The 144,179-nt window shown below is 43.6% G+C and overlaps 1 protein-coding gene across 1 annotated transcript; it reads right to left on the bottom strand.

Moving 5' to 3' along the window:
- Window positions 1–310: 310 nt before the first annotated feature.
- Window positions 311–118,743, bottom strand: MLH1 (mutL homolog 1). The gene is made up of 19 exons (XM_081932889.1): window positions 118,400–118,743; window positions 115,231–115,321; window positions 115,047–115,145; window positions 101,920–101,993; window positions 95,416–95,488; window positions 91,136–91,227; window positions 90,172–90,214; window positions 88,512–88,600; window positions 68,870–68,982; window positions 59,604–59,697; window positions 52,947–53,100; window positions 52,036–52,382; window positions 18,967–19,112; window positions 17,407–17,515; window positions 16,861–16,924; window positions 10,652–10,813; window positions 5,856–5,948; window positions 4,893–5,006; window positions 311–484 (listed from the first exon to the last, which is right to left on the bottom strand). The coding sequence occupies exons 1-19, from the start codon at window positions 118,513–118,515 to the stop codon at window positions 317–319; spliced, it is 2,241 nt and encodes a 746-aa protein (XP_081789015.1). The 5' UTR covers window positions 118,516–118,743; the 3' UTR covers window positions 311–316.
- Between the last annotated feature and the right edge of the window lie 25,436 nt (window positions 118,744–144,179).

Raw genomic sequence — 144,179 nt, forward strand, 5'->3', positions numbered from 1 at the left:
AGAAAAGAGAATTCTAGTCTTCCATATTTTTCCAATTCATCAGTTGTATCGTTCATTAATAGTAGGATGAGAATTTAAATATCCTTCACATTTTTTGTTATAAACAGAAATCTGGGAGTTTAATTAAGTTTTCTTTATTTGTTCACTGTATTAATATGTGGGTATTGTAAAAAGTTGAACAACATTGGATTAGTTTTCTGACCATACAGTAGTCATTTTTATGCAGATATTTATGCAGTAATATTCAATAACTGATTAAAGATTATAATGATGAGAAAGAAAATATATTAAACAATTCTAGATTAAATATTTGTATTTAGCATCTCTCAAAAACTTTGTACAAGTCAGGTAGATTAGCAAGTTGTAAAACATTGCCATCTTCTCTAAAATTTGCAGGCGGTAAAAGGTATGACCGAAAAGCTTTGTAGAGTATATGTTCCACTGTCCATTTCCATGATCTCACACATTTTCCAGATTCTTCAACCTGTAAAAGCAGTAATACCTCAGAGTTCGTAGGAAATTTAAAACATATGTATTATTGAATAACATTCTTTATAATATGCCTTTTTAGATTCCAAGTTGATAATTCAATTTGTAAGTCATTATACTAATACAGCAATAATCAGAGATATGCCTAAATCTAACAGTTAATTTGTTTAATCTCTTTTCAGTTTTCAATTCTTTTATCATTTTTGGAATGATTATACATTAGTTACAAATAATCCATGCAAAAATGAACATTTTGTAAGTTTTCCCTGTCAAGTATTGCCTATACTGTGATACAAATGAATGACAAATACAAGGATAGCTTTGTTTTTTACTTTACGTAACAGTTTGAGTAAAGACTGACTAAAATGCAAATAGAACAAAATTCCCATAAAGTCTAATACCTGGTTGCTTTTAGTACTGCAGCCCATAGACTTTTTGGCGCCAGGGTTCGGTTCCACGGAGTGAGGTTTTTCCGTGGACCAAAGAAGGATGTGGTTTCATATGCTGCCTGCATCCTGTGTGTGCAAGATGTGGCTTTGTTTGTTTCTCTTTGTTTTCTGGTGCACCATGGACCAGTTGCGGTCCACAGCCTGAGCACTCCAGCTTCAGTATACAGATAGTTCTCAACTTGTAACATTTAGTGACTGTTCAAAGTTACAAAGCACTGAAAAAAGTGATTACCATTTTTCACACATAACCGTGACAACATCCCTGTCATCATGTGATCCAAATTTTGATGTTTAGCAACTGACTTGTATTTATGATGGTTACTGTATTCTGGGCTCATGCAATTACCATTTACAACCTTCTGACAAGCAAAGCAATAGGGAAGCCACATTCACTTAGCAACTGTGTTACTAACTTAACTGTAGTAATCAACAAATGTGGTAAGAAAGGTGGTAAAATAGTGCAAATCTCACTTAGCAACAGAAATTTGAGCTTAATTGTAAGTCAAGGACTACCTTTACTTGAATTCATCTGCAATGTGGATGTGCTAGACATCCTACAATAAACATTTACCATACATAAACATTAAGATGAAATGTGTTCATTCTTTTTCATAGCAAATATGTATAATAAATCTTGTTATCCAAGGCTGAAAAAAGGAAAGGTCAAATTATAAACACCTAGTAAATGATATCTGACAAATTTAATTGCTTGCATTTTAAAAGTAGCCAGTATCTATATACTCCTAAAACATTTGTTGCCAAATAGTGTATCAAAGGGCAAAGGTTTTTTTCATAGCAAGCTTCACAAGGCCAGCAATAATTTGAAGAGGAAGGGAGGGAAGAAAAAAGAGAAGGAAGAAGGCAGGAGGCAGGAGGAAAGAATAGGGGAGGAGAGATGGAAAAAAGGAAGATTTCTGATGCTCTTTACCAGCTTTCCAAAATAAAGCTCAATGGGAAAACTGACAGGAAATTAGTTGTTGTTTTCACACCTACTGCTTTTTTTGCCCACCTATGGTTATTATATTTTTCTTGTTTAAATAACACAGAGGAAACATCTCTGAATCAATTATCCAACTGGGTATATGGGTTGTCTAATAAGCTTCTAAACATAAACTTCAGCCATATCAGATCCTATACAAGTAAACTTCAGTTCCCAAATAGCAACCATTCATACAAAGAGCAATGAAAAAGTAGGTTTAGGATGGCATTGCTATGATTACATGATCCTAATTTGGGCACAACTGGCATAAACAACTCATAATGTCTTATGGTCATAGAGTCATTTGTGAGCTTCATAGCTGATTTCTGACAAGAAACCATGGTCATGTGATGTCACATAATGAGTGCAGCAGAATTGACATATTCCCAGTGCAGTTACGAGATGTTTCATTTAATGACATCACTTAGCAATAGACTTATCAATTCCAATTTTAGTTGTTAAATGAGGACTATCTCTAATCAAACCTCCAGCAAAAAAGCTCATTAGCAAAAATATATCCAATACTTATTGTCAAGTATTAATTTCATTTGTTAAAATTTCTACCCAGTATTTTTTTCTGGTATGAGTATATAACGAATAGGAAGCAGCAGGTGAAGTTTTGATTATACATGTAACTACAGCAGCAAGAATTGTATTTGCCCAAAATTGGAAATTAAATAAGCTACCAACAAACAGACGAAGAGATAATAAAAAAGATATTAGATTGTGCAGAGATGAATAGGTTGACAATGAAAATAAAGGATAAAAAGGAATCGGAGTACTTCAAGACATGGGGAAGATTTTATGATTGGCTAGAGAAAGGAAGTTAGAAAAGAAAGTAGGGAGAAGATAAAGTACCCAGACAACGCACTATTAAATGGAAAGGGTGGGAGGGAAGAAGGGGAAAACAGAAATTAAAATATTAAATATAAAAGTATATATTCAAGAGTGAGATATAAAGGGGGGGAACATAATTAAGGTAGACTAGTGAAGGTAAGGGAATAAGAAATGACACTAAATTATATTTGGGTTGGCGGGAATACCATCCCTAGGAAACGTAAACTGAGTTTTGAAATATACACCAACAACAATAGAAAAAGAAAGAGAGGAGGAGAGAATGAAAGGAAGACGGGGGAAAGAAGAAAGAGGTAAGGAGAGGAGGATGGAAGGGAGAGAAAGAGAAGGAGAGAGGGTAGGAAGGAGAAGAGTAGGAGAAAGGTAAAGGAAGAAGGAAGGGGAAGGAGAGGAGGAAGGAAGAAAGTAGTGAAGGGGAGGGAGGGAGAAAAGAAGGGAAAAAGGTGTTACAAAAGGAGGAAGGGTTGATAAAGCAATCAAAACTGTATATTATAACCTATTAAATGAAATAAAATATGTATAAGAATGATAAATGTAAAGAAGAATAACAATCGTGAATGTATACTTAAAATGGTATGTAAGAGAATAAAATAAAAAATTCTTGGAAAAAAAGAATATAACACAACCAAAAAATATTTTAGCAAATGTTAAATTACATTGGTTGAATTTAATACAATTAAAGAAATGGATAAAAGTGGAAGAAAGATTCAAGAAGAAAGATACACAGTTAACAAAATTTGAAATCATTATAAAAGAATGTGAGATAAATGAAGAATATATCCTTGTGGAGAGGGAGCGGCTAACAAATCAAATAAATAAATAAAATAAATAAATAAATAAATAAATATAGCGAAAGGAAGAATAGGGAAAACATCCTCCTCCAGGATATTAAAAAACAAAGCATGTCTATCTCCATAATTCAAGATGTTGGTCATCACCTTTAAAGCCCTTTATAGCATGGAACCAGGTTATCTAAGGAAATATCTTGCTCAATGGGATTGGCCTACCCCACTTGCTCTAACAGAAAAGGCCTTCTATGGACTCCACCAGCCAAGTAATTTTGGCTAACAGGATCCAAAAAGCCTTGTCTGCCATGTCCGACTCCCTGTAACATCTTGCAACTGGAGGCCTATCTCCACCCTCCTGGCCTTCCAGAAGAGTTTTAAAACCTGGCTCTGTGGTTGTTGGTTTGGGGTGCCAAATGGGGAACGCTATGCTGGAAGTGGTTAATTGAGTCAGAGGCAAAAGCCTGCCTCTGCAACATCTGAACTTTTGGTTTTTAATTTTTGCTTAAAGGTTTTCAATTTTAATGCTTTAATATTTATGCTTTATGTTGCTATAAGTTGCCCAGAATCACTTTGGATAGTGAGATGGACAGCATATATATTTAATAAATAAATAAATACACTTTTGATATACAAAGTTTTCAAGAGCCTATACTGTGATGGCGAACCTGTGGCACACAGTGCCCTCTCTGGGCACAGCAAGCTGTCGCCCAGATCAACCTCCCACCAGCCACCTGATTTTTGGGTCTCTGCTGCACATGCAGGAGACAAGCATGCATGCACGGAGGGGTCACACGTGAATGTGTGAGGGTGTGGGGGAGAGTGTGCAGCATCCCCCCGCAGCCACTTTTTGATCCCAGGAGGCTTCAGGGAGGCCCGCTAGGTCCAAAACAGGCCATGTGTGTTTGTGTGTGTGTGTGTCACACACCCAGCTAGTTTTTGTCCCAGGAGGCTTCAGGGAGGCCTGCTAGGCCCAAATCGGGATTCGGGGGGGGCAGGGGTCATGTGCACATGCGCAAGGGTTGGGGCACATTGCATTATGTGGGTGTGCACACTCGCGGTTTTGGCATGCAAGGAGAAAAAGCTTAGCCATCACTGGTCTGTACTTTCTTGAAAGGGGGAGAGTTTGGTCTTTACATATACAAATAATAACACTCTAAATACAAGATTTATAAGTACAGTTTTTATGATCTTGCTTTTCCAAATTTGGTGCCTTCTAAATATACACTTCCCAAATTCTAAGACAAGACTGGGGAATCTGGAAATTGTAACTCTAGTACATGATGACTACAGATGAAATCCAATCTGTTCACTCTTTACTACTATAGACAATACCTGTTGAAAAGTGAGACCAGAATCTTCCATTATATACTGCTTTCTAATAGAGTAGAACATGGCACATTCTTTACTAAGACTATCAAAACACTGCTTTTCTTCCTCCCAGTTTACCTGGTAAAAAAATAAATAAAATTTATAGTTTTAGATTTAGTGAAGTGGTCAGTGACAGAGACAAGTTATGCATGAATAAATAATATTTTAGTTTTAACCTTTCAGTGATGGTGGTGATATGACAGCTAGAAACTGAAACACTCCATTCTGATTGTTTAATCTAATTTTTATTAGTTGTTTAGGTTATATTTGTATATATCTATGTAACGTTATGCTTCATAATAAGTATCTTTGATACACAGACAAAGTTGAGAATATATTTAAAAAAATTGGGGGGGGCGGGAATTAAAAGTCACCTATTTGCAGGTTCTACTTCCTATGAATGGAGATATCCCAAGAATGAAGAAAGCAAGCTAGTATGGCGTAGTGGTTAAAGAGTTGGACAAGGACTCAGGAGATCCAGATTCAAGTCGACCCTCAAGCTACCACCCAGGATTATTGTGGGGGAAAAACTGAAGAATGGACTATATACATTGCCTTACAAACAATCCTATCATAACCTTTATAGAGATAAATGGCAGAAGATTGTAGTGATTATAGTCATGTTTCTAAAATGGAAAGTATATTAATGAAACTATGTTTGATACAGATTTAACAACCCATTGCAATTTAAGAAGTTGGATGCATGATTGGAAAAAAGGTATTAAAGTCTTCCATAACTTAAGTCTTTCACAGAACTGGCAATATTAAAATAAATCATAATCAGTTAGGCCTCAGTTCAGAGATGTCTTTTTAGAACACCTTTTTGCTATCTTTTCTCATGCTGAATATTAAGAAATAAAAATGACCTATCTAATCACGACTGCATATGGCTTGAAAAATAGTAATTTGTGCTGAATATCAATATACCTCTGTGGCCAAACGAAGGATAAACATAGGTAGCCCTTCCAGTGGAGGAATATAATTGTCTATCAAAAGTGGCAGTCCAGTAAGATTTCCCGCCTGCAAACAGAAAGCCATATTTTTACTATCACATTCCATAAAGTCATTTGTTTCAAATGACTGCAAAGAACATTAATAACATGTATTAAATATAAAAGAACAAGTGTTGCATATATAAAATCCCACTGTAAGCTATTTCTATTAGATCAATTAAAATACCAGATTATGAACATATTTCTATTACATTACTGTTTTAGATTTATTTTTATGGTGTTACTAGAGATATTATCTTACTGCTGCTTTTGGATTCACTTTTGAAGGCCTACCATAGATATCCATAATTTCAAAAGGTTAACTCATAACTTGCATACCATCAATTTCTTCATTTACCACCAAATTTCAGCACCACTACCACCAATACTGAATATTGGCAGCAGACTACTTAATGATATTTTTTAAATTTCATACATATAGTCTTTGCATAATTTTCCTGCTATCATCATTTATCATTACATTTGAGCACCTTTGCTACTGAATACTAGCAGGAGTATTGGGTGATGGATTTTATTTATTTATTTATATGTATGTATGTGTGTGTGTGTGATGTGTGTGTGTGTGTGTGTGTTGTATTTGTGCTGATAAATAAATAAAGGGAGACTATAGATCCATTTCAAGCTATTTAGCTCTCATCAGCTAGCCATACCCTTACTGGGATTTGAACCTGGGCTGTATTACATATTAGGCAGGAGTCTTAGCTACTAAGCCACAGGCTCTCCTCCTTTATCAGCTGAGTCAGGGAAATAGGTATGTATTTGTGTTACAACCCCTGGTATGCCCAAATATGGGAGGAAGCTCACTACTCCCTCTTTCTGTCCTTCGGCTCATCACAGAAAACCATCCAGGCAGAAAACCATATTTTTATTTTTAATGTTGCCTTTTTATAGTTGTACAATACAAATTCTTTTTTTCTCATTTTGTGATCTTAGCTGCCGTTCGCTATAATTTCTACGGGTAGACTTATTTAACATCTCAGCACCCAGAATCCTTCTGTAGCCCGGCGTATTCACTATCTACTACTTGTCATGTATGCGAGGTCTGACCTTATTTTACTGCGAGAATCCCCCCTCTCGCAGTTATGTCCTCCTGCCCTTTCTAGGACCCACCTCGAGGACGGGTTTATTAACCCAGAGAGGTGGAGGAAGCGCACATTGAGGGGTTTTTTAATAAAATCTTTTTTAAAAATTGTAAGGGGTTCTGGGGGTGGGGGGGGGGAACCGGTTAGGAGGGATGGTAGAGCCAGGCACTTAGGTGTGGTCGAAAGAGGAGGGAGCGGAGTGGGGGAGGAGAGGGAAGATAGCATTCCTGTTCAGGGCTCCTTAATACCAACAGTCGTAGGGAGGGGCAGGTGTGAGGACAACTTAAGAGCACGTAGTCGGTTGGGAGACCGGGGCTTTTGGTCATTCCCGGTCGTTTGTACCAACCCCTGCATACTAGGTGGTCAGGACCTACAGACCCAAGGCCTGAGACTGCTGTTATGCAATGCGAGGTCCGTTGTCAATAAGGCCCCCCTCATCCACGATCTAATTTTGGAGGGGGAGCCGGACCTCGCCGGAATAACCGAGACCTGGTTGGGCCACGAGGGAGGTCTACCCCTTGTGGAAATGTGCCCACCAGGTTATCGAGCATTTCACCAGCCTCGGGCCCAGGGAAGGGGCGGTGGGGTAGCTGTGATTATCCGGGAAGACTTAGAGCCGAGAGAGTTCACTGTGCCGCAGACATCCGGGTGTGAGTCCCTCGTCGTGAGATGGGGCCCAGGGAGGCAGTTGGGCCTGCTGATAGTATACCTGGCTCCTCGCTATACTTCAGCGGCCCTGCCCGAACTCCTTGAGCTGATCTCATCGGTGGCGGTTGAGACCCCCAAACTTTTAGTGATGGGGGATTTTAATCTGCCGTCGATGGGAGAAGCGTCTGAGGGGGTTCGGGAGTTCATGGCTTCCATGACAGCCATGGACCTGACCCAGTTAATTCAGGGCCCTACTCACGAGGGAGGCCACACCCTGGACCTTGTTTTTGTCTCTGGCCAGTGGACGAGTGATCTAGGAATAGGGGATCTAGACACTATTCCCCTGTCATGGTCGGATCACTCACTTCTCCGGCTGGACTTCCCTGGTGCTACCCCCCGCCGCGAGGAGGCGGAACTGGAAGGTATTAGATGGTTCCGCCCCAAGCGCCTGATGGAACCGGATAGGTTCCAGACGGAACTTGGGCCACCCACTGTGGACCTGACCCGCCCCCAAGTGGAGGACCTGGTAGACGCATGGAATAGTGCGACTACCGGGGCCCTAGACCGGGTGGCGCCTTTGCGGCCTCTCTTGCGGCGACGAACCACCCTGGCACCTTGGTTTACCGAGGAGCTAGGGGTGATGAAACGCCACAAGAGACGCCTAGAGAGTCGTTGGAGATCCTCCCGTTCCGAATTTGACCGAGCACAGGTACGAGCATATTTGAAGACGTACCTTGTGGCATTAAGAGCGGCCAAACGTCAACATTGTGCCGCTCTTATTGCGTCTGCAGATAACCGCCCTGCTGCCCTGTTTCGGGTGACCCGTTCCCTCTTGTTTGAGAGACCACGGGAAGCCCCACTACAGGGCAGAGCAGAGGAGTTTGGGAATTATCTACAGGACAAAGTCGCTCAAATCCGGATGGGATGGACCCCTTTCAGTGATTCAGTAGAGACGCCCGTTGCGAGTCTTGAGGGACCGCTTTGGGAGGAGTTTGACTCGGTTGCCATCGAGGATTTGGACAGGTTGCGTGGACGTCTGCGACCTACCACATGTTTATTGGACCCGTGTCCCTCCTGGCTTGTACTGGCATCCTGGGAGGTTACGCGCGACTGGCTCCTGGGCCTGGTGAACGCCTCGTTGGGTGAGGGTTCTCTACCGGCCGCCTTGAAAGAGGCGGTGGTGAGGCCCCTGCTCAAGAAGCCTTCCCTGGACCCAACGGACCTAGTCAATTATCGTCCAGTCTCCAACCTTCCTTTTTTAGCGAAGGTTGTAGAGAGTGTGGTAGCACAGCAGTTCCCACGTCACCTGGAGGAAAATGATTATCTAGACCCGCGCCAGTCCGGCTTCCGACCCGGGCACAGCACAGAGACGGCCTTGGTCGCATTGGTTGATGATCTCTGGAGGGCCAGAGATAGGGGTTGCTCCTCTATCCTGGTCCTATTAGATCTCTCGGCGGCGTTCGATACCATCGACCATGGTATCCTGTTGCACCGGCTAGAGGGGCTGGGAGTCAGGGGCACCGTTTTACGGTGGTTTGGCTCCTACCTCTCTGATCGGACGCAACGTGTGTTGACAGGGGAGCAGAGTTCGACCCGGAGGCCACTCACATGTGGAGTGCCACAGGGATCGGTACTCTCGCCTCTCCTGTTCAACACATATATGAAACCGCTGGGCGAGATCATCCGTGGTTTTGGGGTGGGATATCATCTGTATGCTGATGATACTCAGCTATACATTTCCACCCCGAACCACCCCAATGAGGCCGTCGAAATGATGTCCCGGTGTCTGGAGGCCGTACGGGTCTGGATGGATGGCAACCGACTAAAACTCAACCCTTCCAAGATGGAGTGGCTGTGGCTTCCAGCCTCCCGGTTCAACCAGGTGTTTCCATCTCTGGCCATCGGGGGCGTCCAACTAGCCCCCATGGAACAGGTGCGCAATTTGGGCGTCCTCCTGGATGCCCGGCTGTCCATGGATAACCATGTCACAGCCGTGGCAAGGGGGGCGTTCCATCAGGTTCGCCTGATGCGCCAATTGCGCCCCTTATTGGACCGGGATGCCCTACGCACAGTCACCCATGCGCTAGTGACGTCTCGCCTGGATTACTGCAATGCTCTCTACATGGGGCTTCCCTTGAGATGCACTCGGAGACTACAGTTGGTCCAGAACGCGGCCGCGCGGGTGATTATGGGGAGGACTAGGTACTCCCCTGTAACACCTCTCCTGCGCGAGCTGCACTGGCTTCCTGTGGTCTACCGAGTGCGTTTCAAGGTTTTGATTATGATCTTTAAAGCGCTTCATGGCACAGGGCCTAGTTATATGCAGGATCGCATCCTGCCCCACACATCCCTACGACCAATTCGCTCACACAGAGAGGGACTTCTCCGGGTGCCGTCCGCCAAACAGTGCCGGGGGGCGACACCCAGGAGCAGAGCCTTCTCTGTGGTGGGCCCAGCCCTGTGGAATGACCTCCCCCGTGACATCAGGATTACTTCCGATCTCCGCTCCTTCCGTGTACAGCTGAAGACCCACCTCTTTCAATTATCTGGCCTGGCTCAATCGTAATTATTCTTATTCCTCCTAACTGTTTTAAATTGTATTTTAAACGTTAAATCTTATTTTTATATCGGGTTTTTACAACTGGGGTATTTTAATGCGGGTCTTTTAACTGTCTATATGATGTAAATTGTTTACCTCCTCCGAGTCCGTGTTTGTGTATCTGTATGTATGTTTTGTATGTACGCCTATGTGTTTTATATATTTTCTGTGTTCTATATGCCCCATTGTACGCCGCCCCGAGTCCTACTTGGAAAGGGAGCGGCTAATAAATTCAAACTTATTATTATTATTATTATAAAATTGCCAATTCCAATTGTCATCATTAGGCAGGACTACAAGTACTGGAATTACTAAAGTAAATAAATTGGGTATATTCCTAATAATCATAAACTCCTTGTTTAGAAGCCAAATGCTATGTACATCAATTTCAAGGGAGAAATAGTCTTTTAGCATTTCACTCTTCTTTGATAGGAAGTCAACAATATATTCAGCAAGGCCTTCCTTTGGACCATCTTCTTCTGTCCAACCACTTTCAGCATTCTCCAAGGCCAACATAGCCAGATCAAAGAGAGGAGCTGCTTCCTAGATATAAAGAAAAAATATAAAACATTATTATTTATGGAAACAATATTCTCTCTAGAAGCATCCAAAAGACTGACAATCTGAGAACATTTCTTTATATGAATTATAAAGATGGGGTATGAAAATTATTAACTGCATGTCACCCTCCCAGAGATTAAATACTGTGTAAGGCTGCAGAAATACACTTCCACAATTTAATTGGAGTACAATTTATCAATCCTGAACAGCTGCAGAGACTATGCAGCTAAAATAAATTGTAATCAATACACATAACAAGTATATAAAAAATAAATTATAAAAATAAATTTGAGAATTAAACCACACTTTGGCTCTTAAAAGATATGTGTATCCGGGTCATGTGGATTTCTGGGAGTAATATCTACAAGGATGGAACAGCATGCAAAAACATCACTGTTCAGCTCTACTTTTAATTTATCAAGCAATTACCAAGGACCCACCAATACATTGCGAACCTGATAGAACTTTCTACCTATGAATGGAATCTGGTAGACAGAGATTCTGTATGGATGAATGAAATTACATAGAGGACTAATTTATGCAAAACAGAATAGATTAAAAATGATTGTTCACTTCTGGTTGAAGTCAGACCTCTGGTTGACGTTGTGGCAATATTAGACACAGGAATGGGTCTCCGCGTTCCATATGCTGACTTCCCTGTTGGTGGGTTCCGAGAGGAGCCAAAGCCACCTTGTAGGGGATGGTGAAGCAAAGAGGTTGAGGAGATCGAGGAGAGTCGCAGCTCTCCTGTTTGATCCGGGTTTTTTTCTCACTCAGCCATGGCAAGGAGAAGAGACAGCCTAAAGATGGCTGCCACAAAGCTGGGACAATCGAAGAACAACAACTAAGACTGGTGCTAAGGTGGTGAACAGTGACTGGAACTGGGGGAGCGGATTTATTTTTGTCTTAAACTTAAAGAATAATTTGGAACTATTTGCTCAGAATTATTTGTTAAAGCAGTATCTAAGAATTTTGAGAAACACCAGACTGAAAGGAAAAGACACAAGAGAGAAAAATATTAAATTCCGAAATGTATAGAAAATTGGACTCTTAAATTGGGAAGGCGCAGTACTGGGAAGGCCTTTTAGGGCAGAGGTGGGGAAAATACTCAGATTGAACAGCCAAGAAGAGATGTAGAAAGAGACACAGATCTTAGAGAGGAATATGGGAGACAAATCAAAAAGAAATAAAGCATAGCAATTAAAGTATTGAAGTGGGCAAGAGATGATAGATAGATGATTTTTCATTCTTGATGTTGTTTGCTTTTCTCTTCCTCTCTTTTTCTTTCTTTTTTTGTAGGTAGGTGACATGATTAGAAGTTAGGTAGGATAGAAAAAAATGTTTTTAACAAAGGATGGCATGATTAAAAGTTAGAATTAGAGATAGAAATATGTAAGAGAAAATGGGCATATTAGTATATACACTTTTATATAATAAAATAAGAGCAATAAGAAGAGAAAACATGGAATAATTGAATAATGAGATTGCAACTTTATATAAATACGTATTAATAGAAATATATGTTGGTTGAAAGTAATAACTATGACTAATGCTACTTGTTTTATTTGTATTAAAATGTATGACACCCAGGTCCCACACTGTTCACGCATTGATATGTTTGTAAAAAAACCTAAAAAATAAAAACGTTTGTTATATAAATGTATGAGAAATGTATATGCATTTAAATGATAACTACATTGGATAAATATATATATATATATAATTGTAGTTACTGTTAAAGTGATGTACAGTATTATACTTTTCCTTTGTTTTTCTTTGTGTAGTCCTCCACCAAAATTGAGCCCAAAATTTCCATTGCTAAGCAAGGCAGTTGTTAAATAAGTTTTACTCCATTTTCTGATTTTTTTTGCCACAGTTAAGTGAATTACTGCAGTTGTTAACTGAATCATGTGGTTGTTAAGCAAATATGAATTGAATTTTGAGCATAAGGATGCTGGAATGGTCATAAGCGTGAAAATTGTCATAAGTCGCTGTTTTCAGTGTTGTTGTAATTTTGAATCATCACTAAATGAATGTGTCAACTTTGAATCAAACCTGGCAGAAGTCATTTTTCTATTCCTCAATTGCCAGTGTGGGAAGGGGGAGGAGATCCTGCCAGCACCAAAGCTTCCCAAACCAAAGAGTTAAAAGAATACATTGACAAAAACCTAGCCAGAGGTTTCATCCAGCCAGTAAAATCCTGCATGGCAGCCCAAGGAAAAGAAAGATAGGGCAGTGAAATTATGCATGGATTTTAGAGGAATAAACAGCATGTGCGTGGACAACTCCCCCTTATGAAGGACATGCTGGCTCACCTGGTGAAGGGAAAGATCTTAACAAAGTTAGACCTGAGGGAGGCATAAGGTGAGGATCAAAGAGGGAGATGAATGAAAGACTGCTTTTAACTGCTCCTGGGTAGTTTCCAGTTCAAAGTGATGCTTTCAGTCTCCAAGGGGCTCCCGCCGTGTTTTGCAACTGATTAAAGAAGTGCTTCATGATCATCTGCATAATGGGGTGCTAGTCTATTTAGATGATATTCTGATCTTTACGAGACAATGGAGAAGCACATAAAGCTGGTTAGCAAGGTATTTAAAAACTTCCGGGGAAATGTGAAATGAGCACTAGCTAAAGTCACAGTGATGCAAAAAGAACAAGTAGATAAAAGATTGTTTTATCAGAGACTTTTTCACATAGGAGAGAAAGTTTACCTTTCTACCAAGTATCTGAAACTGAAGTTGCCTTGCAAAAAACTGGGTCCTTTATAGGACCTTTCCCTATTGTAAGAATCATCAACCCAGTAACAGTAGAACTGAAACTCCAGCACTTCCTAGAGAAAGTACATCCGGTCTTTCATAGCAGCTTATTGAAGCTGGTAATAAGGTTGGTGTTGAGGCTGGTAGCTCAGGCAGCCCCCAGTCCTATTGTAGTGGAAGGGGAAACCCACTATGAAATATAAAGGATCCTAGACTCAAGATTTTTTAAGGGAAAACTGCAATACTTAGTGCATGGGAAGGGTTACCCCCTGTCAGAAGCCACATTAGGGATGTTAGAGCAGAGAAATTAGTCAGGACATTCCATGAAAAATATCCTGAGAAGCCAAAGGAACTGCCTGGTGATGGGAGGGGGGGGGGGTAACAGAAAATTAACCTATCTATATTTGATATTATCCAGGTATTCCTCAGTCACTAGAGAAGATCCAACTGTTAATTTCGAAATGAATATGGCAAAAGCCATTTTTCTATTCCTCAATTGCAATACAGAGTGGGGAGGGGGAAAGGAGAATGAAATGTGTTACTAGACAAAACACAGAACTTTCTCGTGAGAACCAAGGTCATCTCTGCAAGTGGTATAGACGGGGAGGAGTGTATGGAGAGCCCGCCAATTAACCTAATTTGCCAACATGACTTGTAACTTTGGGGGAGGGAGTTATTTTCTATTTTAATTATACTGAAATGCGGGAAAACATTTAGAACTGGTTTTTCATTTGATTGTGACGATATACCTAATAAAGAAATTCTTAGAGGAATACCTTAGCCTCAGAGTTCTGATTTGCTTGGGTTCATTAGTCGGGATCATGACAAAATGGTTGTAAATAGAGGACTATCTGCATTTTGCTTCATTCCTAATGCACTTTTTTTCTATGGTAATTTATGTATTTTTATCTGTTCTGGTTATTTTTCTTTTTGTCACTATTTAAAAACAATAAAAGAATAAATATTTAAAAATAATGAACTGTAATAGTTAAATAATAAAGCATTAGAAAAAGCAAGTGAATTGTGGTGATTTTTATTATTTATTCATATTTTACATTTCTGAACTGTTCAAATCCCTCAAATAGGGACTCTGGGTGGTATACAATAATAAAACATCTTAAGCACCCAAGAAGTTAATATATCTAGGACAGTGATGGCTAACATTTTTTGGCTTGGGTGCCAAAAGCGTGTGTCTGTGTGTGATAGCGCACGTCCGCATGCCCATACCCATAATTCAATCCCCCTGCACACCCCAGCACATTCCCGCATAACCCTCTCCCTGACCCTCCCTCCTGTGCATGCATGCATGACCTCTTCTGAAACCTGGGGATGGCGAAAACAGCCTCCCCTGGCCCCCTGGAGGCCTTCTAGCCGGAAATGGCTGTTTCTGAACTTCCTGTAGGGCTGTTTTTTTGCCCTCCCCAGGCTTCAGAGACTTCCCTGAAGCCTGGGCAGGGTGAAAATGGACTCCCCCAGTCCTTTTGAGAACTTTTGAATGCCAAAAATCAGATGGTCGGTGTGTGCATGCATGCTGCAGGTGACCTACCGCAACGGCTCGCATGACCTTAGAGATGGCTCCGTGTGCCACCTGAGGCACATGTGCCATAGGTTCTAGGATAACTTGAATGGTATCATGGAAGCTATTGATAGATAAGTAGAAAGCTTATTTCAGAGCGCAAAGAAAAAAAAAGGCAGCACAAACTAGGTTGCATACAGGTGAAACTCGAAAAATTATAATATCGTGCAAAAGTTCATTTATTTCAGTAATGCAACTTAAAAGGTGAAACTAATATATGAGATAAAACTCATTACATGCAAAGCAAAATAGTTCAAGCCGTGATTTGTCATAATTGTGATGATTATGGCGTCCAGCTCATGAAAACCTCAAATCCACCATCTCAGAAAATTAGAATATTACTTGCAATCAATAAAACAAGGATTGTATATAGAACAATATCGGACCTCTGAAAAGTATAAGCATGCATATGTACTCAGTACTTGGTTTGGGTCCCTTTTGCAGCAATTACTGCCTCAATACGGCGTGGCATGGAAGCTATTAGCCTTTGACATTGCTGAGGTGTTATGGAAGACCAGGATGCTTCAATAGCGACCTTCACCTGTACCCGTGTAAGCACACACACACTCTCACACACACATACGCAAGCAAGACATGTATAGAACAGATGGGGGTTGTGGGGGGAGGGAGAAGCAGTCATTATGATAGTTAATTACTATTGCTAAGAACAGTAAAAGGACTGGAAAATCGAAGAACAAGGAAGTTAAAGTACAAGTTAAAGAAATTTTAGAAGGATGAACTTTGCCAATTTTCATTGGCTAAGAGAAAGTCTGAAGATCAGCTCTTATTTTCTAGAAGGAAGTCTGAGGAACTCAGGCAAATAGATAAAAGTTGTATATCTTACTAGAACACACTGTACTGTCTATCTCAAAAATGCTTAATAGTTTAAATACGAAGTTAGTTTTTTATTTTTAAGTAAGGTATCCCTAAAATCAGCATTTATACCAAATGCCTTAATGTATGCTCCTGTTAGAATAGTGAAAAACCTTCTTAAACATAACATTATTGGAAGTGGAAATCTGTGAAATTTCCAGTATTCTTTGCTATTATTCAGGCTGTTTTAACAACCATATAACAGTATTTGAAAAGTTGCCATTTTCCCTCCCCAAACAGAAAGAAAAATCTTGCTAACCATTAAAAGATTTTGTAGATAGCTACAAGAATATGAGTAAGAGAAATCCAGTAAATTCTGTACTCTTGATCTTTCAAAAATATTTTGGCAAAATTTTCATAAATTTCTGAACAAATAAGGTAGGAAAAAAAATTATATTTCATTCATAACACTAAAATTTGAAATCATCAAAAAAACTAAACTACAGATAAGTGGGGACAGGCATTGTATTCATACAATGTATGGATTTAAAAACAGACCATGTAAATATTCACAGAGCATGAGAAAACCACATTTGTCTTCCGTACATTGCCGGAATGTAAGCCTCATGCCTAAAAATTCGTTATATCGACCAGATGGTAACTCAATGTCAGCACTTGGGAAAAGGTGAATATTTCTGCATTCTTTTGTGCCTCTTGCCATTGGCCCATTAGGAATAAATATCAAAACTAGATCGATCTCGGGCTAAATTTTTTGTTGTTTTGCTTTACAATGTCCTATATGCGAGCCTAAAATGTATAAAAAGAACTACTATCTTTAAAAGAATTAGTAAAGTATCAAATTTAAATCCACCCCAAAATATACTCACTGATAATCTTAAAACTCCAAAATTTCCAAAGTCATAAATAAGGATCTGATAGAACATTTCTTGACTTGAATCAAAAGAAAACAAAAATCATTAAATGCACATTCTCTTATATATTTAGCATCTGCAGAATATTAAGGTCTACCATAAAATTATTAGATTACAAATTATATTCTAATTTATGAAGTAGAAGTGATGATCAAATGGTATATATAAAATCAACTTATTTTAGCAGAATATTGAAGCTAATATTTATCACATATAAATCCGTACGACAAAATGCTGATAAAGTCCTTAAAGTGCTAATTATATATTATTTCAAAATATCATTATCTTCAACAAATTGCTCCAAAGAGTTGTATATTCTATCACCAATCACATACTACAGTTGTACTTAAATTGGACCATATTTTCTCCCATCTTCTGGACTATAAACAAAATGCAAAAGCTAAGATGCAATCCAGAACATCTATTTAATATTTATTTCCTATTTCAGGTAATTAAATCGATTTTATTTTGACAAAAATAACAATACATTCAGACTACCACCTGAGTTTTGTGCTATTCAGAAGATAAAGTTTTGTCTGATGCTGAACCAGTGCCCATTGAGGACTAACACATCCAACAAAGGAATGATCACGAAGCAGCTCTTGAAGACCTGAAATAACAAGTTTATTTACGTTTAGGATATCCTACAAAATTAACAATAATATTGCTCTTTAAAAATCACTATGGATTTTGCAATTTATTTCTAATCTACTTTAGTTACTTTTAAACTATATGAAATTAAGAAGCCAGTTTTAATTGTCCCATTTGTAAAACTGACTGCAAATTTTATTTTTTTCTGTTTAAAAGTAAATATATTATTTAAATAAGAAATTAAGTTGCCAAAAATCTGAAGGTTAGCAAATATTTAAATCCATTTCTAAATTCAACTCAAATAAAAACAATATTTATTTATAAACTTTTAAAATCCAATCCAGATTTTTCAAAATACTTGATAATATTAATATATTGACTATTTGTACTAGGAGAAAAATATGAAGGACAAAATAATAAATCAATAGTAATTAATTAATTTAATTAATTTTAATTTATTAAATTTCTAGACCACCCCCTCTCCCCGGAGGGACTCGGGGCGGTGTACAGGAAAAAAAACATACAAACAATCATACACATAGGTAAAAATCCAATTAAACAACCCCTGTACAATTTATAAAAATTTTAAAAAAATTGTATATCAAGATATGTTGATTACTATCAATTGAATGCCAGCCAAGCTTGAGTTATTTTTATCATATGGATATTCTGTTCTGAAACATACAAATTTAGAGATAAGATCTACTCATATGAAGAATGTACAGCCATTTTTATTTCCTTCAAAATATTTACAGAATTCTAATTGATTCTCCTATACAATAAATTGTATCTAAAAGTACATCATGAGATTGTTTTCACATTAACATCAATCTAGTCTCTGAATTAAATTCTTACTTTGCTGCTCAGAAATACACAACTTCTTAACCCTGTTGCTTGATCAAGAATATGAATCAAACTTTGCTTTCTATTTTGCAGATATTTCAATTTGAACACCTATTCAAACTGTGTGAATGGAAAATGGTAGTTTTAATAAAATAGTTTATAAAATAATTTATAATTTATAAACAAATAATTAACAGATAATTCTATTAATTCAGTAAGGATTCTGGAAAATAACATTATGAAGACATACCTGTCATTCTGTATTAGCAGCAGGTTGGGGAAATGAATGTCTGGAAAATGGCACCATATTTCCTCCTTCCCATTGCTACCATAATATTCTGACCTGACTCTAATCCTCAAATAGTAGCCCTATTCTCATTTCCTAGGCCCTGAGTTCCCCAACCTCGGAGCCACCAACTGTCCTCAGTAGACATCCTTGGAAGGGGAAGCTGGCCATTCTGAGGCATTTTATTTTACACCAGCTCTCATCACCAGCAACACCTCTCAATCCAGCATAGCACATTCACACACTCTACAAGCAAATGAGTCCTCCCTTGCTGCTGAATTATTGAAAAAGGTTACAGGCAGTGTAAGAAACTAATCACAGAAAGAAGTAAACAAACTTACTTGCATTTGCCCTTTTATTAATTTCTTCTTGAAGAGTTAATACACTGGTTAGATTAATAATTCTTCTTCTTGGAGTGCAAGCAGCAGCCATTTCCTTTTGTGGAGTTTTTTCCATTTCAAGACCATGATCTGTTCGCTGCCTCTTTCTACAAGAGAAATTAAACTGAGTAACATCTCATTCAAAGAACCCATTTAAGAAACAAATAGTGTTTGCTGATTTAAAAATATTACCCTAATAATATTTATAAATAATAAAAATATTTATTTAAGCTCCAAGACCAAGTCAAGAATTTAAAAATATAATACAAGCAATTAAATGTATAAAAGGAAGGGGCAAGTGTATGCACAATCTACTTTTCAAATTATTATTAAAAAAAACATTGGTAGGATGATAGAACAACATATATTACGAAATGAAGTAAAATAGTACCTCCTCTAAATACAGGAGCTATAATAATTTGAAATAATAATAATAATAATAATAATAATAATAATAATAATAATAATAATAATAATAATAATAATAATAATAATAATAATAATAATAATAATACTTTAATTTATAGATCGCAACCTTTCCTAAACAGGACTCGGGGCGGTGTACAGTCATATTAAAAACAATGTGAATACAAAAATATAGATATACATAGATACATAGATAGACGGAAGAGGTAGGATATGCACTGTACAATAATAAATTAAAATTCGAATAAAATTAAAAATTACCCTTAAAAGATTACCCAAAATAAGATGTTTGCCAGGAGGTTGAAAGTGGGACTATAAATCAGCTAGGCCAGCTAATTGGAACAGGTGGGTCTTAAGTTTCTGTCGGAAGGAGCGGAGGTCGGTAATAGTTCTAATATCGGGGGGGAGGTCATTCCAGAGGGTTGGGCCCATCACAGAGAAGGCTCTACTCCTGGGCGCCGTCCGTTGACACTGCTTAGTGGACGGTACCCGGAGGAGTCCCTCCCTGTGGGAGCGGATTGGTCGCAGGGATGTATGAGGTGAGATGCGATCCCGCAGGTAACTAGGTCCCGTGCCATGGAGCGCTTTGAAGATAGTAACCAACACCTTGAAACGCACCCGAAAAACCACAGGCAGCCAGTGCAGCTCGCGCAGGAGTGGTGTTACATGGGAGTATCTGGTCCTCCCCATGATAGCCCATGCGGCCGCATTCTGAACTAGCTGTAGTCTTCGGGTGCATCCCTACAAGGGGAGCCCCATGTAGACAGCATTGCAGTAGTCCAGGCGAGACGTCACCAGCGCATGAGTGACTGTGCGTAAGGCGTCCCGGTCCAATAGGGGGCGCAATTGCCGCACCAGGCGAACCTGGTGGAACGCCCCCCTCGCCACGGCTGCCACATGGTCATCCATCGACAGCGGGGCATCAAGGAGGACACCCAAATTGCGCGCCCGCTCCATGGGGGGCAGTTGTTCGCCCCCTATGGCCAGCGATGGAGTCCACTGGTTGAACCGGGGCGCCGGTAGCCACAGCCACTCTGTCTTGGAAGGGTTGAGTCTGAGTCTGTTGTCCCCCATCCAGACCCGAAATAGATTTAATAGAAAGCCAATTTGATGTAGTAGTTAAGGCACTAGGCTAGAAACAGAAGTTCTAGTCCCTCCTTAGGCACAAGTCAGCAGGTTGACCTTGGGCCATTCACTCTTTCTCAGTGCTAGAAAAAAGATAATGGTAAACCACTTCAAAACTTTGCCAAGAAGATTCCGTGGTTGGCATCATAGCAGGACGGATGTGGTATAGTGGTGCTCTGGAAGGCACTGCGAAACCCAGCCAATACCTGCCTGCCAGAAAACCCTACATGGTCAAAGCAACTCTGGAGGGTTGGTGAAGAAAGGAGGGATGCTTTGTAGATTGTGAGGAAACAGCAATTTCCTCGCTTGATCCAAAGAAACCCTCTTCATTGGCAGCAGAGTCAATGGCTATTTTAGCAAAACTGAAGCTGTGACAACGAGGAGATGATTATGAGCTGCAGCAGTTCGTGGACAGAGTTTTGAAACTAGATGAGGTGACTTTCAACTTCTAGACTAGAGATCCAAACCCAAACAAAAGAATTTTTAAAAAAGGCTCTCCAAAATGCTAAGAAAGTGGCGAATTAACAGACGGAGAAAGATTATAGACCCAAAAGTGAAACAAACTTTTAATGGAAGATTATGAAGCTTTAAAATATAGAAAACCCGGACTGGAACTTGCAGTAGTATAAAAAGTGACTTAATCTGTGGATAACATTGTTTGATTATTGGAAGAAATTGTATAAAGAAAAGGAATCTTGGGAGGTGGGGCTGATGTCACGGTGATATGATACATTTCCACGAGGCTCTGTAGGATTGCACAAAATTCTACCTGCCAGGAGGTTCTGAGGGAATCAAATTACCCTGGAGGGGTGAGGAAGACAGAGAGGACACCCCACTGATCAAAGAGACAGCATACTTCTTGTTTGTTGTGGAGGAAGCTCTCAATCTGGTGGGAAGAAAAAGATGGCCACTGCGTGCCTGACCATAGCTGTGACAGCCAATCAATACAGCAAGCATAGAATTTGAGAAACAGTGTGATCGATCTGGGTGAGATTTTTCCAACTTCTGTTGTGGAATTTACTTCCTTAAAATAAATCCGGGAAAAAGTGGGACTCAAAGAAGAGGAGGTGGAATTGTTTGTTATCCACCCCCAAGAATAGCAGCGAGTAAACTTGTGAGCTATTTATAGAACTGGAAATAGAGGGAATATTTTTTTAAAAAAGAGAAGAAATGTTAAAGCTAGGAAGTCGGACTGGTGATTTAAAATACAAGATAGATTAAGTTGGAAACTTTTTGGAATATGAAACTTGGAACCCTGGGACTTTTAAAAAGCGTTGGAGCAGATTATACAATTTAAGCTAACAAAAGAGAAAGGAGAGAAATAGCGCAACAGTGACATCTACTGAAGAAAATTGCAGAGAAGCTAAAGTTATGAAAGTAGGACCTTGACTGTGTATTGAAGATAAGCTTGTTTGTTAACACCTGCTCTAGCAAATTGTTTATGGGACAGCAGAGATAGAGAGTGAAACACTGTAACTTTTTAAACAGTGTAGCTCTTGGAAGGTAGATGAAAGCTAAACAGATAAAGTAAATAGAAGCTGGGAATCAGCAAAGAACTTTCTTTTTTCCTTCCTGTTTGAACTTTTTTTCTTTTAGATGATTTATAAACCTGAGTAGTTGGGACTTGATGGGCCTAAGTGAATTTATTGAATTTATAATTCAATTTCTTCTCTTGATAAATTTATAATTGACTTAGGTCCACCAAGCCTAAGTTATTAAATCTATCAAGAGAAGAAAGGATTGGGGTTTCAAGAACTTGAAGTTTAACAAGGAACTTTATTTCTTTTCTTTTTTTTCTATTTTCCTCTTTTTTGGACTACATAACAGCAAGTTTGTAACTATTTGGAGATTTTGGTGGTGGCCTGATTTCTGAAAATACTCTTTAGATGGAAATTGATGGGGATTGAGGGAATATTAGTAGATTATTTTTGTTATTGTTGATTACTTTTATAAATTTTTTTGAGGATCTCAAGACTACTGGAAATTACTAGTACTTCAAATTTAAGCTAAGTAGGGAGAAAAAATACACTGGCGTCCTCAGCAACAGCAGCAGCAGCTGCTGCATCTAGTCCAGCAAGTTAAACATCTTTAGATAGCACTTTGCAGTAGGAAAAAAATAAACACAATGAATATTATGCAAGCAGAATTGAAATTAATGCTCCAAACATTTGAAGTAGCCACAACAAAATATTTTGAAGACATGAAAGCAAGAATGGAAAAGATGGATAATAAAATGGAGAATATTCAATGAACAATAACCAAAAATGAACAAAGGATGCAGAAAATAAGAGAAATCAGAACAGAGAAGAAAGTGGAAGCGATGGGTTATAGACTTACACAGCAGACAAAAATCTTGATAGAACAGTAATCAAGTTGGAGATGGATAAAGCTGAATACTTCTTGAGATTCCAGAATATTGAGGAAGAAAATGACCGTTGGCTTACCGGAATGGTCTTTCTCTAGGCGCTGCGGGAGTGTCCAAGCACGGGTTAACTTCAGCTTGCTGCCCAAGGACTGAGTTCAAATTTCTTGTAGCTCCGCCCCTTGCTCTCCTCAGAGGCTCAGTTTTAAAAAACGAAGGAATAGTCCAAAGGACCTGTCAATGGCGATAGTCCAGATGTCCAATGGAAGGTACCCTGCGGCCCTTACACAGGGTGGGGTTGGACACTCCCGCAGTGCCTAGAGAAAGACCATTCAGGTAAGCCAACGGTCATTCTCCTAGGCGCTGCTTGGAGTGTCCAAGCACGGGACATGCCAAAGCTATGTTGTCCCAGGGAGGGAAGAATTGTCCACAGCCGCGGGGCTCGCGACAACTCTCTGTAGAACTCTCCTCCCAAAGGCTGCCTCAGCCGAGGCGAAAACGTCCAGTCTGTAATTCTTGATGAAGGGCGACGGGCTCGACCACGTGGCGGCCCGACAGATGTCTTCGATGGATGCTTGGGTGGCCCATGCAGCCGAGGTTGCGGCACTCCTCGTTGAATGGGCAGTGACACGAGGAGGAGCTGGTCTGCCTTGATGTTCGTAGGCCAGCTGGATACACGCCCTTATCCAGCGCCTTATGGTGGAAGAGGTAACCTTCCTGCCCATAGTAGCAGGTTGAAAGGACACAAAGAGTGCCTCCGTCTTGCGAAAGGGAGCTGTCCTTTTCATGTAGATTCGCAGAGTGCGACGGATGTCCAGCTTATGCCACCCGCGTTCCCTGGGATGACTGGGACGCGGACAAAAGTCTGGGAGGACAACCTCCTGTGAACGGTGGAAAACGGTGTTGACTTTAGGCACAAATGCTGGGTCCAGCCGAAGGACCACTGTGTCGGAATGAATGACACAGAGGTCGTCTCTGACTGAGAGGGCGGCCAGTTCAGAGATCCTACGTGCCGAGGTGATGGCAATAAGGAAAGCGGTCTTTAGAGTCAGGTGGCGCAGTCCAACTGTCTGGAGAGGTTCAAAGGGAGGTTCGGACAGAGAGCGCAACACCACAGACAAATCCCAGGTTGGATACCTGTGGATGGTGGGAGGTGACAGATTGGTGGCGCCTTTGAGGAAACTACGCACCTGCGGGTGTTTGCTGAGAGGCAGGTGCGAGCCTGTGGATAAGATGGTGGCCAAGGCGGCCGTCTGGCGTTTGAGGGTATTGGGCGCCAGGCCCTTGTCAAGGCCCTCCTGCAAAAAGTCCAGGACCTGAGGGACGGTGGCAGATGTAGCGACGACCTGATGTTGGAGGCACCAGCGAGAGAAGGACGACTAGGTGGCTTTGTAGATCGTGACCGTCGAAGGGAGCCTGGATGCCTGGATGGTACGGATCACCTTTTCTGAATATGCGCTGAGTCTCAGGATGTCCCCTTCAAGTGCCATACGGCAAGTTGCAGCCACTGGGGCTCTGGATGTTGTACTGCCTCCTGGCTGAGGGATATCTGATCCTGAGGAATGCGCCAATGGTGTGACACAGAGAGGCTGATCAGGTCGGCAAACCAGGATCTCCTCGGCCAGTGAGGAGCTACCAGCAGCACTTCTGCTCCCTCTGACAGAATTTTCCTGATGACATGAGGAATCAGAGGGAGAGGCGGGAAGGCGTACAACAGGCCCGGAGGCCAGCGAGATCGAAGAGCATCTGTGCCTTCCGCCCCGGGGCACTGGAACCTCGTGAAGTACCTGGGGAGCTGGGCATTGGTTGGTGACGCAAAGAGGTCGACTACTGGGAGGCCGAACCTCTGTGACAGCTGACGAAACAACACCGGGTGAAGGCACCACTCTGCGTTCTGGATGGTGGTGCTGCTGAGCCAGTCTACCGTCACGTTGTCCTCTCCTGAGATGTGGTCTGCTCGCAGGGATGTCAGGTGTCTCTCCGCCCACCTTCCCAGGGCCTCCGCCTCCGTCATCAGGGCAAAGGATCTTGTGCCGCCCTGATGATTGATGTACGCCTTTGTGGCGATGTTGTCAGTCAGGATCAGAACGTCTCTGTTCTTGACCAGCCGGAGGAAGTGGCGCAGAGCTAGCCTGGCGGCCCGGAGCTCTAGCCAATTTATGTTGTGGGCGAGCTCCGCTGGCGACCACCTGCCCTGAATTACCTGCTGTTGAAGGTGGGCGCCCCACCCGAAGAGACTGGCATCTGTTGTGATGACCAGGCGCTCCGGCTCCTTGAAGTAGCACCCCTTCAGGAGAGTGACGACTGCCACCATCAGAGGGAGCAAAGCACCTTGGGGGGTAGGCGCACCACCCGCCTGGAGTTGCTGGCCTTGCGTCTCTGGAGCGGTAGCAGGAACCATTGGAGGTCCCGTGTGTGGAGACATGCCCACGGGACCACCGAGATGCAGGACACGTCTCCCCAGAAGTTGGGATAGGGAGACGACCGACGCCGACCCTGTGGAGCGGATCTTCCTCACGAGAGACCTGATGTTGTCCACTCTCTACTGTGTGAGGAAGACCTTGCAGGACTCGGAGTTGATGACTGTGCTGAGGTGCTGGATGCTGCAGGTCGGGGTCAGATGGCTTTTGGCGGGGTTGACGGAGAAGCCGTGTTGTTGTAGTACACGGATGGTGGTGTCCAGATCTCTCTGGGCCTGCCCCCTGGACGACGAGTGGATGAGGATGTCGTCCAGGTAGCATTCCAGTCTCACCGGGATAGAGCGGAGATGTGCTGCGATGGCGGCCAGTAGTTTGGTGAAGGTGCGTGGGGCCGACGAGAGTCCGAAGGGGAGGACCCTGTACTGGAAGTGCTGGTTGGCAAACTGGAATCTCAGGAACCTGTGATGGTGGATTGGGACGTGCAGGTACGCCTCCTTCAGAACTATGGAGGTCATGAGATCATTCTGCCTGACGTAGCCCAGGATGGTCTGAAGGGACTGCATCTTGAAGCGTTTGTACTCCAGATGCGTATTGAGTCTCTTGAGATCCAGTATTGCCCTCACTCCCCCCGATGACTTGGGGACTAGGAACAGGATGGAATAAAAGCCTGTGCCTTCCTGACCTTTAGGCACCTTCTCTATGGCCGCTATCTCTAACAGGTGGTCTATCTCCGCCCTCCGCCCTTATAAGGGGGGATTTGGGAATGGGGCAGCGGACAAAGGTCCGCGGAGGGAAGGATAGGAAGTCTAGGGTCAACCTGTAACGGACCGTGTTCAGGATCCAGGTGTCCGTCGTGGTCGCCTCCCACTGGGTGGCATAGAGTTGGAGACGGCCGCCAATGGGAGGATCCCTGTAACGGTCATTTCTATTTCCGAAAGGACCGATTGGAGTACCCCCCATGGAATGGTCTACGGCAGTGGTTCCCAAAGTGCGCGCTACTGCGCCCTGGGGGGCGGTGAGATGGCTTAGGGGGGCGGTAAGAGGCCAGGGGGGTGGCAGGGGGGCGGTAAGAGGCCAGGGGGGCGGCAAAGGAGTGCTGGAGGTGGCCTCCTCTAGCGAGCTATTCAGAACAAGTTTGCTCACTCACCCCCGCCCATCCAGAAGCTGCTCGATCGCTCGCTTCCCCCGCCCATCTACACTATGCTAGCCCTGCCCACTCACTGATTGGCTGGCTCATCAATCGCCCCGCCCGCCTCTAAGAGCCCTATCTAAACCCAGTTATCTTTTTTTCTGCTTGGCTTTCTATAGATAGGGCTCTTAGACGTGGGCGGGAGGATTGCTGAGCCAGCCAATCAGTGAGCGCAGAGCTAGCATAGTGCGGACAGGTGGGGGGAGCAATTGATCAAAGGGAGGCCATTTCGCCTCCCTTCGCTCCTACTTTGTCTTGATGAGGTCGCTACAGCTGTGGGCGCAGATGGATGGAGGTAGCCAGAGGAAGCCCGGGGGGGGGGCGAGCGAGCGAGCGAGCTGCCTTATCCTCCATTGCTCGCCCGCTCGCCCACCCGGGCCACTCTGGCTACCTCCGTCCGTCCACCCCCGGAAGTTGCAGCGACCTCATCAGGACAAAGTGGGAGGCGAAGGGGCCTCGGTGCCCTGCCTGATCCTCCTTCGCTTACTCGCTATTTTGCCTGCATGGGGTGCCTCGGCGGAAGCCCTTTGCTGGCGGCCAGACCTCCCCTCCCGGGGGCGACAGCACATCCATGATCACCTTCCCAGTAATGCTGCGGCCGCTCAGCCTGCGAAGAGAGGGAGGGAGTAAGAGTGAAGGGTGAGGGAGAGAAGCAGGGGCTCTCTGCAGGGGCTCTGCATTCCCCCCCCCCCACCGGAGCCTTCCCAGAGGAGGTGGGCTGGGGAATGTGGGGCAGGGAGGCGCTGTCTGGGGTGGGACTAGATGACCTCTGGGGGTACCAACCGGCCCTTCTGACTCTGGAGACCAGAAGCAAACACACACACACACACACACACACACACACACAGCAAAAGTGTCTGGTTTTGAATATAATCCTCCCTAGTGCTTGGGGAAAAAATAAGAGAAACATTTGGATATACATTTTGAATTAACTTGGAAAGAAAATTGCTAAAATCACTTTTAGTTGTGTTCTGCATTAAGAATTCATGCAGTAGCATTTCTTGTTGAATTAGCAGAGTAATATTTACAACAGCCAGCTAAGATAGTTTTATCTGTCTTATAATGTGCGTGGGTAGAGGACTTAGGCATAAGTGCAATGTTTGCCTGTGATTATATAATAAATTCACAGCTTATACATTTGAATTAGATGTTATTCAATTCATGTTTAACCTATACTTGATATACTTGTATTCAATACATAAGGTGTTAATTATGTCAATGGAAGAGATAGGAAACTGCATTAGTGATATATATGTCAATGCATTGATTTGTACTAAAAATGTTTAGTTTAAAGAAGTTATAAGGAATCACAAATATGAGTGTGGAAAATGTAATGTAGCTGTGGATGACCCTTTGCATGAGTTGTATTGGGAAAAATAAAACAACAACAACAACAACAACAACAACAACAACAACAAATGATTCCCCAAAGAGGTAAAAGGCTACATTTTGCTAGAGTTATTCTTTGCTTCCAAACTGTTGTCTATATTTCCCTTTCCATCCCCATGGTTCTTTAGTGAAAATTATAAGCCAAGCACATATAGATCTGTTAAAATGTTCCCATTCTCACTTTCCATATTGGGAATCCCTAGGTACCATGCAATAATCTCATCAAATAATTCAAGCAAATGTTGATGACATTGAGCTGAAGCCAAAGTTCAAGAAATTGTACCAAGAGTTTTAGTTACAGAAAGAAATTTCTGATCGCTATCCTGCACTATGGACAGTGGTTAAGAAGCTCCTTGTTGCATTTCCAACATCATATTTGGTGGAACATGGCTTCAGTGTGGTCTCCAAGCAAAGAAAATGACTCCAGATTACTGAATGTGGTGATTTAAGACTCCTGCTAAGTGACTTAAAACCAGACATTGGGAAACTGGTATCACTACATCAAGCCCATCCATCACATTAAGAATTTACTGAACAGAGGAGGGAGGAGCCACGCGTCGCTGCGTTACCACGGATCTTCTGGTTACTCCAGATGATCCGTTGAATCCCGATCGTTGGACGGTCCACTGGACCCAAGCTGTCCCGTAGAGACAGTGGGAGGTAAGGGGAAATTCCGGGGGATCCAGAGACACTCGCAAAGTCTCTGGAAACCCTGGGGAAACCCCTTTTTGCCAGCGATCAAGAGCCAGTCCCCAGGCTGCCAAAGCGGCTGACGGCTCCGCAAAGCAAGAGCAGGAGAGAGAGAAGCATGCCGTGTTTTGGTGAGACTATTTGAAAAGAAAGGTTTTTTTCGTTTAAATTATGCAGAGGACACCCTTAAATTGGAGACTAAAGGAAAATAGAAAACAACCGGAGACTTAGCGGCGGGTTTGAATAGAGTTAATTGAAACCATTTGGGCTCCCCCCCCCTTTTATCTACCAGAAGCCAGACGGGACTTTCATTACAGCTGTTACAATTGCTGTTGAAGCTCTCTCTTTATTTTTAACTTCCCTTTCTTTTTTTTAAAGTGACTTCATTAGAGCCTTTTTTCTTTTACTTTATTCCTTTTAGTGCCTAAAACACCTTTTTTCTTTGTTTGCCGAGTTTAACTTTCCCTTTTACTAAAGGCAGCACTTTAAGGGGCTAGGGACCGGATACATTTTAACACTGCCATCTAGTGGACTTTGAAACATTGTTACTAATTCCTACTGCTGGGACTATTTTGAGAAAACACCATCCACCCAAGGTCAAGACCTGATAAGAAGCAAGAAACACAGCTGTTTATTGCAGGCTGTTTCTTGTGGAGCCTTAAGGTCTGGAAACTTATCTTGGAAGACTTATAAGAGAAAACTGGAGTGACTTTGGAAATTACATCGAGTGTTTATACTATTCTGCTGGGGATGTGATGATTTTTCCTTTTCCTGGTTGGTGCGTGTGCTGTTTGTCTCTTTTTTTCCTGAAGTCCTGAATAATTTTTTCTTTTCTTTTTTTTTCCTGGTCCTTAAATTTTTTCTTTTTTCCTTTCCTTTTTTTTTTTTTTTTGAAATAATAGACACACAATTTTTTCTTTCTCTCCTCCCACTCCCTTCATCTACCCTTATCTTTCTTATACGGATTGCCTTTTTTCCCCTTTCTCTCTCTTTCTCTCTTTGCCCCTCTCCTTCTTCTACCTCTCTTTATATCCTTTATTATATTTCCCATATTCTGTGCTCTCTACTTAAATCTTGATTTCTCCCCTTACTACTTTTATCTAACTACCATACACTTTCCCCCTTTTTCCTCCTCCCTCCCTCTTTTCTTCTTCTTATCTTCTCTTTCTCCTAGTGTTAATTGCAATTGGACAACTACAAAACGAAGAAGAAGAAGAAGAGAGAATAAAATAGCAAGATGAGTAGAAAGCCAACATCAGTGGGCTCTACAACAACAACCCCTGCCTCCTCACCGGCAGGAGGACAAAGATCAATACTGTTGTGTACTGAGCCAGTCCACCAGTAGGTGGCGCGCGTAGACCTTCCTTTCATTGGCCCATACATCCGGCGGGAGAATCCTGATTACCCTATTGGTTCCCCGACTGACGGCGTTTGCATAAATTGCTGTCAGCCGGGGATTGTGTATCTTGGCTTAGTCAGTTACTGTTGTTTTTAAATAAAGATTAACTTCCAGCAGCCATCTTTTACTCCTTGCCTTGGAACACAAAACTGTCGACGAAGGTGAGCGAACCTGAACCTTACACCACAAGAACTATGGCTAATACAGCTTTCTTCGCTTCATTCCGCATTGAGGCCGAATCCTGGGAGGCGTTCATGGAACGGTTTGAATGTTTTCTTCAAGCCCATGACCTGCTGAATCTCTCGCTTGAACGTAAGAGGGGTATTTTCTTGAATTACTGTGGCCCAGAAATGTTTGCCACGGCAAGGGCACTATCTGCCCCCACCCCTGTTCATACCATGCCATGGGAGCTCCTCATGGCAAAACTTAAAACGCACTATGAGCCAACACCCTCACGTTTTGCCAGGCGCCAAGATTTCCGCCACTGCGTTCAACGAGATGGACAATCTATAAGTCAGTACGTAGCCACGCTTAGAGCTGCCGCTATTGCTTGTGAATTCGCCGACCTAGACGAAGCGCCAAGTCCCTTTTGGGAGAGGGGGTGGTATAAAAAGTTTGAAATAAAGTAAAGCTCCTCGAGCAATTCATCTATAGTTTAAAGGATGTTAATCTCCACCGGCGCATTCTCTCCCGCTCGGACCTCACGTTGAAGAATGCTGTCGATGAGGCTCGCGCTTACGAAATGGCAGGTCAATCCACTCCTGACCAGAGGCGTTTTCCTCCAGCTATTTCTTCAGCCACCAACCAGCTTGTCGCCTCTAACTCTTTTCAAACTGACTTAGATTTGGCGATTGACCGCCTGCAATCTTTGAGCCATAAAGATACATGGAATTGCCTCAGCTGCGGCGGCTGCCATTTGCGCTCAGCCTGCCGTTTCCGCACTGCTGTGTGCCGAAAGTGCGGTAAACGGGGCCATTTAGCAAATGTTTGCCGCTCTACCGTTCCTGTTTCCCGTCCTGCTACGGTGCCTTCTATCTACCGGCCAGCCCCGCCGCCTCTCCCTGCCAGGCGCCAAAATTTTCTCTCCCTAGGTGACATCGACGACTCTTGTCCGGAATGAGTCATCGACGCTTCCTCCTCCTCCCAGGGAGAACGTGGTAAGATCCATCTCTCACTTCAGATCGAAGGCAGCCCGTGCTCCATGGAGCTGGACACCGGATCTGCCCGTTCTATCATGTCCTGGAGCACCTTCTCTTCTCTTCTGCCTAACTTCCGAACACGTGACCTAACTCCTGCCTGCTGCCGTCTTCGAGACTACCAGGGCAACCCAATTCTGCTGCTGGGTTGCGCGTCGCCTACTGTTACCCACGGTTCTTTCAGTGGGCATCTGCCACTACTAATTGTAAAAAAAAAACCTAGCTTCTCTAGTAGGGATGGACTGGTTCCGTGCTCTCGGTCTATTTGTTTCGGGGATCCACTCCACCTGGTGTTCTTCTTCCCTTGGGGATGACCTTTCTTCCCTTCTTTCTGAATTTTCTGATGTTTTCTCTTCTTCTCTGGGCTGCTATACGGGCTCTCCTATTTCCCTTAACCTTGATCCTATTGTTGCTCCTATTCGTCTCAAAGCCCGACGTCTGCCTTTTGCCTTAAGGGCAAAGGTAGACGCTGAAATTGATAAGCTTCTTGCCCAGGGGGTGCTTCAACCTGTGGACTTTTCTTCGTGGGAGACTCCTATAGTAGTCCCCTTGAAGTCCGACGGATCCGTAAGGATCTGCGCGGACTTTAAGTCAACTGTCAATAAGGCCCTTCAAGCCCATCCCTATCCTGTTCCAGTTGTGCAACACGTCCTGCACACACTCGGCCAGGGCAAGATTTTTGCTAAATTGGACCTTGCGCAAGCGTATCAGCAGCTCCCTGTTGACGATGCCACGGCGCTTCCGCAAACAATCGTGACCCACCGTGGCGCTTTTAAATGCAAAAGGCTCCAGTTTGGCATTAGTGTTGCTCCTGGCATATTTCAAAGTCTCATGGAGCAGTTGCTCCATGGGATCCCTGGCGTCACTCCCTACTTCGACGATGTCCTGATCGCTGCTCAGGATCGATCAGGACTCGCCAAAGTTCTTTGCTCCGTCCTACAGCGTTTCCGTAAAGCTGGACTCCGCCTTAAACCCTCCAAATGCCAGGTTGGCGTTCCCTCTGTTGAATTCTTAGGTTTCCTCATTGACCGGCATGGCGTCCATCCCTCCCCCTCCAAAATAGACGCCATTCTCTCCGCCCCCACTCCCTCTAACAAGGTTGAGTTGCAGGCCTTTCTTGGCCTCCTCAACTTCTATTCCTCTTTCATTCCTCATAAAGCTTCCCTCACAGAGCCTCTCCATAGGCTTTTAGATAGCTCTGCCGTCTGGACATGGACTAGCCGTGAAGCGCAGGCGCTCGCGGCTGTCAAGGAATCCCTCACGCGCCCACCTGTCCTGGCACAATACGATCAGTCCCTTCCTCTGCTCCTTGCTTGCGACGCCTCCCCTTTTGGCGTCGGGGCTGTCCTGAGCCACGCTTACCCTGATGGCTCGGAAGCCCCTATTGCTTTTTACTCCCGCACTTTGTCCAAGCCTGAGCGAAATTACAGCCAGCTGGACAAAGAGGCGCTGGCCGCCGTTGCGGGGGTAAAACGTTTTCACCACTATCTCTACGGCCATCCTTTCTCCCTCTTTATGGATCACAAGCCTCTTTTGGGCATCCTCGCAGGGGATCGCCCTATTCCTCCCATCCTCTCCCCTCACATGTCGCGCTGGGCGGAATTCCTCTCTGCTTACAATTACTCCCTCATTCATAAGCCCGGCCGCCACATGGGCCACGCGGACGCTCTTAGCCGCTGCCCGCTTCCCCTGCTTCTTTCCGACCCAGCTCCCATCGAGTCCATTCACCTCCTGGACGAACTCCATCTGCCCATTACCGCCTCCGATATAGCCCTGTCCTCTCTCTCTGATTCCACCATTTCTGCTGTCCTTAACTATGTTCGCAGGGGATGGCCTCCCTCCTCTGTCGAACCCCGTTTTCTCCCCTTTTACCGGCGCCGCACAGAGCTCTCCGCGCTTCAGGGTTGCCTCCTATGGGGCCATCGCGTGGTCATTCCTGACTGTTTGCGCCAGTCTGTGCTTGCACGCCTCCATGAAGGGCACCCAGGCATAGTCCGGATGAAATCTCTGGGCAGGGGGTATGTCTGGTGGCCCTCCATGGATGCAGACATTACGGCTTGGGTGCAGCGCTGCACCCCATGCCAACAGGTCCGTCCCGCCCCTCCCTCCGCCCCTGCTCGCGAGTGGGAAGATCCTAGGGCTCCGTGGAGCCGCTTCCATATAGATTTCATGGGCCCCCTCGCAGGCACTTCCTTCTTCCTTGTTATAGATGCCTGGTCTAAGGAACTTTTTCCTATGCCCTCTACCACCTCCGCGGCCACTATCCGCATCCTTAATTCACTGTTCAACACCCATGGGTTGCCGGACGTCATTGTCTCGGACTATGGCCCCCAGTTCACTTCCCAGGAATTCCAACAATTCCTTGCAGTTTTGGGTATTCGCCATACCCCAGTCGCTCCCTTTCACCCTGCGGGGAATGGCCTGGCTGAATGCGCTGTGCATTCCGCTAAGGAATCACTTGCCCGCATGGTGAATCTTCCTTTATCCTCCCGGATTACTACCTATCTGCGTTCCCAGCATTCCACCCCGTGCCCCCTCACAGGTAAAAGTCCTGCTAAACTCCTCTTGGGCAGAAAAATCCGGACCACCCTGGACCGCCTACACCCTCTGTATTCCTCTTCCCACCTCTCCCCCTCCTAGGGCTTTTCGGGTGGGTGAGAGGGTTTTTGCACGGAACTTCGCGGGGGATCCGAAGTGGGTACCCGGAAGTATTGCAGACATAACGGGGCCCTGCTCTTACAGGGTCCTACTTGGCGACGGATGAATGTGGCGGCGCCACATAGATCAGCTGCGGCGGCGAATTGACGATGGGTCTCCGGATAGACCATCAACTCCGAGTAGACTAGGCCCTAGCGACGCCGCCTGCCGGCCTAACGACAACAACGCAGCTAGCTCCGAACCCGTGTCCCCCACCACGTTTAGATCTGCAGACTTATCTCGTAACTTTGGTGCACCTCCTGGGGCAGGGCCTTTGGAACAGCTCCGCCTGCCTTCCGGACCGAGCCATCCTTCTACGTCAACCACAGCCACTCCTCCCCTGCGAAGATCTCTGCGCATGCGCCAGCGTCCTGGGTATTTACGGGACTACGTCTGCGCGAACCAGGGGAAAGGGGTGTTGTGTACTGAGCCGGTCCACCAGTAGGTGGCGCGCGTAGACCTTCCTTTCATTGGCCCATACATCCGGCGGGAGAATCCTGATTACCCTCTTGGTTCCCCGACTGACGGCGTTTGTATAAATTGCTGTCAGCCGGGGATTGTGTATCTTGGCTTAGTCAGTTACTGTTGTTTTTAAATAAAGATTAACTTCCAGCAGCCGTCTTTTACTCCTTGCCTTGGAACACAAAAAATACAATCTATGATTCAACAGGAAAAAGAGAAGACCATATCTCTAGATTCAATCATGCAATCAATACAGAAACTACAAACAAGCACCGATGAAAAATTGGATACACTTATAAAGAAAACGGGCAATATGGAAATGAAGATGGAGAACATAGAAAAAAAACAGATGAAGCAGAGAGAAATATAAAAGATATACAACAGTGGGTCAAAAAACAAGAAGATGTTATGCAAAAAATTGCTGAAAGAGAGAAGCAGAGAGAGAAGAGGGACGAAGAATTTGATTCCAGATTGAGTGAAGTGGAAACAGAAAGCAATGCAATAATTGGATTGGAGATGGAGCGTTCCGAATATTTTCTGAGGTTTCAAAATATAGTAGAAGAAAAGGGTGAAAATCTGCCACAAATAATATCTGAAATTCTCATAGAAATATTAGGGATACCTGAGGAGAAGATAGTGGACGGGATAGATGAGACATTTCGAGTTAATACAAGATATGCAATGAGGAACTCCCTCCCAAGGGAGGTCCATGTAAGATTTACGAAAAAAGCATTTAAACTACAAATCCTGCAAAATGCAAGAGATAAAAAACTGGAATACAAAGGCAAGGAGATTGCAATTCTAAAGCAAATACCAAGAAGGGTGAGAGAGAAGAGAAGAAAATACCAATTTTTGACCACAGTTCTACTTAAAATAGGAGTTAACTATAGATGGTTGATTCCGGAAGGCCTCATGTTTTTATGGAAAGGACAGAGATACAGAATTGATACAATTGAGAAGGCAGAAGCTTTCTACACAGAACATTTGAGAGGAAAGGCAGAGAAGCCTGGAAACGAAGAGCTACTGGTGCAACTGCTGGATTTACCTATAATCGAAATTGAGAGGGCAGAGGGTGCTGTAGGTGGAATTGACATTGAAGAAGGGGCTGTTGGGGGTGTAGAGATCAGAGCACAACGGGAACCAAGATCAACTAGAGCTATAAACCCTATATATAAAACATAAGGATGGAAGGAATAAAATTACTCTCAATTAATATAAATGGACTCAATTCGTCATATAAAAGAAGGAAAATATTTCATAAATTAGGAAAATTAAAATTAGACATAATTTGCTTACAAGAAGTACATATCCAGCAAAGAAACAGCCATCTATTAGTACAACCAAAACTAGGGAAAAAATTTTACTTCGTTAGCGGATTGTAAACAAAGAGGTGTGACTTTTTACATTAAAGATAAAATCCCTGCGAAACAAATCTATACAGACGAAGATGGAAGAATTTTAATGGTGGAAATAACGGACAATGTTAGGAAAATACTGCTAATTGGAATTTACGCACCTAATGAAAAACAAGATGAATTTTATAAAAAAATCCACAAGAAAATTTCTGACCTAGACTATGCTGATATTTGTATGATGGGAGACTTCAATGGTATTGTAGATCAGAACTTGGACTATAAAACCCACAAAACAACAAAACTAAATAGAAAAACACTCCCAAAGTCCTTCTCCAGGATGATGGATGAAATAAACCTAAAAGATGTTTGGAGAGAAAGGAACCCCACTAAAAAAACAATACACCTTCCATTCAAATAGACACTCATCACTCTCTAGAATTGACATGATTTGGGCCTCAACGGATATATCCAACAGTGCACTAGACGTGGAGATTGAGTCGAACACCTGGGCGGATCACAATTCAACGACAATAGGTTGGAGACAACAAAGAATAAGACCTAGATGGACACTAAATAACATGATATTGAAAGAGAAAGAATTTTAAAGAAAATGGAAAAAGAATTGACTTTCTTCTTTAAAGAAAACAAAAAAGAAGACACGTCCTTACAGAATCTCTGGGATACAATGAAGGCCTTTTCTAGAGGTTTGATAATAGACTATGTAAGAAAGAAATTTAAAGAAAAGACAAGTGTCTAAGGATCTAGAAAAATATTAAGTTGTATGAACAAGAGAATATAAAAGAGGAAGAAGTGAAACAATATCTACAAAATGCCAAACTCCCCCAAATACCAAGTGATACTAGAACTATATTAGAAGATAAAATAACAATGATGGAGTTAACTGAAGCCTTTAAAAGACAAAATAATGGGAAGGCCCCGGGACCGGATGGCCTTCCTGTGGAATTCTATAGAACACTAGAGAAATCCTTGGCCATTCCCCTACTAGAAGTTATAAATGAAGTAATGACTGAAAGCAAAATACCTAACTCATGGTTGGAGGCATATATTACATTGCTACCCAAAGAGGAGGCAGACCATACGCAAATTAAGAATTATAGACCTATCTCCTTGTTGAATTCAGACTACAAGTTATTTGCTTCGATATTGGCGGAGAGACTGAAAAAATATTTAAATGGGTTTATTCATCCGGACCAAAATGGCTTTTTACCAAAGAGGCAAATTAGAGATAATATAAGAACAATTTTGGATACCTTGGAATATTATGAGGCCCACTCTGGGAAGCAAATGGCTTTGATGTTCCTGGATGCGCAGAAAGCTTTTGATAATGTGAATTGGATATTTATGATACAACAAATGGAACAAATGAACTTTGGTAAGAACTTTATTCAAGCCATACAAACGATATACCACAAGCAAATAGCTAAGATAATGATAAATGGAGAACTGACGGATCCCATCGAAATAAAAAGAGGCACAAGACAAGGCTGTCCACTATCACCACTACTTTTTGTTTTAACATTAGAAGTACTAAACAGAAAGATTAGAGAAGAGGAAGAAATAAAGGGAATGACTATCAAAAAGGAAGAATATAAGCTGCAAGCATTTGAAGATGATCTAGTTTTTATTCTTGAGGAGCCACTTCAATCTGCACCTAAATTGATAGGAGAAATTGAGGCGTATGGAGAAGTTGCAGGCTTGAAAATAGATAAAGACAAAACAAAGATTTTGACAAAAAATATACCCTCAAAACAAAAAGAAGAATTGGCGGAAATTTTGGAAATGCAAATTACAAATAAAGTTAAATATTTGGGGATTTACCTAACAGCCAGATGCAGCACTCATATATATATATATATTGTTTTTACATTTAAAACAATGCAATGCCGCGGAGTTGGAGTGATCATACATTCACATTATGTACAGCTAGTTTCAGCCATTAACAATTAATCTACTTAATACATTGTCTGTCCTTCTGTTCAATCACAATATATACATTGGTTCTAGTCTTGTCATCTTGTCTTATACCAATCATAAAATCTATTCCATACCTCAAAATATTCTGATTCCCCTTTATTTTTAAGTTCAAGAGTGAGCCTATCTGCTTCTGCACAGGCCAACACTTTTCTGATTATATCTAGCTCTGATGGTGTATTTTCTTTTTTCCAATACTGTGCATAGGTTATGCGCGCTGCAGTTAGTATATGTATAATTAGATAAAAGTGTATCTTTCTTAAACCCCTCCGGTATTATGCCTAGGAGAAAAGTTTCTGGTTTAAACGTAATTTGTTCTCCCACCATTTGTTCTAACCACGACTGAATCATTTTCCAATATTTTTTTGCCTCATTGCACGTCCACCACATGATAGAAAGCGCCTGGTGTTTTTTTACACTTCCAACATTTTGGGGCCAGATTTTTGAACATTTTGGAAAGCCGTGCTGGAGGGAGATGCCATCTGTAGAACATCTTATAAAGATTTTCTTTATACGCCATAGCCAATGTTAGTTTCTGATTAAGTATCCAAAGTTTTTCCCACTTAGCCAATTCCACATTGTAACCGAAATTTTTCGCCCAGGCGACCATGGTTTCTTTGACATGTTCCTCCTCTAGCTTATATTCCAACAAGAATCTATACAGCACTTTGATCAGTCTGTTTTCTGTCTGTATCAAAAGTTTATCTAATATTGTGTAGTCTTTGGCAATACCTTCGTTCTTCCTATCCTGTGCATACCTTGATTGTATCTGTCAATAAGACCACCATTCTACTTGTACTCCTAGTGATGTCAATTCTGATCTGGTTTTGATCTCCCCCTGGCTGTTCAATAACTCTTTATATGTAATTATATTTTCCATGTTGATCAAATTTGGGTGTATGTATGCTTCCATCGTAGATAGCCAAATAGGTATTTTGGTATAGTGGTCATGTTTAATTTTGTTCCATATTAGTAACAGAGATTGTCTGATGTAATGTCTACTGAAATATTTGTGTGCAGATCCTTTTTCATACCAGAGGAAGGCATGCCAGCCTGCTTGGAGGTCATGGCCTTCCAATTTAAGTAATCTTTTATTTCTTAGCATTATCCATTCCCTTAGCCCTGTTAATATGGCCGCAGTATAATAGAGCTCTCAATCGGGTACGCCAAATCCTCCCTTTTCCTTAGTGTCTTGCATGGCCTTAAATTTTATTCTTGGTTTTCTTCCCTGCCAGATAAATTTCGAAACCAATTGATTCAAGTCCTTGAAGACATCTTTTTCTAGTTTAATGGGAATATTCTGAAATAGGAAAATAAATTTTGGTAATATATTCATTTTTATAACTGTGATCCTGCCCATCAGGGACAGTTGTAGGTTTTTCCATCTTTCTAGATCTTTCTTAGTTTTATTAATCAAATTAGTATAATTATCTTCTTTGATGGTCGCATACCTCGCAGATAAATGTATACCAAGATATTTAACTTTTTTGACAATTTGGATACCCAATTTCTTCGTTAACTCTTCTTTTGCTTTTGATGTCATATTTTTAGTCAGCATTTTGGTCTTTGTCATATTTATCATTAGACCCGCTATTTTCCCATACTCTGTCAGTTCCTCAATGAGTTTCGTACCAGACTTCATAGGATCTTCTAGCACAAACACTAGATCGTCCGCAAAGGCCTGTAACTTAAATTGCTCCTTTTTGATTTCTAGTCCTTTTATCTGTACCTCTTTACGTATATTCCTAGCTAGTACTTCTAGGGTTAGTATAAACAACAGGGGGGATAGGGGGCAACCTTGTCTTGTACCTTTCTGGATTGCAATACTTTGTGTTAATTCACCATTGATTATTACTTTGGCTTTTTGGTTTGTATAAATTGCTCTGATCGTGTTTATAAATTTATCCCCACAATCCATGCATTCTATTTGTTGGTGCAAAAATCCCCAGTTGACATTATCAAATGCCTTTTGGGTGTCGAGAAAGATTAGTGCAACCTGTTTTTCATTGTGCACTTCATAATATTCAAGAATGTCCAACATAATTCTCATATTGTTTTTAATTTGTCTTCTGGGGAGGAATCCGTTTTGATCTGTATGGATGAATGATGTAAGAAATTTTTTCAACCTTTCTGCTATTATTGAGGCAAAGATTTTGTAATCTGCATTTAGCAGTGAGATTGGTCTGTAGGTTTGTATAAACACCTGGTCTGTGTCCGCCTTAGGTAATAGTACAATGTTAGCCTCCGTCCATGATACGGTGTCTTCGCCTCTTTCAACACAGCGTTATAGACTTCCAACAACATTGGGACAAGTATATCCTGGAATTCTTTATATATTTCTGCTGGCAACCCATCCAGCCCTGCAGTTTTATTATTCTTTTGTCTTTGTATGGCCTCGGTTATCTCTGATGTTTTAATGTCTTCATTGAGCATGTTCTTAATCTCCTCTGGTACCTTTGGCAAATCTGACTTTTCCAAATACTGTAATATTCCTTCCTTTGTATGGTCTCGGGTTTCTCTATATAATAGTTCATAAAACTCTTAGGTAATCTTTTTCTTTTCCTCTAGTTAGTAGCAGATCTCACCTTTTTCATCTTGTAGTTTATTGATCCAATTCTCTTGCTCTTGCTTCCTCAACCTATAGGATAGCCATCGCCCCGGTTTATTTGCATTCTCAAAGAAGTTTTGTTTTGCTTTTTTTATAGATTGTGCCAATTTTGCTTTTTCAAATATAGCCAATTCATGTTTAATCAGTTCCATATTTCCTTTTATACTTCTGTTCTGCGGTTTCTTTTGCAGTTCACTCTCTAAATTTCTATACCTTTCTTTCAGCTCTCTTATTTTTAGATTCTCTGTTTTTTTCTTCCTGGCTGTGGCTGATATTGTGACCCCTCTTATAAATGCCTTAGTTGTATCCCATAAGTTTTGTATGGATGTATCTCCTGGTCCGTTTTCTTTAAAGAAGAATCTTAATTCTTGGTTGACTCTTTTAATATATTCCTGGTCTTTTAGAATTGATCTATTGAGTAACCAACGATAACTGCCCTTTTGTTTTTTCCAAATAATCCTCATGGGATTGTGATCAGCCCATAGATTGGGTTCTATATCTATCTCCTTCACTTCTGAAATTAACTCCATCGGCAGCCAGACCATGTCTATCCTTGACCAGGATTCATGTCTATTCGAGTAGAAGGTATATTGCTTTCCCTCTGGACATCTTTCTCGCCATACATCAAATAGATTAAGTTCTTCAGCCATTTGGAAGAATGACCTTGGCAGAGTTCTCCTAGCTCCTTTTCTCTTCTTTCCACTTTTATAGTCCCGTTTCGGTTCAACTATAGCATTGAAGTCACCCAGTAAACAAACATTTTCGTTTCCCATCTCTCGAATAATGCTATGTAGTCTATGATAGAAATTTTCCTGGCCTTCATTAGGTGCATATATTACAACCAGTGACACCTTTTTTTGGTTTAGCATTATTTCTACGATTAGTATTCTCCCTTCCTCATCATGATAAATTAGTTTAGTCTGGATTGTGTCTTTGACATATAATGCTATTCCTCTTTTCTTTTGGTCAGCCAGTGCTGTGTAAAGTTTACCCACTCTAGGACATTCTAAGATCTGGATCTGTCTTTTAGTCATATGGACCTCTTGCATTGAAATTATATTGTAGTTAAAATGTTTTAATTTATTAAATATTGTTTTCCTCTTCTGGGGTGAGTTTAGACCATTAATATTCAATGATAGAATCTTGATTCTCCCAACATACTTCTAAGTGTATTTGGGTCGTGTGCTTCTTGTTGCCCTTATTTCTCTCACTTCCTTTGGTTCTTCCCCTTTTTCGTCTAGAACGACTTCTTTCTCCTTTCGTGTCTCCACTGGTTCCTTTTCTCTTCTTATCTGTGCCCTGGGTCCTTGCCTCCTTGCTCCCGCCTGTTCTCCTTCGTCTTTCTCATCCTCCTGCCCCAACAAGGGTATTGTAAAAATCTTCTGCTTGTTCTATCGTGTCTATTCTAAATCTTCTATCTCTCCAAGTTACCAGTACGCCCTCTGGCATCAGCCATCTAAAGTTAATTTCAAATTTGTTCAGGACAGATTTTAAAAATTGATAGGGCCTTCTTAATTCTCTAATTCTTCTCGGTACCTGTTTTAGAACTGTTAGTTGTCATTGGTTGTAAATTATCGGGTCATCTCTTGTTCTATTCAGCACCTCATCACGTATTGATTTTTTAACAAACTTTACATGAACTTCTCTTGGTAAATTATTCTTTTTTGCGTAGTTTGCCTGTATTCTATACGTCTCGTCGATCTCACTTGCCATCTCATCCTTTTCTATTCCCAAAGCCTTTGCCATTAGGTCTGCCATCGTGTCTGGTAAATCCTCGCCTTTTTCTTTCTTTACGTTCTGGAACCGTAGGAATTGGGCTGCTTTCTCCGATTCTAACGCGAGGACCGTTAACTCAAGTTCCTTGTTTGCCTGGATCAGCCTAGCACTCAGCTGCTCCATTTTTTTATCCTTCTTTTCCAACCTTCCTTCTATTACATTTATTCTATGTTCGTGTTTATTGATCTGTTCCTGGAACTTCTCAAATTTATCATCCATCTTCTGCATTCTCTCCTTTAATTCTGCTGTATCACTCCTTATTTCTTTAATATCCTTTTTAAGTTCTTCGTGATTTTTGGCCATTGCCTCCTGCATGGTCTGTAGTATCATCTGCAATTCCTTAGTTGAATTGGATCTTTCTCTCTGAGGCATATCCTCCGAAGATCTTTGGTTCGAGGGACTGGCAGCCGCTAGGGATGGCTGGGATGCTGGCTTCCTCCCCGTGCCAATTTTTGTTAAATTTGTACTTCTTGTCATTTTTTGGAGGAATTGGATCCCTACTTTAATTTTTCTCCAGAACTCCCACTTTCTTCTCTCCCTCGTAATTTTCTCCAATCCTTCCTTCCTTCCTTCCTTCCTTCCTTCCTTCCTTCCTTCCTTCCTTCCTTCTTTCCTTCTTTCTTTCTTTCTTTCTTTCTTTCTTTCTTTCTTCTTTCTTCCTCCCTTCCTTCCTCCCTCCTTCCTACCTTCCTTCCTTTCCTTCTTCCTTCCTTTCTTCCTGCCTACCTTCCTCTCCCTCTCCTCTCTTTCCCTCTCCTCTTCCCTCTTCCTCTACTCAATTATCAATTTTAAATAGTGATAGGGGGTAGTAAACTCTATATGTCGATAAGTTCGTATGTTATATGGGAACAGCTGTCATAGGATAGTGAGAGAGTGAGAGACACTTATCGGTTTATCACTGTATATATGTGTGTGCGTATGTCACACTTATAATACTCCTAACTTTCTATTAACCTATTAATCTATTTTATTAACTTAATAAAATCTAAGAGTAGGATGCTTATAGTTATTACTTGTATTATGATCAAACAATCTCCTAAATTAATCAGTACCAGTGCCCATAATATTGAAAGGAGTTAGGATTAATAATCTTACAGCAATAACAATAACAAAAACAGTATATTCCTTTGATGGTAGTAATATAACATTAATTCCTATTTTTAAAGTTCAACCTTAGATGCGTCCCTCCTGTGTTGGATAATTATATGAGAGTGTTCTGGGTTCCCCTGCTCCGATAGATCTTCTTTCTCTCTCTCCAGTTGATTCTATTAGTAGTGTCCAAGGATTAGCCTCAAAAAACTCTAATAGTTTATCCAGAGAATATAGTCAGCAAAGTTCCTGTTTTCTCTTAAGGTATTAAGAGGGAAAAGATTCCAAATTTCGCCAGTAGATGTCGCTCTTCCACTCGTCCAGAAGCTAATCAACTGCAGTCAATCCACATATATATGTTGCCAAGTTATATTTCTTCCTTCTTCCTCCTTCTCCCTTCAAGCCTTCAAGCCTTGGATAATTAACTCAAAAACCCCTGAAGATATCTGTATAGTCAGAGTTATTATTTACAGCCGGCCTTTGTTATGTTAACAAATTAGATTTAGGTTCAGCTTATCAGACAGTTCAGAGAGTAAAAAGAGATAGCCTCCATTTTTCACTCAGCATATTACTCTCACCGCTATAATGAAGGGGGGTAAGCAGCCCCCCCCCCCATTTCTTCTTGGAGCCCTTAATCTCTTGAGCTATTTTGGGATAGAATTACCTTCTCCAAGATCAGGAAACTGTTAGGTCACACGCAACTCCGACAGCTTCTCTGTGATAAATCCTCGCTTGCTTTGAACTGTTGTCAGCATTTTGGGACGGCCATTACTTGTCGCCCTCTTTCCACGGCCAGGGTTATGAAGGAGATTTCAAGCACAGACCATGGATTGCCATCCTATGGTCGTGCCAAACCAACCTTCTCTCTTCAGTCTTCCCTCCAGGAAGGCTTGGCTTATCAAAATCTTTTCATCAAACCCCTCCGGACGTTAGATCTGGCTGCTGCTAACGCAGCTCTCCGTCCAAGCAGCCATTCATGCTGGCAGCAAGCCCTGCGCTCCAGATGCAGCACTCTTAAAGAAGATAATTATTTTAGATTGAAGCAACAAATTGCAATAGATCTGGCGAAATGGGAGAATCTTCACTTATCAATGATTGGGAGAATCTCAACAATCAAAATGAATATCCTACCTAGAATTTTATATTTGTTCCAGACCATTCCAATTAAGTTGGGGAAAGACTACTTTAAAGATTTAAATAAAATGGTGTTGAAATTCATATGGCAGGGGAAAAAAGCAAGAATAAAACGTAAATTGTTACAAGATGCTAAATCAAGAGTAGGGTGGGGCCTACCCGATTGGGAGTTATATTATCAGGCAGCTAGCCTGATGTGGATCAAGGAATGGATAATGCTAAGAAATGCTAGGCTTTTGAATCTAGAGGGTCACAACCTGTTGTTGGGATGGCATGCATATTTATGGTATAAGGGAACTAAAACACATGGTTATTTCAGAAGGCATTTACAGAGGGTGAACTCAAATCCATACAAGAATTGAAACAGGAAGGTATTGAACTCAATTGGTATTCATATGTGCAAATACATTCTAGATACAATGAAGATCAAAAAAATGAGGGCTTATATGATAAAATGACCGAATTAGATAAAATCTTAACAGGTAACGACAAAAAAGTAATTCAAAAATTTTATGCCTATTTATTAGAGGTGAAATTATATGAAGAACAAGTTAAAAGAACTATGTTAGCTTGGGGAAAAACTTTGGACATGGGATTGATTTAGAAAAATGGCAAAAACTGTGGACTCAAAACTATAAAATGACAATGTCAACTGCATATAAAGAGAATTTGTATAAGATGTTTTATAGGTGGCACTTATCCCCATCGAGAATAGCAAGAATGTCTAAGAATAAATCCGAAAAATGCTGGAAATGTCAACATACGCCGGGCACATTCTACCACATGTGGTGGACTTCTTCTGAAGCTAAAAGATACTGGACTAAAATACACATGTGGTTGGAGAAAATGATACATAAACATATAGACTTAAAACCAGAACTCTTTTTATTGGGAATAATACCAGAAATATACAACAAGGACTTGAAATATTTGATTATAAATATGCTAGAATTGTATTTGCCAAAAACTGGAAAAATGAGAAATTACCAACAGAGGAAGAAATTATTCGGAAAATAATGGACTATGCTGAAATGAGTAAACTTACATTTGAAATTAGAGAACTAGAGGATGAGCAATTTTATAAAGTATGGGATTTGTTTTATCAATGGCTGGATAAAAAAACCTGGAAATGAAACTTTTCTTTTTTTTCTCTCTATCTTATCTTATATGTAATAATAGAAAGCTATATTCAATGTTGTGAAAGTTTTTTTTCTTTTTTTATATGTTAATTTTTTACTATGAAATAGATTACTTACTTATACGATATATGAAGAATAATAATGTACTTAATGTATAAGAGTGGGATGATTTAAATTGTTAGGTATAATTGTAGGTGGTGACTATTTTATAATATAAAATGGATTAATGATGATGTAATGAACAATGGATATATATATATATATATAAATTGAAACACTTAATGATTACATGGATTGATAATTAATAATGGAAAATTATATTTGGAGTTGTGGATGATTGAAAATTTTATGGTTAACTGAAAGTAGAAATGTGTAATATGAACTAATGGGAATCTTTTGACTTAATCCTTATTCTTATTTCTTAGAGATTGGTGATATGATAATTTTATAAAGACTTACTGTTACCTAGTAGATAATTATGGATGTAAGGAGGAAATAAGGGCTGTCAAAAATGAAAGAATACTAATGGAAATCTGAACACATAATGCTCAATGAAATATTTAGTTATGTTTAATGGATAACCAGTGACTTTATTCTTAATTGTAAAAACCGCTGCACAAAAACCTGTAACCAAACGACATGCTTGATGAAATTGTTTTTCTTTTTTTCCCTCCTTGCTCTTGTTCTGTATGTGTTGTTTTGTCCTTTTTAAAGAAAAATAAATAAATAAATTATTTAAAAAAAGGTCTCACTGCTTGTTTATAGAGAGTGATAAGAAGAAAAGCACACAGATGTTCCTTTGAAGTATATTTTTAACCAGAGAAAGGTGAAAATGAAATATTATTGTGAATCTATGCTTAATCATGTTAAAACCTTCTAAGCTAGAGCAGCAGTGTTGGTTAGCTGGAGATAATGGCACAATATTAACAGCAGAAAGAAGTTTTAAGTCTGCAAAAGATATTCTCAGAAATACAGAAATTATCAGATACACATGAGAGGATAGAGAAGAAGTTGGAAGACAGTGCATCTAACAGCAAAATATGATGAAGAATTTGAAGATGTTTATCAAATGGAAAAAGTGGCGGTTAAAATCCTAAAAATCAAAGAGGAAAATTAATATAGAAATTAAAATTGCTGATATTTATGGTCCTTGGTTTGTCTCTGAAAAGGGAAAGAGTGGAATACTGAAAGAGGAATTAAATGGAGGGAAAATCTACCCCAGATGGCGAGATACAAAAGAAGAAGAAACAAAAGAATTTATGGATTTAAAGAGAGAAATGTTATTAGCAATATCATTGATAACACTACCGACAATCAAAGATAAGGTGATTAAGGAAACAGAAGAAGGGCATCAAAATTACATGAAGATTTTATAAGAAAAGAGTTGCTAAGAGGAGTCCATACAAAGTTGATTAAGGAGACAATTAGAGGACTGACACCACAAATGGCAGAAGATATGAGACTGTTTTGCTACTGGAAAGATACAGGTTGATAGATGGAAGAGTATAATTTAAAACTAGTTAAACTTAGTGACAATAGATATAGTTAAATAAATAATTGATAATAATAATAATGTATACAATGTGTAGTGTTATGGTAAGTAATAATTGGATATGAATATTGAATGGGAGCCATGAAAGGAAGATTAGAAATCCTTTTGGATCATATATAAAGGTTAATAAAAAAAGAATTAAGTTAGATTCAGTTAAGTCTTGATTATTAGGGGGGAAATGATATCATACAGGATATAGTCAAATAAAGGAGGGATAATGATAACAACGTATGTATGTATGTATGTATGTATGTATGTATGTATGTGTACAATATAAGGAAATGGGATGTAAATTGTAAACAGTTGTTTGGAAAGAAGGATTAGAAAACTTTGTTATTAAATATTATGAATGTTTAGCTAGAATAGGACATAAGGATTCAGTGTTATTGGAGGATTTTAGACATAGTAAGGAAATGGGATTTTAGACATAGTAAGGAAATGGGATGTAAATTGTAAACAGTTGTTTGGAAAGAAGGATTAGAAAACTTTGTTATTAAATATTATGGATGTTTAGCTAGAATAGGACATAAGGATTCAGTGTTATTGGAGGATTTTAGACATAGTAAATGAAATGCCAGTATGTGGTTATGTATTAAATCTTGGTATATTTTATGATGAAGGACATTTAAACAATTATAGTAAAATGAAAATGGAGGTATGATGATGGTAACATGTATAAATATCTGAGTTCAAATACTTGAGTTAATATGAATTATGTTTGTTGACTGTGGAAGAGATGCACGTAAGACTTTTTGTAATCAACTGATACAGTATGTAAAGAAGGATGTGTTGTGTTTCTTTTGAATTTTTTTTTAAAAATAAGCATATTCTGGAACTTAAGGCTGCTGTTGATTCTGTCCCTTAGGGCCACAAGGACTTCCAAGTGGTGATTAATACCAATATGAAGCCTTCTGGAGAGCACCGAGGTCGTTTCAATGCCCCCATGACTACAGAAGTGGCTGTTCTCATTGTTGGCCAGGATTTTGAGAAAAGAGATATCGTTTTCCACAGCAAAGACACAGATCGTTACGAATCAGTGAGACACACTGTTCCTATGACACTCTCCAGTACCCTCTAATGTTCTGCCATGGAGAAGATGGCTATTACATCAATATACTTCAGTGTGTCCCAAACACCAAGAAGAACTTGTCTGCTGTTGCCTTTTAAAGCTACAGGATAATGGAGAGTGATGGCGAACAATGCTACCCACTGCTGTTTCAGTTCCGTAGTGAAGCACAGGTATCCAACGACTAATAATAATTCCAAGGAATATTGTTGTGAACACTATGATTATTTCCTAAAATGATTTGTACCTAGATAACACACTGTTCAATTGAAATTGGATTTTTTGTATGTTATAAAAGAAAATAAAAACCTTAATTTAAAAAATGTTGTATAGCATTGTAGAGATGTCAATCACAGTGCTTCATTGTGCTTGATTTTGAAAAAGCATTTGATAACAAACTATTACAAGTCCTGAAACAAGTGGGACTAGATGACAAAGACATCCGAATCATAAAGAATCTATATTGGCATCAGGTAGCAAATGTGAGATTAGGCCAAAAATATTCAGATGATGCAGAAGTACAAAGAGGGGTCAGACAGAGCTGTGTTCTGTCTCCACTGTTATTTAATATCTACTGAGTCAATTTTCAACAAAGGACTGAAAAACATCGATACTAGCCCAAAGTAAATGGTGTTCGGATCAACAATTTAAGATATGCTGATGATACAATTCTGCTCGCCATCAACCATCTCAGAAATATCTGAAAATATGGCTTGAAGCTTAACACCTCAAAAACCAAGATCATGGTCATCAGCAAACAACCCATTAATTTACCACCAATAAATTAGGAAGGAATACCACTAGAAAAAGTTCAAAGAATCACATACCTATGTAAGGAATTACAAGATCCTAAGGGAGAAGCATGAAAGATTTACCAAAACGTCAATAATAATTGAAATTCTGTTCACCAAGCATTTATGGATGTTAAAGAAAAACTTATCAATAAAACTATATTTTAAAAAATCTTGCCAAGAAAACTCAGGCAGTCAATACTAACTTGACATAAATAAATAAAAATAAAATACAAAAATATTTAAATAAAATAAGTTCACTAAAAATAATCTATTTCTCAAGTGTAAATTGTCTATTTCAGCAACTATTGCATAATATTAACACTTTACATTAGTAGTGGATAGATGGGCAAAGAAATGAAGAGCATAGCTGTCATGTCCCTGTTGGAGCCTGAATCTGCGGAGGAGTCTGGGGAGATCGAGGGGGTGGCTTCACTGACTTTGGAGGAATGTGGGGAGGAGATAGGCCAGGCCAGCTCAGGAGTGGGACGGCTTGCTAGCAGGGAGGAATGGGGCCAGGATAACCAAGAGAGGGCAGGCAGTGGAAATGAGGTGCAAATGGAGAGAGCGGAGCTGACATCTCAGCAATACAACAATTCTTCTATAGGGCTCAATAGCAGTTCATTGAATTTGCCCTGCCAGAGGGTCTTGATGACCCTAAATCATCTTGAAGAGATGGTAAAGAAGAGAGGTAAACTTCGTAGATTGTAAAGAGATCGCCAGCTTCTTATCTGATCTGGGGAAAGCTCTCAATCTGGGGTGGGGTGGGGGAGAGAAAAGGCAGTCACTGTGTGCTGCCAAGGCTAAACAGTGTGGAGGCTGGGTGAGAATTTACAACTTTTTAACTTCTACTAAGACTGCCCCTGTTTAAGAGACTGAGATAGTGGGGATGAAAAAGAAAGGGGATGATTTGTCGATCTTTCACCCCCTGAAATAGTGGCGGATGCAGAAAGAGATTTAAATAAAATTTTTGAAGGGTTTGGCTTATTGGATGTTTTAAATGCCAAAGAAGACTAATGGATTGGCCACAGAAGAAGTTAATTAAGTGAATTATTGATTTAAAACTTTGTTTTTGAATTTAAACTTGGTTCTGGAATTTTAAAAGGGGGGAAAAAACATGGCGTATACAAAACAAGTTAAGTGAGAGGACTAATAGAGAAATAGCTCAACAGTGACATCTTCTGGTTAAAGAAATATCCAGGAGAAAAGTCAAGGAAAATATAGAATTGAAAGTGGACATAATAAGTTTGACCTTGGTAGCTTTTTGAAACATTGTTGCAGGATTACTAGGAGACTTAGATATGTTGTCTGCACCTGGGAACTGTGTAGAAGAATTACAGAACTACAGAGAAGAGTGTGGAAACAGTGGAAACTGTAAATACTACAGCCCTCTGACTGATATGGATGATAGCAGATGAACAATTGAGCAACTGGAACTGGGAAATAGAGAGGTTCCTTTCAAATAGAAGAAAATTTTTATATTTTAGCAGCTAATTCTTCTACCAGATTTACAATTGGTTGGATATAAATTTTGGGGTCTTGATGGGCCCTGTGGATGACAAAACTGCTGAACCCTTGTGGATTATAATTTACAAACTTTGTCGATTATAAGAGACAGGTGACTAATAAGAAAAATTTCAAACTATAAACACTGTAGCTCTTGGATTGGACACAGATGCATAACTGAGTATTTAGAACTGGGGAATAATGAGACTGCTAAAAGATGAAAGAAGAATTCTATATCCTAACTTCCAACATCTTCTCCCTGGAGATTCATAAAAAATGACTGGAATAGTAGAGGAATTGGATTTACTCTTACAAAATGCAACTGACAGGATGGAGAAAGTATTTAAAGAGGCTATGGAAAAAATAGAAAACTCTATACAAGTGAATACAAAACTTGATATAGGTGAAGACCAAATTCTTCTGGAAAATGAAGAGCCAATAGAATAAAAGGAGGAATTAACAAAAAAAAGAAGGAAGAAGATAAAGAGGAGATATTAATAAAAACAATAGTAGTGGATGAAGTAAACCTGGGGAAAAATATATTTAAAAGGTTGGATGGTATTTTGGAAAGGGCTGGGATAGGAAGCTTTGAAACCAGGCAACTGAAGAGGGTGGATATTGGAGGAGTACTTAGATCAAATATTCAGGAAATAGACATAAGTAGAAACAGAGATGTAAAGGAGGAATATGGGAGGTAGGAAAAAAAACATAGCAAATAAAACACTGAAGCAGGCAATAGACAATGGTTAGATGGTTTTTCCCTATTCTTTAGCATTGTTTGGGTTTGCCTTTATCCCCCCTCTTTTTTATTTAAAGCATCGCAACTATAAGGCTGAAGCAGGCAAGAAATGATGAAGTGAAGTGATGACCCTTTTCCTTGTGTTATTTTGAGTGGCTTCTCTCTCCCATTCTCCCTTCACCAGCTTATTCTATTGTGTTCTTTTTTCTTATACTTTCTGTTGTTTTTTGAAATGGGACAATCTGTTTCATTGTCAGATAAGAAAGATGGAAGTTAGAAAGAAAGATATCAAAAGCGGAAATCTTAACGAGGAGAATTGTTAAAACAGAGGATGTTAAGTATCATTGGGATTATGTTAGGGTTAGGGATTCAAACAGTGGAACTGCCAACCTTCTGATTGACAAGCTCAACATCTTGGCCACTGAGCCACTGCCTCCCTCACAATTGCATCTATGAAACCAAACTATGGATCTAATATCGTCCTACAGCAGACGTGGGCATTTTACAGTACAGAACACATCTGGCCTTTTGACAGTATTTGAGTGGCCCATAGCAGTGGGGAGGAATGGGGGCAGCAATGGCAGCCCTCTACAACAGTTCCAGTTTCTCATGCAACCCTTTGGGAAAATTGTCCACCTATGGTCTACAATGTAAAACTTTCTCTACGGGAGTATATGAAAATTTACTTAATCAGAAAATCACTGGAAAAGGCGTAAGTAATAAATTATATTAGAAATGGGATACTTATCAAAATAGATAATGCTAAGCAGCCCGGGCAAATATTAAAGAATTTTTAAAAGAATCTACATGAAGATTCATCTTTTTTCTATCAAAGGCTTAAAAGCATATAGATTTTGATTTTAATGTAACTAGAAAAAAGAAACAAGTTTTCAAAAGAAATATAGTGTTATACAAAAAAACCTCTTACCTTTCAGGTACTTCTTCAATTGGCATTGATTGGCTCTTCATTGATCCTGTCAGAGTCTCTTCAGCTCTTGAAACACTTGCATTCAAATCACCACATTCTTCCATTTCAACATCTTGTACTCCAATAGTCTTGCAACTTTGCATGTTGCTATTGTCCTCCGGTTCTGCCACAACAAGCCCTGCATTCTTAGTTTTATTAACTGGTTGAAGAAAAGCATCCAATTTTTGGTCCCGTGAGTCAGTGCGGATCATCTGATAAGCATAAATCTGCTCACTTCCTTGAATAGCTGAAGATTTTGCTGATTTAACAACTTCAGTGGAAGGGATGGCAATGGCTGGTAATAATGTCTTCATTGCAGAAAAATAGTGATGAAAGAATATTTTAATGTTTCTACAAATTAAAGTCCTTTCCAAGCACTGCCTTACATGAAAGCTACCTTAATTTTATATCACACAATTAAAATTATTAATTTATATTAAGATAATGTATTTGGATTTTTCAGTGATTCCAGATTTTCAATGATTTATCTTAAGATGCAATACCGATTCTTTATAAAATGAAAAAAAAACCTATAAATAAAGGAGAATGTTATTTAGATCAGAGTTGAAATGAGGGGTCCTTGGTGCTCTCTGAGCTTTCTTGCTTTCTTGCAGATATTTCATTACTCAAACTAGGTAAGATCCTAGCTTGGGTAATGAAATGTCTGCAAGAAAACAAACTCACTCAGAGAACACCAAGGACCCTTCAAAGAACTCTCTAAACTGAATTGTGCACTTGGTTATGCAAATATTCTGCAAGAGAAGTGCTTCTCATACACAATATACTATAATCTAGTTTGGAATTATTTTCATAATATTATTATTAATAAAACATATATCATTACTCCTTTGGGAATAAAAGAATCCACTTACTTGAGTGAAATACATCCTTGATGAATTGGAACCTAACAATTTGCTCTCTATATGTTGTTGTACACGCTCCAGGATGCTGTCTTCATGGAGGAAATGTACTTCATGCTTTGTAGGATGCACATTCACATCCACATTTGGAGGTGCAATCTCAAGACTATAAAACATTTTCAGAACAGTAGGTGTAAGTTGATCAAACATGTTCAATTACAAATTTGCGTTGTAACCAGAACTGTGGTAGTATGTATTTTTTCAAAACCAGAAGTATATAAATCATAATAATCCTTTAATCACACGACTGAGAGATATTTATTGTATACCCCACTGTGCATTTTGAAACAAAACAGATACAACCAGAGGTGGTATTCAGCAGGTTCTGACCAGTTCTGGAGAACTGGTAGTGGAAATTTTGAATAGTTTGGAGAAGTGGTAAATACCACCTCTGACTGGCCCCACCCTCATCTATTCTCTGCCTCCCGAGTCCCAGCTGATCAGGAGAAAATGGAGATTTTGCAGTAACCTTCCCCTGGAGTGGGGAGGGAATGGAGATTTTACAGTAACCTTCCCCTGCCACGCCCACCAACCCTTGCCCGCCAAGCCATGCCATGCCCACCAAGCCACACCCATGGAATGGGTAGTAAAAAAAAAATTAATCCCACCACTGGATAAAACATTAATACAAGAACATTTATTTACTGCAATTTATTTTGTGGCCATTTTTCTTAAAGAAATCAGAAAAAAACACATAAGATTGTTAGGCACAATAAGCAAGCTGTCAGGGTTCAAAATAGCATCCAAAATTAAATCAGAGTCCAAGGCAAAGTATTACTCAAAGTTCCAATTTATTAAGACTATTACTATAGGGAAGGGACCTAAAAATTTCAGCCCTAATTTCTTGCTAGGCATTCTTAACTTTGTATTTGGTAGACAAGAAAACTTTATCCTCCACATAGGAGGAGGGGGGTTGGAGCGATTGGTGCTTATCAGCTTGTTTCTTGTACACTTCTGCTGCTTCTGCCAGAGCTTTTTTCGCATTCTCCCACCTTAAGATCGTCCATCCATTCAGTCAGAGACATGGAGGAGGGGGGCTCTCTGGGCAGTTCAGGCATGGGAACAAATTCCATGCTGCTGGTAACTTGAAAAGGAGTTTTAAGGGCTTTGAGGTTTTTATGGTTAGTCCAGACCTCGAATGGCATGTCTCCCCCTCTATCTCCTGGTGAGTAGGGCTCACTGGACCGCACAGGCTTCTTTCTCCCTAATGGCCCACCTTCTTTCTGTGGCAGTGAGTTTTTTGGAGACATAAGCACATGGCAAGAGTTATCCCTCTTTGTTGTTTTGCAACAGCACTGCCACTACAGCCACATCATTGGCATCTGCCTGGATTATGAACTGCTGTTCTGGATTGGGGTGTTGCAGAATGGATTCTTTGGCAAAGAGTCGTTTAAATTTTTCAAATGCTTTTTGACAGTCTATTGTCCACCCAATAGGTTGATTTGGCTTTGGCTTTGTCGGGGATGGCCCTGTTTTTAACAGTTCAGGCAAGGATAGGGCAGCTTCTGTAAAAGCCGGGATGAATTGCCTATAGAAATAAGCAAATCCCAGGAAGCTTTGTCGGTGTTTGCGGGTACGTGGGAGTTGCCAGTCTAGCACCGCTTTCACTTTTCCTGAGTCCATCTCTATTCCGCTCATTGGAAATATGATAACTGAGGTAATCCAGTGAGGTTTTGTGGAATTCACACTTTGATAGCTAAGCATACATCTTGGCGGCTAGTTTTTTCAGGACCTGCCGCACCAGTTTTACGTGCTGTAAGCATAATTCATATTAACTCAAGTATTTTAACTCAGATATTTATACATGTTACCATCATCATACCTCCATTTTCATTTGACTATAATTGTTTGAATGTCCTTCACCATAAAATATACCAAGATTTAATACATAACCACATACTGGCATTTCATTTACTATTTCTAAAATCCAATAACACAAAATCCTTATGTCCTATTCTAGCTACACATCCATAATATTTAGTAACAAAATTTTCGAATCCTTCTTTCCAAATCAGTTTACAATTTACATCCAGATACGTTGTTATCATTATCCCTCCTTTATTTGACTATATCCTGTATCATATCATTTCCCCCCCAATAATCAAGACTTAACTGAATCTAACTTAATTCTTTTTTATTTAACCTTTATATATAATCCAAAAAGATTTCTAATCTTCCTTTCATGGGTATCATTCAATATTTATATCCAATTATTACTTATCATAACACTACACATTGTATATATTATTATCATTATCAATTATTTCTTTCACTATATCTATTGCCACTAAATTTCACTACGTTTAACTAGTTTTAAATTATACTCTTCCATCTATCAACCTGTATCTTTCCAGTAGCAAAATAGTCTCATATCTTCTGCCATTTGTGGTGTCAGTCCTCTAATTGTCTCCTTAATCAACTTTGTATGGACTCCTCTTAGCAACTCTTTTCTTATAAAATCTTCATGTAATTTTGATGCCCTTCTTCTGTTTCCTTAATCACCTTATCTTTGATTGTCGGTAGTGTTATCAATGATATTGCTAATAACATTTCTCTCTTTAAATCCATAAATTCTTTTGTTTCTTCTTCTTCTGTGTCCTGCTATCTGGGGTAGAGTTCCCCTCCATTTAATTCTTCTTTCAGTATTCCACTCTTTCCATTTCCAAAAACAAACCAATCACCATAAATATCAACAGATTTAATTTCTTTATGGTCATTTTCCTCTTTGGTTTTTAGGATTCTAACCGCCACTTTTTCCACTTGATAAACATCTCCAACTTCTTCATCATATTTTACTGTTAGATGCTCTAAGTCTTCCAACTTCTTCTCCGTCCTCTCAAATGTGTTTGATAAATTCTGAATTTCTAAGAATATCTTTTGTAGGCTTAAAAGTTTCTTTCTGCTGTTGAAGTTGTGCCATTATCTCCAGCTAACAAACACTGCTGCTGTAGCTTGGAAGGTTTTTACAAGATTAAGCATAGATTCACAATAAAGTTTTATTTCCACTTTTCTCTGGTTAAAGATATACTTCAAAGGGACATCTGCATGCTTTTCTTCTTATCACTCTCTATAAACAAGCAGTGAGACCTTGGAGTGCCAAGCCAGGATAATCAATAAGAAAAGTAAAAGTGTTTCGCTTCCAATATACAAACCTCCAGCCTCCGAGTAGCAGTGTTATGGTTGCAATTTTCTTTGTTTCCTTTTGCATCTTTTTTGTATCTGAAGTTAAAAAAGGTCCTATTCTTGAAACACCCACAGTAATGAAAGAGGAGAATTTTAGTCCATAGGTTACAAAGAATAGTTAAAGAAAAAAAATAAAGAAGAAAATCTAATCCATTCGTTTAAAAGACTTGCATAAATTCCATCCATGAAGCTAGCGTTTAAAAAGATAACCCACTGTCCAAAACCGGTCCAAATTTAATTCCGCCGCATATTTTTTCTGTTCTCCAATTTAAATTAATTTTAAGTTTTTTTATAGGCAGTCACTTTTAAAACAGTAAAAATTCCTCACCAGCTGGAAATACTTTCTCTTTCCTTATCCTTCCATTTTGGAGCCGCCCCGACTTCATCAGCCAAATGGCTGGATTTTTTGCCATCGGCTTGAAGAACTTCTCTTGCATCGATCAGGGACTTTGCGATGTCCCTGAGATCAGCAAGACGTATTCTTCCTGTTCACCGTCTCTGTGGGACGGTTTAGGTCCGATTGGACCACCCAGCGGCAAAAGTATCGGCTGCGGTCTCGGAGCATCGAGACCTCATGTCCATATCGTCACGACATTGGCTCCTCCCCCCTGGGCCAATTTTCAAATGCCGTCCTCCCACTTTATAGTATGTGCCCATTTGTCCAACCATACAAGCCCCAAGATGATTATTTCATTTATTTTTGGTGCTATGATGAATCTGAAAAGTTCATAGTGGCAGCCTATCTGCAACTTCGCCAAGTCAGTAATTAGCTTGGCGGTGGCCCCTCCAATTAGTGTCCCATCCACTTGCTCAAACTGAATGGGATTGGCTAAGGGTCTTGTTCCTATGCCTCGCTGCTCCATGATGGACATGCTGATTAAGCACCAGGTGCAGCATGTGTCCACGACTGCCTCAACTTCCCCTTCTACCCCAGTTTTGGGCACTATGAGTTTGGCTTTAATGGCAAAGGGGCGGATGGGTGCACTTACTACCCGCTGCTTTTTTCCTCCTCTGAACTGGGAGGGGTTTCTCCATCTGGCAGAGTCTCTGCCTCCTCAGGCTGGGCATTTGATCCTTCTGTTTGGTGGGTGAGACAACTCTTTTCAGGGGGCTTTGGGAGCCCTTTTTTTGTCTCACTGGTGGCTTGGATGCACACTAGTGGGACTGGGGCTGGGGCCAAGCATTCCGATTCTCCGTGTCCATGTTGACCACACTGGTAACATTTTATTGCTCCCGCAGACTTGGGGGCAGGCATTTCGGCTTGCTCTGTTTGTCTTTGGTGACCCAAAGGTCTTCTAGTCGGCTTTTCGGCAGTGGGCTTTCGATGGGAATGAAGTTTGTGATCCAGAATGACTGAGGTATTATACCAATTCTGGATCTGTTCTGGCACCCCACCTATGCTGCATGCCTTTCTCAGTTCGGGATCTAGGGCATTTTTAAATGTGTGCACAAGGAATCATTCTGGCCAGTCCCTTAGTTTTTCGGCCACCCTTCTAAAATCCTAAACTAATTCCTTCACAGGATGGCCAGCCTGTCGCAATCCTTGGATCTGCTCTTCTGCTTCCACTTGTTGGGCCACATTGCTAAATTGGATTCTGATCAGCTGAACGAACCCGTCTGCATCTTCCAATTCAGGAGCCATCTCTCGTGGCACTTTGCTACCCATTTGGCCGCTTCCCCTTTATTCATCCCGTCAGTGAAATCATCTCTCGGTCAGAAGGGTATTGATTCCCAAATCGATCAATGTGCACCCAGAGTTGATTTAAGAAGTATGCTAGCTTCCCAGGGGTCCCATCAAATGTTGCCTGAAATCGAGGGGGCACAGGAGCTGGTGGGGCTGGTGCCTGGATTTGCCAGCATGGTTGGGTGGGTGCTTGGGGTTGGAGCCCCCCTTGTGGCGGTGCTCCCTACAGCTGAGGTTGGGCAGGAACCTGTTGGGGCATTGCGGCTGGGGATGCCCCTACGGTGGTGGCTGGGGATGCTTCTGGGGTGGTGGTTGCCCCTGCGAGTGACCTGTTGAGGGGTCACTCCCTGGGGTTGCCTCAGTTATCTGAAACAGTTCCATCTGCTGAGGAAGGGCAGGCATTCCTTGGTATTGTGCCCATCCATGGCCCGGGAAGAAATCCCACTTCGGTGGGACTTGACTTGCAGGCTTCAACCCAAACATTGGTGGCTGGTTAGGGGGCGAAATCCCCCACCCCCTGTGCTGCTGGCTGGGTTGATTTTCCCATCCCGGTTGATGGGCCGTCTGTGCCCCAGAGTGAAGGGGCACTGCTGTTGGTATTATTCCAACGGTGAGGTTTTGGGCTGACCTGCTTTTCACTGTATGGAAGGACCATAAATCCCCACTCCATTGGGTTGCAGAGTCTCGACCTGAGAAGGCAAACGCTGGCTGGGCCATGGTCTACCTGTGTGGTTCAGAGCTAAAGTAAGGGTTGATTCCACTCATGTTAAGCTGTCCAAATTGGTCTGGGAGGCCGGTCAGAGACTGACTGCTGGCTGAGATCGCCAATCATTAGAGCGCCTGGTTGGTGTCTGCTCTGGTCCCCTTCACTCGTGGCTGATCCTGCACCCACTTCTGGCTCCAACAACAACTCCTTAGGGGAAATAAATCCCATGGCTTCATCTTGCAGAGTTTGGTCCGATTGCGAGGGATGCATAGGGGCCGGCTTTGCGCCTAGCTCCCAACTGGTGTTCCCTCTTCGTGGCCTCCATGGCTTCCACTATGGCTTTTGAAGGCAGGTAGATTATCTCAACAGATAGGCGATCCATCATCTGCTGCTTTCTCCATGAGAGAATTATTGAATATTGAATAAATATGAATTATTTATTCATAAGAAGTAGTAGCAAGCATAGTTTCTGAGAATAAGAATAATAACCAACAGAAATATTCACAACACAGTATTGTTATTTATAACTTTACAAATTAACAATAAATTTTAAATTGTGTTTTGAAATGGACAGGCAGACAATACAGTAGATAAAACTGAAGCCTGACTAAAGCATTTGCAGCGAATGAAATTTGCAAAATTGTATTTAAAGCAATAGATACCCATGAACCATCACAACCACTAATGAGGTTCCAAAAGAAAAAAGTGCTGGTCCACTTTGGGCAAAGAGATTCAGATCATAGCTGGGATCTGAAACTCCAGGTTTAAATCAGGATCCAGAAAAAACTCTTAATTACATTTGTTTGCAAAGGAAGAACTATTTTTACCAACACTTTTGAACATTTAAACAAAAACTTTTCCATTGTACAGAACCACCCCCTTCTTATGCAGATTTAATTTCCATTCAGTAATCCTTATCCAGTCAAATTCACATATCAAGCACTGGTCCTCAACATCTACATTTTTAGATTAGGAAGGAAAGTCTCCTCTTCTTGCCAAATTGAATTTCAATGGCAAAAGTATTTCTCAGTATTACCTTATATATAAAAATGGATACGTGCTTTTGGGTAAATAAGCAGCATATATAGTCTCTATTGCTCTGCGCAAGGCAGTTGACTCTACCAATCGATCTGGAAAGAGAATAGAAAACATTGTTTCAATTACTTTTCCAAATTATCATTTTTATAACCATTTCTGAAAAAGCTTAGCATTTATATTCAAAAAAACTATACCAAATATATAATACAAAAACAAAATTTTATGATTGTAAAAATGTTCTTAACAATCGTATATAAATCATATCATCACATTCAACAAATATTCTTAAAGACATACAAACTCAATGATTTGGAACCAAGATCTGTCTGTTTTAATGACAATTAAGAGCCTTCATTATAAAAAGAATGATCTATTTTGCCCAAAATTATATTTGAATTAAGATCTAGTTATTTGGTAAACAGCTTATATTTCTTTCTACATCACTGAACATAATGATTCTGTCATGACTGTGATTTTTTTTCTTATTTATGATTTCTTTATTTATGATTTCTTTTCTTATTTATGATTTCTGGTACATAGTCAATCAATAGTTTACAGTTTTTCACCTTTAGACTCTCCTTATGCTAGAGGAATATTAATTAAATATTATGGAAAACCAATGAAGGTTGAAAATTATACTTCTAATATAGTTGATCTTAACTACATTAAATCAAATCAACTTATATCTTGATTCAGGACCTTATTTGTTTCCTCAGATGCAAGTTGCATAATGAAGACTACACTGGGTTTTCAAAAACACATCAAAGATTATGTACACAAAAATGTATACATTTTTTCCTTTTCCCTTTTTATTTTAAATATATTTTTATTGTTTTTACATTTAAAACAGTGCAGCACAGTGAAGTCGTAATGACCATACAATCACATTATATACAAATAATCTCATCCAATAACTATTAGCCTACTTAATACATTATCTATCCTTCTATCCCAGTGATGGCGAACCTTTTTTGGCTCGCGTGCCACAAGTGGGGGGAACGCAGGGGGGTCGAGTGCGGGCATGCCGCACCCATAATGCAATGTGCGACCCCCCCCACAGTGCGCATGTGCGCAAAATGCGCGACCCCCCCATTTTTACATGTTTTTTTTGCCCTCTCCATGCTCCAGGGGCTTTATAGGAGCCTGGGGAGGGCGAAAAGAGCCTCCCCCGACCCCCCGGAGGCCCTCCGGAGGCTTCAGGGACTGTCCAGAGGCTTCCCTGAAGCCTTCGGAATGCTTAAAACCACCCTCCGAGCAAACCGGAAGTGACTTCCGGGTTGCTCGGAGGGTCGTTTTAAGCGCTCCGAAGGCTTCAGGGACAGTCCCTGAATCCTCCGGGGGGGGGGGGAGACTCTTTTCGCCCTCCCCAGGCTCCTATAAAGCCTCTGGAGCCTGGGGAAGGCGAAAAATAGCTTTAAAAAAGGTGAACAGGGCAGCTGGCAGCTGACATGGCAGCACCTCGCGTGCCCTGACAAATGGCTCCACGTGCCACTTGTGGCACACGTGCCATAGGTTTGCCATCACGGTTCTATCCAATCACATTATTTACAATTTGTTCCAGTCTTGTCACCTTGTCTTATACCAATAAAATCTATTCCAAACATCATAGTATTCCAATTCCCCTTTATTTTTTAATTAGAGGGTGAGCCTATCTTCTTCCGCACAGCCGAAAATTTTCCTAATTATATCTAACTCTGATGGAATATTGTCTTTTTTCCAATACTGTGCATAAATTATACGCGCCACAGTTAATACATGTATAATTAGATAGAGCACATCTTTCTTATACCCCTCTGGTATTATGCCTAGGAGAAAAGGCATAATGGTTTGGTTTGTATAAAATTTGATCTCCCACCATTTGTTCCAACCATGACTGTATCATTTTCCAATATCTTTTTGCCTCATTGCATGCCCACCACATATGATAAAAGGTTCCTGGCGGTTAATTTTTTTGCCCAGGTGACCTAAGTTTCTTTGACATGTTCTTCCTCAAGTTTATATTCCAGCAAAAATCTGTACAGCACTTTGATCAACCTATCTTCTATCTCTATCAGAAGTTTATCTAATATTGTGTAATCTTGGGCAATGCCTTCCTTTTTCCCATCCTGTGCAAACCTTGATTGTATCTGTAGATAAGGCTACCGTTCTAGGTGTACCCCTTGTGATGCCAATTCTAGTCTAGCTTTTATTTCCCACTGTCTGTTCAATAACTCTTTGTACGTGACTATTTTTCCATGTTGATTAAATTTGGGTGTATGTATTTTCCAACGTGAAATACCAAATGGGTATTTCAATATAATGGTCATGTTTAATTTTATTCCATACTAATAACAGGGACTGTCTGATGTAGTGTCTACAAAAAAACTTACGTGCGGATCCTTTTTCATACCATAGGAAGGCATGCTATCCTGCTTGGAGGTCATGTCCTTCCAATTTGAGTAATCTTTTGTTTCTCAACATTCTTTTATCCATCTTAGAATGGCCGCAGTATAGTAAAGGTCCCAGTCTGGTATGCCAAATCCTACGTTTTCCTTGGTATCTTGCAGAGCTTTGAAGTTTATTCTTGTTTTTTCCCCTGCCATATAAAATTAGAGGCCAAAATCTTAAAAACCCTTTTTCTAATTTAATGGGAATGTTCTGAAACAGAAAAAGAAATGTTGGTAGTACATTCGGTAGTACATTTCTCCTTTCTTGTCTCTGATTGCACCTTTTCTCTTCCTATCTGTGCCTTGAGTCTTTGCATACTTCCTCATCCTCCTGACCAATGAGTTGATTGTAAATTCTTCCGCTTGTTCCACCGTGTCTGTTCTGAATCTTTTATCTCTCCAAGTTACCAGTATGCCCTCTGGCATCAACCATCAAGTTAATTTCATATTTATTCAGCACTGATGTTAAAAATTGATAGGGCCTTCTTAATTCTTTAATTATTTTCGGTACCTCTTTTAGAACTGTTAGGTGTTGATTGTATACTATCAGGTCGTCTCTTGTTTTATTCAGCACCTCACTGCATATTGATTTTTAATGAACTTTACATGAACTTCCCTCGGGAGATTATTCTTTTTGGTGTAGTTTGTCTGGATTCTATATATCTCGTTGATCTCGCTTGCCATCTCATCATTTTCTATTCCCAAAGCATTTGTCATGAGATCTGCCATCAGATCCAGTAGATCCTCACCTTTTTCTTCTTTTACTTTCTGAAACAGTAGAAATTGGGATGCTTTCTCAGATTCTAATGTGAGGACCGTTAGCTCAAGTTTTTTCGCCTGGATCAACCTAGAGCTCAACTCCTCCATTCTTTTCTCTTCCTTCTCCATCTTTTCTTCTATTGCATTTATTCTTTGTTCGTTTTTATTGATCTGTTCCTGAAACCTTTCAAATTTATCATCCATCTTTTCCACTTTTTCCTTTAATTCTCCAGTGTCATTTCTTACTTCTCCAATATCCTTTTTCAACTCCTCATGATTTCTGGTCATGGTTTCTTGCATAGCCTGTAATATCTGAAGATCCTGAATTGAAATAGATCTTTCTCTCTGGAGCATGTTCTCAGAGGATCTCTGGTTTGAGGGGCTGGAGGCCGCTAAGGACGTTTGAGGGGCTGGCTCCCTCTCCATGCCAATTGTTGTTAAATTTGTAACACTTGTCATTTTTTAAAAAAAATTGGATCACTAATTTATTTATTTTCCAAAACTCCCACCTTTGTCTCTCACTTGTAGCTTCCTCCAGTCCCACTTTCTTTCTTCCTTCCCCCCCTCTCCCTCTTCCCCTACTCAATAATCAATTCTTAATCAATTGCGAGGTGCAATCTTAGGGGTTTTTTAGTTAAATGTTCTATTCGTTTTTTAGGGGGTTCCAGGGTGGGGGGAGGGGCTAGTCAGACTGAGGGAGGGACCAATGCCAAGCCGGCGGGTGGAGTTAATAAGGAAGTGAGGGGGGGGAGTAGTGATATTCCAGAAGAGGGTCTTTTTATTCCAACGGTCATGGGGAGGGGCAGGTGCGAGGGTAGCCAGAGATCTTATCGCTGGTTGGGAGACCGGGGCCGTGGTCGTTGGGTACGGCCGGTCATATGTCCCAACCCCCGCAATCTAGGTGGTCAGGCCCTACAGAGCCAGGGCCTGAGACTGATGCTATGCAATGCCAGGTCCGTTGTCAACAAAGCCCCCCTCATTAACGACTTGGTGTCGGAGGGGGAGCCGGACCTGGCAGGAATCACGGAGACCTGGCTGGGCCACAAGGGAGGTCTCCCTCTCGTGGAAATGTGCCCGCCAGGTTACCGCGCATTTCATCAGTCACGGGCACTAGGCAGGGGTGGTGGGGTAGTGGTCATTGTGAGGGAAGGTCTCGAGCCGAGAGAGACCACTGTGCCACAGATAACCGGTTGTGAGTCCCTATGCGTGAAATGGGCCCCAGGGAGACAGCTGGGCTTGCTGATTGTATACCTGGCTCCTCACTATGCATCAGCAGCCCTGCCCGAGCTCCTCGAGGTGATCGCCGAGATGGCAGTTGAGACCCCAAGGCTGTTAGTCATGGGGGACTTTAACTTGCCATCGGTAGGGGAGACATCCGAGGTAGCTCGGGAGTTCATGGCTTCCATGACAGCCATGGACCTGACCCAGGTAATTCAGGGCCCCACACACGAGGGAGGTCACACACTGGATCTTATCTTTGTCTCTGGCCAGTGGAGGAGTGATCTGGGAGTAGGGGATTTAGTTATTACACCCCTGTCATGGTCAGACGACTCACTTCTCCGGCTCGACTTCCCAGCCGCTACTCCCCATCGCGGGGAGGCAGAACCGGAATGTCCAAGATGGTTTCACCCCAGGCGCCTGATGGAACCTGATAGGTTCCAGACGGAGCTTGGGCCATTTCCTGTAGCCCTGACCCGCACCCGGATGGAGGACCTAGTGGCTGCATGGAATAGTGCGGCCACTGGGGCCTTGGACCGGGTTGCGCCTTTGCGGCCTCTCTTGCGGCAGCGAACCACCCAGGCCCCTTGGTTTACCGAGGAGCTGAGGGTGATGAAGCGCCTCAAGAGACGCCTAGAGAGCAGATGGAGATCGTCACGCTCTGAATCTGACCGATCACAGGTGAGAGCCCATTTACGGACTTACCTTGTGGCGCTAAGAGTGGCCAAGCATCAGTATTGTGCCACCCTTATTACGTCCGCAGATAACTGCCCTGCCGCCCTGTTTGGGGTAACCCGCTCCCTCCTTCAACAGAGGCCGCGGGAAGCCCCTTTGCAGGGCAGAGAAGAGGAATTTGGGGAGTATCTGCAGGACAAAATTGCTCAGATTCGAAGCGAGTTGGTCTCTACTAGTGGCCTAGAGGGGACGTCGGAGGTGGGTCTTGAGGCTCCACTCTGGGAGGAGTTTGACTCTGTTACTTCTGACGATATGGACAGGCTGCGTAGGCGATTGCGAGCCACCACATGTTTACTGGACCCGTGTCCCTCCTGGCTTGTACTGGCATCCTGGGAGGTCACACGAGGCTGGCTCCAGGAGTTAGTTAACGCTTCTTTGAGTGAGGGGTTCTTGCCGGCCGTCCTGAAAGAGGCGGTGGTGAGGACCTTACTCAAGAAGCCTTCCCTGGACCCAGCTGTGTTAGCCAACTACCGTCCCGTCTCCAACCTTTGCTTTCTGGCAAAGGTTGTAGAGAGTGTGGTGGCACAACAGTTTCCACACCACCTGGAGGAAACTGATTATCTGGACCCACGCCAGTCCGGTTTCCGGCCCGGCCACAGCACGGAGACAACATTGGTCGCGTTGGTGGATGATCTCTGGAGGGCCAGAGATGGGGGTTGCTCCTCCATCCTGGTCCTACTAGACCTCTCGGCGGCTTTTGATACCATCGACCATGGTATCCTATTGCATCAACTGGAGGGGCTGGGGGTGAGGGGCACCGTTTCGCGGTGGTTCTCCTCCTACCTCTCTGGTCGAGTGCAATTTGTATTGGCAGGGGGGCAGAGGTCGACCTCGAGGCCGCTCACTTGTGGGGTGCCACAGGGGTCGGTCCTCTCGCCTCTCCTGTTCAATGCATATATGAAGCTGCTGGGAGAGATCATTCGTGGGTTCGGGGTAGACTACCATCTGTATGCAGATGATACCCAGCTGTACATCTCTACCCCGAACCACCCCAATGATGCCGTCAAAGTGATGTCCCAGTGTCTGGAAGCCGTACGGATCTGGATGGGAAGTAACAGACTCAAGCTCAACCCGTCCAAGACGGAGTGGCTGTGGCTACCGGCACCCCGGTTCAACCAGCTGATTCCATCACTGGCCATTGGGGGCGAACATCTGGCCCCCGTGGATCGGGTACGCAACTTGGGCGTCCTCCTAGATGCCCGGCTGTCAATGGACGACCATGTGACAGCCGTGGCAAGGGGGGCGTTTCACCAGGTTCGCCTGGTGCGCCAATTGCATCCCCTATTGGACCGGAACGCCCTTTGCACAGTCAACCATGCGCTTGTGACGTCCCGACTGGACTACTGTAATGCTCTCTACATGGGGCTCCCCTTGAGATGCACCCAAAGACTGCAGTTGGTTCAGAATGCGGCCGCGCGGGCAGTCTCGGGAGTCGCTAGATACTCCCAAGTAACACCTCTCCTGCGTGGGCTGCACTGGCTACCTGTAGCTTTTCGGGTGCGTTTCAAGGTGCTGATTATCATCTTCAAAGTGCTCCATGGCACAGGGCCTAGTTATTTGCGGGATCGTATCCTGCCCCATACATCCCTTCGGCCGATTCGCTCACACAGAGAGGGACTCCTCCGGGTGCCGTCCACTAGGCTGTGCCAGCGGGCGACGCCCAGGGGAAGGGCCTTCTCTGTGATGGGCCCAACTCTCTGGAATGACCTTCCCCCTGATATTAGAACAACCACGGACCTCCGCTCCTTCCGTAAGAAGCTCAAAACCCACCTGTTTAATCTAGCTGGCTTGGCCTAATTCCAGCTCTCCCACCCCAGCCTGTATTTTTAAATGTTGGTCTTAGGCTTAGTTTTTAACTTTTATAAATTTGTACAGGGGTTTAACGTTTAATTCGTTTTTAACTATATTTATGATTATTTGTAAGGTTTTTTAATTCGGTACCTGTACACCGCCCGAGTCCCTTCGGGGAGAGGGGGCAGTCTAGAAATCAATTAATTAAGGAGTATTGGGGGGTAATATCAGCTATATATCAGTAGATTAGCATACTATATGAAAAGTTATCAAAATAGATAGAGAAGGAAAGAGACCTAATGTTAGGTTTCTAAATACCATGCAGAAATAAATCATTGTCCAAGGCAAAACATCCTTAATGGTGCAATTTATTCCGCAGGCATGTTAGCACGGCTATGGAAAATTTCAACTCTGAATTACATCCTGTAAGTTCACCCAGTTGAGAGTTCATGATCTCTCCCCACACCCACAAATCCATCACATGTTCCAATCATCATCTTCCACGCTGGCATGTACACCCATCTTCTTCCGGCCAGGTGTCGAGATGCGAAGACAAAAGATGACCTTGGCTTCTACAAAAGAATGTCAACAATCCATTCTACAATCCTACTCCTTTCTATTCCCTCCCAACTACTACACTATTGAAACAGCATAGAGAATTATTAAAAAGTGTGGCAGGCCATATATACATATATACATATATACATATATACATATATACATATATACATATATACATATATACATATATACATATATACATATATACATATATACATATATACATATATACATACATACATATAGGTCTTGTATTCGGGTCTTTTCCCGTGTAAGATTGAGATTGTCTTGGTAACGTTTCGGTGAGGTCTCACTCGCCATCTTCAGGCTGGGTTTTCTTTTAGCTCAAAACCCAGTCTGAAGATGGTGAGTGAGACCTCGCCGAAATGTTGCCAAAACAATCTCAATCTTACACAGAAAAAGACCCGAACACAAGACCAGCATACCTACACCCATGAAATTCTACGAAAACATATAGATATGTTTTGTCTTTCGGCTCACCCTAGGAGCCATCCAGGCAGAAAGCCATTTTTTTATGTTGCCTTTGTTACATTTGTGTTGCATTTGTGCTGATAAATAAATAAAGGGAAACTAGTATAGATCTATTTCAAACTATTTAGCTCTCATCAGCTAGCCATACCCTTACTGGGAATTGAACCTGGGCTGTATTACATACCAGGCAGTTGTATTAGCCACTAAGCCACAGGCTCTCCTCCTTTATCAGCTAAGCCAGGGAAATAGGTATGTATTGTGTCACAATCCCTGGTATGCCCAAATATGGGAGGGAGCATACTGCTTCCCTTTTCTGTCTTTCGGCTCACCCTAGGAGCCATCCAGACAGAAAGCTCTCATCATCCTTCCACAAGCTGTCAAGATACAGACTTAACAAAATGCACAATCAGTGAAAGCCATTTTATCTATATGTTTCTTCTTCAGACCTTCAATAATTTACCTATTTTCCCCCAGGTGCTTCAATATTATCAAAGTTGTTCAAAGCCAGCCCTTATTGTGATGACTAATTAAGTTTAAATTCGGCTTCCCAGTCAGTTCAGAGAAGGAAGGAAAAATTTCCTGCCTCCACTTCAACTATCCGATCTTCTTACTTGCTTACTGGCAATCCAACTTCACTCAGCACTTTCCTCTCACCGCTGCAGTGGGGGAGATAGAAGGGAAAAATCCACCCCTAGTCCTAGATTCAAGCCACTCAACCCCCTGGGCTATTTTGGAATAAAATACCTTTCACCAAGATCAGGAATCAAATAAGCCACTCGCAACTCTGCCACTTCCTCTGTTTGATCCCAGCTTACTCCGACCAGCTGTCAGCACTCTGGGACAGCCATTGCAGATCACTCTCTTCTGCACCCGGGGTTATGAAGGAGATTTCAAGCCCAGACCCTGAACCACCATCCTATGGTCATATGAAACCACCCTTCTTTGGTTTTCCCTACACAAAACCTCCGGCTTGCAAAAATTTTGCAAAACAAACCTCCCGGATACCAAACCCAACTGCTCTTCACGGAGCTCTCCATTCAAACAAAAACATGGAGTTTTTTTTCTTCATTTTCAGATCATGCTATTTCATTAAGATTCAGTGCTATAGTTATTGCTATCATTTAAAAGGTCTGTTTTAATTTCAATATATGGATGAACTATGTGGAAGAAAAAATAACCAGTAGTTTCAGGATGGAGTTAATAACAAAAATGGGCCTTTAATGAGTGAAAATATCCCTTAAACATTCAGTGAAAATATGAAAATGAATATATTTGTACTTACGATTTACAAAAAGTAAAAAGATGCACTTCTTCATAGAATAATTTGCATTTGTTACCAAACCTTTCATTTTAAAAGCCAATGTTGCATCTTCACAGCCGACTTCAATCAATTCTCTAAAAATATTTAAATAAAAATATAGTCCTTTTACTTTTTAAATAAAACTTTAAGCACACACTAAAACTATTGTAATTAATAACTATTAAATATGCAGCACATATTCTGCTCATGATTCCACAGTTTTCTAAACTTTAATCCCAGATAAGGCCAGATTACATCTTCTATATCTTCAATATTATTACTAATACTAATCAGTAATTAACAGTTTTAGATACAACAGTAAATAATATCACCGTAGAAATTAGTCAAAGTTCCTTACTCACAAAATAAAACTAATTTCAGTAAATACATCCTCTTATAGTTATTTTCATACCTCCATAGAAGTATCTAGAGTAATTTTTCTTTGTAATGTACAATTTTAGGGAAACGCCTTAAATTGTTTTTAGAAGCACATGGTAGCCCATTTAAACTATAACCAGACAATCATGAACCAGCCTTTCATAAGCTTCAAAGTGCCCTTCCCTTTCACATTCTTTTACATATGCAAGAAAAACCAAGTACTTGTTTTAGATAGTCAGTTCATTTTATCAATGAAGAAAAATAATAATTACTCCAATCATGTTCAAAAAAATCAGTTAACAAAAGATAATTATTATAAATCAGAGCTCAAACTTTTCTAATCCTTTCGTGCACTATTGAAACATGTATATATTATGATAAAACATTTGGAAGAACAGAAAAATGTTACCTTCAACCCATTTATTTCAAGTAACCCTTTTTTTTAAAAAGCCAATTCAATAGTCCCATGCGTCCCTTAAATAAACTAAACTATAATTTGTTTAATTTTAAGGGTTGCTAAAATTTCTGTGTGTCAAAAGGCAAACTTGGAACGTCTTATAACTGCTGATGAGATCACTTTAGTTATAAATCAACTTAAATTAGCTAAGGCTCCAGGGACTGATGGTTTGACTGCAATGTATTATAAAACTTTACAACTGGAAATGATTGAATATCTTACACAACTATTTTGTAATATACAACAAGGAGGTAAAATACCTCCCTCATGGAAAGCGGCTTTTATCTCATTGATACCTAAAGATAAAGAGGGCCCTAAGAAACCAGAGGATTACAGGCCGATATCTCTTCTGAACACAGATTATAAAATATTTGCTAAGGTACTAGCCAACAGATTGATGCCGGTTATTCAAGAGATTATTCATCATGATCAAGCAGGATTTATTGAAGGAAGACATATGAAGGAGAATGTAAGGCAACTCATAGATTTATTTGACTATCTTGATAAGAATAAGCAGATCTCTGCAGTGCTGGTTTTCTTGGATGCAGAGAAGGCCTTCGATCGAGTGAACTGGAACTTTCTAACCAAGACTTTGGAAAAGATGGATATGGGACCACGATTGCGGCAGGCGATTGGAGCAATTTATCAGCAACAAAATGCACAACTTATTATTAATGGAAATTTGTCAACAACTTTCGAGATACAAAAAGGCACAAGACAAGGTTGCCCATTATCCCCATTGTTATTTATTTTAACTTTGGAAGTCTTGTTGAACGCAATTCGGGACTCAAAATCCTTAGATGGCATAGCTATCAGGCAAAAGGAATACAGAACTAGAGCATTTGCTTATGATCTGGTTGTTACCCTTTCACATCCTTTGAAATCAATAATCCAGATGAAAAGTATCATAGTAGAATTTGGCATGGTGTCTGGGTTTAGACTAAATCAAAACAAAACGAAAATGATGGTTAAAAACATGACAGAGACTCAAAGAAAGAGACTTGTAAGTTTAGCAGGTTTTGAAATAGTTTCTAAAGTTAAATATTTAGGAATACAAATTTCAGAATCAAATACAAAACTTTTCTTAAATAACTATGAAGTGTTGTGGCAAAAGATACAGAAAGATCTTGAAGCGTGGAAAAAGTTACAATTGTCTTTGCTTGGAAGGATCTCAGCAATTAAAATGAGCATTCTACCTAGATTTATCTTTCTATTCCAGATGATTCCGGTGCTTAAATCAGATAAAACCTTGTTAAATTGGCAAACAACATTAAACAAATTTGTTTGGAAGGAGAAAAAACCGAGAGTAAAGATGAAGATTATGCAAGATACACGTGAAAGAGGCGGCCTCAGACTCCCAAACCTTCGATTGTATTATGAAGCTGCGGTATTAACGCATGTAGCAGATTGGTTTGGGAAAACAAAAATGGAATTGTTGAATATAGAAGGCCATGATCTTGTTCTGGGATGGCATGCATATCTTTTTTATGAAGACAGGGTGGATAAAGTGTTCAACAACCATGTTCTCCGTAGTGCCTTGATGAGAATATGGAAGAAGCACCGGCCTAATTGGGATTATAAAATACCCCTTTGGTTGGATCTTGCAGACACCAAGGGGATTATGAATATTAAGTCACTCGGGGGTTGTTTATATAAAGATGTGCTTATCGCTGATGGGGGCGAATGGAAGTTAAAAACTTTGGAACAGCTGTTGGAAGAAGGAATTACTTTAAATTGGTTACATTACATACAGCTTCAGAAGAGATGGGAAGAAGATCGCAGGGTCGGTTTTATGGATAAAGAAGTGGAACTGATTAAGCAGATAAAAGAGACTGGTCCAAAACAAGTTAAAAGAATATATAATGTACTGTTAGAAAGAGACTCAGAAAGTGAATTGGTTAAGGATTGTATGATTAAATGGGCTCAGAATTTTGGTGAAGTGGTTATGTTGGAAACGTGGGAAAAAATATGGGTTCAGAATGTTAAATTTACACAGTCACAGAATTTAAGGGAGAATTTTTATAAAATGTTTTACAGATGGTATTTAGATCCTAAAAAATTATCATGCATGTACCCAAATGTTCAACCAAAATGTTGGAGATGCGGGTGTCTAGATGCTACCTTTTTTCATGTATGGTGGACTTGTAACAAGGTTAAAGCTTTTTGGATAAAAATATGGTGGGTTATGCAGAATGTATTTAAGAAAAGAATACAATTCACTCCGCAAATGTTTTTATTGGGTATAGTTAAGGATTTTACCAAAGGGGAAACAAAATTGGCCTTGTATATGGTTACAGCAGCTAGGTTGTTGATTGCGCAACATTGGAAAAAAGATTTTTTTGCCGACAATTGATCAATGGATTCAGAAGGTGGCGGGGTTCGCTGAAATGGCAAAAATTTCAGCTTTCTTAAAAGCTCAGAAACAGGAGGATTACACACAGGAATGGGCAAAATGGATTGATTATATACAGAATAAATACCAGACTAGGAGTTATTATGTAGCCTTTAGGTAAGAATGTTTAGACCGATAGATGATCAGAGTAAATAGTATATGGGATGTTTGGAATTGTTAGAGTGGTATACAGCGGAAGTCAGGGGGGTGGGTTTGTGTGGGAGGTGGGGGAGGGTTAGGGTGGAGGGTGGGGCAATATATATGTATGAATAAATTAGAAGATGGGACTAATGAAACATTGTTAGGCTAGGAAAAATTTATATTAAGAGTTATAGATGTTAAATTAGCTTAGAAAATGGGATCAATGTGTTATTATTAATCTAAGAGAAATTTATATAGTGTTTGCTGGGAGGAGAGGGGTTATGAGTAATCTATTTTAAGATGGGGGAGGGGAGGGGTTAAAGTGTTTGGTATAATATTTGAATGTGAATTTTTGCGGGGGGGTTGGGGGGGTATAGCATTTGTATGAGATTTATATTGTGTGGAGGGGGGGTGAAAAGGGGGAAAATTTGTTTGTACAAAACTCTTTTAATAAAAAAAAGAAAAAAAAAGGGAAAAAAAACGTTACCTCACAGTACTGCTGGAAGGCACTCCATGTAAAATGGAAATAGACACCGGGTCTGCTTGGTCCATTATATCATGGAGTAACCTCAGGAGGTTAATGCCTTCTGTTAACATGCAGAATTTGAACTCGTGTCCCTGCAAATTAAGTGACTATCAGGGCAATTACATCCGAATTTTGGGTTGCGGGGAATTCAAAATTGAATATGGGTCTTTTAAAGGGCGCCTGCCGCTTATTATAGTGGCTGACCCCCTGGCTACATTATTGGGGCTTGACTGGTTTGACTCGTTAGGTCTTTCTATTGCAGGGGTCCACACCATGAATTCCAAGGATGACTTCGCCATCCTGACCAGGGAGTTCGAGGATGTGTTTAGTGACACACTTGGTAAATATACACGGTCGCCAATCTCTTTTAATTTAGATCCAAGCATCGCCCCAATACGTTTAAAAGCCTGGCAGGTTCCCTTTGCTTTAAAAGCTAAGGTGGACGCTGAAATTGATAAATTGTTGGCCCAGGGAATATTAGAGCCTGTGGATTATGCCCGTTGGGAAACCCCCATTGTGATTCCCCTTAAGTCGGACGGATCAATTCAGATCTGTGCTGACTATAAGACAACAATAAATAGGGCCCTTCAAGCTAACCCCTACCCTGTTCCAGTAGTGCAGCATCTGCTGCACTCCCTGGGGCAGGGTAAGCTGTTTGCCAAACTCGACCTTGCCCAGGCATATCAACAACTGACTGTTGATGATGCGACGGCTGATGCCCAAATTATAGTAATCCACTGTGGGGCTTTCCGATGCAGACGCCTCCAGTTTGGAGTATGCGTGGCTCCGGGCATTTTTCAAAGTATAATGAAGCGGGTGCTCCAAGGTCTGCCGGGGGTAATCCCCTATTTTGATGACGTTTCAATTGCGGCAGATAACCGGCTGGAATTAGTCTCTAAAGTAAGGAGTGTCCTCCAGCGGTTTCGCGGTGCTGGCCTTAAATTTAAAAAAACCAAATGTTTCTTAGGGGTAGAGTCTATTGAATTCCTGGGGTTTCTAATAGATGCCCAAGGAATTCATCCAACCCCATCCAAAATTGAAGCCATACAAAATGCTCCTGCCCCCACGAATAAGGCGGAACTGCAAGCTTTTTTAGGGCTCTTAAATTTTTATGCAATGTTCCTGCCACATAAGGCTACAGTTGCAGAGCCCTTACACAGGTTGCTTGATTGCTCAGCTTCCTGGAAATGGGAGAGCCGCGAAGCACATGCATTCGTGGCTGTCAAACCTCTGCTGACGTCATCTGCTGTCCTTATGCAGTACAGCAATAAATTGCCCCTCATTTTGGCTTGTGATGCATCCCCTTATGGTATCGGGGCTGTGTTGAGCCACCGATGCCCTAATGGGACGGAAGCACCCATTGCTTATTTCTCTTGGACTTTGTCCAAGATGGAGAGAAATTATAGTCACTTAGATAAGGAGGCTTTGGCAGCTGTATCTGGAATCAAGCGGTTCCACAACTATCTCTACGGCCGCCACTTTCTGCTCCTTACTGACCATAAACCGCTGTTAGGGATTATTGCAGGTGATTGCCCTACCCTGACCATCCTTTCCCCGCGCATGTCGCGGTGGACTGTTTTTCTGGCAGCTTACTCGTATCAACTAGAGTACCGCCCTGGTAAGAGCATGGGGCATGCAGATGCCCTCAGCCGCTGTCCATTGCCATCTTTAGGCCCAGATCCAGCTCCGGCCGCAGCTGTCCTTTTAATTGAGGACTTGGAGTTGCCGCTATCGGCCACTAACAAGCCGTTCACTCTAAACAGGACCCTGTCCTTTCTAAGGTGCTAGATTGGACACGCAGAGGGTGGCATAGGGAAAAACTACCCGATGAATTCCTTCCGTATGTTAGACGGCATATGGAACTTTCAGAATTAAAAGACTGTTTGTTGTGGGGCAGCAGGGTGGTGGTTCCACCTTCGCTCCGCAAGACAGTGTTAGAATACCTCCACGATGGCCATCCAGGCATTGTGAGAATGAAATCTGTTGCCCGCAGCTATGTGTAGTGGCCCAACCTTGATCAGGAAATTGCTGAGTGGGTCGGCAGCTGTCAGCCATGTCAGCTATCCTGACCGGCTTCCCCAATTGCATCACCAAGGGAATGGGAATTGCCTCGTGGACCATGATCCCGCATCCTTTGGACTTTGCGGGACCAGTCCAAGGGCAAATGATATTAGTAGTTGTGGACGCCTTTTCCCGTTGGACGGAATTGGTACCCATGAACTCAACCACTTCAGAGAGTACAGTAAGAGCTCTGCAGCGCCTTTTCGCTACCCACGGACTGCCGGACATGTTGGTGTCCGACAATGGGCCCCAACTAACGTCAGCAATCTTCCAAGCGTTCTTGGCAAGATTGGGTATCAGGCATATCCTAGTGGCTTTCATTTTCATTTTATTAGACTTATAAGCCCCTCCCACTCCTCGAAGGGACTCGGGGCGGCGTACAATAAAAAATACATGACACATATCGCATGGAGGAAGTATAAAAAACTCTCAACATCAATTATTACAAATCATAAAATAACACAATGATAATAAAGTTAAAAAACATTAAAATACCCTAAAATTTAAAATTGCCAGGGGGATTAGAAGATAGAGCTATAGTTGCGCCAGGCCGGCTAGTTGGAACAGGTGGGTCTTGAGTTTCTTGCGGAAGGAGCGGAGATCAGTAGTAGTCCTAATGTCGGGGGGGAGGTCATTCCAGAGGGCTGGGCCCATCACAGAGAGGGCCCTGCTCCTGGGCGCCGCCCTCTGACACTGCTTAGTGGACGGCACCCGGAGGAGTCCCTCTCTGTGAGAGCGAATTGGTCGCAGGGATGTATGGGGCAGGATACGATCCCGCAAGTAACTAGGTCCTGTGCCATGGAGCGCTTTAAAGATGGTGATCAACACCTTGAAACGCACCTGGTAGACCACAGGGAGCCAGTGCAGCTCGCGCAGGAGAGGTGTTATATGGGAGTAGGCTCTCAAGGGCCTGCCTTGATGACGGGTTCGTGGACCCCGAGAGGTGCAGGACCCGGAAGCTAAGGGGATTTTTAGTAAAATGTTTTTTATCTTTTTTAGGGGGTCCCAGGGTGGGGGGGAGGGTTAATCAGACCGGGAGGAGGGCCAGAGCCGGACAGACAGGTGAGTCCAGGAAGGACGGGGATGCGGTGGAGGGGGGGAATATAAAGGTCACTAAAGCAGAGGGTTGTCCTATTACAACGGTCGCGGGGAGGAGGGGATGCGAGGACAGGATAAGATCCCAAGGTCGGTTGGGAGACCGCGGCTGTTGGTTACGCCCGGTCGCTTGTACCAACCCCTGCAGTCTAGGTGGACAGGTCCTACAGAGCCAGGGCCTGCGGCTGATGCTTTGCAACGCAAGGTCTGTCACCAACAAGGCCCCAACAAGGCCCCCCTCATTAATGAGTTGATCTCAGAGGGGGAGCTAGACCTTGCAGGGATAACGGAGACCTGGTTGGGCCACGAGGGTGGTTTACCCCTCGTGGAAATGTGCTCACCGGGTTTCCGTGCATTCCATCAGCCTCGGGCCCTGGGTAAGGGTGGAGGGGTGGCGGTGGTTATGCGGGAATGTTTAGAGCCGAGGGAGTTCACTGTCCCTCAGATACCCAGGTGTGAGTCCCTTGGTGTGAACTGGGGCCCAGGGAGGCAGTGGGGCTTGCTGATTGTATACTTGGCTCCTCGCTATGCATCAGCAGCCCTGCCCGAGCTCCTCGAGCTAATCTCAGCGACGGCAGTTCAGACTCCCAGACTTTTGGTCATGGGGGACTTCAACTTGCCGTCAACGGGAGCGGCTTCTGAGGTGGCTCGGGAGTTCATGGCTTCCATGACGGCCATGGACCTGACCCAATTAGTGCAGGGCCCCACTCATGAAGGGGGCCACACACTGGACCTCATTTTTGTATCTGAACAGTGGACGAGTGATCTGGGAATAGGGGATTTAGTCATCACGCCCCTGTCATGGTCAGACCACTCATCCCTCCGGCTGGACTTCCCTGGCGCTATCCCCCACCGCGAGGAGGCGGAACCAGACTCTATAAACTGGTACCGCCCCAGGCACCTGATGGAATCTGATAGATTCCAGACGGAGCTTGGGCCAATTCCTGTAGCCTTGTCCCGCTCCCGCTCCGAGGACCTAGTGACTGCCTGGAATAGGGCGACGACTGGGGCCTTGGACCGGGTTGCGCCTTTGCGACCTCTCCTGCGGCATCGACCCACCCGGGCTCCTTGGTTTACTGAGGAGCTTAGGGTGATGAAGCGCCACAGGAGACGTCTAGAGAGCAGGTGGAGGTCCTCACGCTCCGAATCTGACCGAACACAGGTAAGAGCCTATTTGCGGACTTACCTTGTGGCAATAAGAGCGGCCAAACGTAGACATTGTGCTGCTCTTATTGCGTCCGCGGATAACCGCCCTGCCGCCCTGTTTAGGGTGACCCGCTCCCTTTTATCGCAGGGGGCGCGGGAGACACCCTTACAGGGTAGAGCAGAGGAGTTTGGAGAATATCTTCAGGACAAAATCGATCAGATCCGGAGCGGGTGGGCCTCCGTCAGTGGACCAGACGAGCTGCCAACAGCGAGTCTTGAGAGACCATTCTGGGAGGAGTTTGACTCTGTTGCCCCCGAGGATTTGGACAGGTTGCGTGGACGGCTGCGACCTACCACATGTTTAACGGACCCGTGCCCCTCCTGGCTGGTACTGGCAGCCTGGGAGGTGACACAAGGCTGGCTCCTGGGCCTGGTGAACGCCTCATTGGGTGAGGGATACTTACCTACCGCCTTGAAAGAGGCGGTGGTGAGACCCTTGCTCAAGAGACCTTCGCTCGACCCAATGGAGCTAGCTAATTATCGTCCAGTCTCCAACCTCCCCTTCTTGGCGAAGGTTGTTGAGAATGTGGTGGCGCAGCAATTTCCACGACACCTAGACGAATCCGACTATCTAGACCCACGCCACTCCGGCTTCCGACCCGGGCACAGCACTGTGACAGCCTTGGTCGCGTTGGTTGATGATCTCTGGAGGGCCAGAGATAGGGGTTGTTCCTCTATCCTGGTCCTATTAGACCTCTCGGCGGCTTTTGATACCATCGACCATGGTATCCTATTGCGCCGGTTGGAGGGGATGGGAGTCGGAGGCACCGTTTTGCGGTGGTTCGGCTCCTACCTCTCCGACCGGAAGCAATGTGTGTTGACAGGGGGGCAGAGGTCGTCCCTGAGGCCACTCACTTGTGGGGTGCCACAGGGGTCGGTCCTCTCGCCTCTCCTGTTCAACGCATATGTGAAGCCGCTGGGCGAGATCATCCGTGGTTTTGGGGTTGAGTACCATCTTTACGCTGATGATACTCAGCTGTATATTTCAACCCCAAACCACCCCAACGAGGCTGTCGAAGTGATGTCCCGGTGTTTGGAAGCCGTCGGGGTCTGGATGGGGGACAACAGACTCAAACTCAACCCCTCCAAGACTGAGTGGCTGTGGGTACCGGCGCCTCGGTTCAGCCAGCTGACCCCATCGCTGGCCATAGGGGGCGAACAGCTGTCCCCTGTGGAGCGGGCGCGCAATTTGGGCGTCCTCCTCGATGCCTGGCTGTCAATGGAGGACCATGTGGCAGCCGTGGCAAGGGGGGCGTTCCACCAGGTTCGCCTGGTGCGCCAATTGCGCCCCCTACTGGACCGGAGTGCCCTGCGCACGGTCACTCATGCGCTGGTGACGTCTCGCCTGGACTACTGCAATGCTCTCTACATGGGGCTTCCCTTGGGATGCATCCGGAGACTGCAGCTAGTTCAGAACGCAGCCGCGCGGGTTATTATGGGAAGTACTCGTTACTCCCACGTAACACCTCTCCTGCGTGAGCTGCACTGGCTACCTGTGGCCTTTCGGGTGCGTTTCAAGGTACTGATTACCATCTTTAAAGCGCTCCATGGCATAGGACCTAGGTATCTGCAGGATCGCATCCTACCACACACGTCCCTGCGACCTATCTGCTCACACAGAGAGGGGCTCCTCCTGGTGCCGTCTGCTAGGCAATGCCAGCGGGCGACACCTAGGAGTAGATCCTTCTCTGTGATGGGCCCAACCCTCTGGAATGACCTCCCCCCTCTGGAATGACCTCCCCCCAGACATTCGAACTACCACCGACCTCCGTTCCTTCCGGCAAAAGTTAAAGACTCACCTATTTCAATCAGCTGGCCTGGCACTTTCTTAGTTTTACCTCCCGGGGATTTATTCATTTTAATTGGGTTTGGGGTTTTAATAAGCTTTTAATGTACTATATTTATTATTCTATATACAGTCTTGCAACCTCCTCCACCTACATATTTAATTATTTAACTGTTTTATGTATGTATTTTATAACGCATTTTAGTGACTGTACACCGCCCCGAGTCCCTTTCGGGAGAAGGGGCGGTCTATAAATACGAATAATAAAATAAATAAATAAATAAATACTCCCCATAATTGCCCGCGCGGCCGCATTCTGGACCAGCTGTAGTCTTCGGGTGCATCTCAAGGGGAGCCCCATGTAGAGAGCGTTGCAGTAGTCCAGACGGGACGTCACCAGCGCATCAGTGACTGTGCGAAGGGCGTCCCGGTCCAATAGGGGGCGCAATTGGCACACCAGGCGAACCTGGTGGAAAGCCCCCCTCGCCACAGCTGCCACATGGTCATCCATAGACAGCCGGGCATCTAGGAGGACGCCCAAATTGCGCGCCCGCTCCACGGGGGCCAGTTGCTCGCCCCCAATGGCCAGCAATGGAATCCACTGGTTGAACTGGGGGGCCGGTAGCCACAGCCACTCCGTCTTGGAGAGGTTGAGCTTAAGTCTGTTGCCTCCCATCCAGACCCGTACGGCTTCCAAGCACCGGGACATCATTTCAACAGCCTCGTTGGGGTGGTTCGGGGTGGAGATGTACAGCTGCGTATCGTCAGCGTACAGATGGTATCCCACCCCAAAACCACGAATGATCTCACCCAGCGGCTTCATATATGTGTTGAAAAGGAGAGGCGAGAGGACCGACCCCTGCGGCACCCCACAAGTGAGCGGCCTCAGGGTCGACCTCTGCTCCCCTGCCAACATGCATTGCGTCCGGTCGGAGAGGTAGGAGCAGAACCACCGCAGAACGGTGCCCCTTACCCCCAGCCCCTCCAGCCGGTGCAATAGGATACCATGGTCGATGGTATCAAAAGCCGCTGAGAGATCTAATAGGACCAGGATAGAGGAACAACCCCTATCCCTGGCCCTCCAGAGATCATCTACCAACGCGACCAAGGCCGTCTCTGTGCTGTGCCCTGGTCGGAAGCCGGACTGGCGCGGGTCTAGATAAGTTTCCTTTAGGTGACGTGGGAACTGTTGGGCCACCACACTCTCTACAACCTTCGCTAAAAAGGGAAGGTTGGAGACGGGACGATAATTAGCTAGCTCAGTTGGGTCCAGAGAAGGCTTCTTGAGTAAGGGCCTCACAACCGCCTCTTTCAGGACGGCCGGCAAGAACCCCTCACTCAATGAAGTGTTCACTAGTCCCAAGAGCCAGCCTCGTGTGACCTCCCAAGATGCCAGTACAAGCCAGGAGGGACACGGGTCCAATAAACATGTGGTGGCTCGCAGTCGCCCACGCAGCCTGTCCAAATCATCAGTGGCAACAGAGTCAAACTCCTCCCAGAATGGTCTCTCAAGACTCGCCTCGGACGTCCCCCCTAGCCCACTGAGGGAGATCCATTCCCTCCGGATTTGAGCCATTTTACCCTGCAGATATTCCCCAAATTCCTCTGCCCTGCCCTGCAAGGGGGCTTCCCGCGGCCTCTGTGACAGAAGGGAGCGGGTCACCCGAAACAGGGCGGCAGGGCGGTTGTCTGCGGACGCAATAAGAGCGGCACAATGTCGACGTTTGGCCACTCTTAATGCCACAAGGTATGTCCTTAAGTAGGTTCTTACCTGTGTTCGGTCAAATTCGGAACGGGAGGATCTCCATCTGCTCTCTAGGCGTCTCTTGTGGCGTTTCATCACCCTTAGCTCCTCGGTAAACCAAGGGGCCAGGGTGGTTCGTTGCCGCAGGAGAGGCCGCAAAGGCGCAACCCGGTCTAAGGCCCCGGCGGCCGCACTATTCCATGCGGCTACCAGGTCCTCCATCCGGGAGCGGGTCAGGTCTACAGGAAGTGGTCCAAGCTCCGTCTGGAACTTATCCGGTTCCATCAGGCGCCTGGGGCGGAACCATTTAGGACGTTCTGGTTCCGCCTCCCTGTGGTGGGGGGTAGCGCCAGGGAAGTCAAGCCGGAGAAGTGAGTGATCTGACCATGACGGGGGCGTAATCACTAAGTCCCCTATTCCCAGATCACTCGTCCACTGGCCAGAGACAAAAACAAGATCCAGCGTGTGGCCTCTCTCGTGCGTGGGGCCCTGAATTAATTGAGTCAGGTCCATGGCTGTCATGGAAGCCATGAACTCCCGAACCACCTCGGATGCTTCTCCCATCGATGGCAGGTTGAAATCCCCCATAACCAAAAGTTTGGGGGTCTCAACCGCTATCTCTGCGATCAGCTCGAGGAGTTCAGGCAGGGCCGCTGATGTATAGCGAGGAGCCAAGTATACAATCTGCAGGCCCAGCTGTCTCCCTGGGCCCCATCTCACGCCAAGAGACTCGCACCCGGATATCTATGGCACAGTGAACGCTCTCGGTTCCAGACCCTCCCGTATAATCACCGCTACCCCACCACCCCTACCCTGGGCCCGTGGCTGGTGGAATGCTCGGTAGCCTGGTGGGCACATTTCCACGAGGGGTAAACCTCCCTCGTCGCCCAACCAGGTCTCCGTTATTCCTGCGAGGTCCGGCTCCCCCTCCGAAATCAGGTCATTAATGAGGGGGGCCTTGTTGACAATGGACCTCGCGTTACATAACATCAGCCTCAGGCTCTGGCTCTGTAGGTCTTGGCCACCTAGGATGCGGGGGTTGGTGCAAGTGACCGGGCGTGTCCAACGACCACGGTCTCCCAACCGACTACAGGTTCTTCGTCTGTCTTCGCACCCACCCCTCCCTACGACCGTTGGTATAGCGAAGCCCTCTACTGGAATGTCATTTTCCCTCCCCTCCCCCCCACTCCGCTCACTCCCCTCCCGACCACACCTGTTCACCTGGCTCTAATCACACTCCTGGCCTGATTAACCCTCCCCCCCACCCTAGAACCCCCTAAAACTGTTAAAAAACACCTAATTAAAAAACCCCTGAGTCTCCGCTTCCTCCACTTCTCTGGGTTAATAAACCCGTCATCAAGGTGGGCCCCTGAAAGGGCGGAGGGTCATATCTGCGAGAGGGGGGACTCTCGCAGCAGCAGTAGGTCTGACCTCGAATATATCATGTTCGTATAATTGTCACAGGGCCAAGTTCGTTTTTTGGGTGCTGTAGTTGTTACCATAAGTTTGCAAGCCAGGCTCCTTATCATCCGGCCAGCAATGGCAGGGCCAAGCAGGCAGTTCGGTCAGCCAAGGTTTCATTGTCAAGAATGGCCCCGGGTAATTTAGCGACTAAGATAACTCACTACCTAGCAATCCAACATTGCACTCCCTTTCCAGTGTCTGGCAAGAGTCCTGCTGAATTATTAATGGGGCGGCGATTACGCACATTATTGGACCAATTGCACCCCACTTATGAAACGGACGCCCCTCACGTTGGAGGCGGGCACACTAGAAGTTTCATTCCGGGGGACAGAGTCTATGCCCGAAACTGCCAGGGGGATCCCAGATGGGTGCCTGAGGCTGTCACACATGTAACCGGGCCCTATTCTTATAGGGTCCGAAAAGATGATGGACGCCAGTGGCGCCGCCACATAGATCAATTGCAGCGCCTCAACCTGCAACACCACCCTGCAGATGAGTTACGTTCGAATGGACAGTTAACGGCCCAGCCAACCCTTGGTCGTCGCCTACCGGCCAGACCCACTTCTTCAACCCAAGCATCGTTCCGAAGCATTCTCATCGGGTGACTTACCTGTTGTTTCCAACGCGCTGCCTTGGGGGAAGTCTCCGATCACCAATGACATCCATCAGCCTGACATGGAGGAGCCCAATCAACAACCTGCTCTTCCAGCTCCTGCCCAGGAACTGAGAGGATCAGGGCAGAGCCGAAGCCGGCCCGCCTATTTAAAGGACTACGTCTGCACGATCCGGGGAGAAGGAGCGTTATGTCCTGGCGTAGCTGCTGGCAAACTAAGAAGACTGGCTGAAGCGCGAATGCCGGCTGGTGGGAGAATAGCGAGCACCTGATTTGCTACCTGTCTGACAGTTAACAGTATAAATAACTGTCAGACAGGAGCCAGCCGCTCTTGTTGTGTTTTATTAATTCTGTTAATAAAGCCTTGTTCGTTATATGAGCCTCCTCTCGTTCCTCAGTAGCTTCAAATAAAGTAGCTGCCAATTCTGATATCCATCTGGCAGATGTGATAACCATTAGGAATGACCCCTTACATGCAAGGAGGCTCAAAAGGTGCTGTGGTCAGTGCCTGTAACATCTTGGGCAAATCCCAGGTGGGATAACAATGTACGGCCACAAATTAGAGGTGCCCCTGAGAAAAGCTCTAACCCTAGATGGTGAGCTAAAGAACTAAAAACCCCTATACTAATAACAGAAGCCAAGGTTGTGACCTATCATCGGAGTGTGTTTGAAGAAAGTCCTTTTTCTAAACCTTCCTGCAGAAATTCCAGTACATCCTCCAGAGGCCAAATTAGGATCTACATGCCCCTCCTGACACCAGGTACCGAATACCTTCCAGGATGCATTATAAATACAGATGGTGGAAGGCCGTATGGCCACCTGAATGGTCCTAATGACCTTGTTAGTCAATCTTTCTGTTTTCAGCAGATTCCACTCAACCGCCAAATGGTGAAGTGTAACCACTGGGGCTCTGGGTGTTGGTTGGACCCCTGACTTAGAGAAATCTTCTCTGAGGGAATGATCCATGGTCTGGAGCCCGACCAGATTAGCAAACCACAGTCACCTGGGCCAATGGGGAGCCACCAACAGAACTTACGTCCTCTCCAACAACTTCGTCACTACAGCCGGGATCAGAGGCATCGGGGGAAAGGCGCACAACAGCCTCCTGGGCCAAGGACATCATAGAGCATCTACTCCTTCCACTCCCAGGGCTGGAAACCTGGAGAAAAACCTTGGAAGGTGAGAGTCCATTGGAAAGGCGAATAGATCCAGGATAGGATGACTGAAGCGGTTGGACAGTTCTGCGAAGAGACTGGGATGCAAACACCACTCTGCATGGTCTACCGTGGCCCTGGTCAACCAGTCCGCTTCTATGTTGGACACCCCTATGATATGTTCTGCCCTGATTGACAGGTGAGCCTCCACCCACTGACACAATGTCTCTGCTTCTGTCATAAGGGACTTTGACCGAGTCCCCCCTGTCAATTGTTGTGGGCCTTTGTGGTTACATTGTTCGTTAAGAGTAAGGAGATCTGTTGGTGAAAAGCCCTGAGAGCAAGGCGAGCCACCCTCAGTTCCAGCCAGTTTATATTGTGAGTTAAGTCCTGAGGAGTCCACTGATCCTGGGCTATCCTGTCTCTGAAATGGGCCCCTCAGCCGAATAGAGTGGCATCTGTTGTAATGGTCAACCTGTCCATCTCCCTGAAAACATAATCCTTGGTTATAGCTCTGGACCCCCACCAGCGCAGTAAGTGTAAAACTTTGGTGGCACCCGCACTTTTGCTGGAGACATACTGCGATGCGCTTTCTGGTAGGGCAGCATGAACCACTGTAGTGGTCTGGCATGGAATTGTGCACCAGGGAGATGCAAGATGCTAGTTTCCCCAGCAGCGCCGACAGAACCACTTTGTCCATCCAAATGTGGGCTGTCATCGCCCTGATGCTGTTCTTCCGCTCCTGGGGAAGAAAGACATGTCCGGTAAGAGTGTCTATAAGTGCCCCTAAGTGCACGAGTCTTGTAGAGGAGACTAGATGTCTCTTAGAACCTGAATGGTGGTATGAATCCTTTCCGACTGTCTGTATGACAAGGTTTAAAACCAGTAAATCGTCTAGATAATACTGTATTCCAATGGGCAATGTTCGAAGATAGACAGCTAGTGCTGCTAGAATTTTGGTCAGTCCTTAGGGCCGACGCAAGTCCGAATAGAAGGGCTGCATATTGGAAATGCCTGTCGTTGTAACAGAATCTCAGGTACTGTCTGTGATTTGGATGGATAGGGATATGGAGATAAGCCTCCATCAGGTCCATTGAAGTCAAAAGGTCCCCATGCTGGATTCCCACCAGAATAGACTGAAAGGAATGCATCTTGAACCTTCTGTAAACCAGATGCCCGTTGAGACCCCGTAGATTGAGAATTGCCCTCCCCCCTCCCCCGAGGCCTTTGGGATCACAAACAGCATTGAATAGAATCCTTGTCCCCGCTGTTCCGGTGGAACCAGTTGTATGGCCTGAATGTCCAACAAATGTTGGATTGTCGCTTCCATAAGACCCCTTCTCTCTGGGTCTCTCGACATGGAACAGCAGAGGATGAACCTCGGAGGAGGGGAACAAAATTCCAGGGAGAGCCCTGATATTACTATCTCCAGTATCCAGGTATTGGTCATGATCTTCCCCCATCTGTCAGAGAACACCAGCCGACCCCCTATAGATAGTGATGCCTCCAAGTCATTTATGACGGCGATAGGGCTTATTGTCCCCACCATGAAATGGCCACTTGCCCTGAGCTTGCTGGTTATCTCTGGCCCCAGTTCCAAATCCAGATTTATCTGATTAGTATCCATCACATTGATAATTGACAGCCCGAGAAATGGGTACTGCTGGTGGGTAAAATTAGACAACCCCCCCCTCGCCCTGACGAAAGGAATACCGTCTAAAGTATGGTGAAGGACAAAAATACATCCTTCTGCCCTTTGTAGACAGCATCTTCCTCTTGTCCTTGGTCTCAATAAGGAAAGGTGCCAAGGAATCCCCAAAAGCTGTTTCCCACAAATGGAGAAGCCGCCAGCTTCCACATGGTTAGCGTCCATGCGCCAATGATGCAACCAGAGCATACAATGGGCCGTAACATTTGCAGCCATGGCTCAAGCCACAGACTTAGCTGCATTCAGTGATGCATCAGAGGGAACTCTGCTGCAGTCATGATCTTCAAGATGTCCTGATGTGCACGAATATCATCTGCTGGAATTTGTCTTGTAGGTGCCAGAGCCAACACAAAGATGCCCTTGTAAAAAAGGAAGCAGCAGTCGTGGTCTGGATGGCCCAGGATTCAGCCTGATGGGCTCTGTGCAGAGCCATCTCCTCCCATTTGTCCTCAGCCTTCAAGGCATCCTCAGCATCTGGTGGCAGCACTGAGGTTGAAGTCAACGCGGCCACCAGAGCATCCACCTTGGGAACCTGCACTAGGCTCTTACAATTTGGCAAGGCCGGTTGTTCGCCTTCTTCCTCAGAAAACTCATCCACCCCTGGGATTTCTCCTTCAGATAAGAGATGGACTTCGAGCCGAAGGCCCAGGAGATGATGGTTCAATCCAAGTCGCCTGATCACTTCTGGGATTCCCCCCCCCTGGGTACCTAGTGTCCAATTACAGAGCTGTACTAGTGTGAGACCCAAATGCCTGAATTCTTTGAAATATGGCCATCTCCTGCCTAATCACCTGGAAGATCCACTTCCTGAAATAGGCAGGCATCTCCTCCTCTGCACATCAGTGGAAAGGAAGGTGGTCTGTGGTGGCCTTAAACAATCTCGAGAAGTAGAAGGACCAGATAGTCTAGTCAGGTCTATGTTCTTCCCTTGCTCACTAAGAGCCACAGGTGACCATGTTGTCGATGGGAGGACGTGATCCTATTTGTTTGGAAGGACCAGGCTTGTCCATGCCAACACCTAATAGAGAAGCCTCTGATGTCTTCATTTTAGTAAGCTTACTACTACCAGATTGTATACTGGCCTTTGCAATTTCCCTGTCCAAGGCTTTTTGGCTCTGTTTGGCTGCCTTCTCCTTGGCTATAGAAGCCCTCTTCTGAGCCTAGCCTTTGCTTTAATTTTGGCTGCTGCCACCAGGCTAGCAGATCTAGGCTTACTAAGCCCTTTGATATGAGATTCAGATCCCAGCGGTGAAGAATCAGTCTGGGCTGGGCCCGAAGCAGCACTGTTCTCATCCATAGCAGCACCAACCATCAGAGGAGGAAGGTGCATGCCATAGTCAATTGTCAGGCCCTCTGCAAAAATATTTTGGCAGTTGGAATTGCCCTAATGAATATCAGTGATTCTGCAGATTTGAGGCAGTTATAGGCACTTTAATCATACTGAGGCAATTCACCATAGAAGCTAGGCCAAGATGATCTGAATCCCTGTAAGCTGACAACAAGCCCACAGGTTAGGCCGAAATGACCTGATCCACACGGTGAATTAAGAACCCAATAACTGTGTAACAGTAGAATGGCACCAATAATTCAAAAAGGTCTTGTTCAGCCGATGCAATCAAATAGCAGCGGGAGGGGAACAAAATGGCCACTGCAACAGTTAAAATGGCTGCTGGAGCAAACAAAATGGCCACCGCTTTAATTAGAACCCCGAGTCAACCGTTTGTGCACCAAAAAAGAAGCGGGAAAAACCGTTGGGGCTGTGCATGTTAATGGAGCCCTCAGCACCCAATGTCATGGCATAAAAACTGAAACCTCCCTTTATGCTCCATGTTTGCTATTTTAAACGCCCGGCCAGGGCAGTCAAAAGGGGCTTTGCAGGCTCCGAAATCTCTGCCACTGCTGCCAATTTGAAAGGCAGCAAGAATAATCAATGCGAAAAGAGCCAAGGCTGTCATTTCACTGAAATTGGCTCTAAATAGTCCAACTGCAGCCCCATTGCAATCCAAAGGACCCCGCACTAGGTTGTTAATGTGCTCAGTCTTTCCTGAGAGTTAGAAGTCAGCTTCAACCTCTGTTAATCATCCGTGAGGCAAATGTTTGGAGCACCAAAGGGGTGTGAAAACGGCAAGTGCTATAATTTGGGCTAATGGAGCTCCACAGCGGCATCTACAGTGCTAACTCACAGCACAATGACAGTTCTTCCTCTGTAGTCCAAAAAATCAGTTTATAGCACAAATCGAAAAATCTTTCAAAGCTTGAGCTGAGAGCTCAAGAGAAACAGTCCTGTGAGCTGAGACTAAATTGAAAGACTGAGGACCGTTACAAAGGAGGTGTGTCTTCAGACTTTCAATACAGTCAACAAGCTAGCAGGCTAGAATAACCCATCCTGGACTCTCTTGTCAATATCATGGAGAAAAGAGACCCAACAGAAAAGATCATCTTTAGCTACTTAAGCCAGTTACATGTATTAAAACCAGATTTTTAAAAAGTAAAATTGAATTATATCTCACGATTTCTCCAAGAACCTAGATGGCATACACAGTACTTTCCATTTTTTGCAACAAAATCTTTGAATGCTCATCTATTGTATTTTCCATAAATTGCCACTTTTCAATATTTTTAGCTGGGATTGTTTAAATGGTAGAATTTATGTGCCACAATTCCTCCAGGAATTCCTCTGGTATATAAAGCATTCTTCCTCCAAATTTTCTCATAATAGCAATCCTGAGAGATACCGAATGTTAACAGCTAATGCTTGTGCAAAATCCTCCAATTAATTTCAAAGATTGAACCTACTTTCCATCTAGAGTAGCATGTGAACCGTTACATCATGCTACACTCAATTTATGGGCATAGTAATACTCATAATTAGATTGTAAGTTATACATTTTAACTATACCTGCTAACAGCATTTCCAAAGACAGACCGAATATTGTCGATAGCTGTATTACTTGACAGTGTTCTTATATCTGCAACTGTCTCGCTTTGCTACAAAGAGAAGATAGCATGCAATTACCAATGCTTTTAATATATATGGAAAAAGTAGGTGAATATAAATTCACAGATTTTTCCTGGGATTTTGTGCATCATCTATAAGCATTACAGCAGTAACAGAAACAAATTATCCTGGGAAAATATCTTCTTGAGCTCCGTTTAAATTAAAGAAAGATTAAGGTGACAACAAAAGAATTCTGAACAGTATCTGCTTTTAAATGTCAACCATATACACATATATGTATACAGGCTACTCAAAACAATTAATGCATCTCTTCTGTCACACTTTTGGAAAATAGCGAATATAGTCTTTTGCTTCTAATAATGTGAGTTAGATTGCACTATTTATAAAACCCCTTTTTAGATGTGTAAGTTCACTCTCCCATAAGAAGATAAGAGAAGGACTTGAGGACATTTTCCATCCACCCCCAACTTTGTATCAGTGGCTAATTTTTCTCCCTTATTTCAGCCTCTGATGCTTAGCAATATTGAACAAATAAGGATGGACATGTGGCAGAGACCAGAATAAATTATAAATTAAATTAAATTAATAAATAAAGAGTGGGAAACAAATCAGAGAGAGGAAGAGAGAGAAATGAAAGAGAGATGGAGAGAGCGAATGAGAGAGGGAAAAATCAGAGAAATGAAAGAGAGTTGGAGGGAGAGAATGAGAGAGACGGAAAAGATAGGGAAACAATTCAGAGAGAGGGGGGGAGAGAAATAAAAGAGAGCTGGAGGGAGAGAATGAGAGAGGGAAACAAATCATAGAGAGAAGGGGAGAGAAAGGAAGAGAAATAAAGAAAGGAAGAGTAAGAAAGAAAAAGAAAGAGGGAGAGAGAGAAAGAAAGAAAGAACTCTCTCAGACCTATGATGAAAGCAATGGCAAGCTAGATCTCTTGCCAAGAAAACTGCAGTTTGCTAGAAGGCACAAATTGGAAGCAAATCTGATTTTTAAGGAAATAACAGAGATGGCAAAAATGTATCTGAAAATAAGATTATTTATAATTTTGGATAATGTATTATATTGTCAAACTCAAAAGAAATCAAAATATATATGTTATTGCTGTTAGTACAATCTTGCCAGCTTCTATCAACTTAAGAGTTCACTATGAAAAGATTACAGAGAAGCAATCACAATTAATAACTTTATTTTAGATTTGCTATGGTATTCAAAGAGAAATAAATAAAAAGCAAGATGGAAGGGGAAGGAAGGAAAGAAAGAAAAAAGGAAAGGAAGAGAGAGGGAGAGGAAAAAGAGAAAAAGAGAAATGAGAGGGAGGGAAGGAGAGTGAGAGCGACCCATTTTCCACAGAAAACACCTAGCTATGCCCTGGGTGGGCATGACTGGGGGTGGATATCATGTGACTGAGTGGGAGTGACATTGAGTTGGCCATGCCCACCCAGGTTTTTTGGCTCCCAGTTTTTTCTTTTCTGTGGGAAACGGGTCCAAATAGCTCTTTAACTGTTTAAGGTTGCAAAACCCGCCCTAGAGGTTTTAAAATTATTTTATTAAACATTCAAATATAATACTATTTTAAAAATATTGAAGAAAAATCATGTTTTACCTTTTTAACAGAAAAACCGATTCCAGTGTTGTGAATGGCATACCTGGATTGTGGAATACATAAATAGAAAAATAAATGTAGATAGCCAAAGAGACATTGAAAAAACTATTAGTGAAGCATGCGTAAACTGATATTGATATATCAAACTGAGTAAGACCTAATCCAAAAAAGGTGGATGGAAGGTATACGGCTTCCACAGAATGGGACTGTACACCAAATCTTTTCCCCATTTGGTAATATATGGTAAAAGTAAGAAGGCAACATGGCACCAAATATTGGATTTCACTGTCTGCAAAGCAACAATCATGAAGTGGAACATTTTTTTTTAACATGATACTATCATGACATATGTTTAGGTTTAATTATATATGTGGGGGAGGGAATAGTTACTAAATGATAAGATCTAAAATTAAATAAGCACTTTCTAAGGAATGTTTAATGACTTGTAATCAACTGTAATGGTATAATATTTTATTTATTTATATGTTAAATTATTGTATTTTATTCCAATTTCATTTTAAACTGTATTTTATTCCAATTTTACTTTAAATTGTATTTTATCGAATTCCATTTTAAATTGTTTTTATCAGATTTTGGTACATTTGTGTCTAGAACTGTGCACTTTTATATGGCCAAGGGCTAACAATAAAGTAAACTAACTAATTAACTATATGACTCAGAACAAATGTTCTATTGTCTTTTGGCAGTCTTTGTTGGCTTTACAATCATGAGAACAGAAGAAACTCACTAGGCCAATTAGTGTTAGTACTTTTACAGATATTTTCAAATATTTGTACCAATTGTTCTTGGGTTTTCCTCATCTCAAACGCATGATCCAGATGTATATCATAAAGTCATTTCTATTGCTGCATGGATTTTTAATTTATCAAAGATATAATTTTTGGCTAAAAGGAGAAAAATGTTCCAATCTAACAAAAAGCAACCCTCCTTTCAAGTAGATCACCTGCTGACAACATCCAGTATTTTTGTATATTCTTCACAATAATTTTTAAAAGCTTTTCTCCTGGTGGCTACATTGTAAAATAGATCTTCAACCTATGGAGACAAACAAGATTTTAATACAAACAAAAAATTCAAAACCAAAGTAAGTGTTATAAGAATAGTATTTTATTGCAAAGCACAAGAAAAGGAAATTCTGCCAATCACAGTTTGTGTTGCTCCACTTAATCCTGCTCTGTCTTCTCTATTTGTCTTAATGTTTTTTAGGACCCCAGAATATTGTCTCTCCCTGCAAGGTCCAGAAAAAAATCTTATTTGAATGCTGTCATAAAGCAGCATATCATTGTATTTAAATTTAGCTCTGCTTTTATATGAAACTTATACATTAATACAAATATCAATTGCAATACACTTTGAATATAAGATGATATAATTGAAAAAGTTTCTGATTATGGTGTAATAAAAAACAGGTTTTTTCAATAATAGTTGACAAGTTTAATCCAAATTACACTCAGCATTGTCTCTCATAAAGAATGGATTAAAATAGCTATCCCAATATATTTATACAAATTTCTATTCAATTTCTGATTAAGTTATTACTTTTCAATAGTTAGCATAATCAGTTTTGGTTGCAATATAATCTCATATGTTTCAGTGCTTAAATATTTTAGTATCTATGTAAATGTTAAAGGTTCCTCTTGCACATATGTGCTAGTTATTCCCGACTCTAGGGGGCAGTGCTCATCTCCGTTTCAAAGCTGAAGAGGCAACGCTGTCCAAAGACGTCTCTGTTGTCATGTGGCTGGCATGACTAAACGCCGAAGATGCACGGAACACTGTTACCTTCCCACCAAAGGTGGTTTCTATTTTTCATGTACTTTTGAAATGCTACGGTGGCAGAACCTGGAACAAGTAATGGGAGCTCACTCCATTACTCAGCGCTAGGGATTTGAACAGCTGAACTGCCGACCTTCCTGATTGACAAGCTCAGTGTCTTAGCCACTTAGCCCCTGAATCCCTTAGTATCTATGTACTTTTCTTCAAAATTACTAAAATATACATTTTACTTAAACCCATATAAATCATGATCGACATGGTATGGATGACATGGTATGGATGACACTGGGACTGAAAGAGATACTGAAGAGCTGGATATAATGATTATATCCCAATCATCACAACCCAAAGTGACGTGGAGAGGACAGAAGAAGAGGAGGAAATGGACAATGAATCAAAATATACTGAAAAATAAAGAATATATAAAAATGATGGAAAAGGAAATGAATCTCTTCTATAAAGTAAACAGAAAAAAGAAACATCACTGCAAAGGACTGACAATAGCATATGTGGCAAGAAAAAAATAAGAAAAAGAAACAACAAGACTTACTAGAGGAAGAACTTAAAAAACTGGAATCGGATCTGCAGAAAGAACCCCCCAAAAAGAAAAGAAAAGAAAAAAGATTTGATAAAATATAAACTATGTTAAAAAAAGATATGTTAAAAAAACTATGTTAAAAATATATTATTATATTAAAAAATATATATTAACTATGTTAAAAAAAACTATGTTAAAAAAATATAGACTATGTTAAAAAAAGAAAAGAAGAGATAGCTCGACCCAGATAGACTCTCTGCAGAACTTTATAAGACCATACAAGAACCAATAGAAATAGTAATGCTGGATTTGTACAATGAAGCATTTGCAGAGGCCAAACTACCAAAAACATGGACTGAAGCATACATTACACTTATACCAAAAGAAGATTAGGACCACCAACAAATAAAGAATTACAGACCCATTTCATTATTAAATGTAGACTACAAACTATTTACATCCATAATTTCGGAAAGACTAAAAAAAAGTACTAAACGAGTTTATTCATCCAGACCAAAATTGATTTCTATCAAAAAGACAATTGAAAAATAATATGAGAATAATTACAAATACACTAGAATATTACGAAGCACACCCTGGAAAACAAGTTGCATTGATTTTTCTAGATGTCCCAAAAGCCTTTGACAACTTGAATTGGTAGTTCATTATTACACAATTTAAAAACATGCATTTCGGAGAGGAATTTGTAAAGATGGTGGAAACAATATATTTGACCCAGAAGGCAAAAGTAATAATAAATGGAGACACCACAGTAGAATTTAATATCTCTAAAAATGTAAGACTAGTATGCCCCCTATTGCCCCTATTCTTCATCTTAACTTTAGAGATACTACTATTGGAAATTAGACAGGAACAGATCTAAAAATAAAAAAGAAGAATATAAAGTTCCAGTGTTTGCAGACAACCTAGTATTTATCCTAAAAGAACCATCAGAATCAGGATCTAAATTAATACAAAAAATAGAAGAATTTGGCAAGGTAACAGGTCTCAAAACCAAAAAGAGGAAAACAAAGATAATAAAAAAATCTTACTAAAAAACAGGAGAAAGAATTGGAGGAAAAAATGGGGATGCAGATGACAAAGAAGGTGAAATATTTGGGAATTTGGCTAACAGGAAAATGTTCATCGATCAAAGAAGAGGATTATTAACAAGACTATGCAACAAATAAAAAAACATCTAGAAAATTGGAGAAAACTGCAACTTTCACTCACGGGAAGAATAGCCGCAATCAAAATGAATATATTACCAGATCTTCTGATTTTATTCCAAGTAGTACTAATAAGCCTATGGAAAAAATTTTTCAAATAACTAAACAAACTAACAACAAAATTCATTTGGTTAGGGGAAAAAAACCCACGTATCAAATCAAACTATTACAGGATAGTAAAAGAGAAAGGCGGCTTCGAGCTCCCAGATTGGGAGCTTTACTATCAGGCAGCTGCTCTTACATGGATAAAAGTTTGGATAAAACTAAAGAATAAAAGAATTTTAACAATAGAAGGACATGACTTATAATTAGGCTGGCATGCTTTCATATAGGATGGGAAAAACAAAATACACAGTTACTTCCAAAGACAACAAATTAGAAACGCTCTATTATAAACATGGTAAAAAATTAAAAGAAATCACTACAACAAAGTACCAATTTGGTTATCAACTATGGAAGCACTAATCTATCTAAATGTATTAGACATAAACAAAATAATAAGATATGAACACCTATTAGATAACCAGGAGAAATTCAAAACGAAACAAGAAATAAAAAACCAGGGAATAGACATTGATTGGTGGCCATATATGTAGATTCAGACCAGATACAAGTAAGAGTCAAGCTATTCTCCAAAGCACCTGAGGACAGAACAAGAAGCAATGGGTGGAAACTAATCAAGGAGAGAAGCAACTTAGAACTGAGGAGAAACTTCCTGACAGAACAATTAATCAGTGGAACAGCTTGCCTCCAGAAGTTGTGAATGCCCCAACACTGGAAGTCTTTAAGAAGATGTTGGATAGCCATTTGTCTGGAACGGTATAGGGTTTCCTGCCTAGGCAGGGGGTTGGACTAGAAGACCTCCAAGGTCCCTTCCAACTCTACTATTGTATTGTATTGTATTAAGATTTAGAATTATATGGATTCTATAAAGAACTACAAGAATTAGATAAAATTTTACAAGGAACAGAAGAAAAACTGATTAGAAAAATATACAATTATTTACTGTGATTTAAAATGGAAGAAGAAATAGTGAAGGAAACCATGATAACTTGGGCAAAAAAAATTGACTACAACATAGAATTAGAGAAATGGGAAAGTTCTGGGGGGGGGGGGGGGGATTACAAATTGACAATGTTGACAGCCTACAAAGAAAACTTATCCAATATGTTCTACAGATGGCATTTACCACCAGCGAAAATGTTTTCAAATAGTTCACCGGATTGGTGTAAATGTAGTCAGGCCCAAGGAACATACTATCATATATGGTGGACATGCACAGTAGCAAAAAAACCTGTCAAACTGTTGACCTGCAGGCTGGATTTGTCATGGGCAGGCCACACCCATCCCAGTTGTCGCAATACGTTACAGGACACTAATGTGACACCAGTTCAACACCTGTTCTATAAGGGATCTGCAAATTATTTTTTTTCAATATTATAATTTTAAAAGTTTGTTACTGAAAGGAGATACTCTTGTTGTTATCCCTCCATGGGTTTTCAGTGATAACAGCTGCTTCAAAAACATTGAGGTTAAGTACAGCAAGTCCTCCACTCCCAGCTGTCTACAATGATATATTCCTGCTGTGATAAACTACAATAAAGTTAGCTCTAGAGTGTAAAGTTACTGGACAAAGTGGCTACTCCAAAACTGTAAACATTAAAAATGGAAGTAACCTACTGTGATCTGAGTTCCTTGGTTTCCTGCACAAGGTTTTGGAATGCTCTTCAGTTTTCCATCAGAGTAATTTGCCCTGATAGTAAAACAAAACAAGAGTTAGCTCTTTAAATTTCAAGAACAAATGGAGACCATACAGCTTTCACGACTGCTATTTTCTAATCTTTAAGGCTAAAGAGAAGCAAAACTATCTCTTACCAGGTTCATTACAAAAACAGAAAATAACTCCTTTACAGTTTAATTGAGCTAGTGTGAGTCACAAAGCTCCTGGAGGAAAACATAACCGATCTATCTATTTATCCTCAGATTAATTAATCATTTTAAATGGGCTGGCAGGAAGCAGAATTCTTTAAAATAAATTTGTATAATTGGCTCAAAGAATACAGGTTAGCTATTGCTTGGACTACTTTAGAAAGTACCATAAAACCATTGTTGCCAGTAGTCTTTACAAGCAACAGCCTAAAAAGTTTAATATAAATATTGCATGCTGCTCAAAGGAAATAAAGTCAGTTGAAAATATTTGAAATGTTAGAGAATATTTTACTTTTTCAATCACTGCTAACACTTTAACCATACCTTTCAGGACATGTGCTTTACAATTGCCATTTTTATTAATGCAATGTACTCTTTCCAGGACATTAGCTTTTTTTTGTCCTTGGGTTGCTGTACTATATACTGACAAATGCATAACAATGCAAAATGATGTGTTCTTAGCCAAGCACCCAGTATTATGTATTTATTTACTTATATAAAACATTGATATAGTTGCCTATCTGGGGAAGCCAACTTGAATTGCACCAAGAAATTGGAAGCCAGTGCAGCTCACATAACAGATATGTTACCTAGGCCAACCTACAAGTCCCCATTACTATGCACACCGCTGCATTCTGGACCAGTAGACGTTTATGGGTGGTCTTTTAGGGCAACTCCATATACAGCATACTGAAGTAATCTGGACAGGAGTTGACCAAGGCATGAATGACCATGAGTAAGGTCGCCTGGTGCAGAAAAGGGCACAATTGGTGCACCAGGAAGAATCTATGCAAAGGAGTTGTAGATCCAGGAGAATCTCCAAAATACTACTCATGGCAGTCAGAGTCAAAGACAAAGAATTTGGGTGGGAGGTCCAGTCTCAAATATCCCATTTTGCTAGTGGCCAGATCTAGTATTAGGTTGTTTACTTTTGTTTGGGTCAGCTGTATTTGAAGTTATAGTAACATGTACAATATGACATACTAGCCAACACAGAAAAGAAAAGAACAAACTTTCTCATTCAGTTTATTTATCTATGTACCAGCAATAATTGTAGTTAGACACCATTAAGACTTTCTCCAAAGTCTTTCTTGGGCAAAGCCAAAAGCAACTGAATAGGTGGGATTTGACTCAGTAGATGGTATAACTGTTTTTTGGATTTTAAGGTCTGAGTCCAAGTATAGGTAGAGGTTGTTTAGTCGTTAATAGAATTTTTTAAAAAAATACATTGCTATTATGGTCACATATTCCTTTTACAGAGACTCAAAAAAACATATTCTTCCAATAATTGCTAGGTGTCCCGGCCGTTCTGACACTGCTTATCTCCAGTGGCTGCTTAAGGACGAACAGTCCAAAACTACAATGCAGGTAGCTAGATTCTGCGCAGCAGCACTGGGAATTCATAGGAAATACATGTCTAATCCACCATAGCTATTTTATACAACAAATGTGGCAAACCTGTTGCACTGTTTCTTCCTTTCTCTTTTAGTATTAAACTGATTATGGACCATATAGTTTATGGATTGCAATTTTTGGATAATTAGACCATATATAATTGACAAATTGGATTTTATCAGATTTTAGCTGTTTTTATTTTATATTAGATTTTATAATTGTATATTTACAAAATGTTTTTGTTTATTCTGGTCTCTGATCTATGACTGTAATAAATTGAATTGAATATTGCTATTAGATTCCAAGTCAAACAGTTAAACATTTTCAGAAAGCATACAAGCATGAAGCCAAATTCAAAAGCATGGCTTATTGCCAGGATGGCGAACCTATGGCACACGTGTCACAGGTGGCACACGGAGCCATTTGTCAGTGCACGCGAGGCTTTGCCCTGTCAGCTGGCCAGCGCATATGCGCATGCTGGCCAGTTGACTTCAGCATTTTTTGAGGCCATTTTTCGCCCTCCCCGGGCTTCAGAGGCTTTATAGGAGCCTAGGGAGGGCTTTATAGGAGCCTGGGGAGGGTGAAGCCCCCCCCGGAGGCGCTCTGGAGGCTTCAGGAGCTTCCCTGAAGCCTCCAGAGCATTAAAAAACGCCCCTATGGGCAAACTGGAAGTTTGGGAATGGATTTTTCTCATAGGGCCAGTATTAGCCTTCCGGAGGCTTCCCTAAAGTCTCTGGAGAGCAAAAAACGACCCTACGAGCAAACAGGAAGTCACTTCCAGTTTGCGTGAAGGGCCATTTTTAGTCCTCTGAGCCTTCAGGGACTTTTAGGAGCCTTCAGCGCATTGCATAATGGGTGTGGCACACCCACATGTGACCCCCCTGCGCCCCCCCCCTTTTGGCATGCGAGTCAAAAAAAGTTAGCCATCATTGGCTTATTGTATCCTATAACCCAAAAGGAATAGGTTTCTTCAACTGAGTTTCTATAGCAGAGAGAAACGGCTATTGTTAAACAGTGCATTAGAAACATTCATCTTCTGTCACCATGTAATTTTTGTGTTAGTTTTCAACTATTAACATTCTATGCACACATTAGTTATGTTTACAATCCTTTGTTTTACATTGTTCTTTTTCTCAAGAGTCTCCTAGATTTTCAATAGTAGTATTAGTACTGCTAATATTGTTTTATTCATTTTGTTTAAATGCTAATTAAACTCTTAGAGCTTTATTAATTAGAGCTCTTAGAGCTAATTAAGCTCTTAGAGCTTTAAAATCTGGCCCCAAGCTTTAAGCTATACTGTATGATTTGCTTCTTATTCAAAAGCTGTTTGTTTGTGTATTTTTTTCCTCTCTCTGAATGTTCATTTTTTTTCTTTGTCTATGTTGCTTAGAACTGTTTTTAATACTGTAAGCAGCCCAGAGTTAACTATGGAGTCAGACAACTTTAGAACTTTGATAAACAAACTAACTAACAAATACATACATACATTAAAAAAATAGTCTATAGTGATACAATTGACATATATGCAACATTTCCCTAGACTCCCCTTGGACTCCCCTAGATCTCTTTGAACTGTCTTCTATGTGCAGTAATCAGCTGGAGCTAAACCCTGGTCTGAGAGCACCAGAACCAGCAGCTGCAGCTCTGAATGATGGCGTGGATCTTATGATGGAGACAGAGCTGACAGAAGAAACAAGCTTCCCTTATCTTTGTCGGCAGCTGGGCCTACTTATGTGGTCACAAATGCTGTGGAATGTGACAGGCTGCCATTGGGTTTTTTTGAAGTTTAACTAATGAATGGGAGCTTGGAACTATATGAACTACAGGACACATCGTACAACTATACCGCTGCTACAATATCTAGTGCAGCATAGCAGGCCTTCTGGCTACTCCTTCGACTACTTTTTGCAATCTTCTGAACATTCTGTAATTGGGCCTGGGAAGACTATTTGGGGAATTTGGGACTGGAAGGGAAAGTTGAGTGAAAGGCGAGTATGGTGGTCCCTCTCCCCCGGGTGAGAGCTGGGAAAAGGGAATGCTCCCTGCTTGGCAGGTGAGAGCAACTGGGCAGGGTGCTGTTTGTGCATTGGATGGATGTATTATGAGTGTGTTGGAAGATAACAGGGTGCTGGATGTGATCCCTCTGCAGCAATGAGGAAGGGGTGGTCTGAGTTTGAGGGCACTAAGAGCAAGTGCTATAGTGCCTGTAAGGCTCACCTTGCCAGCGACAATTTGTCAGTGGGAGGAGGTTTCCCCCCGTTTAAGGAAGTGTGTTAGAGATGAGGGAAGGAAGAAGAGGGCAGTCTATTTCAGTGATGTCAGGTAATGGGAGATATGGGAGGTAAGGAGGGGGGCAGGCACGAAAAAGACAACCTCGGTATTTAGTACCGATCTTGTGTTCTGCCCCCTTGTACTCACCTCATTTACCTGGCCACCTGATCTCTGGTGGTCCTGGTCTAAGGCTGCTGCTTTTAAATGTCAGAGCAGCATGCAATAAAGCTAGCTTTATTGCCAATTTGATCCTTGAAGAGAAGGCCGACCTGGCTTGTAAAACCGAAATATGGCTGGCCCCAGGAAAGGGAGATGTTCCCTTCTTAGAAATGTGCCCAATGGGTTATCAACCATGGGACCAGAGAATCCCAGCAGCCTCCAGGAGCAGTCCTCCACAAGTGCGCGTCTGTGAGACCCTTTTTCTTAGGTTGGGCTCAAGGGATAAGGTGGGATTGCTGCTGCTGTACCTGTTTCCCTACCCAGGTTCCTGGGAACAGGACTGGCAGTGGAGTTCCCCTGGCTTATTGTTCTGGGGGACTTCAACCTGCCATTTCTGGGGATGAGGTAAGAGGTAGCCCAGCATTTCATGGAAACCATAACTTCCATGGGCCTCTCCCAGGTCATCCAGGGCCCGACTAGGAATAGTGATCACACACCCGATTTGGTGTTCTTGTCAGAGCAGTGCTTATGTGACCTAAAATTGGTGGATTTGTCCTTGGTCCCAGTCACTGTCCGATTACAGTCTGCTGGCTATGAGTTTTTCAAGAGCTGTACACCCCACCCCCCACAGAAAAGCAGGACCTATTAAATTGGTCCGTCCCCATCAACTAATGGACTCTGATGGGTTCCAGAAGAAGCTGAAGGTTATAACTGCAGATCTGCTGCGCAGTCCAGCTAATCTCTTAGTCACTATTTGGAATAGAAAGGTGACTGAGGCTCCGGATAGGATTGCACCCATACAATCTCTCCTCACCCATAGACCTCTCTGCCCTCCATGATATACAGAGGAACTGAGAGGGATGAAATGGATGAAGAGACATCTAGAGCACCGCTGGCAAAAGACAAGGGATGAATTCGATCAAACACAGGCCTACCTTGTGGTGATTTGTGCGGCGAAGTGTAAATACTTTCCCACACTAATTGCATCTGCAGATAATTGCCCAGTGACCCTCTTTAAGGTGAGCTGCCTCCTCCTGGGGAAGGAGGAGACTGAGATTCACCTGAAGGAGCAAACTGAGGAATTCATGGATTTTCTGACAAAATCATTCAACTTCATTCCCAGTTATGATGCTACCGTAGCTTCTGGTCTAGTGGAAGCCCGAGGCAGGTTCTTGTATTTTAGATCCATGTCCCTCCTGGCTTGTGAAAGCTTCCTGGGAGGTGATAGGCAGGTAGACTCTGGCGGTGATTAATGCTTCTCTACAGAAGGGGTACTGCCCCAGCACTTTAAGGAAGCTGTCGTCCACCCTCTTCTTAAGAAGCCATCACTGGATTCCACCCTGTTGGATAATTTCCAATTCCCCTTTTTGGGGAAGGTTGTTGAGAAGGTGGGTTGTGCGGCAGCTCCAGAGGTTTCTGGATGAAACTGATTATCTAGACCCATACCAGTTATGAGTTAGGCCTGGATATGAGACAGAAACAGCATTGGTTGCGCTTTTGGGTGATGTCTGGCAGGAACGGGATGGGGGTAGTGCATCCATCCTTGCTCTACTTCTTGGCAGCTTTCGATACCATTGACCATGGTATTTGTCTGGAATAACTTCGGGAGATAGGAGTGGGACACCCTGAGCTATCCTGGTTCACTTCCTTCCTCTGCAGCGACTCTCAGTCAGTGTTGATAGGAGGGGAGAGATCAGACCTCGCCCCCTGCTTTGCAGGGTTCAGTACTCTACCCGCTCCTGTTCAACATTTATATAACTCTGTTGAGTGAGATCATCCATCACCATGGACGTATCATCAAAATGCTGATAATACTGTTGTATGTCTCAGCCCATGATGAGTTAAGTGATGTCTTCCCTCTTGCAGTGCCTGGAGGCTATTAGGGGCTGGATGGGGAGCAACGGGTTGAAACTGAACCCTAGCAAAACTGTGTAGCTCTGGGTTTGGTCCAGGGAGAATTACTACCTTTGGTTTTGGATGGGATGGCATTACCCCAATAGATCCTGTGCATAATCTGGGGGTTCTCCTAGACTTGCAACTCCCACAAGAGCAGGGAGGCAAGGAATCTTGTGGGTTTTATCCCCCAGGGAGATACACCTGGTGAGACTCGAAAGAAAGGCCTTCTCTTGGTGGCTCCTCTCTGGAACATCATTCCCACAGAAATTAGAATGCCCCCCACTCTAACACTCTTCCAGAAGGCGCTGAAGACCTGGTTCTGCCAGCAGACCTGGGGAACCTGGAGCGGGATGGAGCCTATTAAAGGGCTTGGGTGATGTGTTGTCATCAGGATGGGGAGTTATTATATTTTTATTAGTTTTATTTTTATATATATGAGGTTTTTATATTCCTGTAAGTCACCATGTGTGATTAGGTAGCAATATAAATTTCCTAAAATAAATAAATAAACATTTATATACTAAACATACCTACCTGTAGGCACATTTTCCATCAGCTGTTTTAGAAGTTATAGTAATATGAGCAATATGACTTATACTAGCCAACGCCTAAGAGAAAAGAAGTTAAGTTCAGTTTTAAAAGCAACGTTACTCCATATAAACATGACACTTCACTGCTTTCAACAAACATTCTCTATTCTTTATCTGTAATAGATGCATTTAGAATTCAAGCATGCACAAGCTCACAAAATTTGGTGATCTCATGTAACAAGGGGCATTTTCTATTTTTATTTAATTTTGAAGTTCTATGGCTAATATTGGAGGGTAAAACAGGCATCATGTTATGACTCTTGCTCTAATTAGAGAGCAAATGATCTCCATCTTGAGATAAATTATCCAACGTTTGACTGAGAAAAAAAGTAGGCATTTAAAATGCATATATGATATGCAACTCAGGTATTTAACAAACATACTTATTTCAAAATCTGCTTTAGACTTTGTTGTGCTTTTTAAATAATGTCTATATCTATTTTGTAAGCAAATATAAACAATTTTTACTTAATGAATATTAAGTTAATTTTTGTATTACCTAAATATGCAGAAAAGCCAAGTCACAAAACAGATTTTCTTTGGTTGTGGATATTATGTAAAGAGTGTGGATGCAAAACTAACTACACTCAGCAAATGTTGTGAAGATAGAAGGAATGATTTCTGAAATATTAAGATCCTAAATTGTTTCAGCTGGTAGCTAGTGATATTAACCTTGAGCTCCTGAAAGAGAGTCAAGAATTAAATTTATTTACAATAGTCCTCAATGTATGGAACCACAATTGGAACCAGAAACTCAATTACTGAGTAAAGCCAAAATTCAGCAAGAAGCCCACATGATGTTTAGCTCAAAAACTATAATCCCTGCAATGCCAGTTGTAGTTATTAAGCAATATCACTGGTTGTTAAATAGATAAGAGTCCCGGATAAGGAATCTAGGCTGGGAGAAACCACAGAAGTCTCCATTCATGAACTGAAAATCTTCCCTGCTGAAATCCAAGCAAGATTTTCAGATCTTGAGCAAAGACACACTCTCATGCGGCCTGCACTGATCCTTCTAGAGCAGGGATGTCAAACTCAATTTCATGGAGGGCTGTTGTGGCCCAGCAGGAGCCGTTGGAGCTGCCACCAGACTCCAAGAGTGAGGGTCCCTATGAGTCGGCTCGGGAGAATGAGGAGGACCCTGGGCAGGGTTCTGACTCTGAGCAGGGATCGGAGAGTTTGGTCAGCCACCAGGAGGCGCCTGAGGTGAGAGCCAAAGGAGGGGGGCTCCTGATGCCATGCCTTGGAGCAGTGGGGAGGAGTCACGGGACAGTGACTCAGACACCAGCAGGGAGTTCTTAGATGCTCGTTACCGCCGCACCCACAGACGCAAGGAGCAAGGACGCAGTTATCGGCGGTAAGGGCTCTCAGCTGCTGATAAGTAGACTCCCCTTCAGTCTATAAAAGGATTGACTGAGCATACGCCCTTTGCAGAAGTCAACAAAGGAATTATTCAAGAAGTTCTGTCTTGGAAGCGTAGCATGCTGGATAGCTGCTATCGTGTCTCGGTGTCTGTGAGCCTTGTCGTGGTGGATTACTGCCCAGGATCTGTCTGTCTGTCTGTGCAATAAATCCTGTTAAAGTAGTATTGTTCCGGAGCGTTTCTGTGTGGGCGAGGGAAGAAGGGGGGTCAGAACAATGGGCCATATCAGGGTTACAGTTGATCTCGGGGGGGGGGGACATGACTGGGTGGGCATGGCCAGCTTGACACAGCTCACTGGGCGTGGCTAAATGGGTGGGCATGGCCAGCATAATGCCACTCACTGGGCATGGCTGACTCAGGACGGAACAAGTCATACCAGCTAACTTGATGTGGGGACAATTTGGTGCCCCACAAGCTCACTTCCTCAAACTGCTGGCAGCCAAGTGCATGCACGCACATACATACATCCATTCCAAATTTGGGGACTTTTATTATCCACTTAGGAAGGAGAGAGCCTTCTCCCCAAGCCGAGACATGATTGGTAGTTTATAAGCTCAAATGTGGATAAAAATATCCAAACTTGGAATGGGGTGTGTGGGTGTGGGTGGATGTGTGTGTGTGTGTGTGCACAGCACGCCAAAGGAGATATTCTTCTCCCAATCCCAGAAAACTGGCATTTCCCTCTCCTCCTCTCCAGAGATCTTTCAAGGTAGAAGTCGGACTTGGAGGAAACTGCTTCCTGCAAACTTTCACTGCATCAGCATTATGGTTTCCCTCAAAATCCCAGGTGCTGATTGAGGCGAGCAGTTTGGAGTGCTCTTCAGTTACTCCGAAGACTCAGTAGGATGCTGTGAGGTTTACCAACATCACAGAATCTATGGAGGGAAGCAAGTGACTACAGCCCTCTTTGATACAATTGAAATTATATATTTTATACAGGAGAGCTCCTGGATGGAAGAAAAAATTAACAATCTATCATCACTCTGAAGCTGGTCTAGAAGCCAAAAGGGTCACTTAGCCTTTCTAGTTAAGCTATCTCCATTTCTGATTAAATTCTGATATTTTCAGGGGCTGCCTTTCAGTGTCTCTGATTTTAGGGAACACAATCCAGCTTTCCCAAATAGGAAAAGCATCACAGTGTCCATCTTTTTCCAACAATTCTCCAACATCCAAAAATAGAGTTCAAAATGCCTGAAATGTCCATTCAAAATTTTGCAGGCAATGCTGGTTAGATCCCTCAGGGCCTCTTTGTGGGTCTATCCTTTTTGGGGGGAGGAGAGACCCAAAGTATCCCTCCATTGACTTCCAGACATTTTCCACAAAGCCTTGGGGCATAGTGTGCTTAGGGGGACGAGGGGGCATGGGGATGGGGCTCATGGGAGAGAGGATGCCCATCAGGTTTTGGGTGGTCATGTGACTAAACTGAGATGGCTTGTTAGCACCAATCTAGAGACAGATAGAGCTGATCATTTCTTGAGCAGCTTTTCTCAAACTCGGCCACAGGCCCAGGGAGGGGTTCTGTGAGTGAATCAATTTATCAGGAAAATACCTGGAGATAACTGGCATTTTAACCTCACTTTTTGGCTGCTCACTCACCTGGCCTCCCGAGGGGGGGGGGGCATTTCCTTTGACACTGATCCTGCAGGAGAAGAGTCCCTTCCCTCAGCCACTGTTACGACACAAGCCTTCCTCCCCTTCTTCCCCAGCACGAACAAGCCGAAGGGGCAAGTGACTGGGAGGCAAAGCAGGAAGCGAATTATAACCCACCCAGCAGAAACAGGAATGGGACTAGCCTGCACCGCACTCACCATGCTACAGCAATCCTCCTCAGGCTGAAGCCACGGGAGGGGGGGGGAGAAAAGAGCATGCCGAAAAGGCTACAGTTTCCTCCTCAGCTGAAGCCACCAGAGGGAGGGGAAAGGGGGAGTGCTGTGTCTGAAGTTTCCACTCCGGTCTGCTTCCTAGAGGGTGCTGCACTCGCACCTGATTGGTTGCCTGTCTGATAGCCGAGTATAAAAGGAGCTGTCAGACAGGGCTTCAACTGCTGCCATCAACTGAACAGGCACTGTGTTAGCCGCCCATTGGCAACAACTTGTTAGAAATAAACATGTTAGCTTTGAAATTCCATCTCGCCTCCATCCCTAATCCGCTGCCTCTGCTACATAATACTGGCGAAGGTGGGATACTGAATGAGGCAATGGAATGAGCAAGTCACTAGGCAAGAGATGGAGATACTAAGAGCTGTCACTAAATCAATGAAGTAACGCATTGACGATGAGAGTTTGTACTGTAACCTAAACTTTCCTCAGATGCGTCCACTAATCTCAATGGTCTGACTGTAATGGCTGCGCTAACCACATTCGCAGCATTCAATGCAACCACAGAGACATGGGATCTTATTTAACGGGATTTGAGTGTTTCCTTGTAGCCAATCATTATGGAGAGCTCTCGAGCGACAGGAAAAAAGCCTATTTTTAAAAGTTTCTTTGGTAACGAAGTGTTTGAAACAGCATGGGCTTTCATTGCACCTCAGCCGGTAACTTTGGCACCTTTGGACAAATTATTAGCGAATCTTAAAAACAAGTACGCCCCAAGGCTTTCTCGAATTGCCCACCATCACGCATTTCACGACAGGAACAATCTGAGGGTGAGACTATTAATCAATTTGTGGCAGCCCTAAGATCAATGGCTCCCTACTATGATTTTAAGGACTTAGAAGATGTCCTTCTTGATAGAGTGGTCTGCAGAGTGTGATACCTCCGTTTACAGTGCTGCTTCCTGGCCAAGCCTGACTTAACACTCCAAATTGCGCTAGATGAAGCCCTCGCTGCTGAAATGTCAGACCTGTCAATGGCAGAAATCCAGAAGGCCATCAGCCCATCAGTACCAAGGAAACCATCACAGTTCACTGTGAAGAACTAGACCCCGGTGAGGTGACGGACGAGGATGATGACATCCACTGCCTTAAGACGACAAAAGGTAAAACTTGGCCCAGTGAAATGAAATTCCTTCAGACAATCTATATTGGAAATCACCCATGAACAGCCTGCAGATTTAAAAATGCAAACTGCTCGTGCTGTGGGACAAAAGGCCATTTAACTAGGGTTTGCCTCGCATTCTAGCCAGCAACCATGTTGCCGGCAGGACCAATGTTTACTAGAAAACAAGCCCAAAATCAAATAAGACGGGGCAATGACTATTTTGCAATATTGAGAGATTCAGCCGAAACAGTCATAGGGCAAGCCAGCTTAGCTCCCAGGAATTTTTTTTTTGTCTCAGTTAAAGTAGAGGGAGCACCCTGCCACATGGAAGTCAACTCAGGATCCTCGTTATCATTGGCATCCTGAAGCACCATTAAGAGGTTGGTGCCCAGGATTGCCAAAAGGCAACTAAGACCCTATCAATTAAAGCTCAGAGTCTACCAGAATAAGAGAATTCCAGTTCTGGGTAGCTGCAAGCTCCGGGTACAGTTTAAAGGATTCACTGGGAGGCTAAAATTAGTCATAGTCAAAAGAGCCCTACCTAGCCTTTTGGGCCTCAACTGGTTCGAACCCTTGGGGTTAGGAATTTGTGACAGAAATCACATAGGCAGCCCCGACTTAGACATCCTATCCGAAGAATTTGCCCGTGTATTCCAGGAGGGCCTGGGTAAATACAATGGCACCCCAATTTCATTTAATTTAGATCCCAAGGTCACACCAAAGTGTCTTAAACCTCGCAAAGTGCCATTTGTACTACGTGCAAAGGTTGATGTGGAGTTAGATAAATTAATAACTCAGGCATCCTCAAACCTGTAGATCATGCCAGGTGGGAACACCTATCGTCACCCACATCAAGGCAGATGGTTCAATCTGCATTTGTGAAGACTACAAATGCATCTTGAACTGAGCCCTCCAACAGAGTGCCTACCCAGTTCCAGTAGTGCAGCATCTACTGCACTCATTTGCCAACCTGGATTTGGCACAGGCATATAAGCAGCTCCTCATGGACAGCGCCACAGCTGAGGCCCAAACAATAGTGACCCACAGGGGAACGTTCAGGTGCCACCACCTCCAATTTGGAGTCAGCATGGCATCTGGAATTTTCCAAAGCTTAATGCAAAGGCTTCTGTAGGAAATACAATCTCCTATTGTGACAACATCCTATTGTCAGCCCCTAATCGTGCTGACCTCCTGTACTGCCTATGAATAGTGCTATACCATTTTCAGGAAGTAGGACTCAGATTAAAAAAAGAAAAGTGCAAATTTGCAGTACCCCAGGTAGAATTCCTAGACTACCTAGTCGACACTGCCGGGTTGCATCCGACCAATGCAAAAATACAAGCCATTCAGAAGGCATCAACTCCCACCAACAAAACGGAACTACAAGCCTTCTGGGACTTTTAAATTTTTACATGTTCCTACCCCACAAGGCATCAGTGACAGAACCTACACTGACTCTTGGACAGTAAAGCTCCATGGTTTGGGGTTGAAAAGAGGGGAAAGCATTCCAAGCTGTCAAAAGTCTGCTGACGTCAGAGAGCATGCTAGTCCAGTACAATGACTGGAATGAACTTTTGCCACTGGTTCTAGCCTGTAACGTTTCCCCCTATGGGGTCGGACCCATCTCAGGCATAGACTGCCAAATGGCTCCAAAGCCCCAATAGCATTTTTTCCAATAAGCCTGCTTTCTGCAGAAAGAAACTACAGCCAGGTCGATAAAGACGCCCTACCAATCGTAGCTGGCATAAAATGTTATCACAAATGTCTATGGCCGCCATTTCAATTTGGTGACTGACCCAGAAGCCCCTTCTCGGACTTCTGGCTGGCGATCGACAGACACCACAGGTGCTGCCCCCACGAATGTCCCAATGGATGGTTTTCCTTGCAGCCTACAGCTATATACTCTCCCACTGCCCCAGGAAGCATCTTTCCCACATAGATGCCCTGAGACGCTGCTTGTTGCCAACCAATGTCAACGACCCAGCCCCTGCAAGTTTGGTCCTACTTGTCAACGAATAGACATTGCAACTCACTCTGCTAGGGACATATTGGCTCAAGTCCTGGACTGGATGAGAAGGGGGGGCACGAGGGCCAGAATTCAAGCCATTTAAAATAAGGCAGCACGAGCTACAGCTCAGCAAGACTGCCTGCTATAGGGAAGCAGGGGAGTGGTTCTAACCTCATTACAGGAATTGATCTGGCTGCCTTATACGAGGGACAACCAGGTATAGTGAGGATGAAGGCATTGGGCCACAGCTATGTATGGTGGCCCAACATAGACCAAGCTATCATGGAGTGAGTATCCGGGTGTAAGCGGTGCCAGGAAGCTAGGCCAACACCTCCCAGGGCCCCAAATCGGGACTGGGAGACTCCCTGGGGGCCTTGGTCCAGAGTGCACATTGATCTGGCAGATTTCTTCCAAGGGCAAAATTTCCTTATAGTCGTGGACTATATTCCACGATACAGGAATATATAGTCAATACAGAGACCACTGTATTCAAAGTGGTTAGAGGTCATCCTCATGGCATCGACCACATCTGAGGCTGTAATGCGAGCCCTGGAAAAATTGTTCATGACCCATGGGTTGCCAGATCTACTGGTTTCAGATAATGGGCCTCAATGAGCACCCGGAGGCTTCAGCTGGTCCAGAATGCAGCCACGCGGGTTGTCATGGGGGTACCTAGGTGCTCCCATGTTACACCCCTTTTAGGCGGCCTGCACTGGTTGCCGGTTGTTTTCCGGGTGCGATTCAAGGTATTAATTATGACCTTTAAAGCGCTCCATGGCTTAGGCCCAGGGTACCTGCGAGACCACCTACTGCCACCAGTAGCCTCCCACCGTCCAGTACGATCCCACAGAGTTGGCCTCCTCAGGGTGCCATCGGCCAGACAGTGTCGGCTGGTGATCCCCAGGGGGAGAGCCTTCTCTGTGGGAGCGCCTTCCCTCTGGAATGAGCTGCCCCCGGAGCTTCGCATAATCCCTGACCTCCGGTCCTTCCAACGCGCCCTAAAAAGTTGGCTTTTCCAGCAAGCCTGCCTGGCCTGTTAATTTTAACTCATTTTTAAATGTATTGTCTTATAAATTCGGTTTTTTTTTTTTTGAATATGTATTTAATTTCTTTTTAACTTTTGGGATGTGTGTTTTTAATGTTGTACGCTGCCCTGAGTCCTTTGGGAGAAGGGCGGCATATAAATCCAATAAAAACAAACAAACAAACAAACAATTTACTTCTGCCCCATTTGAGGGGTTCCTAGCGAGTCAGGGAGTCCACCACGCCCTGACCGCCCCTTTTCACCCTTCGAGTTAATGGGCAGGCAGAAAGGATGAGGTGCTCATCCAAGGAGGCACTGGGGAAAATGGGCATCGGGGACTGGCACACTAAAATAGCACAGTACCTATTAGTACAGCATGCCACTCCTTGCTCAGTGACTAATCGCAGCTCAGCATGGGGGCCAGTGTCTATGCCCGAAACTACTTGGGCAGCCCATTGTGGTTGCCGGACATGATTGTAGAGGTAACAGGACCCTATTCTTACAGGTGGAAATGGGGGATGAAAAATTATGGAGTCAGCACATCAATTGAGAGGGCAGGGAGGGGCTACGCTATACCAATGCTTAGAGCAGGCGCAGCAGAGGTCCCGCACACTCAATGCAAACGGAGGCCGCGAGCGCCACCCCAATCGAAACACAGAAACAAGTGACGACACCCGAGGGATAGACTTATCATTGGAACCGGGCCAGTCCCTGTGAAAATTGCTGCCAGCAGTAGCAGTGATGCAGTTTCCAAGCAATCTGGGAGCCACCAAGAACTATCCTTCTGCTCCAGCCGGTAAAAACTAACTGAGAAGATCTGGGGGAATCATGCACTAGCTGGGATGCCTAAAGGACTACACATGCAAGGAACTTTCTAGGTGGGAAGGAGTGCTGTGTCTGAAGTTTCCACTCCGGTCTGCTTCCTAGAGGACGCTGCTCTTGCACCTGATTGGCTGCCTGTCTGACAGTTGAGTATAAAAGGAGCTGTCAGACAGAGCTTCAGTTGTTGCAAGCAGCTGAACAGGCACTGTGTTAGCTGCAATGTTCCCTCTAAGCTGTGCAGGTGCGCGAGTGCGCACTTGACAGGAAAACACTGCGCAGCAGTTTCCAACTGCCGCGCAATGATTTCTAATGTCACAGCATAACATTTGGCAAACTTCCCTTCCCCACACATCTCCCAAATCAAAAACTGCTGCTTGACCTGCCTCCCCACAAAAGCACCCAATCCCGGCCTTCTCCTGGGGGGGAGGGGGGGAAGAACCCGGACAGTAGTGGATCAATGCATCAATGCATAGAAAGGGGGGGGGGAGACGTGGAGGATTACACCCCACCCCCCATCACATATAATCCTTGATATGTGTCCTATGTTCCACTCTCTTTTTTAAAGCCTTCTAACTGATTAGTAATCCCTTCCCTTTTTGGAGAAGAAATAAAAGTGGGCTTAATCCATTTTCTCCTCTCCGGGCACAATGGTTCTTTCCCCCTGCAAGCTCTGCCTGCGGCAAACAGCCGGTGCCATTCGAGAAAGGGGGGGAAGAAACTACTCACGGTGTTAATTGGGGGGGAAATAATAATAATAATCAACAACTGTGCTCCCCTGACCTTTTAAGCTGCTGGAGAAAGTGCTCGAATTGCCTGGTTTCAGCTCCGCTTTGGAAGCAGTTTCCTGCCTGCCACCTGGACGGAACCATTTGACCTGGGAAGCCGGGGGGAGAGAAGGAGGCGGCTAGTTTTGTCTCTCTTACACCCTCCTGGGGAAGCAAATGGTATCACCTACTCTAGTCCCATTCATTTTTAGCGTCTTTGGCACCGTCGACTGCTTGAGAGCATCCCCTGCGGAGCTGCGGCCTGGGAATCATGTGCTCTGCACAGTCCTGTTATATGTTTCTAGCCAGCTGGGCATTTAAGCTAGATTCCCTCAGCTATGCTGGCTGAAGAATTCTGAGAGTTGAAGTCCACATGTCTTCAAGTTGCCAAGTTTGAAGACCTCTGATCTATCTACTTGCTTTCCCCGTCCCCTATGCTGGCTGGAGAATTCTGCGAGTTGAAGTCCACAAGTCTTCAAGTTGCCAAGTTTGAAGACCTCTGATCTATCTACCATCCTGCGCTATTTGGAACCGATTGCGTAAAGCCCCGGCGACCAGCGCAACAAAGTGTATTCGGAATGGTTGTTAAAGATAGACATGAGAAACTGTAAGATGAGACAGGCTTTCACTGAATAACAGTGTACATTACCGTAAACACTATGCAAGTATTTTAATATTGCAGACTTGCAGTAAGTAATACTGATATTATATAACACTTTTAATTAAGCGGGTACCTTGAATAAACATAACTTTGAGTTTCAAATAACACTGATTTCGTTGTTGTCTTGGATGACATATGTGAAAAAAATTCAGGTGCTCAGGCATGAAAATGTGCTGCTCAAACACTATACTTTTCCTCTCATACTGAAAAGAAATTAGAGGGAACATTGGTTAGCTGCCCCGGTGGCAACCACTTCTTAGAAATAAATGTGTTAGCTTTGAAATTCTATCTCGCCTCCATTCTTAACCTGCTGCCTCCAATACATAATAGAGAGAAAGGAGCATACCCAAAAGGAGGGAGAGTTTTGATTAAACAGCACGCAGCAACCTGGAACCAGCAGTCATTTGGGACTCAAAAGGCTCCCCGTGGATGCATGCTCTGGCATAACTACAGCGTGGGTACCCTCAAAATCAGCAGTGGACTCGGGTGAGTGCCGGCTGTGGGGAGAGAATCCCAGGAGAAGCATGTCACTCGGAATAAGCCGGGAGAAAAAGAAAAGAGGCGGGAAGCCCAAGTGCACGGTTTCTTCTCCCACACAGCTGTACCTCGCAGCTCTGTGTTGCAAGCTCTGCGTCTGGCGTTGAGGGACGAGGAGTGCAGAACTGCTCCCTCAGAGGGCACATTCGCTTTTCCTCCTAAGCTGGAATGGATCAGGCATGGCGGGAATGGAGGGAAACGGATGCTGCCGTTGATAGAGGAGGTGCCACCATTGCCTACCTGGCGGCTTGTATTGCTTCCCTAAAACCACGACGACACCACTACCACCAACACCCCTCCTCCTGTTTTTCCGACTTGCCAAGAATTCAATCTAGAGTAGCTCAGTTGAATCTTCACCTCAGAGCTGATGAGATCGTTTACAATATTGGGAGTACGGAGCAAGCAAGGATGGGGAGGCAATCATGTCCTAGACAAGGTGGAGGTTTGGTTTGGGAAGGACTGTCCGAGCCACAAATTAGACACTTGTGTGGGCACAAGGGGAGGATTGGCTGGGAGGGGAGGGTCAGGGGTGAGTGTAGTCAGTTTCAGCTGGCTCGTCAAACTGCACAAAAAACTAGTTACCAGTTCTCCCGAGCTGGTATGAGCTGGCTGAATCCCACCACTGCCTCCGATGCCCAGGGCTCTAGAGTGAAAGGAAGGAAGGCCTTGAGCCTTCAACTTTGTACTTTCATTCCAGAGCCTTGGGCTGCAGCTTGTTGGCCTTGGCCCGCTCAGCCTCTTTGCCTACCCAGCACACACACACCGGGCCTCTCCCCTCAGTACTCAGCCTCACCCAATGTTTTGTTTTCACATGTGCGCTTCCCCCGGGATGGGGTGGGATGGGTCTGGGTAAAACAACACGGGCTAGCCCCTTTAATTTTCCAGGACAGCCCCGCAGGAGGGATCTAGCCCACGGTTCTTGAGTTTGACACCCCTGTTCTAGAGCCTTCTCTTCCTGCCTGATTCACCTACACTCCTTCCCTTACATGCTCCCTCTCTCCTCTCTGTTTAGATTTTGACCTCTTCTCATCTCTAAGGGCTGGTGAAAGAGCTGTCTGCTGAAGAAGTTCATCTTCCATCTCTGTATGAATGTACCGTATTTTTCGGAGTATAAGACACACCTTTTTTCCTCAAAAAAGAGGCTGAAAATCTGGGTGCGTCTTATACATCAAATACAGCATTTTTTGCCTCCCAAAGCTCCGGGTCTTCACCAAAATGGCCGTGCATAGCCTTATGGAGGCTTTCAGAGAGCTCCTGGGGGCTGGAGAGGGCAGAAATGAGCAAAAAACGGGCCGTCCCCCCCCCCCAGCAGCACTCCATAAGCCTCCAAAAAGCTATGCATGCTTTTTTTTTAAACCAAAAACGAGCCCGTTTTTGTGAAAAACAGGCCATTTTTCACTAATTGGGGGGGGGGGCGGGACTCTCCCAGGAGCACTCTGCAAGCTCCCCCAAGGCTATTTATGTCTTTTTAAAAAACGGGCCTGTTTTTGGAATGTTTTTTTTTCCTTTTGGAAAGCTCTTTAACTGATTGATGAGAATTACATTGATCAAGTGCTGTGCCAGCAGAAACAAAGTCTTAGGTGCTGCAGATTGTCAGCGATTTCCTTCTCCAGCACATGGATAAATACACCTGGAAACATCTCCCTCCCTACCTACTGTATTTCTCTTTCTCTCTGTCCCTCCATCTACCGACCTACTCTCTCTCTTTCTCTCTCCCTATCTACTGTATTTCTTTCCCCCCATCTACCTACATACCTATCTACTCTCTCTCCCTCCCTCCCTCCCTATCTACTGTATTTTTTTCTATTTCTCTCTCTCTATCCCTCTATCTACAAACCTACCTACTCTCTCCCTCTCCCTACCTATCTACTGTGTGTCTCTGCCTCTCTCTCTATTTCTCTCACTATCTCTCTACCTACCTACCTACCTACCTACTCTCTCTCTCCCTACCTACTTACTGTATTTCTCTCTCTCTCTTTCTATTTCTCTCTCTAACCCTCTACCTACCTATCTATACTCTCTCTCTACTTACATTCTGTATTTCTCTCTCTCTCCTCTCTCTCTATCGCTTTATCTACCTACCTAACTACTCTCTCTCTCTCTCTCTCTCTCCCTACCCACTGTATTTCTCACTCTTTCTCTCCATCTCTATTCCTCTACCTACCTATTTTTTAAAAAATTTGCCTCTTCAAAACCTTGATGTATCTTATACTCTGGTGCGTCTTATACTCCAAAAAATACGGTAAGTCATTCAGTCGAGTGCAGAAATGGAGTTGAAATATTCATCATTTCAGCTCCATTTCGGCACTCTGCCAAAGGAATTCAGCTCCCCTTGGCAAGAGACTTTTCAGCCATCCTCCGAAGAGGGTTTTTTTCAGCAAGTGGCAGCAGATCGCAACCTACCCTGCTGGCCTCTTCATTGATTTTTCTGGGTAAACATGACAAAAGATTGGAAATGGCAATTACATGATCGTGGGGAGCTTGTCAATCGGTCATATATGCAAATAGGTTACAAAGCAACCAGATCATAATCATGTGACCATGAGGATGACAATGCAATGTTCTGTAATGACTGAAAGTGCTTTATGGACCTAAAATACCCTTTTCAATGGTATTGCAATTGTCCCTAATTCGGGACAATAGTTAGACGGCTGTAAATTGACAGCTAACTATAAAGAAGCTAAAGAGTTATTACGCATATTATTACATCAATCAGCTCTACTCCCATTTTTCTGACAAATAATAGTAATTTTAACTATTGCCAGAATCTCTTAAGAACCAATATATTATATTAAAAGGGAAAAACAGAGAACCACAAAAATATTGGATTGTAGTATCCATCTCAACATACCTCACCTCTAAATCCGTATGTAGAAATACTCGCTAGATCATCAAAAGTTTGCAGTTTACTTGTAGTGAATCTTTCACACACAATATCCAAGTCTTCCTTCTATAGAAGAAAACCACATCAGTGTTTTTTAAACTATATTCTTTATATAAAGTCTAGTAACTAAACAATCAAGTACTTTACTCACCCTAATTCCAGAACCGTTATCTTGTACCTGAATAAGTTTCAAACCACCATCTTTAATTGTCAGCTGGATGTTGGTGGCTTTAGCATCTAAACTAAAAACAACAAATAATATATTGTAATGAGATATTGCCAATCCAATGACATACACGTAAATGTTTAGAATAGGTGCATGAAAATTCTAAATAGGCAACAATTTATTCTCATTATAGATTACACAGATAGAGGTAGTCTTTGGATTATGACAGCAATTGGGACCAGAAACTCTGCCATTAAGTGACATATCATAAAGCAGAAGTTTCAAACTGGCAACCCACAGGCTGGATGCGTCATGCGCAGGCCATGCCCATCCCAGCTCTGCAAAGGGAATAAATGTTGTGAAATATCATGTGATGGCAACTTGACACAATGAGTTTGACACCCGTATCATAAAGTATAACATTATATGACTCTATCACTTAGCCATAGCTGTTCCAGCAGTCCTAGTTGTCATCAGTAAACAAGGACCACATGTGACTTCCAATTTCCGACAGCTTCTTCAGTGACTTGGCTCAGAAAAAAAAAATCAGAAAATCATATCATGTGATCACAGCTGGCTATTACATCATAATAGTGAGGCAAGTGCTGAATGTCTGAATCATGATGTTACCACAGAGATGCCACAACAGCTTGATCTCCAAGGAGCCATTCAAAAATTTCAACTGATGCAAAATGCAGTTACGTGGACATTCATGTAACACTATTATTATATATAATAACATAAATATAATAACATAAATATAATAATGTATGTATGTATGTATGTATGTATGTATGTATGTATGTATGTGTGTTACAACCCCTGGTATGCCCAAATATGGGAGGGAGCTCACTACTCCCTCTTTCTGTCATTTGGCTCCCTCAGCCAGGGAAATAGGTATCTATTTGTGTTACAACCCCTGGTATGCTTATTTCCCTGGCTTAGCTGATAAGGAGGAGAGCCTGTGGCTTAGTGGCTAATATAACTGCCTAATATATAATACAGCCCTGGTTCGAATCCCAGTAAGGGTATGGATAGCTGATGAGAGCTAAATAGCTTGAAATGGATTTATACTAGTCTCCCTTTATTTATTTATCAGCACAAATACAACACAAATATAAAAAGACAACATTAAAAATAAAAATATGGTTTTCTGCCTGGGTGGTCTTCTGTGATGAGCCGAATGACAGAAAGAGGGAGTAGTGAGCTCCCTCCCATATTTGGGCATACCAGGGGTTGTAACACAAATACAAATACATACATACATACATATAATATTATATAATATAATTATTATATATAATAACACTATTATTAAACTAGCTGCACTAGTTTCTAGGTACAATTCAAGGGGATGGTTTGGGCCTGGGTTGTCTGAGGGGCTGTCATTTTCCAAGAATCTACCAGCACAATTCGATTCAGCAGATTGGGCAATGCTGCAGATCTCATCAGCCAATGAGTGTTGACTGGCAGGAACTCTGCTATAGCCTCCGCCTTGTGGAATACTCTCCCAATGGAAATAAGAATGGACTTGGTCATGTGCCAAAATCTACAGCTCTGAATATATTAATGACACTGTCTCTTGGTTTTACTATGATTAATTATCCTGGCTGTTATATATATTTTCTAGATGTTTTAATTGTTTTATTTTTAATTTGATTGTTCTATAATTTTAGAATTGTAAGCAACATAGAGTCACTTGGTTGAGTTGGATGGCTACAGATAAGGAAGGAGGGAGGAAGGGAGTTCATCTTATTTACTGCCATCATAATCTGTCCTTGTGGAATGTATTCTAGATTCCCAAGAGAGAGGAGCTGCATCCCAGAGAGCAAAGAGGTAGTGGAGCTTGGAACATTTGGTCAGCAAGAAGAGGATTAAAACTGTTTCTTCATAGCAATTACCAGAGAATCTCTGAATTTCTGCAAATACTTGCTTTAGTCTGGTAAGAGTCTGTATATAGATAAGGTACAATAAAGAAAACTACTCAGATGTAACTCCACGTCATCCTTAGGGCCTGACTGTGTCAGACCCAAGCCCAAATCTGACATGAGATCTAATCAAGTGCAGTTCTTTATTTGCTTACACCTAATGGAATCTGATCAGACAAATATTTCTAACCTAATAGATATTTCCTGGGAGATTCAAGGATATGGCTACTCTGAACTTTTTCCTCCCTTCCCCAACCAGTTGCTTGTTTTAGGCCTCTCACTGAAATGTGCCACAGGAAGTCACAATGCTATCGCCTCCATCCCCACTACTCCTTTTCCAGCTGCACATTCCATCACATTCTGAATGGTTGTGAATACCTTTTTTCCCTTTTCAGTAATGTAAAGCTATACACATGTATTTATAAATTTATTTTAAATGAAACCTTCATACTTATGGCCCACTGACAGGAGTTAACAACTTATATAAGTATAAAGGAATTTAGTGCTGACCTTGTGCAAGATGTAGGAAAGCAGCTAAGGAGTGAAGGAAGGAGCTTTATTTACTTACTTACATTTGCCTTGATTATTTTTACAAATATTTTTTCATCACAATGTGAGGTGGGTTGACCTGTTGCTAAGAAGGGAACTGGAAAAATAATACAGTTCAGAAATAGAAAAAAAAGGGAGAAACTCAAAAATATTTCCACCTTAATTTTGTTCAGCATAAAATGGGACAGAAAGAAACTTGAATAGGCTTCTAGTTTCTGTTAAAATATTCTACAATAAAATAACATTAGTGGTATTTGTGTTTCTTTTTTGACCTGCCCTACCTTGAAGGCCTGACATGAATCTTGAAAGCCTGTTCTAATTTTTCTGTCCCAACAAATTCAAAGTGGGGTTATTTTGAGTTTCTTTCTTACACTACCAATAAACTCTTCTCCAAACCTCTCCTCAGTAATTGGCTTATTCCTGCTCGGTTAGCAGCTCTCATACTTTTTCTATCAGAATGTAGGTCAATTGTAAAAAAAAAAAAATTCAGGAAGACATGACATCCCATACTATCCTCAAACCGCCCTAAATTCAGATATATACTGTCTTTTATGCAATAGGTGTAATTGAAATATTCCATGCTAGGAACTATTTTTGCGAGTGTATGCTACTATACACCGCTTGCATCCCTACAACTATTAGGAGCAACCAACTCCAGGGCCCACTAGGCATATTACCAGTTCTCGATCATCTCTTTAATGGCATTAGCGGGTCGCTGGATGACTTCTCCGGCTGCGATGCGGTTCACTACTTTCTCATCTAGCCGACGGATGACACCAGCTACAAGAGCCATGACGGGACTGAACACCGAGGTTGAAGCGCGAATATTGAATTGAGGGAAAGGAGAAATTACACGCCCAAACGATCCGGTAGCTTGAAACTACGGAGGGGGGCGGGCACAGTACAAATAAGAAGGATCCAGGGAGAAAAACGCACGGTGCTCCTCGAATAAGGAAAGCGGGACTTAATTTAAAAGCCCGGGGAAGAACAAACCACCACCACCATCTTCCATGGGGCACCAAAAAACCGACAGAGCACTATTGTTATAATCTCGCGCTAAAACTCCGGGATCCAACTCATTGTTGATTGGTTGCGAGGATGCCAATCAAACTTCCTGGTTCCTTTTTTTAAAGGAACATTCTTCCGTCGGAAGGAAAACAAAAGCATAGAGAACGTTTCCTGTAGCTTTAAAAAAAAATTAAGGTGGGATTTACTAAGTAAGAGCATGCAAAACTGCTCGGTTTATTTGCACACTAGTCTCCTGTAGGGGAGTTTTTTTTAAAAAAATACTGTACATGAATTGGGGGGAATTTCTTGTAAGAGGAAAAAAAGTCTCTTACCGATTAGTGACCCTTTATTGCAAAATATCAGGCAAGTTTGCTACATCTATTTTAACCCAAGCACGCGTTATTAATTTAAAAGACTCGGATAAACCAGTTCGCGTAGCCTTCTACCTAAACCAAACAATTACAATGAGATAAATGGTGACATTTCCAATTTACCAGGAATCAGTTTGTCTTCATTCTAAAAAAAAATAGGCTGAGTCCCAAATTCGAATGTGCATAGTAAATTTGACTGCTTACCCCCACTAATCAATTATATAAACTCTTAACAAAAACATATGTCCTGCAAATATAGTAACATCTTTATCACATTATAGTTTGGCTACAGATGTTCGAAGGCAACTGCAGCATTCCTAAAGAAGAAATACGGCCAATGGTGGGATTCAATTTTTTTTACTACCGGTTCTGTGGGCGTGGCTCAGTGGGCATGGTTTGGTGGTCATGTGAGTGGGTGGCAGTGGTCAACTCAATATCACTACAACCCGATCACATGACACCCCACCCAGCCACATGTGTTTTCTGTGGGAAATGGGTCATGTGACGGGGGGGGGGGCTTGGCTAACTTGATTGGTCTCATCCTTAGGAAATTTCTCCTTAGTCCAACTCACGGTAAAATAGTACAATAAAATAGCACTGTTCCAATGTTTAGAATAGAATAGAACAGAGTTGGAAAGGACCTTGGAGGTCTTCTAGTCCAACTCCCTGCTTAGGCAGGAAACCGTACACCACTTCAGACAAATGATTGTCCAATCTCTTAAAAACTTCCAGTGTTGGAGCATTTACAACTTCTGGAGGCAAGTTGTTCCACTGATTAATTGTTCTGTCAGGAAATTTGAGGGGCTCCTACAAAAATAAGAGAGTCAATCTATTTTCCAAAGCACCAAAAGGCACAAGGAACAATGGATGGAAACTAACCAAAGAGAGAAGCAACCTAGGACTAAGGAGAAATTTCCTAAGTGTGAGATCAATCAACCAATGAAATAGCTTGCCTTCAGAAGTTGTGGGTGCTCCATTACTAGAGGCTTTCAAAAAGAATGAGGGAAGTATATCCCAAAAGGATAGTGTCAGGGACCATTAAAACAATGCAGAAAACTTAAAACAGCCATTCCCCTTTTTTAAAAAAGTCAACCCCAAAGCAAACGCAGCAGCTGAGAGGGAAATTAAGAGCAACTGCTCAAGCTAATTGAAAGCCTGGGTGTGCTGCCAAAAGCCATTAACCCTTCCAACTCTATTATTCTATGTTCTCTGTGTTCTAAATATGCACTAAATTCACAGCCTGTGTGATCAAGCTACATCGTTGTCCCCTCCTGTATCTTTTCTCCCAGGAAGAAACAAGAAGTAGCCAACACTGTAGCAGCTATAAAAGGACTTGGGAAACTCCAGATGATCACAGAAGTGTTACTTAATACTCTTTATAATGAAAATGTTTGCAATCATGTCCCTCTTTTGAAGGGAAGAGGTTAATCCCATCCCTAGATGGGTGATTGATGGGTTTCCCTACCCTAATCCTGTCAGTTTCTGTTTAGTGACTTGATTCGGCGTGTATTGGCTGCATTCCAGCTGTTAAGTGGATCTATTAACTTGCACTTTATTTTTAACTGGTTCTCCCAATTGCATAAGCAATTAACTAATGGTTCAGGTGAACTGGTGAGAACTGATTGAATCCCATCTGTGAATACGGCACATTTCATTTTATCCCTGATACTTTATGTAAACAACACATTGTACATCAACCATGCTGGGAGGAGTTTGACTCTGTTGCCACCGAGGATTTGGACAGGTTGCGTGGGCGACTGCGAGCCACCACATGTTTATTGGACCCGTGTCCCTCCTGGCTTGTGCTGGCATCCTGGGAGGTTACACGAGGCTGGCTATTGGGACTTGTGAACGCTTCATTGAGTGAGGGGTTCCTGCCAGCCACCTTGAAAGAGGCGGTTGTGAGGCCCTTGCTCAAGAAGCCTTCCCTGGACCCGATGGAGCTAGCAAATTATCGTCCTGTCTCCAACCTTCCTTTTTTAACGAAGGTTGTAGAGAGTGTGGTGGCTCAGCAGTTCCCACGTCACCTGGAGGAATCTGATTATCTAGACCCGCGCCAGTCCGGCTTCCGGCCCGGGCATAGCACGGAGACGGCCTTGGTCGTGTTGGTGGATGACCTCTGGAGGGCCAGAGATAGGGGTTGCTCCTCTATCCTGGTCCTATTAGATCTCTCAGCGGCTTTTGATACCATCGACCATGGTATCCTACTGCGCCGGCTGGGGGGGGTTGGGGGTAGGGGGCACCGTGTTGCGGTGGTTCTGCTCCTACCTATCCGACCGGACACAATGTGTGTTGGCAGGGGAGCAGAGGTCGACCCTGAGGCCGCTCACTTGTGGGGTGCCGCTGGGGTCGGTCCTCTCACCTCTCCTGTTCAACACATACATGAAGCTGCTGGGCGAGATCATCCGTGGTTTTGGGGTGGAATACCATCTGTACGCTGATGATACACAGCTGTACATTTCCACCCCAAACCACCCCAACGAGGCCGTCGAAGTGATGTCCCGGTGTTTGGAAGCCGTACGGGTCTGGATGGGAGACAACAGACTCAGACTCAACCCCTCCAAGACGGAGTGGCTGTGGCTACCGGCCTCCTGGTTCAACCAGTGCATTACATCGCTGGCCATTGGGGGCGAGCAACTGGCCCCCGTGGAGCGGGGGCGCAATTTGGGCGTCCTCCTAGATGCCCGGCTGTCTATGGATGACCATGTGGCAGCCGTGGCGAGGGGGGCGTTCCACCAGGTTCGCCTGGTGCGCCAATTGCGCCCCCTATTGGACCGGGATGCCCTCCGCACAGTCACTCACACGCTGGTGACGTCCCGCCAGGACTACTGTAATGCTCTCTACATGGGGCTCCCCTTGAGATGCACCCGGAGACTGCAACTGGTCCAGAATGCGGCCGCGCGGGCAATCATGGGGAGAACGAGGTTCTCCCATATAACACCTCTCCTGCGCGAGCTGCACTGGCTCCCTGTGGTCTACCGGGTGCGCTTCAAGGTGTTAGTTACCATCTTCAAAGCACTCCATGGCACAGGACCTAGCTATCTGCGGGATCGCATCCTGCCCCATACATCCCTGCGACCAATTCGCTCTCACAGAGAGGGACTCCTCTGGGTGCCGTCCACCAGGCAGTGTCAGAGGGTGGCGCCCAGGAGTAGGGCCTTCTCTGTGATGGGCCCAGCCCTCTGGAATGACCTCCCCCCAGATATCAGGACAATGACCGATCTCCGCTCCTTCTGCATGAAACTCAAGACCTACCTGTTCCAACTAGCCAGCCTGGCTTAACTAGAACCTTCTAACCTCCCTGGCAATTTTAATATTTTAATATTTTAAACGTAAATTTTGGGGTTTTTAAATTGTCTTGTTTTAATTTATTGCTATTTATTTTAACCTAGTGGCTCTCACTTGTATTTGACTGTTAAATATTGATGTCACCTCCTCCATGCCACACTTGTATTTTTGATTTAATTGTACATCGCCCCGAGTCCCTTTGCGGAGAGGGGGCAACTGATAAATCGAAACAAACAAACAAATAAATAATAAATAAATAAATAAATAAATAAATAATAAATAAATAAATAAATAAATAAATAAATAAATAAATAAATAAATAAATAAATAAATAAATAAATAATAAATAAATAATAAATAAAATAAATAAATAAAATAAATAAAATAAATAAAATAAATAAATAAATAAACCTGAGTCATATTATAGGTAGTCATCCACTTACAACATTTGTTAGTGACCATTTGAAGTTACAATAACACTGAAAAAAGTAACTTATGACCAGCTTTCACACTTAATGACTATTGAAACTTCCCCTTCTTCCTGTGATCAAAATTCAGGCAATTGGCAACCGGCATGTATTTATGATAGTTGCAGTGTCTTGGGGTCATGTGATCACCATTTGTAACCTTCCCAGTTGGTTCCAACAAGCAAAGTCAATGGGAAAAGCCAGATTCACTTAACCACATGATTCACTTTACAACTGCAGTGATTTCGTTAATAATTGTGGCAAAAAAGTTATAAAATGGGTCACAACTCACTTAACTGCTTGTTTGGGGATAGAAATTTTGGGTTCTATTGTGGTCATAAGTCAAGAATTACCTGTATTGTTTTTGTACTCCATAGTTCTTTTAATACTTAAAAGCTTAACCTTTACTGACATCGAGGTGCCCACACCTGCTATTTGAGATTTATGCTACTTATTTTAACTTCTGTTACAAACAGATGTATAATGTCCAATGGGGAAGAAACTGTATTTTTCAGAGTATAAGATGCACCGGAATAAAGGATGCACCTTAATTTTTTTGGTGGGGGGGGGGGAGGAAAACAAGAAAAAAAGAATTTCACCTCTGCCTACCAGCATCAGGATCAGCGGCGTCCTCACTTCCACTCGGATTTTGGTAATGAGCAGCATAGATCTCTGTATCCATTTAAAACAAACTCTATCACCCTACGCACATTTAACTGGAGTGAATGTGGTGGGGTATGATTTTCATGGGGGCAGAATAGGGACTTCATAATAATAATAATAATAATAATAATAATAATAATAATAATAATAATAATAATAATAATAATAATAATAATAATAATAATAATAATAATAATAATAATAATAATAATATTTAATGCTTCTAGACCGCCCCCTCTCCCGCAAGGGACTCGGGGCGGTGTACAGTTCATACAAAATATAACAGGATACAATAAAATTAAATTAAATATGTACAGTTGACAATTGACATGGAGGAGGTTAAAATGTAGTTAAAAGAACTGTACAAAGCAGATATAAAATAAATTCAAACCCCTAAAAACAAATACAGTAAATTAAAAAGCCCCTAAAATAACCAGATATAATACATTTGCCAGGAGGGACAGTTGAATTATGCCAGGCCTGCTAATCGGAACAGGTGGGTCTTCAGTTTTTGCCGGAAGGAGCGGAGGTCAGAAGTGGTTCTAATGTCGGGGGGAGGTCATTCCAGAGGGTTGGGCCCATCACAGAGAAGGCCCTACTCCTCGGTGTCGCCCGCTGGCATTGCCTAGTGGATGGCACCGGAGAAGTCCCTCCCTGTGTGAGCGTATTGGCTGCAGGGATGTATGTGGGAGGATGCGATCCCGCAAGTAACTAGGTCCCGTGCCATGGAGCGCTTTAAAGATGGTAATCAGCACCTTGAAACGCACCCGGAAAACCACAGGCAGCCAGTGCAGCTCGCGCAGGAGAGGTGTTACGTGGGAGTACCTCGTACTCCCCATCACAGCCCGCGCGGCTGCGTTCTGAACTAACTGCAGTCTCCGGGCGCGTCCCAAGGGCAGCCCCATGTAGAGAGCGTTGCAGTAATCCAGGCGGGACGTCACCAGCGCATGAGTGACCGTGCGTAGGGCATCCCAGTCCAGTAGGGGGCGCAATTGGCGCACCAGGCGAACCTGGTGGAACGCCCCCCTTGCCACGGCTGCCACATGGTCATCCATTGACAGCCGGGCATCAAGGAGGACGCCCAAATTGCGCGCCCGTTCCACAGGGGGCAATTGTTCGCCCCCTATGGCCAGCGATGGGATCAGCTGGCTGAACCGAGGTGCCGGTAGCCACAGCCACTCAGTCTTGGAGGGGTTGAGTTTAAGTCTGTTGTCCCCCATCCAGACCCCGACGGCCTCCAAACACCGGGACATCACTTCGACAGCCTCGTTGGGGTGGTTTGGAGTTGAAATATACAGCTGAGTATTATCAGCGTAGAGGTGATACTCAACCCCAAAACCACGGATGATCTCACCCAGCGGCTTCACATATGTGTTGAACAGGAGAGATGAGAGGACCGACCCCTGTGGCACTCCACAAGTGAGTGGCCTCGGGGTCGACCTCTGTCCCCCTGTCAACACACATTGCCTCCGGTCGGAGAGGTAGGAGCCAAACCACCGCAAAACGGTACCTCCGACTCCTATCCCCTCCAACCGGCGCAATAGGATACCATGGTCGATGGTATCAAAAGCCGCCGAGAGGTCTAATAGGACCAGGATAGAGGAACAACCTCTATCTCTGGCCCTCCAGAGATCATCAACCAACGCGACCAAGGCTGTCTCTGTGCTGTGCCCGGGTCGGAAGTCGGACTGGCGTGAGTCTAGATACTCGGATTCGTCAAGGTGTCGTGGAAACTGCTGCGCCACCACATTCTCTACAACCTTCGCTAGAAACGGAAGGTTGGAGACTGGACGATAATTAGCTAGCTCCATTGGGTCGAGTGAAGGCCTCTTAAGCAAGGGCCTCACCACCACCTCTTTCAAGGCGGTTGGTAAGGATCCCTCACCCAATGAGGCATTCACCAGGCCCAGAAGCCAGCCTCGGGTCACCTCCCAAGATGCCAGTACCAACCAGGAGGGACACGGGTCCATTAAACATGTGGTGGGTCGCAGCCGTCCACGCAACCTATCTAAATCCTCGGGGGCAACAGAATCAAACTCCTCCCAGGATGGTCTCACGACTCGCTGTTGGCGGCCCGTCTGGTCCACTGAGTGGGGCCCATCCGCTCCGGATCTGAGCGACTTTGTCCTGCAGATATTCCCCAAATTCCTCTGCTCTGCCCTGTAAGGGTGCCCCCTGTGTCCTCTGTGACAAGAGGGAGCGGGTCACCCTAAACAGGGCGGCAGGGCGGTTATCCGCGGACGCAATAAGGGTGGCGCAATATCTACGTTTGGCCACCCTTAATGCCACAAGGTATGTCCGCAAGTAGGATCTTACCTGTGTTCGATCAGATTCGGAGCATGAGGACCTCCACCTGCTCTCTAGACGTCTCCTGTGGCGCTTCATCACCCTCAGCTCCTCGGTATACCAAGGAGCCCGGGTGGGTCGCTGCCGCAGGAGAGGTCGCAAAGGCGCAAGCCGGTCCAAGGCCCCAGCCGCCGCCCTATTTCAGGCGGCCGCTAGGTCCTCCGACCGAGCGCGGGTCAGGGCTACAGGTAATGGCCCAAGCTCCGTCTGGAACCTATCCGGCTCCATCAGGTGCTTGGGGCGGTACCAGCGTGGACCGTCTGGTCCCGCCTCCTCGCGGTGGGGGGTAGCGCCAGGGAAGTCAAGCCGGAGACATGAGTGATCTGACCATGACAGGGGTGTAACAGTAAAATCCCCTCTACCCAGATCACTCGTCCACTGCTCAGATACAAAAACAAGGTCCAATGTGTGGCCTCCTTCGTGTGTGGGGCCCTGAATTAACTGGGTCAAGCCCATGGCTGTCATGGAAGCCATGAACTCCCGAGCTACCTCAGACGCTGCTCCCGTCGACAGCAGGTTGAAATCCCCCATAACCACAAGCCTGGGGATCTCAACCGCCGTCTCCGAGATCAGCTCGAGGAGCTCGGGCAGGGCTGCTGATGTATAGCGAGGAGCCAAGTATACAATCAGCAAACCCAACTGCCTCCCTGGGCCCCATTTCACACCAAGGGACTCACACCCGGATATCTGAGGAACAGTGAACTCCCTCGGCTCTAGACCTTCCCGTATAACTACCGCCACCCCACCACCCTTACCCAGGGCCCGAGGCTGATGGAATGCACAGAAACCTGGTGGGCACATTTCCACAAGGGGTAAACCACCCTCGTGGCCCAACCAGGTTTCCGTTATCCCTGCAAGGTCTAGCTCCCCCTCAGAGATCAACTCATTAATGAGGGGGGCCTTGTTGGTTACGGACCTTGCATTGCAAAGCATCAGCCGTAGGCCCGGGCTCTGTAGTTCCTGACCACCTAGGTTGTGGGGGTTGGTGCAAACGACCGGGCATAGCCAACAACCACGGTCTCCCAACCGACCTTGTGATCTTCTCTTGTCCTCGCATCCCCCCCTCCCCGCGACCGTTGTAATCAAACAACCCTCTATTGGAATCACTTGTTCCCTCTCCCCCCCCGCTCCGCTCACTTCCTTCCCAGACTCACCTGTCCGTCTGGCACTGGCACTGGCGCCTCCCCCGGCCTGGTTATCACACACCCCCTCCCTGGAACCCCTTAATAACAATAAAAAACTTCTGGATAAAAAGCCCCTCAGCCTCCGTTTCTTCCACCTCTCGGGGTTCACAAACCCGTCATCAAGGCAGGCCCTTGAGAGAGCCAAGGGCCATACCTGCGAGAGCGGGGCCTCCCGCAGGCGGAGCAGGTCCAACCTCGAATAAATAGTTCGTTAAAAGTCCAATGGAATCAGGATGCTAATAAAGGTTGATAGAAAGTTGGTAAAAGTTCATAAAAGTTGATGGTTAATGAGTCGGGGTCTTAGAGGGAGGAAGGAGATGTTAAAATATTTAGATAGAGAAGAAGGGGGTGGGAATGATCGAATACCCCCAATTACATAAAATTGCATAAAACGACGAAGGTGACCACAAGGTGAGAGATTGTTCAAGGTGTTCAGGATGTTCCATGGCAGAGTGACCCAAACGTGGGAGATTATTCGCGCTGGTTCAGGGTGGTTCCTTCCTAGAGGTCCACAGAGACTTACAGTTAGAGTTTGGTGTCCCCTGCTGGCGTTGACAAGGCCTGGGGGGGGGCATAGGGGCGTTGGGAGCAGCCAGGGTATGATGGAAAAAACAGCAGAAGTCCAGGCAATGGCGGCCTTCCTTTCCCTCACCCGCCGCCATAGCCACCTCTAGTTGGTCTCTCCCGGCTAACTCACCAACTCCTAGCCATATCTTGTTCTCCTTATTCTCCCCCCCCCCCCGGTCTTAGGTTAGTTGCCAGCAGCAATGCAAATCTCTTGCAAATCTCTTGCAAATCTCTTGCGCCTCAAGCCTCACACCCATCTGACCTTTTTTGGTTGTTGTTATTTTGTTGTTATTTTGTTGTTGTTCTCTCCAGCGCTGTTCATGCCAGTATCTTTCACCTTGCACCATTCGTCCTGGGGCAACCTGCAGTCCGCTCCGTGCTGCTATTCCGCTCCGTGTTACTGTTCTCACTGTAGCCACCATTGCAGCCCCGCCTTCTCCTCGCTCCAAACAGCCTTCCTTCTGTTTCTATTTCAGCGCTCTCCACGCTCTCCGCCAGACTCCGAACTCCTCCGACCACCCTGGCAGCCCAAAATGGGCTCAAAACAAGCCAGGGTGGACAGGCTATCAAACCCTCGGGCCTCGGATGGCCACCACTGCTGCCACCGCCTAAACCCTCTCCGCACCCAGGAGCTGAGTGTGAGCTCCGAAAGTGAAACGTCTCTCCTTTCCAGCCACCACCACCTGTTGGCCCGATTCCCCAATGCAATTCACAGAAGCGCTTGCCCTCATGAAAACACAGGAGTGGCGGTTTTCAGTAGTGGCACCCTAACCGCTTCTACTGCCAATCTCCCAGCATGTAGGGACCAAAAATGCGATCTCATTTTTGGCAATCCTCGTCACCTAGAATGGCATTTTTTGGACAGTTAGCCACTTTTTTGGCCTCTGTCCTAATCAGGGAGGAAAGCATTTTCAGGTGGCAGCGCTGCAATCCCCTCCCCTAATCCAAAAACGGGGTATGCAGCCGGCACTGCCACCTGAAAAAGTTTTCCTCCCCAGTTTCCCATTGCATATCGCAGAGCAGCGTGCCCTCCTCCTCTGAAGACTCACCTCTTTCCTTATGGACCCGGAGCAGAAGCTAACCATGCTCTGCCTGGGTCATCTGGAGAAGGGGTAGCAGAGCTGCTTAGCCTCCTTGCTCCCGTGCAGCGCCAACTTCACCAACCGATTTCCAACCTCCACTCTTCCCCGTGCCACTTGCAGGTGGGGGTCACTGGGTGGGCGAACCTACCTTCAGAGTATAAGACACAGATTTTCACCCTCTTTTTTGGGGGGGGGGGAAGTGCACCTTATACTCGGAAAATACAGTAAGTGATATTAGCAAAAAATAAGCACCTTTCAGGAATGATCCTAGTAGGCATCTCCAGCTATTACTATATTTTTTGAAGAATAACACTTCCCCTGCCCCCTAAAAGAAGGTGGAAATGTTGATGCATCTTATACACTGAATACAGCCATTATTGGCCTCTGGAAAACCCGCCCCATGCATCCTGTTTCTCTTGAGGGATGATCCATAGCAGTTCCTGCAAGCATCCTGAGCTGCGGCTAAAAAGGAACCCCTGCCTGTCACATGGTGAATGTCCTCAACCACCTGAATCCAGAAGTCTCAGCCTCAAAAAAGGCAGGTTGTTAAAGGCAGGTTCCCTAAATTGCTGACGCAGGATGATTTCCATTTATGGCGGGGGGGGATTGTGCTGTGATTGCAAAGGTCAGGGGCATGGGTGTGTGTGGAGGAGGCTGCTACACTGCTGTGGGCTTTCTGAAATGCTGGACGGGCTCGATCTTCCTAAAGGGTAAGGCTTTTATCGATCTCAAATCCACACGCAAAGTCTCTGGTGACACAGAAAAAGCCTTTTGCCAGCGATCGCAAGTCAACCCCCAGGCTGCTGAAACTGCTGACAGCACCTATACACAAGCGCAGGAGAGAAGCATGTCATTTTGGTGAGAGTTTGTAAATCTTTTTTTCTATTGGAGCGAGAACACCCTAAATTTGGGGATTTAATTTAAAATAAAGGCTGACTAGAGAAAAAACGGTGGATTTAAGATGGCCAATTGAAGTTTTTCTTTTTTCCCTTTTTATTTTCGGAAGCCAGGCTGGACTTCCAATCGGAATTCAATGTGGATGGCTTATTGTACTTTTTTATACGTTTATTTTTGGACTTTGTGAGGACACAATATATTTAAATTGTAATTGTTTTGAAAATTCTTTCTTTTCCTTTTTTTCTTTTGGCTTTCCTTTTTGTATTTCCTATTTTCTGTTTTTTTTTTAAAGTTAAAAATAGACCTGGAAAAAATAAGCATTGCGAGTTGATACAATTAACACTCCCACCTAGTGGACTTGAAATATTGTAATTAAGTTTTACTATCTGAATTGTTTAGAGAGAAGCTGTTCCCTTGAAGGCTATTTGGTTAAGAACTGTTTAGGGGCAGGAATACAGTTGTTTATACAACTCTTTCCTGTGGAAACTTTCAGTATCTGGTTTTACTATCTGAATTGTTTAGAGAGAAGCTGTTCCCTTGAAGGCTATTTGGTTAAGAACTGTTTAGGGGCAGGAATACAGTTGTTTATACAACTCTTTCCTGTGGAAACTTTCAGTATCTGGAAACCTACTTTGGAATAAATAGAAGCTCTAAGGGAAAGCTCAGAGTGACCTTGGAAAGACTTTCATCTTAAAAAAAACTTTGAATCTTTTTTTCTCTTGTTTTGGTGGCAGTATTTATACTATCTTGCTGGGGAGGTGGTGATTTTTTTCCTTGGCTCCTTGACTCCCTTTTTTGAAGCTTTGAAGTATTGATTCCTGTTTTTTCTTTGCTTTTCCTTTTGGAGATATTGGAGACATATGGATGGCTTGTTTTAAACTTTAAGTGAATTGGACTGAAGAATTTTTCTTCCTTTTTTTTAAGTAAGAGATCTTTTTCCCCTCTTCTCTTTTTTTTCTTTTTTCATTTTATTCATAATTCTGTATTTTTATAGTTGACGCTTAATTTTTGTGATACGCCAGTGGTTATTTGGGACTTTTACACTACTTGATATTAATTGGACTAAAATATAAAAAGAAAAAACTTGAAAGACGAGTAGAAAGATAACACCTGTTGGCTCCACAACAACAACCCCTGACTCACCTGCAGGAGGACAAAGATCAATACCTCTGATGCTTCAACAGGAAAAAGAGAAGGGAATAACCCTAGAGGCAATTATGCAAGGGATACAGAAACTGCAAGCAGGAGCTGATAGCAATGATGAGAAGTTAGACACCATTGTAAAGAGGACTGAGAGTATAGAAAAAAGAATTGAGACAATAGAGCAATGAACAGAAAATTTGGAACAAAAAACAGCTAAAACAGAAGGAAAAATAGAAGACATGCAACAATGGAGGATGAAATACGAGGACAGAATGCAAAAAATTGAAGAAAAGTTTGAGGAAGAGAAGAAGGCTGAGGAGTTGGACAGCAGATTGAGCGACGTGGAAAAAGAGAGCAGTGGAATATTAGGATGGGAGATGGATCGGTCCAAATTTTTCTTAAGATTTCAAAACATAGAAGAAAGAGGAGAGAACCTAGTACAAATAATATCCGAAATTTTGACAAACGTATTAGAGATATCCCAAGAGAGGATGATGGATGATATAGATGAAGCATTCTGAGTACACACAAGATATGCAATGAGAAATGCCCTCCCAAGGGAAGTCCATGTAAGATTTACTAAGAAAGCAATTAAGCTACAAATATTACAGAAAAAGAGAGACAGAAAACTGGAATATAAAGGCAAGGAGATTGTAGTTCTGAAACAAATTCCAAGAAGAGTGAGAGAGAAGAGAATATAATTTTTTGACTAAGATCCTGCTCAAAAAAAGGTGTTAATTACAAATGGGTCATACTGGAAGGTTTAATATTTGCATGGCAAGGACAAAGATACAAAATAGATACAATTGATAAGGCAGAAGCCTTCTATGCAGAACACTTCAGAGGAATGGCTGAGAAAACTGGAAAAGAAGAACTATTGATACAACTACTGGAGGCACCCATAATCGAGATTGAAAAAATAGAAGGTGCTGTAGGCGGAATTGATAAAGGAGAAGGTGCGGTGGGTGGTGTAAATCCCAGAGAATAATGAAAACCCTGATCAACTAGAGCCATAAATCTTACATATAAAATATAAACATGGAGGAAAAAAATGGTCACAATTAATATAAATGGACTTAATTCAGCAATTAAAAGAAGGAAACTATTCCACAAATTAGAAAAGTTAAAACTTGACATAACCTGCCTACAAGAAGTGCATATTCAAAAGAGACATGAACATGTACTAGTACAACCAAAGCTTGGAAAAATGTCTACTACATTGGCAAATTGTAAGAAAAGAGGAGTGATCTTCTACATTAAAGATAAAAACTCCATTGAGGCTCATATCATATCAATTCTGGAAAATGATGAATGTCTATTTGAATAAAAATTATATTGTTCTTTTGTAGGGTTTCTTTCTCTCCAAATATCTTTTAGATTTGTTTCATCTATCATCCTGAAAAAGGATTTCGGAAGCAATTTTCTATTTAACTTTGTTGTTTTGTGTGTTTTGTAGTCCACGTTCTGGTTTACAATGCCATTAAAATCTCCCATCATACAAATATCAACATAGTCCAAGTCAGAAAATTTTTTGTGGAGTTTTTTTGTAAAATTCATCTTGTTTTTCATTGGGTGCATAAATTGCGATTAAGAGTATTTTTTTGGTATTATCCATAATTTCTACCATGAGTCTTCCCTCTTTATCTGCATAAATTAGTTTTGCTTAGGAGTCATGGAGTACATTTTCAGCTTTGGTAGAGTAGCCCCAGCCATGAACTTGCACAATCAATGGGCCAATGAAGGGGGAGATGGTGACACTCTTCCTCACTGAAAACCCCTGCCAGGTCCTAGTACTCTTTTGGCACTTGTTGGATGCCTGGGGTTTATACTGATTGTGCAAGTTCATGGCCAAAGCTGAAAATGTACTCCATGACTCCTAAAGAGATGGTAGAATTAAGGAAGTACATTGACATCAATTTGAAGTGGGGCTTTATTGAATCAGCTAAGTCAGAAGTAGCAGCCCTTATGCTCTTCAAAGAGAAGAAAGATGGCGGGTTGTGTCTTTGCATTGATTTGTGTGGGATAAACGCCACATGCGTAAAGAAAACCTATCCCCTTCTTGAAGGATATATTGAACCACTTGGCTAAAGGCAGTGCTTCTCAAATAATGGGGCGCCCCCCCCAGGGGGGGCGCGAGGCTCCATAAAGGGGGGCTCGTTTGACCTTGGCAGGGATTGCCCGTCAGGATCGCTGAGCCCGCCAGCGTCTCTCTTCCCTCAGCTGCCCCTTCTCTTTCTCCTTCTTCCGACCGACCCTCACAGTCGCGACTCAAGCCTATCCATCTTGGGCAGCCACAACAAGGCGACTGCTCCTCCCGCGGCCAGCGGCGGCACCCATTTATACAGGCCTCCGACCCGGAACCTTTATCGGCCGCTGGAACCGTACGGGAACCGGATTTAGTGCCGGCTAAATGGGTGGGGAGTAAGGCGGGGCCCCGGCGGAGAGAAGCGAAACCCGGGCTTCAAGGTTGTGTCTCTGTCTGGAGAGTTTCCAAGGCTCCGTGGTAAGGAAAGGCGAGAGTTTCCAAAGCTTAGAGCGCTCCTGTGTTTTATCCCGCTCTCCTTCCCTTTGAGCCCCGCTGCAGAGAAGCTCGTTGAGGGAGCCAATCGGCGAGCATTTGGTTGGCATAAAAGTCAAAAGCCTCTGCGGCTCCCTCCCTCCCTAAGTCGGCGGTCATCTTAAGGACCACTTGGACAGTCTTCGCATCTGGGATGCATGGGTCTTTCCCACTGAGACGAGCAGGTGTTGTTTCTAGAAATCACTGCGTGCAGGATATATATGTGTGTGTTTGTGTGTGTATACATGCACATACAAGTGTCATTTCTTCAGTGTTATCACAGAAGTGAGTACACCCCTTAAGATTTTGTAAATATTTAAGTATACTTAAATATTTACAAAATGTTAAGGGGTGTACTCACTTCTGTGATACTTTATATATAAATATATGTATGTATATGTTCTAGCTGTGCTCCTTTAAATCTTTTCTGCTACAGTTAATAAAGCTATTCTTTGTTGTAAATTGATCCACATTTCTTTCTTTTTTTATTCTCTTATACGTTAATAAGGATACAGTGTTATGCAGAGGTGTACTTATAACAATTTTATAGACAAATGATACTATTTACAGTCGCACGGGGGGCGCGAAATGTTTTCTTCTTCCTAGGGGGGGCATGACAGAAAATAATTGAGAAGCACTGGCTAAAGGCAAGGTGTTCACCAAACTGGACTTGAGAGAGGCATATTACCGCATACATACCAGAGTTGGAAATGAATGGAAGACCACTTTTAACTGCCCCCTTGGCAGTTTCCAATTCAAAGTTATGCCATTTGGGCTACAAGGGGCCCCTGCAGTCTTCATGCAATACATAAATGAGGTGCTACATGAGCACCTATACCAAGGGGTGCTCGTTTACCTTGATGACATCCTCATTTTTTCTGAGACCTTAGGAGAGCACGGGAAGCTGGTACGACAGGTCTTAGAAAAATTTCTAGCTGCCAAGCTATACACAAAATTGTCAAAGTGTGAATTCCACAAAACCTCACTACATTACCTTGGCAATTGCATCTCCAGGGAGGGGATAGAGATGCATCCAGGGTATGTGAAAGCTATATTAGACTGGAAAGTTCCAAGCACCTGCAAAGCTTTCTTGGATTTGCCAACTTCTATAAGCAATTCATCCTGGCTTTTGCAGAAGTTGCCCTGCCATTGACTGAACTTTTAAAAACAGGGCCTTCCCCAACAAAACCAAAGGCATACCAACCTATTGGATGGACAATGGAGTGTCAAAAAGCATTTGAGAAATTAAAACAGCTCTTTGCCCAAGAGCTCATACTACAACATCCCAACCCAGAACAGAAATTCATAATCCAGACAGATGCCAGTGATGTGGCTGTAACAGCAGTGCTGTTGCAAAAGAACAAAGAAGGGCACCTCTTGCAATGCGCTTATGTCTCCAAAAAACTCACCACTACTGAAAGGAGGTGGGCCATTTGGGAGAAAGAAGCATATGCAGTCAGGTGGGCCCTACTCACTTGGAGACATTTCCTGGAAGGGAGGGTTGTCTATTTGAGGTCTGGACTGACCATAAAAACATTGAAGCCCTCAAAAGCCCCCCAAAACTGTCTCCAAACCAAGTTATCTGGGCACAAGACTTCTGAAGGTTCAAATTTGAACATCCCTGCAGGGAAGAACTTGCTTGCAGATGCCTTATCAAGAAAACCGCAATACAACAGTAAAAGGGAAGAAGTGGTTTACAGTTCATTTCGACTGCTCCGGAGGCTTCAGGGAAGTGTCCTGAAGGTCCCTGAAGCCTCCGGAGCCTGGAGAGGGCAAAAAACGACCCTCTGAGCAAACTGGAAGTCACTTCCGGTTTGCTCGGAGGTTCATTTTGACTGCTCAGTAGGCTTCAGGGAAGCCTCCTGGAGGTCCCTAAAGCCTCCAGAGGGCTTCCAGGGGGCGGGGGAGGCTGTTTTCACCCTTCCCAGGCTCTTATAAAGCCTCTGGAGCTTTATAAGAGTCAAGTCAAATCAAATCAAATCAAATCAAATTTTATTTGATTAGCCGCACCCTCTCCAGAAGGACTCGGGGCGGCGTACAATTAAAACACATAAAAATATACAAATATAAAAAATACATAAACATATACATATGCATGTGCATGGAGGAGGTAAACAAACGAATAAAATAGCATTAAAATTCCAATTTAAAATCCCTCAATTACAATACAAAATACACAATTAAAAAACCCATCAGGAGCGATATGATAAAACTATGGTTGAGCCAGGCCAGCTACTTGGAAGAGGTGGGTCTTGAGCTTTACGCGGAAGGAGCGGAGATCAGAGGTGGTCCTGATATCAGGGGGGAGGTTATTCCACAGGGCTGGGCCCATCACAGAGAAGGCTCTTCTCCTAGGCGTCGCCCCCCGACACTGTCTGGTGGACGGCACCTGGAGAAGTCCCTCTCTGTGTGAGCGAATTGGTCGCAGGGATGTATGGGGCAAGATACGATCCCGCAAGTAACTAGGTCCTGAGCCATGGAGCACTTTGAAGATCGTTATCAAAACCTTGAAACGCACCCGATAGACCACAGGAAGCCAGTGCAGCTCGCGCAGGAGAGGTGTCACATGGGAGTACCTTGTACTCCCCATAATCACCCGCGTGGCTGCATTCTGGACCAACTGAAGTCTCCGAGTGCATCTCAAGGGAAGCCCCATGTAGAGAGCATTGCAGTAGTCGAGGTGAGACGTCACCAGCGCATGAGTGACTGTGCGTAAGGCATCCCGGTCCAATAGGGGGCGCAATTGGCGCACCAGGCGAACCTGGTGGAATGCCCCCCTTGCCACGGCTGTCACATGATCATCCATGGACAGCCGGGTATCCAGGAGGATGCTCAAATTGTGCGCCCGCTCCACGGGGGCTAGTTGTACGCCCCCAATGGCCAGAGATGGAAGTAACTGGTTGAACCGGGGGGCCGGAACCCACAGCCACTCTGTCTTGCAGGGGTTGAGCTTGAGTCGGTTGTCATCCATCCAGGCCCGTACGGCTTCCAAGCACCAGGACATCACTTCGACGGCCTCGTCGGGGTGGTTCGGGTGGAAACGTCCTCTGGGGACGGCGAAAAAAGCATGCAAAAATGGGGTGTCACGCCTGTAGTGTGTGCATGCGCACTGGGGGAGTGTCGCACATTACATTATGGGTGCGGCATGCCTGCACACGACCCCCCTGCACTCCCCCCACTAATGGCACATGAGCCAAAAAAGGTTTGCCATCGCTGTTCTAGGTCTGCCAACTTAGTATCATCTGCACATTTGGTAAGTTCCTCTTCTATTCCCTCATCTAAATCATTTATGAAGATATTGAAGAGTACTGGGCTTAAAATGGAACCTTGTGGTACCTGACTGCTTACTTCCCACCATGTAGACAACCTATTAAGGACTACTCGTTGAGTATGGTTTGTCAGCCAATTATGAATCCATCTGGTGGTGATGCTATCTATCCCACTTTTTTCTACCTTACCAAGAAGTAGATTGTGGTCTACTTTGTTGAATGTCTTGCTAAAGTAAAGGGTTAACATAAAATGTAAAGTTAAGCCAGACAAGAATGCCACGAGCCTTATCCATTCCACGGGGGATTATATACCTTATCTACCTGACTAGCTCTAGCTAGGAAATTGGTATTATTCTATCCTCATAAGGCAATCAAGATATCCTGTCACTAGGGTTAATGTGTACAAGGCATACGTGACAAGGGAAGAATGTGTATTTAGGAGAATGATCAATATCCTGCCTGATAAAATATAAAAATCTGTAACAAACTGCCCTTGGAGTTCAGATTCTGCTTGAGATATCGCTGCTGAACCTTGTGCAATAAACCTTTCCCTTCAACAAAGAGCTGGTTTAGTCTAATTTAATAATAATAATAATAATAATAATAATAATAATAATAATAATAATAATAATAAAAAATATTTATTTCTTAGCCGCACCCTCTCCCGAAGGACTCGGGGCGGCGTACAACAAAACATAGGAAATAAATATATCGACATACATATAACAAAACATATACCAAGACATATATACGACATATACAAGGAGGAGGTGAACTGATAGATAAAAACAAGTAAAAACACAATGTTTAAAAACCCCTAAATAAATTGAATGCAATTAAAATACCCCAAATAAAAAACCCGTCAGGAGCGATATAGTTGGATCAAAGTTGAGCCAGGCCAGCAACTTGAAAAAGGTGGGTCTTGAGCTTTACACGAAAGGAGTGGAGGTCAGAGGTATTCCTAATATCCGGGGGGAGGTCATTCCACAGGGCTGGGCCCGCCACAGAGAAGGCTCTACTCCTAGGCGTCGCCCCTCGACACTGTCTGGTGGACGGCACCTGGAGGAGGCCCTCTCTGTGCGAGCGGATTGGTCGCAGGGATGTATGGGGCAGAATATGATCCCGCAAGTAACTAGGTCCTAAGCCATGGAGCGCTTTAAAGATTGTTATCAAAACCTTGAAACGCACCCGATAGACCACAGGAAGCCAGTGCAGCTCGCACGGGAATGGTGTCACATGGGAGTACCTAGTACTCCCCATAATTACCCGCGCGGCTGCGTTCTGGACCAACTGTAGCCTCCGGGTGCATTTCAAGGGAAGCCCCATGTAGAGAGCGTTACAGTAGTCCAAGCGAGACGTCACCAGCGCATGAGTGACTGTGCGTAAGGCGTCCCGGTCCAGTAGGGGGCGCAATTGGCGCACCAGGCGAACCTGGTGGAACGCCCCCCTTGCCACGGCTGTCACATGGTCATCCATGGACAGCCGGGCATCCAGGAGGACGCCCAAATTGCGCGCCCGCTCCACGGGGGCAAGTTGAATGCCCCCGATGGCCAATGATGGAATTAATTGGCTGAACCGGGGAGCCGGTACCCACAGCCACTCCGTCTTGGAGGGGTTGAGTTTGAGTCGGTTGTCATCCATCCAGATCCGTACGGCTTCCACACACTGGGACATCACTTCGATGGCCTCGTTGGGGTGGTTCGGGGTGGAAAAGTACAGCTGAGTATCATCAGCGTACAGATGGTATCCCACCCTGAAACCACGGATGATCTCACCCAGCGGCTTCATATATGTGTTGAACAGGAGTGGCGAGAGGACCAACCCCTGTGGCACCCCACAAGTAAGGGGGCGTAGGGTTGACCTCTCCTCCCCTGCCAACACACGCTGCGTCCGGCCAGAAAGGTAGGAGCCGAACCACCACAAAACGGTGCCCCGGACCCCCAACCCCTCCAGCCGGCGCAGCAGGATACCATGGTCGATGGTATCAAAAGCCGCCGAGAGGTCTAATAGGACCAGGATAGAGAAACAACCTCTATCTCTGGCCCTCCAGAGATCATCCACCAACGCGACCAAGGCCGTCTCCGTGCTGTGACCGGGGTGGAAGCCGGACTGGCGCAGGTCTAGATAATCATTTTCCTCCAGATGCCGTGGAAACTGGTAGGCCACCACACTCTCTACAACCTTCGCCAAAAAGGGAAGGTTGGAGACAGGACGATAATTGGCCAGCTCCAAAGGATCCAGGGAAGGCTTCTTGAGCAAGGGTCTCACCACCGCCTCTTTCAAGGCGGCCGGGAGAGACCCCTCGCTCAGCGAGGCGTTCACTAGGTCCAGGAGCCAGTCTCGTGTAACCTCCCAGGATGCCAGTACAAGCCAGGAGGGGCACGGGTCCAATAAACATGTGGTGGGTCGCAGTCGTCCACGCATTCTGTCCAAATCCTCGATGGCAACCAAGTCAAACTCCTCCCAGGTCGATTCCTCAAGACTCGCCACGGACGTCTCCATTGGACCACTAACAGGGACCCAATCCTTCCGAATTTGAGCGATTTTATCCTGCAGATATTTCCCAAATTCCTCTGCTCTGCCCTGTAGAGGGGCCTCCCGCGGCCTCTGAAACAAGAGGGAGCGGGACACCCGAAACAGGGCGGCAGGGCGGTTCTCTGCGGATGCAATGAGAGTGGCACAATATTGGCGTTTGGCCACTCTCAATGCCACAAGGTACGTCCTTAAATGGGCTCGTGCCTGTGTTCGATCAAGTTCGGAACGAGAGGATCTCCAACGACTCTCTAGACGTCTCTTGCGGCATTTCATCACCCTCAGCTCCTCGGTAAACCAAGGGTCCAGGGTGGATCGTTGCCGCCGGAGAGGCCGCAAAGGCGCCACCCGGTTCAAGGCCCCGGAAGTCGCATTATTCCACGCGACCACCAGGTCCTCTACCCGGGGGCGGGTCAAGGTTACAGGAGGTGGCCCAAGCTCCGTCTGGAACCTATCTGGTTCCATCAGGTGCCTGGGGCGGAACCATCTAGTGCTTTCCGGTTCCGCCTCCCCGCAGCGGGAGGTAGCACCAGGGAAGTCAAGACGAAGGAGTGAGTGATCTGACCATGACAGGGGAGTGATGGTTAAGTCCCCTCCTCCCAGATCACTCAACCACTGGCCGGAGACAAAAACGAGGTCCAGAGTGTGTCCTCCCTCGTGTGTCGGGACCTGAATCATTTGAGTCAGGTCCATGGCTGTCATGGAAGCCATGAACTCCCGAACCCCCTCTGATGCTTCTCCCATCGATGGCAGGTTAAAATCCCCCATCACTAAAAGTTTGGGGGTCTCAACCGCCACCGATGCGATCAGCTCGAGGAGTTCAGGCAGGGCCGCTGATGTATAGCGAGGAGCCAGGTATACTATCAGCAGGCCCAACTGTCTCCCAGGGCCCCATTTCACAACAAGGGATTCACATCCGGACGTCTGTGGCGCAGTAGACTCCCTCGGCTCTAAGTCCTCCCGAATAATTACTGCCACCCCACCGCCCCTTCCCTGGGCCCGGGGCTGATGAAATGCTCGGTAGCCTGGTGGGCACATTTCCACGAGGGGAAGACCTCCCTCGTGGCCCAACCAGGTCTCCGTTATTCCCGCGAGGTCCGGCTCCCCCTCTAAAATTAGATCGTGAATGAGGGGGGCCTTGTTAACAACGGACCTCGCATTGCATAACAACAGCCTCAGGCCCTGGGTCTGTAACTCTTGACCACCTAGACCGCAGGGATTGGTACAAGCGACCGGGTGTAACCAGCAACCACGGTCTCCCAACCGACTATAAGTTCTTAATCTGTCCTCGTATCTGCCCCTCCCTGCGACCGTTGGAATTAAAGAGCCCTGTATAGGAACGATATCCTCCCCCTCCTCCTCCCTTCCGCTCCTTCTGCTCACGACCACACCTGGAGGCCCAGCTCTCACATCGCTCCTGATCTGACCCACCCGCCCCCGCCCCCCCACCCTGGAGCCCCCTAAAAAGGATAGAAAACATTTCATTAAAAACCCCCTAAGTTTGCGCTTCCTCCACCTCTCTGGGTTCACAAACCTGTCATCAAGGTGGGCCCCGGAGGGGGCAAAGGGCCATGCCTGCGAGAGGGGGGATTCCCGCAGCTGGAGCAAGTCCGACCTCGAATACGTAATGGTAAAAAGCTATGACAAAGTCAGGGTGCTGTTGATGTTAAAATCAATAAGCCAGGATCTAATGGGAGGAAAGAAATGTCCACTATCACAACTAGGTGAGAAGATCTTATGTTGGCCAGGTGATCGGTTGGAAGATGGATGGTAAATAAATAGATGGAGGCCTGGGTGCGGTCCATTATGGGCGGAAGAAGGCAGATAGTTTGTAGTAGCTAGTTGTTATAAAATAGCAGATGGCGAGGGTGGGAGGGGGAGAGGTAGTAGGAGTAGCCCGGCAGGTGAAATGCCATAAGTCATAAATAGCAGGAAGTCAGCAGGATACCAGATGTTAAGCGGGCAGATTATAGTCATCAGGGGCACCTGGGCACAAGCCATGGCAGGTAGTTTGCAAAAGGACAGTAGATCTTAGTCTGCCAGGTGGGGGGGGGGCTCCTGCCTGTTTCCAGGACAGGCCCTGTTCTGCCCCTACTGCAGAAGCCCTGTTCTGCCCCTCTTCCCCTTTCTGCCTGGTTCCAGCACACAGCACAGCTTCCACAGCTTCCAGCAGCTAGTCCTGGCTTCAACCTGCCTCCCCTCCTGGTCTGGGCGCCGTTCCAGCCGACTTACGGCCCTCTCGAAGGCCTCTCGAAGGCCTTCCGTCGGCATCCTGCATCACGGGCCTCTCTCCGTCCTCGCGCTGCCCTCCGGTGGCCGCCGCCATAATCGGTCTCCAATTCCAACTGCAATCTCCATGTCAGCCAGTGCTTTCTTAATCTCCCTCTGGCTATTCGCCATCCTGACGGACCAAATTAGGTCTCAAAGAAAACCAGGGTGGTCATTGAGGCTCAATCCCGGCCCAAAAGGTGGAAAAAGGGCCGGCAGCAACCCCTCCTTTGTCAAAGAGCTCCGGAGCATTTTCGGAGCTCAGAAGTCAGCTGCCATTCCCCGGAAGCTCCTCCTTTTTGGTCCTGCAACTGTTGCAATTTCTGCAACATTTCTGGTGACACACAAAGGGACTGCCAGGCGATCCTTTGCTCCAGACAACTAGGACCCCGCGCCAGCGAAGGAATCCGAGCCCTGGGTACCTCAGGCGCCATGAGGCTCTTTGCTTCAGAGGAACGGGGAAAGGATGCCTTCTGCCACCAAGGGCACCTCCAGTCAGTCCAAGGACCCTTTGTGTGAAGGGAAAGGAGAGAATCTGAATGAATCCTGGCCAGGACAAGAGGGTGAGGAAAATCTGCCAGCAGGCGAGTATAATATAATAGTTATGCAACTACTCTGCTTGAGAGTAGAAGAGGGTGCCTGATCACCACCCTGGACTCGGGACGTCGATCCTAAAGAGGTCCGTGTTAGGTTGTGCAGGAGGTTAAACCACTGCAGTTCCTGATGAGTGACCATCGAGTGTCTGGTACCGCAGGTCAGTGGTATAGTTTTTAGAACATGGGTGGGGGAGGGAACCTTGTTCTTATGTCTTTCAGCCCTGGAAGATTGTACTCTTCAAGGTGAGTATAGATTTTTTTCCCTTTTGGGGGGAGGAGGAGAGTGTTGCCTTGTGTGTGCATATATGAGATGAAGGAAATTCCTACTAAAGGTTTGCCTTCAACCTGAGTAAAACTCTCTGCACATTTATCTAGCTAACCTAATGTCAGTGTTCCAAATATCATGCAGAATTAAATCAGAGACTAAAGCACAGCTATCCTTAAAGTTCCAATGTAATAAGACAGACATGTTGGCACATCTGGGGGAAAATCCCAAATCTGAAGAACTTCCTGGGATTCCACCCAGTTGAAAGTTCATGATCTTATCCCCACACCCATAAATCCATCACATGGTCCAATCTTCTTCTTCCACGCTGGCATCTCCACCCAGCTGCTTCCAGTCAGGTGTCGAGGTGCGGAGACAAAAGATAACCTTGGCTTCTAGAAAAGAATGACAACAACACATTCCACAATTCAACTCCTTTCTGTTCCCCCCTCCCAATTACTACACTAATGAAACAGCATAATGAAATAATAGAAAGTGTGGCAGGACAAAGATCCTAAAAAGGAATATAACTGCAGGCCTGACAGGTGGCCTCTCCTCAGAAGAAAAATGTTTTCTGAAAAGAGAATAACATAAAAGTTAACATAACACAATTAACCACCTCTTCCCCCCTCAGGGGGACCCTTTGGCTTATCAGAAACTTCTCATGGAATTGTTCTACTAACTTCTCCCCTTTTAGGTTCCCACTGTTCACCCAAGTAGCTTCAGACAAAAGGTAACCTTCCAGTGCACTAAGTACTGTAAGTGACCCCTATTCAGTCTGGAGTCTATGATTTTTTCCACCTCAGATTGTGTTTCTCCTTCCATCACTAAAGGAGGAGAGAAATCTTGGGTGGATGTTGTTATGCTGGACCCAATTACTGGTTTCAACAAGCTACAGTAAAATTCTGGGTCAATTTTCCCTTGACTTCTGGGTAGACTGAGTCGAACTGTAACTGGATTAACTATCTTCACTGTTGGGAATGGACCTAGAAATTTTGGACCAAATTCCTTGCTAGGCATTCTTAATCTCGGGTATTTGGTAGATACAAAAACGTCCCCCACACGAAAGGGGGGTTGGAGGGAGCGATGTTTATCAGCCTGCTTCTTGTAGGCATCTGCCGCATCTGCTAGAGCCTTCTTCGTATTCTCCCATCCTTTCTTTAGCGTGTCCATCCATTCATTCAAAGACATGGAGGAAGGAGGTTCTCTAGGCAACTCAGGCATGGCAACAAATTCCATGTCACCAGTAATCTGGAAAGCCATTAATCCCATGCTGCTGTGGACCACATCATTGTATGCCACTTCGGCAAAGGATAGCAAGTCCAACCAGTTGTCTTGCTGATAGTCCACATAACACCGGATGTATTGTTCCACCACCACATTGGCTCTCTCTGCTGTGCAATGTTCATGCTGGGATGAACCTCTGGGCTCAGTTCTTGTGTGGACCCAATGGATCTCAGGACCTTTCTCCAGAACTTGGCTGTGAACTGGACTCGGCGGTCTGAAATGATCCTCTTGGGCAATCCGTGCAGGCAATAAATGTGTTTCACAGACATTTTCGCTAATTTCCTTGCGGATGGCAATCCTGAGCTGCGATGAAGTGCGCCTGCTTGGAAACCAAATCAATAACTGTCCAGATTACTCTGTTCCCACTGCTGTCTGGGAGTTCCAAGATGAAGTCCATTGCGACCTCTTCCCATGGTTGGTTAGGGCTGGCCATTTGTTAGAGTAGTCCAGGAGACTTCTCTGGCAGTGGTTTCATCGTTGCACAAGAAGCACAGCTTTCCACCTCCGATTCCATCTTTGGCCACACAAATTGATGCTTGGCAAGGTGGAACATTTTTAGGAATCCAAAGTGGCCTCCTAGTTCTGCCTCATGGCTTCGCTGTAGAACTTCCAGCCTCAACCCTGCAGGCACGTACAGTTTGGACCCCTTCCAGGCTAATCCATTTTC

Source organism: Natrix helvetica (genome assembly GCF_964273705.1).
Source record: "Natrix helvetica genome assembly, chromosome: Z".
NCBI classification, from domain to species: domain Eukaryota; kingdom Metazoa; phylum Chordata; class Lepidosauria; order Squamata; family Natricidae; genus Natrix; species Natrix helvetica.

Coding starts and splice junctions, on each gene's coding strand:
- MLH1 (XM_081932889.1), bottom strand. CDS start 118,515: ATGGCTCTTGTAGCTGGTGTCATCCGTCGGCTAGATGAGAAAGTAGTG. Junction 115,146..115,230: donor ATAACGGTTCTGGAATTAGG/GTGAGTAAAGTA, acceptor TTTCTTCTATAG/AAGGAAGACTTGGATATTGT. Junction 59,698..68,869: donor CTTTTTACTTTTTGTAAATC/GTAAGTACAAAT, acceptor TTCTCTTTCCAG/ATCGATTGGTAGAGTCAACT.